Here is a 144,179-nt window from a genome sequence, read left to right on the forward strand (position 1 = left end):
TTGGTAGTAGGAGCAACAACATCATTTTCCTATTATTTCCCCTAAACTTGGAAGAGGATTGTTCAGAGAAGAAATTTGACACTTCAAATAGTGTGGCCAACTGGTCATACCACTGGAAAACTGATAGGTGCCAGAGTGCTGACATTACAGATTACCATCACAGACTGACAGGGTCTGTTTCCAGGGCTACCCATTGGTGACCTTGAGCCCAAGGGAAATCGATTATGTATCTATCTATCTATCTATCTATCTTCGTAACCAACCTGGGGAGAACTAGGTCATAAACTTGTTCCATAAATCCATTAGGTCCAGTTAGGAGCTACGCAATATTCAATATCTAATGGAAAGGAGTATTTATGGCCAGGTTCAAAACAGGCATCATTAATTGGCCAGGGTCTCATTTAGTGATATTGGTGGTAACATTAGCTTGCATGATGTAAAGTTTCTTTCTTTTAAACTATAATACAATTTCTGAGGACCATCACTTAGAGTCTTGGAGAGGAGAAATCCACCAAGGCAACCTGGGAGTACTAGACATAGGTGACTGGCCACAAACTCAGCAATTAGACTGATTTTTGAAACTTTCATATGATTGAGCCCAAGAAATACATTTAGCTCATAAGCAAAAATGTGAGCAATTGTCAAAGTAGAATCTTGGGTCAGCTGTCTACTTCAGATGTTGTCTTCTTCTTGTCCTGGTCAGTTAGTACTGGTCTTAGTTCAAGTCAGATGTCAGAAACAGGAGTTGTAGTTCATTCAGGAGAGGCCTGATAAGGTCCCTTCCAATGTGGCCATAAACAGTTCTTTATCTGATATCTTTTCCAGTATGAATAATCTCCTGGTTGCAGGTCTTGGCACATCTGATTTTCATCCAAAATTAGATTACTGTGATAAATTTCAGAAACAAACTTTTAATGACTAAACTTTACAAAAAGTTATCTGGGAATTGCATCTTAGCCAGTAAATACAGACCTCAATTAACAAAACTAGGACTTAATATTCACTGAAACAATCTTTTTCTCTCTAAAATTACCTGCATTTCTACCAATTAATTTGTTTGCAAAATAAGTCTGGTTAATTGAGACTCTTTAAATTGGCTGTGCTGGAACTTTCCATAAAGAATCTCAGATTAAACTTTAAAACCTCAAGGCCAGGAAAAATGTACCAAGTGTCATAGATTGTGCCTTTGGTATCTGTAGATTTGGGTGAATACTTCTCTTCTCGAGGTCCCCAAAATACCTTGAGATTCCTGCATCTGTTAGGAGGTGGCCTTCCTTATATACCTGAGAAAGCTGCTGGGAACCTAAAAGTTTCCAAATTCTGGAGGGATCAGGTAGAGAGAAAAAAGATAAATGTTTCAATTTTACTTACAGAAGTATAATTTAAAGGTTTCCTTATATCTAGAAAACACAGATTAAAAACCAATAACATTTCAGACAAAAACAAAAATTATAACCATATTCATACATTTGCTTAGTCCTATGTGACTAATCCTTGATCTTAATCTTCTGTTAACAGTTTTACGAAGCCATCAGGTTTTCCATTAGAATTCTTTAATTTCTTACCCAGTTCAGTGGCATGATCTGAAAGTTATCAGAAACCTATGCTTGTCAAGAAGTCCTTGCTATGAATCTTCTTGAAGATGAAGCATTTTGCAAAGAGGATCAGAGTACAATGATAACTGTCTGTAAATGACAAAAGACTTAAAAAGTCAAGGTTAAAGACTGATTACAATGCAGTTGAAAAGAAACTTGGTTGCTGCTGTGACATACAACATTTGAGGTAATTTTATGACTGATACCATTTACCATGACATACCAGAGTCTAGGAGTTCATATAATTTCTCGAATGTGTACATTCACACTGTATACCCATAGGATAGAATCTAAGAAGTTTTATCACCACTTATTTGATAATGCTTCCCATGTAATTTAACATACCAAATAAGCCTAATTAGTTTAATATTCTTCTCTCTGAGATGTAGAGAAAACAAATATTTCGAGGTTTCAAGGACCCTTTGTAAAACCTCAAAGTTAGCTAGAGGTCGAATGAACTTCATTTAGAATTCGATCTTTGGGAAGTTTATCAAAAATATCAAGAAGTTTTAGAACACTTGATCAAATAGAATCACAAGTCACTGTGAAACAATACCCATTCACTTAACCAAATGACAATAAAAGACCTCAATGACAAATACAGATCACTTCAAGGCAAAGACCCTCACACAGTCTTACACAAAAGAAGTTCAATATTTTAAGAAAACTTTGTCTTCTTAGAGAGAAAACTAAATTCAGGTTTCGTATGACTTTACCCATAAAATTCATTTTCTAAATTAAATTCAATCTTACCTTAGCCAATTCTGACCATGTACAAAACTCTCTGTGTTCTTCCTCCACACATCTTCCATAACTTTCTGTATCCTTATTAATCTGTCCCTCACTTCCCTTTCCATTCAGAAACAACCAGCTCTAAGAGAAAATCACCTTTTTTTTTTAACAAAATGCATTGCCATTACTCATACTTGTTTTTTTTTTTACGGAAAATACACACCCTACTTTCCTTGCAATAGTGAAGTGTTTCCCCTTATAAGTCTTAACCTTAAAACCTTAAACTGTCATACCAGCATTTCTTGACTGGCACTTATGAATGTATTTCATAACCTCTAGAGATGTACACCGTCTCATAGAATTTCTTTCCTCAATGTGGTACAAGATATGTGTCTACTGAACCCAAACATCTTTAGTTTCTCAATGTTCCCGTATTTTATCCTAGTTGAAATGACCTGGATAGTGAATGAATTCTTGTAATTTAACTTAGTTTAGTTTCAAGTTACCAGAATCTAGAGAGATACTATCCTTAAAGCAGATTTTCCCAAAACACAAATATTCCAAAGAGTTTACCTAAAAGCTCTTAGATCATTTACCTCTATTTTATTTACTTAAAAGTTTTGTCATATTGTGGGTTTTTTTTGCTGACAGACTTTATAACAAGGAATAATAAGGTCTTATTTGATTTCTAGTAAACCTAGGTACAATAAAAGTATTATACTTAATGCTGATAACTCTAAAGACATGTCTATATTAATCAAACCAACAAGCTTAAGCTAACTTTAATACCAGATATTAATTCAGTCCTGAATATTTCCCAGATCACGTGAACCTGAAGTTCATTTTGGCCAGTTTCTTTTATATTTCTGAGTATTTGTATGAGCACTTAATTTCCTTTAAGCCAATTAACTAGAGCTCTTTTACAGATTAATTTTGGCAGTACCACACATCTACAACACACATACAGATTTGTACAAACACAGAGACCTCATAGTTCCCATCCCCAAATTTCAGCCATGAATCAAGTACAACAATATAAAACCCATCAGTTACAAAAGAGATTGGATTCAAGTTGGGTTTCTGGCAGATGGAACAAATCAAGGTCACCTGTCTAGATGGATAAACCCTTTTTACAAATATTTATGGAAAAGACACTTAAGATTTCTATTTGTGCCAAATCAAGTTCCAAATTCCCTACCCCATTTCCTGAAATTTGTATTAAACAGATGGTGGAGATAAGGGTTCCTGGAGAAGACCAGGTAGAACATTTGCATCTCAAAGGCATAGGAGAAGAAAAGCAAGTTCCTCCTAGGATGACTTTGTTCCCTTAAGGCCAGAAAAAAATCCTTTCCTCAGTACTTACAAGCCTCTTAAGATAAGTAGGGGAAGTTTGGGGAGTAGTAAAAGGATTGGTGGGCTTTGGATTATTTCTGGAGCTGCACCTCTGGTCCTGTAAATACTAGATTTGTAAAAACAAGGAGAGTTGTTTTTTTCCTCAAAGAATTGGGTGGCCACCTCAATGTATCAAAGGACTGACACACCCATTCACCTATAATGGAATATTTTACTTTCCCTCATTTAGCTTGGAGGAGAGGGCCCCCACCAAAAAACATTCCTATCAGGCTCCAAATATCAGCTATATAGTCAGTTTAGTCAGACCAGTGGCCTTCCATTTTGGTAATCCATTTACAAATACTTTTGAGGATATTCCCCGGACTTAAACTCTCTAGTACAGCCCTCAGTTAGGCCTTTGATCTGAAGAGTCTTGCCTACAGCCTCACGTGGTCCCTTTTCTAAAGGTAACCACTTAATAGTCTCTTTAGAGTGGAAAAGCAATTCAGAAGATTATTACAATGAGTACTCAAACAAAGATAGAGGGGAGCAGTAGTTAAAGTTTTAGGTACCTTTTAGTATCATTACTCTTTCATCAGCCTTCTACAACAAATCTTTCAATAAGGCTATTTTGGACTTTTTGAAGCCTTTTGGGGCTACCACATACCAATTAAAATAGGTATGTGAGTTTAAGATGAGAGCTGTCTAAAATTTTAACAATTTAGATGTTTCTCAAATTCAATAGATCCATGGAGATAGCCCTACATATGTTTTTCCCTGCTATACTAATTGTAGAAAAGAGAAAAACACCACTGTTATTTCCAGTAGACCCTGCAGGCACAGATCCAGAAGACCACTGGCTTTAACTGCACACTCAAAATTGTTTGGGAATGTCAAAATAACCCCACCTTGGCCATTTCAGGGCCCAATTTTCTTTAGTTCCCAATTAAGTACTTGTAAGCATACATAAGCCCAGCCTGTATTTCCATAGGTGACTTGTTTGCACGGGAGCTGTTTGACCTTTGAGGCACAATTTCCCAGTATCAATTTCATAGCTGAATTCAAATATGAGATGTGATCTGAACGACTTTCTGAGGACAGTGTGGTGGATCGCACGTGTGCTGCTTCTGAGTGTGGCACCCCAAGGAGTTACCCTTGGGTTGGTTCGACTTCTTTTACATGGCTCGGTTTCTCCCTATGGGAACCTAAAACCGTCAGAGGTGCTCAGAGTGCTAGAGTATCAGCTTCTGTTGTGCCTTCCCACTTGAGCAGTACTTACTTAATGGTCGTGGTGGGTCTCCCCTATAGGACCACTGCATGTCATGAGGATTGATTCTCAGACACTTCCACAAGGTCCTCAGTTGCCTGAGGATACCTTGTGGCCAGAAGGAGCAAAATGGCCCTTTACTCTTCAGAGCTGAATAATTCAGTCTCGCATTTCACTAGCAAAAGTTTTGTTCAGACCATATATCAGCTCATTTTTTTCGATTTAAGGCAAATTTAACATAAACCCAGCCACCTATGTTTCCCTGGGCCTCTGCCCAGACCCCCTAGACCCTCCCTAGGTAATGCACTGGTGCCCCTTAAGACTCCAAGTATTAAGTGAAAACCAGCTCAAATAAAATTTTTAGGATCATCACCCAAATAATGAGATCCGAATATCAGAAGAACTCATGGGAACACCTAAGGAGTACCGTGAAGCCGGTGAGGCTCAGTGGGCCCATGCTGGTACCAAGCGCCAGTTTGGGATAGACTCCAGGTGTCCTCTCACTGGTGTCTCTGATATCCTGCCAGCTGCACCAAGCATATGTCGATGAAAAATTAATCAGTCGATCTAAGAAAGAAATGGAAAGTTTTATTTGAGCCAAATTTGAGGATTATGACACAGGAAGAGCATCTCAGAAAGCTCTGAGAACTGCTCCACCTGTTAGAAGTCAAGGCACAGTTATATAAACTTTTTGAGACAGAGGGCTGTACATTAAATGACATATTATTGACAATTTACATAATCCAGATCTAAGCAACCCCTTACAAGGTCAGGAAGGAATGTTTTCTTTTAAGGAGTTGTCTTACCGATGCTAGGAGAATGGTGCTCTTCATTGCTGAGCAAGTATTTTTGCCCATGGGGAGGTTTGGTCGATGTATAATGTGGATACACAAACCACAGTAGCAGGGGGAGAGGAGGCCAAAGGGCAGAGAAAACTTTTTCTAATGTTTAAATTTTTCTTGTCTTGCCATAAAATATGAATTTTATTTCACAGTCCCTTTTATAATCTGCCCATGACAGCTATTCTGGCCTGGATGGGAACAGCTCACTACCAGCCTTGGCCCCTTCCCAACTAGTCACCATGTCTAAATGTGAGCCTCTGTTGCTCTAAGTCACTGGCCTTCAAGGAGTAAAAGAAGTGGAATCAAAAGAGTAAAGAAAAGTCAGGAAGATTCTCAAAGCTTAAGTGTTCTCATCCTGGTCTAGAGCATGCTGATTAGGTATCTAAATAAACAGTTATAGCCCTGATGATATACGTGAACAGGTGGGTTCCTGAAGTCATTGCAGAGGCCTTAGCCCTGGCAATGTTTAGTGCAGGAGAGGAAAGGGTATTATATTTGTTCCAGGGCAAATGAAATTTTCCCCAAAATCATACCTCACCTAGTCGGTTGTTAAGATTTTGCAAGAGAAGGAAAACTTTTAGTAAGCTGAATTTTGCTTTGTGGAGAGGGAAGGATGAAACTGAGCCATCTGAAAATACACATTTTATATCTTTATGGAGCTTTTCTTATGTAATAAACAGCGAGGTAGGCACTGGAAAGAAAATACTAAATAAAATGGCCATGGTCTTCAGCCCTCACTCAACCCACAGTCTACAGGGATGACATACTTTTAAGTATTTCCTGATGCCAACACAAAGCTCATTTGACTATTGAAAGTGTTTCCTGCTGTTTTCCCAAATGTCAAACTCATGTCTTCTCATATCCATCCATATGGCCTAACTCACCTGAAATCCATTATCCCCTTCTCACACTTACTCCTTTTTTTTTATGGGCGGGGAAGTATTTCAGAATCATTATTATTATTTGGTCTCAAACCAAGGTGAATCATCATGTTCTCTGAAAGTGAAGTTCCTGAAAGTCTTGCTTCCATAAACCATCCATTGGCCAATTTGGAATCTTCTCTTGAGAAAAAGAATCAGTCAGCAGGTATTTGGGGAGAGCTTCTGTTTTAATCTTATGAAGATAAAAGTTAAGGCCCCTATGAACGTACTCTTTTTCAACTCTGAATGACACACTTTCATTCAGAGATCCTTAAGTTAAACTAAATTTAGTGTCAGGATCAAGCTTTGAGAGCAAATTGATGAATTTAAATTAACTGCCTTAGTTAGACAAACTGTAACTATGGTGTACCCTTCCTTCTTCTATGCCCAAATATCCTGATCTTGATGAGCAGCTTCTCTTGGCGCTATCTGGCCCGAGATTTCCACCTAATTCATATGGTTTCTTTGAAAATCAAACCTCAAGAACATAATTTCCTCCGTCTGACAGCCTGTGGCCTCTGAAGTGCATTCCTCTAAGGGTAAGACATCAGCCTGAGAGGGTGGCCACGCTAAATGAGGTCTTATAACAGATACGATCTAGGGAGAAGTGGGTGAATAAGAATAATGAGTTTAGTAAACAGCAGTAGCTAGGTATTGAGCATTCACTGCATGCTCACGTACACGGAACCGCTACACCACCACCGTGAGGCAGCTACTAGTATTAGCACATTTTACAGAACAGCCACAGAGAAGTTAAAAATCATATATAAGATCACACAGCTAGGATGTAGCTGAGTGATCTTCAGTTCAGGTGGAGAAACTGCCCGTAATCACGACACTATAGAAAAAAGCTTTACTCTAAGACTCAGAAATAAGACTAGCTCACTCAGTACTGATAGGTTTAAAATCCTTTTTATCCTTGGTTACTTGCAAAAGAGAGACCAGTTTTTAGTAAAAGTTTTCAGCTATTGAGTTTGTATTGGGAACCCTCGGCCAACCACATTTCATACACACAGATTTAATAACATTTGAAAAACATAACTGATAAAGGACTTCAATGTAGAATATTAAAAAAAATCTCAAAACCAGTAATAATAATTTTAAAAACCCAATTAACAAATGGGTAAACTATTTGAACAGCTTGTTCACCAAAGATGATGGCCAATAAGCACAGAAAAAGATTCCCAGTATCATAAGTCATTAGAAAAGTGCAAATGAAAACACAGTGCTTTCCCATTACATGCTTGCTGAATGGTTAAAAATTCAATAGTCTGTTTATACCAAGTGTTGGTGAGGATATCAAGGAACTAAAACCCTCGAATACTGGTGTTTATGTAAAATGGTAGAAACATTTTAGAAAATAACTTGGCAGTTTCTTGCACACTTACCAAATGAAATAATAGGCATTCTACTCCTTGGTATTTACGCAAAAGAAAATAAAGCAGATGTCCACATAAAGACCTGAACACAAATGTTCATATCTGACTTATTGGTAATAGCCAAAACCCTGGAATATTTGTATGGCCAAACTGTGGTATATTTATACAATGGAATACTATTAATCAACAAAAAGGCATGAAATATTGATACATTCAACAACATGGATTAATCTCTCAAAATAATTATATTGAGCAAAAGAAGCCAGACATGGAAGATTACATAATTTATGATTCCAATTATATAAAACTCTAGACAATGCAAACTAATCTACAGTGACAGAAAGCAGAGCAATGGTTGCCTAGAAGAAGGGTAACAGGGAGGGATAGGACCCAGGGACTACAGAAATATGAGAAACTTCAGGGAACAACAGATCTGGTCACTATCTTGATTATAGTTATGGTTTTTCAAAACTTATCAAATTGAACATTTTAATATGTGAAGATTATTGTATGTCAGGTATACCACAATAATAAAGCTGTAAAAAGAAAAAAATGGCAGTTGAGAAACACAAAGAAGATTTCTCTAAAATTTTCACTGTTGGTGGTTTGTGGCATTAACATTTCTGGGGATATTTTACGTGTATTTTGTGGGACTCTGTAGTACTCAAAATATTCTAATTCTAGTGTATAATTCTGAAAACTTTGATAGCTCTGGAGAAAGTGTTTGCCTGCAGGGAAGTCTCCCCATTGTCTTTCAAATCTACCAAGTAGTTTGGCTGCTTTTCCTGATACAAATTTGGATTAGGCTTGACTACAAGTATGGGAGGCGATACTTGGTGATCCTCCTGAGAAGTAACCTACTGATGGAACCATGTGATCAAACAATACCCCAGGAGATGTACATCTGGATCATTTCAGGGTACTTTTTAAAATGGTCAGTCATTTCAGAATGCCAGAGAAATCTGTTTTTCCACATAGAAAAAGGAGACTTCTGGAACCCCTGATTGCAGATACATATTTCAGTTCTCCTTAGTGCCTATGATTAACTTCTGTTATTGACAACAATAACAACAAAGTTACATATATTGAAGGCTTGATGAGTGTCCAGTTAACAACTTCTTTCTACCAGAGGATATTCAAAACTCAATAAATAACATTCGTTATTTAAGAATGTCACCACTTCTGGATTTTCAACTATAGCATTTCAATCCCAAGAGTGAACCTAAGCTTTAACAACCATTTTTTCTCCACATTATAGTACTATAAAGTGAAAGATTCTATGATGTATTTCACACATTTTTGAATGTGCATCAGAGTTTTGTAATAGTCTTTGGAAAAAACAAAAAACTTTGCAAAGTGAAATCCAGCAAATTATGAGCATGTATTACAGATATTAGTATCAAAGTATATCTTCTCAAATCTACCCTTGGGAAATACTTGAATCCCTTAAAAAGAGATGATTTTTCAGGCAGTTTTATTATACATTTCTTGTGATAGAATACTTTTACTTTGTTATTATAAATAAATGCATTTATATGTATACATATATCCACACACTATACACAATTAATGATCATTAAATATGGTCTGTTTATATTTTTCACCAAGCCCAAGACTTATAAAAGTAGGAATGCTGAATTATAATAAGTATATTAGTAATCAAATGAATTTAATTTTTACATTTCATAGATGTGATTCAGTTTCATTTTGTATTATACTTCACATCATGGATTCAGGCCTAGGCAGCATTTAATTGATACCTTTAATAAACTCAGAGTTATTTGTGAGCTAACAAATCCTAATCCTTCAAGACAGAAGTGTAAACAGGACCCGCATTCATGAGTCACATAATTGTTTTTTCTTTACTGAAAATAATTTTTATTTGATCTACCACCATATGTGTATCTATAGTTATTTACACACACACTGAAATCCACTCACTCAGTCCTATACACACACTCAAATGCAGAAGATCCATTAACTGAGGCATTCATTTGTAAACAGAAAATGGTTCAAATATAGTGCGTTATTCAATCAAGAAAACAGATTTTTTTTTTTTAATTGGGTGTTTTTTTTTTTTTTCCTGGCAAAAAGTAAAATAATTAGTTCTCTCTGTTTTGTGGATTTTGATGCCACAGAACTTTTTTTTTTAAATGTATTGCACTTGGGAAAATGTTTGATAATATTCAAAATACTGATGAGGTTTTTAAAACTATTTTAGATAATTTACATGATTTCATGTGCACAAGAGCCACTGCCCTCATGCTGCTTTTTATGGACCACAAGTCACTAAATAATACTGTGATTTTACTCCTATGCTTTATCTTCTGGCAAGTGATAATCTATCTATCTCTATAGCCTGCCATTCAGTTTCCAAAACAGTATAAAAGGGAAGCAGATTAAATAAGGGCATTTGATAAAACTTTATTTTACACAGAAAAATACAGATTAGTGAATATTTAAAAGTAGGCTGACTGCAAGGCAGTATCAAATTTCCAGAAACAGCCTTATTTAAAAGATGTCTGGGTGGTTTTATTTTGTTGGGAACGGAATAGATGGAGCAACCCAGAATGGAGACAGGAACAAACATTCTCAAAAGGCACCGTGAGCACCTCCTTCTAGAATTTCTTTTATTATACATCCCTATTATCAAATGGGCACTTCTTCAAGCTAAATTAAAAACAAACTTTTACATAATATTTATGTATTTTTGGTATTTTCAGTATAAATCAGTAACGGAGAGCAGTGCCTCTATATAATCCATACTCTCAAACTTCTAAAATATTCTAAAACATGGTGATGGTTACAGAGGAAGTTTATCCTACAGTTGACATTGAAAACTCTTCTCAGTCTTACCTGTATATGCATCTTGGTATCTTGTTACTGGAGGAAAAAAACATCTAGTAGCAGTTCAAGCATTTAGGTCATATTTATTATAATATGCAGGTAATCCAGGTCATAGGCTGATACCATCATATTTTACTATCCATTATTATCTCAAATTAACCTGATGTGGTTTTGGATTAGAAGAATTAATATTGTTAAAATGGCCACACAATCCAAAGCAATCTACAGATTTACTACAATTCCTGTCAAATTACCCATGACATTTTTCATAGAACTAGAACAAATAATCCTAAAATTTATATGGAACAACAAAAGACCCAGACTTGCCAAAGCAATTCTGAGGAAAAAGAACAAAGCTGGAGGCATAACCCTCCCAGACTTCAGCCAGTACTGCAAAGCTACAGTAATCAAAACCGCATGGTATTGGCACAAAAACAGATATATGGAACAGAATAGAGGGCCCAGAAATAAATGCACACAACTACAGTAAATTAATCTATGACAAAGGAGGTAAGAATATGCAATGGAGAAAACGCAGTTTCTTCAGTAAGTGGTAGTGGGAAAGCTGGAGAGCTGCATGTAAATCAATGAAGTTAGAACACTCTGTCACACCATACACAAAAATAAACTCAAAAATGGCCTAAAGACTTAAATATAAGACATGATCCCATAAAACTCCTAGAAGAGAAGAGAACATGGGCAAAACATTCTCTGACATAAATCACAGCAATGTTTTCTTAGGTCAGTCTCCCAAGGCAGAAGAAATAAAAGCAAAAATAAACAAATGGGACCTAATCAAACTTATAAGCTTTTGCACAGCAAAGGAAACCATAAACAAAACAAAAATACAACCTATGGAATGGGAGAAAATATTTGAAAATGATGTGACCAACAAAGGCTTAATTTCCAAAATATATAAACAGCTCATACAGCTCAGTGTGTATATATACATATACATTTATATATATATATATATATATAAAAGTCCAATAAAAAAAATGGGCAGAAGACCTAAATAGACACTTCTCCAAGGAAGACATACAGATGGCCAAGAGGCACATGAAAAGATGCTCAAAATTGCTATTAAATAAATGCAAATCAAAACCACAATGAGATATCACCTCCCACTGGTCAGAATGGCCAGCATCAAAAAGTCTACAAACAATAAATTCTGGAGAGGGTGTGGAGAGAAGGGAACCGTCCTACACTGTTGGTAGGAATGTAAATTGGTACAGCCACTATGGAAAACAGTATGGAGGTTTCTTGAAAAACTAAAAATAGAGCTACCATAGGATCCAGCAGTCCCACTCCTGGGCATATATCTGGAGAAAACCATGATTTGAAAGGATACATGCACCCCAGTGTTCATTGCAGTGCAGTTTACAATAGCCAAGACATGGAAGCAACCTAAATGTCCATCGACAGACAAATGGATAAAGAAGATGTGGTGTGTATATCTGTATATACAATGGAATATTACTCAGCCATAAAAAAATGAAATTTTGCCATTTGCAGCAACATTGATGCACCTAGGGATTATCATACTAAGTGAAGTCAGTCAGACAGAAAGACAAATATCATATGATATCACTTATCTGTGGAATCTAAAAAAATGATACAAATGAACTTATATATAAAACAGAAACAGACTCACAGACATGGAAAACAACCTTATGGTTACCAAAGGGGAAAGGGGGGGAGGGATAAATTAGGAGTATGAGATTAGCAGATACAAATTACTATATATAAAATAAACAACAAGGACCTATAGTATCTCACAGGGACCTATATTCAATATCTTACAATAACCTATAATGGAAAAGAATCTGAAAAAGACTATATATATGTATATATACATATATAAGAATCACTTTGCTGTACACTTGAAACTAACAGGATTGTAAATCAGCTATAGTTCAAAAAATTTTTAAAAGAAAGTTGAAATTACTCCTTGATCCATGGGCTGCATAAAAAACATTAATCTTGTATATCTGCATCAGACCTCTTGGATGACCAGGTGCATTGTCAACGAACAGTAATATTTTGAAAGAAATCTCTTTTTCTGAGCACTAGGTCTCAACAGTGGGTTTAAAATAGTAAACCATGTTGTAAACAGATGTGCTCCATATCATATCCAGCACATCTCTTTTGTTCCATTGATAGAGCACGAGCAGGGTAGATTTAGCCTAATTCTTAAGTGCCCTAGGACTTTTGGAATGGTACATGAGCACTGGCTTCGACTTAATGTCACCAGCTGCGTTAGCACCTAATAAGAAAGTCAGCCTGTCCTTTGAAGTTTCGAAACCAGGCATTGACTTCTCTCTAGCTATGAAAGTCCTAAATGGCAACTACTTCCAATATAAGGCTGTTCTGTGTGCAGCGAAAATCTGTTGTTTAGTGTAGCCACCTTCATTAATTATCTATCTCAGCTAGATCTTCTGGATAACTTGCTGCAGCTTCTACATCAGCACTTGCTGCTTCACCATGCACTTTTATGATATGGAGACAGCTTCTTTTCTTAAACCTCATGAACCAACCTCTGCTCACTTCAAACATTTCTTCTGCAGCTTCCTCACCTCTCTCAGCCTTCATAGAGTTGAGGGGAGTTAGGGCCTTGCTCTGGATTAGGTTTTGGTTTAAGAGAATGTTGTGGCTGGTTAGATCTTCTACCCAGACCACTAAATTTTCTCCATATCAGTAATAACGCTGTTTCACTTATCATTTGTGTGTTCACTGGAGTAGCATTTTTAATATCGTTCAAGAACTTTTCATTCACAACTTGGCTATTTGGCACAAAAGGCTTAGCTCTTGGCCTATCTGGCTTTCAACAGACCTTCCTCACTAAGCTTAATCATTTCTAGCTTTTGATTTAAAATGAGAGATGAGCGACTCTTCCTTTCACCTGAACACTGAGAGGCCACTGTAGGTTTATTAATTGGCCTGATTTCAATATTGTTGTGCCTCAGGGAATAGGGAGGCCCAAGGAGAGGAAGAGAGACAGGGGAGTGGCCAGCTGGTGGCATAGTCAGAACACAGTCTTTATCGATTAAGTTCACAGTCTTATATTGGCGTGGTTCACGGTCCCCCAAAACAATTACAATATTAACATCAAAGATTGCTCGAGTTCACCATAACAAATATAATAATAATTAAAAAGTCTGAAATAACGCGAGAATTACCAAAATGTGACAGAGACATGAAGTGAGCAAATGCTGTTGGAAAAATGGTGCCAGTAAGAATTGCTTGATGCAGGACTGCCACAAACCTTCAATTTGTAAAAAAACACAGTATCTGTGAAGCACAACAATATGCAGTGCAATAAAATGAGGTTTGCCTGTATTTAGCTTTAGGCTTCTATGGCCAGTGGTTCCAATGTCAGTTCAGTTTCAGTGCTTTTGCAGCTTTGTTCAGGTCCGTACCACGTGTGCGCTACTTAGAGGTTGGTCTGGGAGCTGGGCAAAGGAATACACATGAGCTCAGCTCTCCAGGTTTTGGTATGCTAATTAGGATCAGGTTCACGTAAGTACAGTTTGAGGATTGAACCTAGGGATTCACAAACAACTTTATGGTCTCATTTCCTCCTTATTTTCCATTACATTCCTGGTATCTAAGCTCCTCTTTTTGGTTGTTCAGCCAGAAACCACTTACTTTTATGATTGTACCACATCTGGGGCCAATGAGTGGGAAGGCAGTTGGGTTTGGCTCCAACCTTTTGGAGCCACAGCTTCACTAAAAGGAGATAAATGTTTCCTACCCTTAGAGTTTCGGCTCTTGCAGAATTCATCGCCAGCCACTGTCACTGCCACTGACATCTGCACCATGGCACTTACTGGTGAGTGGCAAGTGAAAGAACAGAGGGAAAAGGGAGAAGGTTGAGGGATTTCCTCTACTCTCTCTGAGCTTTAGGAGTTTCCTTTCACGCCCCTTCGTCCAAGCTTCTCCTGGTTCTATCACTCTCTGCACTACAATGCTCACCTCTCGGTTTAGACTGCGTTGATTTCAGACTGAGGGCATGGAAAAAATAAAAAGGGAAAATCACTGCTGATTCAGTGGTGCTTCAAATTCTGGTATCCTTCTCTGATCCACCTGTTGCTGTTTACTTTTCAGAGTTCTCAGAGAGCTGGGTCATGAATTTTGTTCAGGCTTTATAGCTGAGTTCAATGGAGTGAAACTGTTAACTTCATCTTGGGTTAATTCTATCTTACCTGGAATTGGAACTCTGTAGTGCATATAATATGCAAATATGATTTAGACAATACATCTTGCATGTCATGTAAAAGAATTATTTTGGGAAAAAATTGTCTTCCCTGGAATTATTAAAGTAATGTATTTTAGTCAGACATTGTAGAAATCATGGCAATAATTGATGATCATCAGTTCCGTTTTGCTTGACCAGAACTACTCTATCAAAGTATAAGACATCAGATAAAATTCAAATAATAAAAATATAAACATACCTGTTAACAATATTTATTGATGTTTTGACCCAACTTGGCATTACTGGAATATATATAAATTTGAAAGAAGATACACGCCCTCAAAAAACCTTTTTAAAGGTATCAGAGAACAAATAGAAACTAGTGAAAACGTATATTATAGCAAAAAAGTAAAACAATACTTTAGCATAACAATGGGAGGAAAAGAAGAAGGCAACCCATGTCTAACTTGACAAACTACATAAACAAGATGTTCTCAAAACCAAAAAGAAGGTTCAAATACACTCTTGGGGGGAAGGTGAGATTTTAGCTGAGTCTAGAAGGACTGTCAGAACGTACACTGGCAGTAGAGGAAGTGGAGAAATGAGTCTAAGTGAGCAGTGTGACAGGCACAAAGTATGGGATGGGAAGAAACAAAAACAGATATGCCAGTTTGGCTGAAGTTAGAGGTTTGTGCAAGGAAGTAGGCAAATAGGGCTGGAAAGAGAAATAGAAATCACCTATGAATGTAAAGCTTAAGAATATAATTTCAAGTCTACATTTACTTATTGTTGTTATTTACCTTTTAATACTGTTTAATTGGTTCAATGAATAGAAATAATATATTTTCAGTTGCTCAGCATTACGTGTGTTCTGCCTTTGGTGGGGCAGGAAGGCCTATTGTTCAGGGCACCCACGTGGGCAAGGAGTGATGAACAGCAAGGCCAGCACGGGAACTGTGCGCAACATGGTCTGTCTTTCTGGTGACGGAGCTAAGACTACAGGAGGTCAGTTTGGCAGCTTCAGAACACCCTTCCCCAGAATAAGCCTCATGGACTAGGCCAGATCCTGAATAAAAGCAGGCTAATTCGAGTGTCTGAGAAAAGAATCTCAAGCAATCCCCTGGTAAGGAAGCTGTTCTGACAAGTTATTGAAATGAATTATGCCAGCTACACTCAGAAGCAAAGACATTTCAGTTATTAAGGAACAGAGTTTGTTGCTAAAGCTTGTTTAGGTCCTCAGAGTGACAGACTGGACCCTGTGGTACCCAAGATCTGTGATATCTAAGTTGTGCATCATGTCATGTCACTGCAGATATGTCTGCTCTGGAGAGGCATGTTCGTCATAGATCCCACAGGGGTTCCCCCCTCATGGCCTTAATTCCCATTATCAGGTTCTTATTCTTCAATCCTGGTGCTTTCTTCTCTCCTCCTTCCCTGCCTCTCTCTCTCTCTTCCTTTTCCAGTAACCTTCAAATATTCTCTGTAATACCTTCTTACAGTGCAGACTTCACAGTCGTATAGTGATTCTGTGTCTGACCCTCTGGAACGTGAGACCACAAGAGTGCAGAACGCCCCCTATCCCAACTCTGTATCACCAATGCACCAAACTGTTTGATGGTCTACTTAGCAGTCACGACAAGAAATGAAAAAAATCAGCAAACTCGGTGCCCTGTTCTGTAACTATAATTGGAGAAGAGAATAAAATAAATGGAATAAAAGAAATTAGATGATTGAAATACTAAACAACAAGCAGAAACCACATTGTGATAAATAACAGAAGCAAGGTCTCTGAACATCTGTTGTAGGTGACACTCCTTCCTACAAAAGCAAAAAGCCAGATATATTGTTTGTATATTTCACCTCTCCTTACTGATTACATGACAATGGAAGGATAACGAGCAAATTTACCCCATCTGAATTTACCAACCTCTAACTGGTATGATTATTGTAGTGCATTTCATGGAACTATGTCAGCTTGTGACACTAAATTCCAAGGCAAATGCTATAGAGCTTTGAACAATACCTTACTGTGTCTGATAACTTTTAAACATCTGCTTTCCGTTTTAGCACAACCATATTTAGCCCATTGGTTAAAAGACTTGGTTTTCCTCTGTCCTCATGATTAGAACCTCCAAAGTAATCACATTCCTTACTCAGCCCATTCCTTGGCTCACTCCTGCTTTTATTTTGGACATAGGTTTGTTTGTTTCCTCACTGGCCTCCCCTCCTTCAAATATGAGCATGATATCCACACTATTCATGTATCTTTGTTCCTGATAGCCTCATGGCAACTAGCATTCTACTTTCTTGATTTTTGTTTTGTTTTGTTTTATTTCTATTTCCCAGTGGAAAATCCAATCTGGTGTTATAGTTAGTGACAAAGAAAGCGCTAATTAGCAAATGAATGCAATTAGTAGTTACCTCAAATGTTTTCAGGTAACTTCTGTTTCTGACATATACTTACAACAGTATAAGTCAGCATTTTTCATTTTACGCAATATGAATTCAACAAAACAGTTAAACAGTGGGGGGCAAACACCCAGGCACTGAAACAAGTCAACATGAGTATCAGAGGAGTGGAGAATTAAGGTCTTTTCTCCACCTTAGAAGATGCATACTTGTCCTCCCTGACCAGTCAACGCTGGCCGCTTGTCAGTACCCTCATTTTTCAGATAAGAAAACTGGGACCCAGACAGGAGAAATGATCTCCATCAAGAGCAATGCTCATTTTGTATTGGCTGAATCATCTGGATGTAGTGGTTCTCAAGTCATGTGTATTCTATCTTTTCAAACAAATTTTACCTCTTTGGTCTCTGTGTATTTCGTTGGCATTATCAGGAGTCTCGGCATACAGCAAGTGCTCAATATTTATAAGAATTGTGGTGAAAATATTGATTTTTATCTCCTTCTCATTACCACTTATCTTCTGGGGGAAAAAAGACAAGGGCCCTCCTTTGAATTCTGTACCCCTCCCTGCTGCTCACATGGTTACAGTGAGGACCAATAATAAGAACATGCCACCATTCTGGACCAGTAACTCTGGACAGGTCTGTCAGATGCCTTTCCAGAGATTTTTCACATTGAAACTGAGGGGAGAGATTAACTCCCTGGGGGCAGAGCTGGGAAGATGTGAGCCCATGAATAGTAGACAGCGTTGGTTCTTGGGTGAGAAAGTCAGATATGGAGAGTAGAATTTTTATTCAGAGAAAGGCAAAACAAGGGCCAGAAAACTGGCAAAATATTTAGTGAATGCCAAGCATTCTTTCATAATTCTACATTCGATCTTTTTTAACCCTCATAAGAAATCACACGAGTAAGGCCACCGTATGAGCTAGCCTATAAGGTACCTTTGTGATCATGGGGAAAATGTGTCTTTTCCTCAGGGCGGAGAAAGTCTTGTCCCTGGCTGCGTGTCCTGGTGAGTGCAGGGCCACAGTCACCCCTTAGCAGGTTCCTTGTACAGAGCACAGTCTGCACAGGTATATGGTAACTATGAATAGAATTAGGAATGTGATTTCCATTTTATGGATGGGAAACTTGACGTTCCAATATGTTAGGTAAAATTGTTTTTAATTCAGGGGATTAAAAAAAAAAATACCCTGGTTCCCACAGCTAGTAGGTAACAGAGCCAGGATTCACACCAGTGTTTCCACAATGGCTTGTGCATTTCTCACCTACCTGTTTACTTGAATGCTCTCATTATCGTGCTTGATCTCTCCCTCCAGCTCCTCTTACTCTCTTTCTTTCTGTAGGTATACATATACATCTACTCTCACTTTCACCCCTCTTCCTCCAATGGTCCAAGCTAGAGGCACAATCAGATCACTTGTATTGAAACAGAGAAGCCCATTTTTTGCACAGGGCCACTCAATCCAGAGTAGATTGCCAGCATGTGCTTTAAAATAAGCAGATAGAAATCCTTAAAAGTGTAAATATGTTACTGCTGACAAGCAAAAGTTGGTAATGCTTCTTCTACCCTTAGTCTTTTTACAATTTCCATTTGTAAACAGAGTGAAGATAGGGCCAGGAAGGGTGGCAAAGAAAAGTCCTTTCCAAAATAATGAGAAAGCATGCCACCAAAGAGCTTGTGCAGGACTGGGAATTTCCAGTCCTGCCATAATGAGTCTAAATTCAATAGCAACATAAGGAGGTAAATCTGTTGGGCGAGTTACACATACCTGGCTGAATTAGACTTGCTTGGGAGAGGTATTCATTCTTTCAAGTTGGTAGGACAAATTTCATGCATTGGAACAATTACTTACTGAATGCCAGAGGCCTAAAATAGGTAACACTGTTTCTAAAGCAGCTGCCTCTAATTGAAGGTATAGCTTGTGAAAAATCATTGACCAAGGATCTTTTGGTACTGTTATGTGCTATATTTTCACACCGGGAAAAGAGAATGGAATGAGACCGGCTCCTGCCCTCCAGCAGTTTGTAATCAAAGCGTAAAGCAGTGCCCCCTTTCCAGGAGGACCAGAACACTAGGCACATTTTCAGGAGAGAATTAGGTCCAGGAGTAGAATGCAAATATCCAGTTACCAAACTGAGAAAGGAAGTGGAGACTTGATTTTAGAAATAAGACAAAAACCTGGACTTTTAAACTGTGAGGAATAAAGGTAGTGCAGGGAGATTTGATGAATTTGGGCAAGATCCGGTCCACTGCCCAGGGCAAGGAGTTGCAAGGGTAGAGAAGTGAGAGCAGGCAAGCAGACTGGTAGGTCCAAATGAACAAAGACCTGATTTCAAGAAGTTTTTCATTCCCTGGAGAAGCCAGACATATATACAGTTAATTGCACTGTGCAATGGAAATGTGTAATATCATTATTTCAAAAAGGTGACGCAGATATAAATTTCTGGGGTTTTTAAAAAATATATAGATTCAGATGCAATAGGTTGGGGATGGTACCAAGAGTTTGCATTTCTAATCATCCCAGCTGATGTTGATGCTGATGGTCTATGGACCACAGGTTAAGCAGCAATAAAGGAAATTGAGGAAATAAGAAAGTACTATGGGAATGTACAGTAAGCAATGTTAAAGAGGAAGAATTCTCAGAAGATGGGAATCCTGAGCTAGGCTCTAAAAAATGCAAACCAAGAAGACTTGGGTTTTGCGGTAATGTTCAATAAATTGGTGAGCAAAAACTAGATTGCGTTTGTTCAGCCAATATTTATGGAGACACATGGCATTCCACAGCAAAATACTTGTTATTAGAAGCTTTCATATCAATTTAATCACAAGTAAAAACCAAACAATGGCAGCAGCAACAATGAGAAATTAAAGGCCATGGCTATTCTATTTCAGAATACCAAACTTTAAAATGTTAGTAATGCTTCACCTTTGAAAATTTAAACTGCATTCTGGTTTTCAAAATATGAATTTTTATAAGGTTAGCTCCAAATTTTCATGTACATCTCTTCTCTAAATGGGCAAGCCAAGGGGGTCGTGTGTTCATTCTGTTGGGCTTGTATTTTGCTTGCCTATTATGGAAGGCAAATTAAGGCCAAAGACCTTGTTTCTGTTGACTCAAGCACCAAATGACCTGTTTCAAGAAGAGAGTAAATAACAGTCACGAAGACAGCCATTAACTGTGCAGCAGGTGTTAACATCTGTAGCTACTTAATTCCAGCCAAGATAATCACCTCTCTCAAGGCAGCTAGCTCATGTCAAGCACTGTCCACCATGACTGAAACTGTTTGGAGATATTAAGTCATGGCTTTCTCTCAGATGTTGCAGCAAGAGATGGGGAGATTTGGATTCCAGGGAATGCCACTTTGGTCAATAGTGCATGTAGTTTAAGCCACACCTCCCAGTACTCTGGCAGCCAAGCATGGAACACAGCACCTGGACAGTAGGAGCCTGAGCCAGAAAACATCAGCTTGCAATGGGTACTATCTGCCAAGGGCTACATCTAGAATTGGCTGGAGAAGTGCTGTCTGAGAGGAAAAGATAAGGCATTCTCAGATAGGAAGCCACTGCATCACCAGAATTCTCTACTAAATTTAGCTATAAGCAATTGTACCCTGCAACTGATTAATTTACTATTATTTAGGGTTTAAGGGGTATGTGTGTGTGTATGCACATATATGGGTGAGTACTCATGATGCAAGCATGCAAACTCCCTCCCCCCCAGCAAACACTAAGTTCTTCCAAGGTGTAATCACTACAAATAGGTTTCCATTACACTGGAGATTAGCCGATGATGATTACCATTTATCAATTTAGGCACAAGGAGAGCAAACTTCTAGGGCATTAGCTCTCCCTAATGACACCACTGTGCTCTCATGCTTCAGCAACACGGCCCTCTTTCATATTGCAGAAGACTCTATATTTCACTCTCTACTCCAAGGCCTCAAACAAAAACCTTTACATCTAAGGAATGTGTTTAAGGGACATTTAAAGCCTACTGTTAAATGAAATAACAATAGAGTAATAAGCAATCATAAGCTTAGAATAAATTGCTGAAGGTCAAATAGTTCTGCTAGCCTTCAGGTAAGAGGATACCCAAATAATTCTGGAAAGATGAGTATTCATTCTACTTTTAAAAATCTCCAGGGGGAAAAAAATCTTTTCACTTGGTGACCCAGTTCTAATATATATATTTTAAAACGTCAGTGTCCATTTATTTAGTCCATTGCAACCATTTTTAATGGAACAGATACTCCCTAGGTCCAGGTTTATATATTCAGTGTAGGGCCTCAAAAATTGGAGATGACCATACAGTAAAAAATGTGTTATTTTAAAATGTATTAAATCTGTTATTTTCCTTATATTATGTGTAATTGTATTAACAGAAAAAAGTTACTGGCAGTTCACATACAAGTAGCTAAAGCTTCCCATATCCTTTCCTGAGCATTTTCTCAGTTTGTTCTACCAAAGCATTCATCCCCGAAATGTCAAAACATCATTAAAAGCCCTCTTTACTACAACAGTCCTTGTAGGAATTTTTTAAAATCTGCTTTTCTCTGGTGTGTCATCAGCGTGAAGGGGCATTTAGAGATGACCTTGGTGGACTGGGAAGGTAGGCAAAGGACATTCTCTGTGTTCTTTGACAAACCAGTCTGTCAGACATAGGTGGACCAAATTCTTTCCCTTTCAAGGAATATCAGCATTGTGTAGTATCTCCACAAAATGCAAGCTCTTTTTAAGTAACAAGTCATGATTAAGAAATTGAGGGAGTGTTGCAGCTCTGAGCTTTATCACAAATTTTTAAGACTATGCAGGAAGCCTAAATTAGTCAGTTGTTTCCCCCCAAAGTCATAAAAATAGGAAAATAGCAGACATGGCAAAGCAATTTATGTCTACTGTCAGGATCATGTGAGAAAAAATGACCACCACAGCAAAAGCCACAGACTGTTCCCCAGAAATAGTCTAAGAATCAATATTTCTAAGGTCCACACCATAGTCCTCCAGAGTTGTAAGAGTCTTGGAGTTGCTTTTCATTTTCCAGTGGACAATTGCCCATTAATCTGTCTCCACACAGATTGGGACAAACCTAGTGATGGTTGCTAATCAGTATACCACTGGATGGCTAAGATCCCAGAGATAAAAATGGATAGTAAAAGTCATTTAGACCAATCATTAATTTTACAGCTAGGGAACTAAGCTGCAGAGATATTCAGGAAAATGTCCAGGGTCACATATCTTGAACTAAGATTTCCCAAATCCCAGATCAAGCCTGGATGGCACATATCAAGAAAAATTGGTATTAAATTAGAAGTTGATTTCCAGAAGATATGCATATGGCACAACAGAAAAAGAAAGATCTGATAGCAAGCCAGCATTCATGTATAAGTATTAAGAAAGATGTAAATATGATGGAAAGAAAATTGTGTTTACCTGTAATAAAGCACAGAATCAATCATGGTTCTTTCCTAGATTCTTCCGTGGCTCCTTTTTCTCTTCTTGGTCTCTTAAATATTGGAGCTTTCTCTAAGTTCAGCCTTGGCTTTTTTCCCCCTCACTTTATGTTTTTATTTATAATCTCATCAACTCATATCTTTAGTCATAATTCATACACATCTGATTTACTAATTACACAGTAAATTGCTAAGACTGTCAGTTCTGCCTCAGTAATGCCTCTTGAATACTTTTCTTTTCTCTGTTCCCACTTTTGCAGGCTTAATCCAAAACACTCAGTATCCTTGGAAGATTTCAAATTTTTCCCTAATTTTCTGTCTGTCTTCAGTGCCTTTCTCTTCTAAGCTGTCCTCTCTATAGTTTTCAAGGTCATCATTTCTCACACACCCCACTGCAAAACTCAAATTTATTTATCCATTGATCTTCTATTAACAGGAGAATGTCTAATTACTTTTCCAGTTTAATTTTCTACATTTCCTTCGTGCTGTATCCACACCAACCACACCAAAGGATTTGCCCTTACTTAAACATACTAATATTTTCCTGCGTCACTACTCATAACTAAATGACTTTCCAAAGACTGTGAACTTCAACCAGGATGGGGTATCTCTCAGTCATTTCACATGTTCAAAGCCTAGCACAGCATTTTGCACTTAGTAGGAACTCAACAAATGTCTGTTGAATGAATGAATGAATGCAGTAACTAATTCGTGAGGGAAGATACCATGAACCTGGAGTGATATCTTGCAAACATTTTTTTTAAATTGTTGAACATTAAGAATGAGAAATGCAAATTACCTTTTTTAATGTTTGATATTGTTTAATGCAAACTGTGGTATCAAATAGAAATAGAACTATAAATATAGATCTCTGATTCACCTCTCTATGTACTCTCCTGTCCTAAAATAAAGCAGAAAAATACATAAGCCACCACAGGAAGACATCAATACAGTTGTGTTGAATTCTTAGTGCTAGACCAGCACTTACAGCTCTGTGTATTAGTTGCCCTACATTATAAATCCTCCCCTGGCTCTTAATTATTCAGGTACCAAGGGATTCATTTGCTACTGCTGCATTATAGTATGTTAATCCAGTGCCAATTTAACATTTCTTATATTTATTTTGCATGTGTTTTATTTCTTAAGAGGCTTTACACATTTAAAATCTTTAGAAAGATATATATTTTCATACAGTTTTCTATGACTTCAAGGTTGTTTATGCTGCTTGGGTTGTTATCTAACATTCCCGGTTAGCCCCTTACACAATTCAGTGGGCACGTGGGCTGTGCATTTAAGGTAGCAAATCTTATGCCATCTGGTTTGGGTACCTAGGATATCATCAGTACTGAGCTATACTTGCAAGATAATTTTGCAAAACGAGAGCTTCTAAGACTATAACTAGCTTTATATCCCACCAATTTGATGCTTATTTCCCAGCTCTGATCATGTGTTTCAGGGCAATCATCTAAGAACAAAAGGTTTCAATTGGGGAATTTTTGCATTTATGTTCTTATTCTCTCATTATTTCATAGTATATGTATTTTTTCTCCAACTAGAGAGTAATATCTGATCTTCTATTTGTTTTTTGTTTTCAAATCTCTCCCACTCTGCCAGTACCTGCATAGAGGTAGATACAGAGTTGGAAATTAACCGCAGAGCTTCTCAAGGTGTCCTTATGGACATTGAGGCATCTGTTCTGGAAAATGGCTCCGTAGATGGGTTCATGGCTGACTGAACATTCATGAGAATTGACCACTAATGGAGTCATAGGCTATAGAAGATTTCTAAGGTTCCACAATTCTCTTGTGGGGTTCTGTCTCCTACCCTCACTATGAAATTCCTGGAGGAAGAACCATATTCCCTTCATTCAATCATTTATTCATCAAATATGCACGAATGGGTCCTATGTGCTAGTTACTACACTAGCCTTTGATAATGGAACACTGGACAGAATAATGACATCTTCACTTATCTCTTTATGATAGTTTGTAGCTTTGAAAAATGTTCTTACAACTGACAGGAGGCCTTTCAATAACTAAGGCCCATCTGGCACATTTCCCTATGGTGAAGTCTGTGCTTTCTTCTCCTTTCCTTTGCTCTTCTCTCAAGCTCCTCTCACCGTAATGGAGAGAAAAATCAGTTTTCTCCCTTACTAAGTTTTAGTCACAAAGATACAGGTACAGAAAACTTGTAAACTGAGCAAATAGGCAATTACCAAATATTAATGAGCAACTAGTATATATGGTTCATTCATTTACTAGTCAAACCTTGTTGAGCAGGTACTACGTGGCAGGCACCAATCCAGGCACTGTTCTACAGTTAGGTAGGAGGAAAACAAGTATAAAGTGAAGAAGTCGTGTCCTCAAAACATTTTCAACCTAGAGTCTGTTCTTCCCCTCTAATTAATTGGAAACAAATGGCCTGAATGGTACCTAATCACTACCACACCCAAGTCCTCCAAAGGGAACTGGGTGTACTCTTCAGCCCACTGCCCAGTTTGTCAATTTCAATAACCTTTGATTCGAAGACAAGGAAAAGATACACAAAAAGCAAAATGCCCTCATCTGTACTCTCTGGCCTTCAGGCTGAAATGTCAGCAGATTATAAATGCTGCCTCATTATTGAGTAGAAGCCTAATTACCTGGCATGGAGGGACTGTGTTTGGATAGTCCAGGAGCTGGAAGAACTTTTCCATCATACAGAGCTACCACTCCCTTTCTGGGGATTATTGATTCTGCGTCTTCCTCATAGGAGGGTCAAGCCTGCTGTGCTGACCAAGCGTGTCCCATTTAGGATATCCTCCATCAGCACATTGGGCTTGATCCTGCTTTAGGTTTTTTTACATTCCTCATGCTCTGAAACACAGTGAGAGGAAGCATTTGGGTTTAACAGCAAATGTAAAAGCTCAGTAAAATGAAATGTATCTAGGTTCCTCAGCTTCCCTAGAGCAAGACAATATTGCTTTTACAGATTATATAACACTCCTTTCTTTGTGCTGTTCTCTTGCTGAAGTAATGACAATGATTCTCCACCATTTATTAGATCATGTTCAAATTTATCCACTCCACAATTGTGACCTTTGCATAACCTCAACCCACTCTGCCCGTTCTGATTACCTTTTGCTGCACTGGGCCACACACCTTCCTCTTTGGAAATCTCATCTTTTTTGTTTTTAAGAGCTGTATAGCTAAAATCTGTCTATTTCTTCCTCTCTTAACTGAATGTAGTTTGAATTCCTGTATGTACCATTCCATGTATGTTTCACACCTTTGAGTACTAAATTGTATACTGTCTTCAAAATATGTAGAGAGAATCCACCAGAGAATAATGAGTTGGATATTTTTCTTACTTTTACCTAAATGATCAGACTAATAGTGCTCTTATAATGTGACACAGTAATCTCACCATGATGTAGTTATATAAAGGAAATCAGTAGAAAAAGGTAAATATACATGGATGCTCATTGCACCTGGGGATGGGTGCTGGGGCTAAATTTCCAACATTAGGGGACTGGGCAATTAAATTATTGTGTATCAACTCCAAGGAATATTATTTTGACATTAAAATTATAGAGTTTAGCAACATGGAAACTTAAAAGAATCTAATCATAAATGAAAGCAGAATAAAAACGACGACTACGGTTATTGCAACCACATACCATATGTGTGTATACAGAAGAGAAATGTAAAGGAGAAAAAAAATGAAAGCTGTTCCTGAGGGCAAGAATTTTTGTCTATTTCATTTAGTGCTCTAGTTTCAAAATCTAGAACCATGCCTGGCGCATAATAGATGCTTAATAAATATTTGTTGAGTGAATGAATAAGGGTATGTAATGAGTGATGGGACTGTAGGTGATTTGTCTTCTTTTATTAGTTCCTTTTCCATTAAAATGATCTCTGTTAAAAAAAAAAAAAAAGGAGGGGGGTAACAAGGAAAAATTCGTTTATAACTAAAACACATTCTTGATTCTTACATGGACACTTCTGGGGTAACCCCAGGTGAGGGAAAGAGAGAATAATGTTCAATGGCTCATATTATTCTGTCTAGTTCTCATAATAATCCATTGAGGTGAGTATTGTTATTTTATGTATGAAGAGACTTAGGCTTAGAGAAATAACTTGCTTAAGACACCCATGAGTTTTCTCTCTCAATCACACTGCTACATATGATAGGTGGTACAACTCTATTTAAATAAGTCTTTGAACACAAGACAAAAACAGACCTAAAATATATCAAGATCATATAAGGGATTGATAAAGTAGGATTTAAAATAGTGGGCTGGGCTTCCCTGGTGGCGCAGTGGTTGAGAATCTGCCTGCCAATGCAGGGGACACGGGTTCGAGCCCTGGTCTGGGAAGATCCCACATGCCGTGGAGCAACTGGGCCCGTGAGCCACAACTACTGAGCCTGCGCGTCTGGAGCTTGTGCTCTGCAACGAGAGGCCGCAACACTGAGAGGCCTGCTCACTGCAATGAAGAGTGGCCCCTGCTCGCCGCAACTAGAGAAAGCCCTTGCACAGAAACGAAGACCCAACACAGCCTAAATAAATAAATAAATAAATAAATAAAATAGTGGGCAAACTATGGAGAACAGTATGGAGGTTCCTTAAAAAACTAAAAATAGAACTACCATATGACCCAGCAATCCCACTACTGGGCATATACCCTGAGAAAACCATAATTCAAAAAGAGTCATGTACCACAATGTTCATTGCAGCTCTATTTACAATAGCCAGGACATGGAAGCAACCTAAGTGTCCATCGACAGATGAATGGATAAAGAACATGTGGCACATATATACAATGGAATATTACTCAGCCATAAAAAGAAACAAAATTGAGTTATTTGTAGTGAGGTGGATGGACCTAGAGTCTGTCATACAGAGTGAAGTAAGTCAGAAAGAGAAAAACAAATACTGTATGCTAACACGTATATATGGAATCTAAAACAAAAGGTCATGAAGAACCTAGGGGCAAGACAGGAATAAAGACGCAGACCTACTAGAGAATGGACTTGAGGACACGGGGAGGGGGAAGGGTAAGCTGGGACAAAGTGAGAGAGTGGCATGGACATATATACACTACCAAATGTAAAACTGATAGCTAGTGGGAAGCAGCCGCATAGCACAGGGAGATCAGCTCAGTGCTTTGTGACCACCTAGAGGGGTGGGATAGGGAGGGTGGGAGGGAGACGTAAGAGGGAGGGAATATGGGGATATATGTATATGTATAGCTGATTCACTTTGTTATACAGCAGAAACTAACACACCATTGTAAAGCAATTATACTCCAATAAAGATGTTAAAAAAATAAAATAGTGGGCAAGATGCAGAGGCCACTGTGTACAGCACCCACGTCACTGATTCTCTGTCTAGGCTTAATGAAGTACAATGCACAAAATAAAAAGTTAAAAAATTTTAAAAAATAACTTTGTGAAAGCAGCACAGTCCCTTCAGCAGTATTTAGGTTAATATTGCCAGTCTTCCTCTAATACTTGAGATTATGACTACCATCATTGATAGAAAATGCAGTGTCAAGGCACTGAATTGTGTTGTCTCAATTTATGAAACTGCAATCTTCTGTGTATTTGAATGCTGATGGATTGCTCTAAGCAATTGGATTTAAAGTGAGCAGAGAAAGGTAGTCAGCATTACAATTTCATGCGAGGATGGCCTTTTTATCCTTATATACGTGGAAGTAAATGACAGGAATGGGATCACTTTATTATTTAGTTCATCTAAGTGTTCTCCTCTATCAATCAGCTTCAGAGCAAAGAAAGACAAAGGTTTAATCTGTGTAGAAGGTGCTCAGCGGAATGTTTTACCAGCTTGAACTGTAACTGTTTCCATACAATAGCAGTGGGTTGCTTCTGTATCAATATGTGTGTGTGCACATGTGCACGTGTGCGAGACAGATGGACAGGGCTGGAGATAGATGACATGCAAACTTTTTTTTTTTTTAGTCTCTTTCTTACGTATTGCCTAGATTTGCTTGTGTCCTAAGACCAACTCTAGAAAGACTGGTGGTGGCAACCTTCTCAGGTCAGTCTCTGAGAAGAACTCTAGAGAGTTCCAGATTCTCTTGCAATATTAGAGATTCAGGGTGAAAAATATTGGGCACTGCTGTAGACTGAATGTTTGTGTTCTCCCAAGATTCATATGTTGAAACTTAATCCCCAATGTGATGGTATTTGGAGGTGGGGTCTTTGTGAGGTCATGAGAGTGGACCCCTCATGAATGTGATTAGTGCCCTTATAAAAGAGATCACAGAGAGGTCCCTTCCCCTTGGACCACATGAGGACCCAGCCAGTTAGAAGACAGCTGTCTGTCTATGAACCAGGAAGCAGGCTCTCAAGAGACACTGAATATGCCAGGGCCTTTATCTTGGAATCCCCAGCCTCCAGAACTATGAGAAATAAATTTCTGTTGTTTAAGCCATTCATTCTGTCATATATTTTTTTTTATCATAGTCTGGACTAAGGCACTAAATTGTAATGTCCTCCTCTTGGTCATTTCAGGCTGCTGTAACAAAGTGCCATGGATTGGGTGGCTTATACACAAAGAAAGTTGTTTGTTTCTCACAGTTCTGAAGGCTTGAAGTCCAAGACCAGAGTGCCAGCATGGTTGGGTTCCAGTAAGAGCCCTCTTCTGGGTCACAGACAGCTGTTTTCGCTTCACATCCTCACATAGTGGAAAGGGTGAGAATGCTCTCTGGGGACACTCATCCCATATAGGAGGTCTCTACCCTTATGACCTTATCACCTCCCACAGGGCCACCTTCTAATAAGATCCCATGGGGGATTAGGCTTTCAAATGTGAATTTGGAGGGAGCACAAACATTCAACCCATAAGAGTCCTCACACTTTTTTTTTTTTAAATCAATACTCTTTTTGCAAGGAGAGCAAAAATTGAAATTTAAAGCATTGTTGCCGATTTCTCCTTAGGCATAAGGGTAGAGCCCAATGGCTTTTAATTTTATTCCTAAAACCAACTTCAAGGATTCTTCCTTATTACTTTAAACTTTTCTAGTAGCATGTCTCATACATTAAAATAGTTAGTTTGGGCGTAAAATGACAAACAGGACAAAATTAGCCTCTTCCATCCTTTATTTATTTATTTATTTTGATGTTCTTTGGCAAGATTCCCTCTTCAGCATGCGGAACTACCCACCTCTACTCAGCTCCCACCATCCGTATCTACTGTCCAATACAGGCTTGCTTCTGCCTCTGAGAAGCTATATAAATGTATGTAATCCTGTCTTCGTCACGTCTTCCTTATTAATAGTTCTCATCTGAAAAATGCCTTTCTCCTGGGATTATTGTAAATATTCAAATAGATGCTCTATAGCATGTTTGTTTTGATAATGTGAAGTGCTATACAAATCTTATTTTTATTATAATGCCCCCACAGATTCAGGGTTCCAGACTCCAGTGCATTCCCATCAAAATCCCTTTAGGACATAATAGGTGACAGGCAATAAAAAGAAGCATTAATAGATGATGAAAACTAAATCAAATGGTACAGGTGGGTCAATCTTGATGAAAAGTAATCACTAGATATAGCAAAGTACTAGAGATTGTTAGGGAGCTTGAGGAAGTAGTTTTGGGAGGCTAGAAAGTTGGAAAACCTGACTGGAGTCATTTCAAAAAAAGAATGGGTGGGGCTTCCCTGGTGGCGCAGTGGTTGAGAATCTGCCTGCCATTGCAGGGGACACGGGTTCGAGCCCTGGTCTGGGAAGATCCCACATGCCGTGGAGCAACTAGGCCCGTAAGCCACAACTACTGAGCCTGCGCGTCTGGAGCCTGTGCTCCGCAACAAGAGAAGCTGCAATAGTGAGAGGCCCGCACACCACAATGAAGAGTGGCCCCCCCACTTGCCGCAACTGGAGAAAGCCCTTGCACAGAAACGAAGACCCAACACAGCCAAAAATAAAAAATTAATTAGTTAATTAAAATAAATAAATAAAGCAAACAAATGAATTGGTAGCTGGAAAGAGACATAGCCTCCAGAGCAGGCTTGTTTATAAGCAAGCTAATGAGAAGGATTCAGTAGAGAGGAAAAAATGATGATGCAGGACAAGGTTGCTGGAGTGTCCTTGGACAGACAAAAAAGGATTAGATGGGGTGCCCAAAGGAGGTGGCCTTAGCAGCACAGACACTGCATCTACCATAACAGGGCAGAAGGTAGCTCTGATGCTGCTAGCTGGGTGGGTATGGTGGTGGGAACCTGTGAACGTTGTCTCCTAATGGGTTCTTTTTTCTTTGTGAAATAGGAAGCAAGGTCATAAAACTGAGAGTGAGCTGGAGTTAAAATGAAACAGGAAAGGGAGTGGAGTATACATCCGGGATTGTGGAGGAGGAAATGGACTAGAATTCTGTGGTATGATTTCTGGGCAGCATTAAGAGCCTGGTTGAGATTTGCAGTCTTTAATTTAAAGTGATAGGTTATAGGCACAGAGTAGAAGACAATTTGGATTTCCCCACGGCTGAGGTTTTACTAAATGAGTACAGCGAAGCAAGAGGGGCCAAGAGAATTTAGGGAAGCGCTAGGGAGTGGTAATAATGGTTGATCATGGGATTTAAAGGGAAGTAAGGACTTGAGAAGGCTGAGAGCCAGTGAAATGGGGGTAGGATCAATGTCAGATCCAAGGGCTGCTGGAGTCAGGGAGCAGAAGGAAAGAACTGAAAATAAGAGAGAGAGCGGCCAGAGCATGGAGTTTACAGCTGAGATTATGGAGGAATTACAGCGAATCAGGGTAAATGTGTAAGGTAACCAGAGTCTTCCCGTGCACACGTACGTGGCTTGCTTCCTCACCCTCTTCGTTGTTCGACCCCCAACCACTTCTCAGGGAAACCTCTCCTCACTAGCTGATTTAAACTTGCAACTTCTCCTCAGACTCACTGGTGCTTGGTGTCCCCATTTTCTATTTTGTATTTCCTCAAATAGTTGTTTACATCTCATATTCTGTATACATTTATGTTATTTATTTTGCTTATTGAATGCCTTCCTCCATTTGTCCTCAGTGAGGACCAGAATTTAAGTCTGTTTGGAGACATGTACCGTCTTTAGTGACTAGAACATTGCCTGGCACAGAGTAGACGAGGCATTCGATATACTTTTTTGTTAAATGACTTGAATAAAGCAACTTTATATTTTAATACAGGAGTTCCAAAGAGCCAATAAAATTCATCAAGTTCTCTTAATCTTATGGTTTCTTCTAGATAGTTGAATTTTCTGAACAGCTTATGACAAATTAGTGAAGTTCCTATTCATTCTAACTATTTTTGAATAGAAATCTAAATAAATGGAGACTGTGGAACTGGTTTTTTTACTCTAAATGGGATTAAATAGAACACTATTTAACCTTTTTTTTTTTTTTTTTAACCATTCTAGGTCACGATTATAAAATTAACTCTTGGACTCTCCTGAGGTGAGTGTGAATTTTGGTTCCTTTGCAAAGGGTTGTTAGTGATCTTGAGATCACAATACTTTTAGTTGAATCTATTCCTTTTGTCTCCTGCTTTCTATCATGCCACCAGCTATAAAGTAATAGCCCTGGAGTACTACTGCAAAGTAGTACTCCTATGTGTATGCGTGCCTGTAACAGTTTGTTCCACTACCACTCCTGCCCCTACCCCATAATCTGCTGTCTTCATGTACTTTGGACTTATTTTAAAGGATTTACATGAAATAAGAGAATATAGGACTTCCCTGGTGGTGCAGTGGTTAAGATTCCACCTGCCAATGCAGGGGACATGGGTTCAAGCCCTGGTCCGGGAAGATCCCACATGCCGCAGAGCAACTAAGCCCGTGCGCCACAACTACTGAGCCTGAGCTCTAGAGCCCACAAGCCACAACTACTGAAGCCCGTGTGCCTAGAGCCCGTGCTCCGCAACAAGAGAAGCTGCTGCAATGAGAAGCCTGCACACCCTAACAAAGAGTAGCCCCTGCTCACCGCAACTAGAGAAAGCCCGCACACAGCAACAAAGACCCAACACAGCCAAATTAATTAATTAATTAATTATTTAAAAAAAAGAATATAGACACTAAGTGAGGGCACGGGGGCCAAGCCACTCTTATGGGCTTAAAGTCTAGGCAACACCAGTTTCTGCTGTCTTTATTGCCTACTTCTAGGTTCTTAACTGTGTGCTAAGGAGGTGAGATTGATCGACATTTGAATTACTAAGAGGTGAGGTGTCACTGTAATTGACATCACATGGTATTTTGGCCTATCAAACCCCTCCTTTCCCACATGGATGGCTGCCTCCTCCCATCTATTCATCTGGTCCATTTTATGCAGGTCGAGCTGAACACGTAATGCTGCATGAAAATGTAGGAGAAGTAGTAAGGATACCAATTAAGGTCCTCCGATTGGAGAAACCCTGCTCTGAAAATGTGCCCATTAACAAACAAAGTCCCATAGGCCCTTAGGACAAAGTTCCATCTGAAGACACATTCTTACTGAAGCAGCAAATGGTGAAACATTTAAAAAAGAAAAAAAAAAAAGCAGTGTATTCGAGTGGTTTTACAAATAATGCAAAGGTCTATGATAAATCTTGAATTTTTCACCTGACCTAGATTTAAATAGCACAGGTACTTCATGCAGCAATAGACATTTGGTTACTTAACAGATACTCCTATAGCTGCAAGTAATACATTTATATTTTTTGTTGTGTGTGCTGTTCAGAGCCTCCACTCTACTCTGAAATTTTGGGGAAAATTAGCCATCCAAGAGTCAAGAAAGCACAGTTCTTTGACTGGTCTCTGATATAAACTATCAAGAGTCACAGCCTTGACCATTATGCCTTCTGGATGTCAGTTTCCTCATCTGTTAAAACCATCCCTAACGTCTGTCTTAGAGTTTAAATTCTACAACACGTTGACCTGGATTAAAGGATTGAGGAGTTCTGGTTCCACCCAGTAGAGGGTAGTGTTACCTAGACAGGGTCTCAGCGTGAGCCCAGCACAGATGGAGCAGTGAAAGCAGAATTTAGAATATAGAATGGGTAGCTACCTACCTCCCTGTCTTGAGTCACCAGACCACAAATGCTTCTCCACAAAATAGCAATCTCCAGCAAGTGTAGAAATGCACTCCTCCTCAGTCGTTTGCCACTGTTCCTAAAATGGACACATTACTCATTGCTACTGGAAGATGAACAGGAATTTAAACTCCTACAATCTGTGTTGTTTTCTGAAATTTAAAGTTTGTTCTATGAATACATTCATTTATATAAAATACAGCAGCTTGTCTATACATATTGAACATTTAAAAATTACAGTTGAAAGTCACAGATTTTTCCTCCTGCAAAAATATTTAAGAAGTATTTATAAAGTTTGATGATGTTTAATATCATGCCACGACGGAAACCTTAATTGCACTTTTTAATATACAAATAGCAAAAGTCATTGGCCTGTGACAGACAGATAATTAAAGTTCTAAGTGTCAAATCCATAGTCATAGTACTGGACGAAACCCTGAATCTCCATCAGCCTGTGAAGTTTACAGAGTGCCTCACACTGGAGTGGTCCCCATGTGAGCCACAGAAGCTGTCTAAGAACGCATTCTCAAATAGCAAGTCCTGTCTGCTGGGATAAGATTGATGCGCATAAAGTAAAATAGTGGCAGGATTAGATAGTTTAAGATGCTGTCTCTTCAGTACAAATAGTAACTCAGTAGGAGATATGAAAGTATTTGTTGAAAAAGTGACAAAATGGATGAATTAAGACATCAGTATAAAATATAGTTCATGGAGAAGTCTTCATTAAGGGCTACTATTTAACAACAAAAAAAGAAAAATTAGGCAGTACATGTAAAAATGCACTGAAAGATCAAAGGTACTATGCACATGTAAGATATTACTATCATCATTATTATAATTTGGGGGTTCAGGGTTACCTTGAGACCCTGTCCTAAGGGACCTTAGAAAGGCATTTTGGTAAAACTTTACAACTTCTGCTTCCTCTTTGATCTTTATCACTGATAGAGGGCCTACTTACTTTTTCTGTTTTGGTTTAGTATAAATGCTGAAGCGTGAAAGGAAAGAGTGAATACAAGAACGATGTAATCCTACCTGGGCCAGGAAAGCACTGTGCCCTGTTCTACTCCCAGGCTAGAGAACCACAGCCTGTCTTCCCATGCAACGCACCACCTTTGCTATTCCTGGCTGGAAGACTGCACCCTTTTTGGGGGAGTTAAAGGTTTCTCAGATCAGGAGGAAGCCTGGCTACTTGAGAGAAAATAAAATCACGATCCACCTGCCTCCCTCTCTTTTGCCCGTAGCAGCTGTAAGTGCAATAAAATGTGAGAGTAAAAACAAATTTGCTATGGCAACAAAGTATACTCTAATAATGAAGATGGTATCTAACAAGCAGGAGCAGCTAGAACTTTAGGGAGAGGGAAAGGAAGTACACCTTGAAGAAGTAGGAAGAAAAAACATTAAAAGTTTAAAGTTTACCATTCTCCAGCCTACATATTGTTGGCCCATTTAGACAAGATGGATTTGTATCTTGGCTGACTTCCTCCTAGCAGTATTCTAACAAAGCAAGGTTTTATATTTTGGGGTAGAGGGTACCTAGTACTTCCTAAAAGCAGGCAGAAGGAGAGATCAGACCCTCTGATATAGAAACATGGAACAGTGTGCCATCGATGGGCAACACACAGAGGTCTGTGTATCTAGATCCTCTGCTTTACCACTGGGCTTCCCGGGGCTTGGTCCAAATTCTTTGACAAGATAATTCTTAAGAAACATTTCAGAAAAATGGCTACCAAGCTGGATAGGGGCCCGGAAACAATACAAACCCATCATGAGTAGGCTGAACATAGAAGTCAAGGACCTTAAGGAAAATAGAGAGGAACTGCTGAGACTCAGACACTGGGTTGAAGTAGACTGAATTTATTCCACCTACTCTTTCAAAAAAATTTAAATGAAGGCATTCAGAATTGGCTAGGTTATGCTGCAGACTACATCAACACCAACATTTTTAGTGATTTAAGCAACAAAGGTTAATTTCTCATTCACAGTATCTGTCAATCACACCTAAGTAGGGAGTTCAGCTCCATGCCCTCCTCATCCTGGGAGTTCAGATGGATTTGGCAGTTGTGAGGATCTTATGTCAGAATTAAATGCTCTGATCTAAAAGTGACATATGTCACTCATGTTACTTCTGCCTAACCCATTGGCCAGAACAACACTATCCAATTTCAAGAAGGGAGAATCTTCCCACGTGTCTGGAAGAAGAAAAGTAGATGTAGACACATATTATAAGTCTCTACCATAGCTTGAGTGCACTGGGAATTTTTATATGAGATGTATATACCAAAGCTTATATGTAAAATACATGGGACTGCCCTGGTGACGCAGTGGTTAAGAATCTGCCTGTCAATGCAGGGGACACGGGTTCGAGCCCTGGTCCGGGAAGATCCCACATGCCATGGAGCAACTAAGCCCGTGCGCCACAACTACTGAGCCTGTGCTCTAGAGCCCACGAGCCACAACTACTGAAGCCTGCGTACCACAACTACTGAAGCCCGCATGCCTAGAGCCCATACTCCACAACAAGAGAAGCCACCACAATGAGAAGCCCGTGCACCGCAATGAAGAGTAGCCTCTGCTCACCACAACTAGAGAAAGCCCGCGCATAGCAACAAAGACCCAACTCAGCCAAAAATAAATAAATTTTTAAAAAATAAATAAAAATAAAATACATGTTTATATTCTCTGGGAAAGTACTGGGCCGTTGTGTTATATAAAAACAGCCTTCTTCCCTTCAAGAATGTGTGGGTATGAGGACAGGGGTGTGGTGAGCATCCTGGGAAACACTGGTAGATGGTTGTGGTCATTTGGACTCACATTTGAAACTGAAGGGTTTCAGACTCTGACTGCTGGCAAGAGTTCAGTGTTAAAGTTTTGCAAGGATGTAGGTTGAGGCCTCATCATCTTTCCAAAGGCAAAAAGATGGATCTAAGGATGAGGCTTCTCAAAAATCAGAAGGCTGCCAGAACCTCGTGATGGCTGTTAGCAGACCTTTTTCCTCTTCTAGATCTTTATTAAGGGTGTCCCCCAACTTAACACAAGTAACAAAACAAACTAAAACAAAGCCTGTATTCCCCGTTCCCCTTACTTAATTTCTTCATGCTCAGTTCTAACTCTATTTCTACTCATTCCACTCTGTGCACTTGTACTCAGCATGAGTTTCCTTAAAAAAATTAATGGTTCTTTAACATTCCATGGATTGCACTTTTTCTCACCACTCAGCATAAGTTCCATGACAACAGTAACCTTACCTCTGACGCTTTCTCTTTTGTCGTCTCTTCTAGCACTTAGCACAGGGCTGTTACAGAGTTGGCCAACAATACATATTTATTTGATTATACCAGTAATTGGAAAGGGAAAAATTTTTATTGAGAACAGTGCCCCAGGCTAATGCAAATATACTTTAGGCAACTATGTTGTCATTGAAAACTGTATTTTAAAAGACAGCTCTCTGATTTGGCATCTGTTGTCACTTTAGTTCCCTCAAGCCACCTTCCAATGTGGAAAAGGCAGTAAAAGAGAGAAAGTGAGTAGCTAGTGATGAGAACAGTATGGCCTAGGGAAATAAGAGTTGAATTGGAACCTGGATCCTGAATTCTAATCTTGATTCCGCCACTCACTAGCTCTGTAAAGATGGGCCTCGACATCTTCATCTATGAAAAGGGATACTTGCAATTGCCTTGCCTACTTCACAGAATGCTGAGAGAATTGAATAAAATCATGTAAGTTAAAGGAATCTGAAACCTTTAAAATACTTTATAAATATCATTTTCAAGTGGGATCATTAAGAAGGACTTAGTTGTGTCTAATGTCTTCTGTGCTATCCGAGCAATTTCAGGATGGGTAGGGGATACACAGTAAACCCCTGAGAGCACATGCTCTGAACTCTTTGAAAGATTTGTATCTAATCAGCACAAGGTCCTATTGCTAATCGCCGGGGGTTTCTCCCTGGGCATCCAGTTCAGTCTGTAAAGTGTTATCTTTATAACTTTCTGAAGCCTCTCAGAATCCCAGGAAATAAGAGTGTGATCTGATTGTGACTGTAGTTTGCGGGTTAATATTGCCAGGCTGCTGGTGATTTCTAACAAAAGCAAAACGGCAGGTATCCGTGAGAGAAGGGCACTAAAGCTTTCCGCATCTCTGAGAGGGGCCGCTTCCCCTCCCTTCATCTTTCTCTTCCTCCCTCCCATCTGGAGCAGAAAGACCACAGCTGGAGCCAGAATAAGCCTGCCCAACTGCAGAAGCTGATATGAGACGGGGTGGAGGGGGTGGGACAAGGCCAGTGGGCGCTCTGGCAGTAAAGAGAGAATTGCCAATGGCGGGAGAAGCTCAGATGGGGTTTGGTGGTCGTGGATAGGAAATAACGAGACCGCTTCATGAATCATAGGACTTCTGTGCGGAAGCGATGTTAATATGTGAGCCCAGCGGCACATCCCACAGAGAAGCTGTTATGGTGGGGAATGTGGCAGATACGCCAGTGTGAAGGCAGGAGGCCTGGGCTTGAGTTTTAGTGCCAACTTTATTAGCTCCACCCTTAGTTTCTCTGAACGTTTGTTGTCTCATCTGAAAAATGGCAAAAGAGGAGGGAGATGAAAAGCTAGTTCAAAGCTTTGGTGTCAGAACTGAATGAGAATGCTTACAAAAGGGCTTCTTTTATAAGAGTAATCAGTGGATCATTTGCAATTATGAAGGACTTTATGTCTGTGTTCTGCACCTCCTCAAGAGAGCTAGGCAGTGAGGATTGTGGACAACCGTGATACAGAAGGAGAGAAACAGACCTGGGAGTAGAAGAACTTACATCCAGCATCACGGACATAACACAACCTGAACGCTTCACCACGGGGAAAGCAGAGTCAGAGTCCTATGATCGTATCATGGCAACTCTGAGACTACGGTTGCGAGGCTATTCAGCAAATGTTCATTGTGGCCTGACAAAGATACCCACATCCTAAGCCCCAGAACCTATGAATATGTTATTTTACATGGCAATAGGGAATTAAGGTTGCAGATGGTATTAAAGCTGCAAATTAGCTGATGCCAAAAATAGCAAGATTATCGGATAGACCCAGTGTAATCAAAAGGGTCCTCAAAAGTGGAAAAGAGAGTCAGAGGAAGAAACGCAATGACAGAAGCAGAGTCAGAGCGATGCACTGTGAGAACTCAACCAGACGTTGCTGGCATTGAAGATGGAGAAGTGGCCCATGAGCTACAGGATGTAGGCAGTCTCTATGTGCTAGAAAAGGCAAGGGAACGATTGGTTTCCCCCTAGAATCTCAGGAAGGAACGCAGTAAGATCTTCAGCCTATACTGTGATTTTAGTGCAGTAAGATTCCTGTCAGATCTCTAACCTACAGAATGATGAGATAATAAATCTGTATTGTCTTAAACCACTAAGTGTGAGATACTGTATACAGCAGCAATAGAAAACAAATGTAATACTCAAAACAAGATATTTGATACTAAGGAAGGTCTTTTGAATGTTAATTTCAAAAGGTTTGCACATCAGAAAGGTGAGTTTGTAAGTGAAACAAAGAATTCAGAGAGTTAATATAAACTGTAAAAAGGACGTGAAGTTGTCATTTTTAACATCTGTCCCACAGCCTAAAGAAACAAGATTAAACTTGAGAGAATCACCAAAATTCATCCTCTTCACTGAGGCCCAAGTAATCTTCCTATAACACAAATCTGATCTTGGCAAGCCCTTGTTTGAATCCTTTGTGGACTTCACATTGCCAAAATAATACATTTAAAATTTTATCTCTGCGATTTAACTTATTTCTCCAATTTCATCTCCTTCAACTGTTCCATAAGCTAAAATACAGGAGAAAATCTTGTCATAGCAAATATATTCCTATTATTGAAAGTGCTGGGCTTTCTATGCCTCTGCACATATAGTATGTTTTCCACTTAAAATATACTTCATTTCCAATAATGCCATTTGCAGCAACATGGATGGACGTAGAGATTATCATACTAAATGAAGAAAGTCAGAGAAAGACAAATACCATATGGTATCACTTCTATGTGGAATCTAAAATATAACACAAATGAACTTATTTACAAAATAGAAACAGACTCACAGACATAGAAAACAAACTTCTGGTTACCAAAAGGGAAAGGCATGGGGAGGGATAAATTAGGAGTTTGGGATTAGCAGATATAAACTACTATATATAAAATAGATAAGCAATAACTCTATAGCACAGGGAACTGTATTCAATATCTTGTAATAAACCATAATGGAAAAGAATTTGAAAAATATGTATATATGTATGCACACACACACGTATACATGTACATGTATGTATGTATATACATAGTTTTCTTTTAAAAAACTGAATGACTTTGCTGTACACCGGAAACTAATACATTGTAGATCAACTATACTTCAATTTAAAAAAAAAAAAATCTTCATTTCCTTCAGTTTGCAAACTCTGACTTGTCTTTCAGTTTAAATGATACTTCTTCAGGAACACACTTCTCTAACAAAGAAGGCTGACTTAGATTCTGTAAGCAGACATCTGTTAATTTTTTAGCTGATCACCGCCCAACCCACCACCCTTTCTGTTATCAGCGTGCTCTCCCTTTGGGGAATTCAGCATTGTGCACAGTATTTTGGTGAGAGGGATTCCCAAAGTCCACTTCTCACTGTTGGCTCCTCCTATTTAAAACTTGAAGTTAGCAAGCCAAATTCTTCTTGTCTCCACCCCCTACAGCCCAAGGACCAGTATGTGATCTAAAATCGATCCAGTTCCCAGCAGTTTGAATTTTGAGTGAATGATGCAAAAAAAATAAGTTCACAGATTGATCATAAGGAGTGCAATGGCCAGCAGACTGGATTTTGTTCCACAGCATGGTCTTTGCTTGCTTGATTCCTGCCCAATTTTCAAGCCTCGTTTCCCAGCCCCTTCACCTTCTCTTACTCTCTTTCCAATATTTTTCCCCCTAAATCAAGCCAGAGTCAATTTCTGTTCTTACATCAAGAGTCATCACTGATAGATGCTTCTTTCCCTGGGCCCCCATACCACACTGTTGATGCATATATTAAATACCTATCACTTATACTGTTTACTTTATTTAGTTATTCATAATTAGGATGGGTTTGAAATAGCTCTGACCATCTCATGGCCAAACTGGATACAGCAAAGTTGTGCTTTATCTGATCAATCAGTTAGATTTTTTTAAATAGGGAATAACTTTTGGAATTTTTAAATATGATGTTAAGGGGGAACCTTGCAGAGAAAAATCCTATTGACTTAAGCATATGTAGTGTGATAAAGCCTATGAAGGAAGTATGATGTCTATGGGGTCAGTCAAGGATGCAGGCGATAACTGAACAGCAAGGCAGAGACTCATGAGGCAATGGATTGAAGCAGAGGATATAGAGCTTAGAGTAGACAGTTGTGTTAGATTCGATATTTGTGTATAATTGCAAAGAAGGACCTACAGAGTTCACTGTGATGTGTAAGAGGATCATATTAAGAAATTAAGAGCCCCTAAACCCTGAGAAGTTTATGGAACAAAGTCTCTGATACTTAAAATACTAAGCTGTAAAATAAATATAAGAAAAATCAAAACACGTTTGAAATTTCCTGTGATAATTTCTTTTGAAATCTAAATATTAGTATTTTCAAAAATATTTCTTGTTGTTTTTCTGGTATCTCTGAACTGTTTATACCTTAATCACTAGCTTAGTCTGCCTGTTGTCGATTCAGTCCTGTATATGCTAGACATTCAGTGAATGAAAATCAATGGATTTGACCATCTTCTGGTGAAACAAAGCAAGTTGTTTACGTAACAGGTGGAGTTTTTGTTGGTGGTGTTATTTTTGTTGGGGAGGGGGTTGGCTTGGGGATTAAGGGATGGAGCATTTCAAAATGCCAACCACGAACCACGAAAGCTCATTTTTTCATCCTACAGTCTAGTGGCTGTATCTATTTCAGTCTTAGCTTGAGAAAAAAAGGTCATGGATAAGGTAAGTCTCCCATGCAGCTGTTGGATAAAGGAACTTTCGTATTTTCGTGGTGTAGGTAGTAATATTCTTTTCAAATGACATTTTTGGAGAGGATTTTTCTGAAGACTTAGAATGAAAACACCTGGACCAGTTTCTGAATGCAGAAGGCAAGTTTCACCTCAGGTGTTAAGCATTTGAATTGGGCCATGTCCTGTGGAGTCGTGCAATATCAAGTGCTTTTGGATCACATTCACTGACCAATTCTTCAAAAGGGGTGTCTTATTTTTAGCTCATTTTCTCACAAAGTTCATGAAGAAAATGCCACTGTTTTGTAGGAGCAGAATCTAAAAGGTGGAAACTTTGCATCTATTACACAACCATTAAGCCTCATCAGCCTCCCCCATTGCTAACCTATATACTACATCAAGACAGGAAAGCATGGATAACATTAAAATCGACCATAAATAAAGTTCCCACATTAAAATATTGTCCTGTCTCTGAAATTACTGCCAAGATCTGTTAATGAAGAAACATGAACAAGACACGCAAGGTGCACATATGGGTACATGTGTATATGTGCATGCGTGTGTGAGCACACGTGTGGAGTGGTGCGTGTGTTTGGAGGTTCAGTGGTATGACACCTCTAAGAAGCGTTCTGTGCACAAAATCTGGTTGAGCACTCACAGAAGGACTTTATAAATCTTTCCCTAAATGCAACTCCGCTATCGAACACAAAGTACAAACAGGGGTATTACTCTTGCTCACGCCAGCTCGATGCCTCGTTCTGAGCGTTACAGTCTTTTCAGGTTTCCAGTGGATACCATTCATCTCAAATTATGTAGCTTAAATTCACTAGATGTTCAGTGTGCTGGCCTCCACGCACCTCCTCCCAAATTTTTTAGATTTACTGGATTTTCCTGCAGCTACATGAAAATAACTGTTTCATCATACAGTGATGGAGCTTTTAGTGCTTACCTAGTCAGGGCCTAATTCCTTAATAAGCTAATGCCTGCAGTAGTTTAGTTTATAAAGAATACCAGGAACATTTGTTATCGAATGGAGCCCTTACCAGTCATTAGTTGCTGTTAAGCCCCAATTAGATTAGTTTTCTACAAGCTATCAAATCATTTTGGCAGAACAGATGCTCAGGGAAATTTTTTGCACAATCCCTTGCTTTTGTATTTCTTCGAAGTGAAAACTGACCCTCTGTGTGCTGGGTGACCCTTGTTTTGCCTATTTTTCAATACGTCTATATTTTAAAGAAGAACTGAGTATTAAGTTTACAAATGATTCCATCTTTACTTGATTTGTAGCCACTTAATTTGCACACTCAGATTTTTATTCTCTACAAATATATATGGTGTATAGGGTGTGTGTACAGAATATAAAAATGAAGGCTTAGAAATTGAAATGGTTTATATAAAGGCAAGATCCATTTTTCGAATGCTTGACGGACAGGCTGCAGATTTCCATTCACTCTTTAATTTAAACCTGTGGAAATTACTTGGCTGGTATATCTGCATCAGTTGTTACTAAATGTTAAGTTATAAAGATTTGAGAAGTTTCTAAGAAGAACTTAACACTCTCCATTCCTGATTCTGCCAGGAGAAAAAGTGAAAGATTTTGTACTACTGAGAAAGGAATGGTAAGGTGTTGAAATAACATTTTCCACTATTTCTTCCTGTATAAAATGTTTAGGCTCTGAAAACTCTTCAGTTAACATCACACAACCAATTAATTAGTTGTGTAATGTTAATAGGTTAATAGTACAGCTGGGTTAACCCACACAGTCTCAGGTTAGGGTAGTGTCCCTACACGAATAGGAACAACTTTTCACTTTTAGAAATGCCATGGTTTGAATGGTACATTATATTAACCTTCTAGATGTTAAGGAAATTATTTAAACATTTTATAAAGTTGATGTCCTCAATTATGTGATAAAGATAATATTTACTCTGCACACTCAATCAGTAAGAATTTTCTGTGCATCTACCCTAGGCATATGTGAAATGTTACAGGTGTGCATGACATGATTCTGTCCCATGTGGAATTTGCAACCTGTGTGATTTTAGTCCATTATAACAAATTTGACAGTACTCTGGGAATGAAATAAGAGCACTGTCTCCACAAATACAAAATGATAACAGTGAGATGCCACAACTTTCTCGCTTTATGACCTTGAAAGATGTACTTAACATCACCAAGCCTATTTCTCCACCCATAAAATGGAGACAGATATAGGATTCTTCTTAATGAACTGTGATGAAGATTCAACGGAATAAAGTCTAATGGGCTGAGCACAATTCTGGTCATACGGTTGATCTCAGAAGATGCTGGCCAAAAATAAATAGATGAATAGATGGATGAATTAATAATTAGTAACTACTAAATAAATTCACATGTGCGTGGACAGGGATGAGGGTGGGAGAGAGAGAAAGGGGCAAGCATTCATTAAACATCTGTGTGCTAAACGATTTTGTATCCTCTCTCCTCCCTCTCTCTATACTTTTTTTATCTCTGCCATTTACTAGCTCTGTGACCTTGAGCAGATTACTCAATCTCTTTGAGGTTGAGTAATTGAGGCACAATCTCTTTGTGCCTCAATTTCCACAGCTCAACAATGGTAAAATATATATATATATTTTTTTTAATTTAATACGTCACATCACTGGTGCATAGTAAGTGCTCATTAAACCATAATTATTGCTATTTCATATAGCTGTTGTTATTTTAGGAAAGGCATAGGATGATAATGGGAGGAAATGCAGACTTCTCTACTGAGAAAAATGGGGAGAACACATTGGATCTCTCCATTACTAGGGGTTTGAAAAGGAATGGTTTGTAACTGAATGAAACCTAGATCCTCTCTTAAGATTTGGTCCTGTACTCTTTCTTTCAGCGAGCATGGTTATTCACCATATGATTATTTGATGATGATTCACCACATGATTATTTGCCACAGCTTTAACAACAAAAGTGAACGAACAAACAAAAAAAGCCTAGGTGATGTGGTTAAGTCAGATTCAGCTACTGAACTGCAGGCAACCTAAGAGGTTCCTCCAAGGCCAAATCCAAATGCTTATAATTCAGAATGTTTCTTCAAAAATATTCATGAACATATTCATGTAAGCAGTGCTTCAGAAACTAAGTGTTCTTTATAATAAGCATCCATTCATCCTAACATGCCTTAAAAGGAAAATTGATCCTATTATTCTAGCTCAAAAGATGATGAGACAGAGGGAGGTGAATTGCCTGGACTAAGGTCACACATTAAGTCAAGAGCAGAGATAGACTCAGAATGAAAAGTAAAAGTAAACAATATTTTCCCCCAACAATAGTGGTACTTCTTCAGTTCTAAGACTGTTACCTTTCATTGCCTTGTCTTTAAGTTCTGGTACATTTAATTGCTTTTGAAAGCAGCAAGCCTTACACTATTCTACCTACTTGGATGAGTTTTTAAAACTCACAAATTTCCACTCACTTGTGGTTAAACTTCAACTAGCTGCCAGTGTATTTAAAGGAACACTCTGTGAGTCTGGACAGTGCTATGGCCTAAAACAATAAAGAGGTTGTACCCAAATCCCATCCACGTTATCTAAGCAGCTGGTTTAACTCTGGGAGGGGCTTCTGACCCTGAAACCTGACTTCTCCAGTTAGCCAGGTGGTATGTGGCACTGGCTTCAAGGTCTTGTCACACACTCTTGATACTTGGGAAAACAGTTTACTAAGTTGGACTATTGGTATTTTCAATATTAATAAAAATGGCAGTACATCAAGGAGTTATAGCCAAACATCTCAAGTCAATGTGGAGACTGGGGGACAGTAAACAAAGTGAACTGCCTCAGCAGTTCACTTTCAGTTATCTCAGAAGGAAGTCAAAACTAAAGAGCAGAGAGTATTCCTAGAAGAGCTTTTGGTAAGCTGTTTATGACTTTATTTGGGTTTTGTTCTGTTTTGGTTTTGCCGCTTAGCTGTCTCACAGCAGTGATCAACACTGAAATTTCGCTCTGAGCAAAAAGAGTGAAGAGAAGGCTGGGAAGCCACCCTCCTTTCCACCTCCAAGCTTCATGGAAGAATAGCCCGAAGGGCAGTAATGCAATGCAGACAGACCCCCTGAGGTCTTTTAACAGGGGACATGACAATCCAGCTGGAGTTTGAAGTGTGACCTTGGAGGTTTGAAGAGATAAGCCACCTGTGGAACTCTCATATTGAAGAAAATCAGCCCTGCTTTTAGGAAACTGTAAAGGACTCCCAAGAACCTTGCCCAGTACCAACATGGCCCCACTGCCTGCACGCAATATAGTCCCAGGCTACGTGTCCAACCGTATTTACCGTTGTTTCCTTTCACACTCACCATGCTTTATGGAAACTGAGCTATCTGCAATCTCCTGTACAAACCCAAAACATTCCTAACTTAGGCAATTCTTTCCCCTCAAATCTATTTTACTCTCTTGTCTGCCTGTGTTCCTTGTCCCAGTAAATAGAAACTCTGTTTACCAACACTACTAATTGTCAAACTAAAAATTTGAAACCACCCTTGAATTCTTTTTTATATCTGCCTGTCAGATCCGTCAACAAATCCTGATTCCAACCACTTCTCACCCCTTCCATTACTATAAAGCTGGTGCACGCCTCTGCCTCTCTTGCCTGGATCATTGCAATAACCTTCTAATCAGTCTTGTTGTTTCTTCCCTTGCCCTCCTGCTGTCTATTTTCAACAAAACAGATGGTGATTCTGTTAAAATATAAATCATATTGTGTCACTCGTCTACTCAAATTTTTCTTTACTTCCCATACCAGTCAGACGAAGGCCAGTGTCCCACCAATGGCCTACAAGACCTTCTATGATCTGGCTTCATCTCTACTACCCTTGCTCGCTACTCATCCTTTTCCAGTCAGAATGGCTTCTGTTTTTCCTTTTAAAAACCAATCACACTCACTCCTCACATCCTCTACACTGCTTCTGCATGAAATTCTTTTCTCCCAGTTATAAAATGATGTTTCTTCTGAACCCGTCTTCAGGTATCTGCTTAACTGTCATACTCTCTGTGAAATCTATCCTTACTTTTTTATTCCGGCACAGTATTCATCATTATCTAACATACTGTATACTTTATTTGTATTGTTTATTTGTGTTTGTATTTATGTCTCCTATCATTAGGAAGAAAGTTCATGCAAGCAAGGAGTTTTATCTGTTTTGTTTATCTATCTTATTTATTGTTGTGTCCCCCAGCCCCTAGAAGAGAGCCAGGCATACAGTAGATTCTCTTTAAATGTATCTAGAATGGATGAATAAATAAAGTCACCTTTTTACATTGCTGAAAGACTTAATGAGTATCTCAAAAAATAATAGAGTTATTTCTTCCTTGAAGGGCCATAGTTTTTAGAGTCCAGAAGCATACAACTCCTGAATTCCAGATAGCAAGGATGATGAAATCTTCTTTTCAAAGAAATGTCACTATTACTGTTAAGTCCTGGCTACAATTCCACAAACTCCCTGTGGGCATAGTTAATCTGAGGCCCCTTTGAAAAAAATGTCAATTACCTCCTGGTTTCTTCTTTCTCCAGCACTGTGACATCCTCCCCTGATTAATTCTCATTTCATTTTCTATAGCATCAACTGCAGAGCCAGCACTCATTCTCTTCAAACAAATTACTAAAGGCAACATGATAACCTGGCAGAATTGTCTTAACTTCAGTTGTCTTTTTCCCTTTGAAGTTAAATCCCCTCTGCTCATTATCAGATGATCTGAGTAGATTGTATGTGATGTATTATTGGCTTTGTTGTTCTATTTTAGTATAACATTTATTGTATTCTAATGAGAGGTGAAATAAATTTGCTAATGACATGAATAATTATTAATGTAAACATTAGCTGGGTATGTGACTACTGGGAGAATGCCCCCAAAAAGAAAGAAATCCTGTGGAGGTCAACAAAGAGAAAAAGCGACAGCTGTAATCAAAGTCTTTCTCCCCTTCTGGCAATTTATACTGCAGATAGGCTCTTGGTGCTGAGTACACGAGCAGAGAGGAAAGAGCAGGAGGATTCAGACTAAGTTTTCAGTTTACAAAGTTGGTAGGTTATTGATGAAGGGTGGATGTGCAGTGTTAGACTGAATTGCCCAGTGAGGAGAAGAATCGCTCCCTTCATTCTAACTGCCTAAGATGTATTATGGTCTTCCTTATAACAAGGCACTGTGGTAGGCATTTCCAAGGCAACAGAGTAAGCATCATTTCTGATTCAAAAAATTTTAAACTGAATAGAGAAGACAAGAATATAAATGACTGTATTGGCAAAGATATAGTCACAGTTTGCCACAAGTTATAGGCACAAATAGCCACCATGATAGAGGCACAAAACTGCTATGAAGTTCAACGGATAAAGAGGTCATAACCCATTCCTTTGTGTTTGCCAGGGGAAGGAGGATGGGAAATGAATGTGGATGTGTGTAAATGCTGGAAAATATCTTTCTGCCTCTATGAGGAGAGAATCTAGGACACATTTTGAAATATGAGTATGATTTTAACACTCAAAGAGGCTCAAGAGGAACATTCCAGAAAGTCTATGTAAAGTTGGAAAAATTCAGAATACAGTAAGTAGTCCATTGGGATGAAGCACAGGGAAGTGACGGTAAGTAGGGCTGAAATATAAGTGGAGAACAATAAAATCCTTAAATATCAGGCTGTAAGTTTGTACTTACAGGAAATGGGGAGCCACTGAAGACTGAGAATGAGTGGGACATTATAAGAGATCTCAAAATAGTAAGATTCTTTTAGGAGTTTCCAGAGGAAATGTGAACATGCTGCTCTCTCTCTTTCTGTCTTTGTCTTTCTTGGCCATTGGCTTCCAAGGTCTGTGTAGAGATAATGTGACCCATTGTAAGTAATTTAGAGATTGAAGTTGAAAGTTTGATCAGTATAAGTCCTGAAATAGAGTAAAGTACTCACAGCAATTGTACTGTTATTTTTCCCACTGTGAAGCTAAGGAAGCTGAGGAACAAAGAGATTAAGTAACCTGCCCAAGGTCACATAGTTAACGGCAAAGAGAAAAAAAGAGAGACAAAAAGAGAGATTGAGAAGAAAACCAAACATGCATTGTTGAATTGGTATAGATGCAAATACCATTAGACATTTGCTTAATGTATTATAGCTTTGGGTAAATTAATTTAAAGCACTAGAAATTTAATGAGTTGAATTAATAGTTAGAATTAATAGTTAGAATTTTTAAATATATGGCTGAATATTTTGGTAGTTTTAGTTAAATATTTCTCAGTTGCCTTATTATATTGACTGAACAGTTCTACTCAAAGAAGATTACACAGAAATATTTTATGGATTCTGAGCTTCTAAGGCTGTGGTTCTCTCTGAAGAACAAACAGATATTTGAAGAATGAACAAAGAGAAAAGGCTTCTTACTTTAATTGTAGACAAATAATTTTCCTTAATACATAGTGAACAGTAAGTAGAGTCGGTTTTGGAAAGTAAGTACAAGAGTAATTCTGCAACACTTTTTAAAAATAAAACATTCTCACTAATGCAGCTAAGGTGTTCTTGTTTGCTCCATTTAACAGCTGTTCAGCTGTATTCTCAGATGGTTTGTGTGAAGAAGTCAGTTATAAAAAATGTTGTAAGCACCTTATTAAGAAAAAAGGTTGCATGATAGCCTAAGAATAAATGTTTCTTCTCTATTCATCTGTTGGCTAGGATCCCCTCCAGATACTTGAAGGGACAAGAGCCACATTCCCAATAATATTGATTTTACCCCTCTCTTAGGCCCAGACCATCATAAGGTTAAACTTATCTTTTACCTAAGTATACCCGTATGTATATACTTCATTTCCATAATTAAGATGCAAAGGTCCCCATAAACAAAAACCAGAAAATGTGTGTATGTTATTGTTAAAACATTAGTTGTTGAATGAGAAATTAGAGAAACATATACAGAAAAATTCTGTGGACTCAGGAAATCTTATTTTTCTGAAAGTTTTGAAGCTATTGGGTTCCTGTACTATTCAGTTATTAGATAGCACATTCATTACACTTTTGTCAACCAAGTAAAATAGACATCATATAATTCCTTTTATTTCCTCTACTTGAGGCTGAGCTTTCAAAAGAAATTAATGTTGGGTCAAGAACTTTTAAAATGTATACTTCTACCTTACCCAACAGTTATTCTAGAAATATATTCCAAGTACATAGCCTATCTTGGGTCAGGCTTCAGAAGCACCCTCTGAAGTAAGAATTCATGTGTAAGTGACTTTTTAAGAAAGTGCCCTAAGAACTACAGAGAGAAGAGGGGAAGAAGAATAGGGAATAGGAGGAATCCAAGCAAGATTTGCAGAATTAGGCAAAAGTCCACTATGGACACGTCAGCCTGATGACATGGGGACTCTGCAGTATAAATTATGCCTCAAAGTTTGTCCTGACCTGAGGCAGAGAACTGGGCTTTCATATTCCCATATCTGCATTGGCTAAGGGTACTTCCAGCTGTTTCTTCCATGTGGGCAAAGCAGAATCGGAACCCCAAAGGCAGTTCACAGAAGAAGAGTCCTAGGTGTCAGCAGTTCAGGCAAAGCCACTGAAGCTGGGAGAAGAGCTTTATTCACAATACGGAATACTGCACAGACATTTAAAAGTTTTAATTAATTAACAAGGATTTTTTGGAACTTATTTAGGGCACTGGGAATATATTAGAAATGTAGAAATATAGAAAACAGAAAAGACAACCTACCCACATGGGGCTAACATTCTAGAGGGGAAATAAGAGAAAAAAACAAAAACGAGAGATGTAGTATGTAGTAGGCAGTAAGTTATATGGAAGAAAACAGAACTAGGCATGGTTAAGAAGGACTTACAAAGGCAAAAAGTTGTATGTAAGGGAGGGGACTATATATTTTAACTTAAAAATATAATTGAAAAGGATCAACTGAGCAAAGACATGAAAGAAAATTATTGCCGCATGCATATTTGGGGAAAGATTTTTTCTAGTCAGAGGAAGTAGTGCAAAGGACATATGCAGAGGGAATATGCCTGCTGTGTCTGAAGAATAGTGTGGACATTAGCATGTCTAAAGCAGATTAAGAGCTAGGAATTCTAATGGTATGGTGGTAATCATCTTGCAATATATAAATCTATCAAGTCAACATGTACACCTTAAACTTACACAGTGTTATATGTCAATTATATCTCAATAAAGCTGGGGGGGAAAGTACAAATAAATTTTAAAATAAAAAAGAGATAGGGGTCCTGTAAGTGATCAGGTCAGAGAGTTAACAGAGAGCCACATCATCCAGAGCTTTGTAGGTCATAGTGAAGACTTTGGCTTGAGGAAAGAAAGAGGCCATTGGAAAGTTTTTAGATGTGTGACATGATCTGAACTACTTTTTAATAGAATCACTTTGACTGCATATTGAGAATAGATTATAGAGGGGCAAGGATAGAAGCAGGGAAATAAATTAGCAACTTTTGCAGTAATCCAGGCAAGTAATTAACAGTGAATTGGACCAGGACTATAGCATTGGAAATGGGTGAGAAGTACTGGATTATGTTATAAATGTAGACAACAGAATTTCCTGGTGTGTTAGACAAAAGGCATGAGAAAAATTTTAAAAGGAGTGCCAAGGAGGGTTTAAATTTTTGGCCTGAAAATTTGGAAGGACAGAGTGGCAATTAATTAAGATGACTTTAGTTTCCACCTAAAGAAAATAGAAAAAAAGAGTAAAGTATATCCAAAGATATACTTAGCAGAGAAAGGAAATAATTAAAATCAGAGCAGATTAAATTGGTAAACCTCAGCCATAGTAACAAGAAAAAAAGAGGAAAAACACAAATTACCAATATCAGGACTGAGAGAGGGAAATCACTACAGATTCTACAGTTATTGAAATAATAAAAAGGAAATTTTGTGAACAGTTTTGTGCCAGTTAATTCAACACTTTAGAAGAAATGGAAAAATTCCTTGCACACAAACTACTAAAGCTCACTCAAGAAGAAACAGATAAACTCGATAGCTCTGCATCTACCAAAAACTCGATAGCTCTGTATCTACCAAAAGAATTGAATTTGTAATTTAAAACCTTCCCTCAAGATAACTCCAAGACCAGGTGGCTTCATGAATGGTTTCTACCAAATATTTAAGGAAAAAATAATACTATTACAACACAAACTCTTCCAGAAAACTGAAGAGCAGAGACTACATCTCAGTTCATTCTATGGGACAGACGACCTTAACACCAAAACCAAAGAAAACTAAAGATCAATGTACCTCATGGGCCTAAATACAAAACTCAAAACTTTAGCAAGTTGAATCCAAATATACACACACACATGATGATACATATGGTAGGACAGGGAAACTTTTCCCTTCTTTCTAGGTTCTTTGGCTCGTCTAATAATTAAATCGACATAAGACATAAACAAAAGAAAAATTTAATTTCATATATATGGGAATTCCAAAGATATGAGGCTCCTTTATAGTCAAGACAACTGAGTCCTATATGCCATCCTGGGCTAAGGAGAAGGGGATCGGGGTCTGGGACTTCAAAGGGAGGAAGACAACTCACGGGTATATGGGAAAAGCAAATGTTTGGTTAAAAAATAATGTATGCCATGCCACACAGATAAGTCTTTCTGGTGTAAAAAGTTCTCTCTGGTAATAGCTCTCTTCCTGGTGTAAGCCTGATATCTAAATTCTTTTAGGCAGTTAAGGAAGAGTTACAAAGCTCTTATTGAATCTGTTGGGCCTTGATTGTCTTCAGCTTGAAATAATCCACATGCCTAAGTGATACATTCTGTGGCAGCCCACCCTGAACCCCATCCACACTATAAGAGGTGGAAAAGCAAGCAAGCTGCCCTATAGCTTACCTACCCCTTGTGTACACTAAACTATTCCCTCTCACTTGATAATTTGAGTGTAATGAGCTTATACTGCTGGCCCGGTTTTATGAAGGGCTCACTGATGAATAGACCATGACCACTGAAGCATTCATTTACTCTGGTACCATACAGCACTGCATAAACCTTGCTATGGACTGAATTGTACCCCCTCCTAAAATTCATGTGTTGAAGGCCTAACCCACAATGTGACTATATTTGGAGATAGAGCCAATAAGTAGGTAATCAAGGTTAAATGAGGTCATAAGAGTGGGACCCTGATCCATAGGATTAGAGTCCTTGTAAGAAGAGGCACCAGAGAGCTCCAGCTTTCTCTTCCTGAGTATACTCAGAGAAAGGCCATGTGAGGGCACAGTGAGGAAGAAGCCATCTGCAAGTCAGAAATAGAGCTTTCGCCAGAAAGCTAACCCTAACAGACCTTGATCTTAGACTTTCCAACCTCCAGAACTGTCAGAAAATAAATTTCTGTTGTTTAAGCCACACAGTCTGTGGTATTTTGTTATCAGAGCCTAAGCAGACTAATACAAGCCTAAAATTAAGGGAGAGACCCACTATACCTCTTCCTGCTAAAGGACCCTCCCCTGTGGGATTAAAGTCTGGAGAAACTTAGAAAATTAACAAGGCACACTATTTGCCTTTAGTATTTACAGAGAGAGGCCATACCAAAATGTCCCTATAGTGGTTATACAGATACCTTCCTTTAAATATATATAAATTTATTTATTTATTTTTAGCTGTGGTGGGTCTTCGTTGCTGCGCACAGGCTTTCTCTAGTTGTGGTGAGCGGGGCTACTCTTTGTCGCAGTGCGCAGACTTCTCATTGCAGTGGCTTCTATTGTTGTGGAGCACAGGCTCTAGGCATGCGGGCTTCAGTAGTTGTGGCTCGCAGGCTCAGTAGTTGTGGCGCACGGGCTTAGTTGCTCCGCGGCATGTGGGATCTTCCCAGATCAGGGCTCGAACCCGGGTCCCCTGCATTGGCAGGTGGATTCTTAACCACTGTGCCACCAGAAGTCCCCAGATACCATTTTAATAATGTATTAATATTCACCCCATGGGGGAGTTGGGATCAAGATGGCAGAGAAGTAGGACGTGGAGCTCACCTTATCCCATAAAAACATTAAAAATACATCTACAAGTGGGACGATTAGCACAGAACAACTACTGAACATCGCAGAAGACCTCAGACTCCTGAAAAGACAAGAAAACCTCCACGTAACCAGGCAGTACAAAAGGAAAAAGAAAAAGAAGGCATTGGGATGGGGCCTGCACCCTAGGGAGGGAGCTGTGAAGGAGGAAAGGTTCCTGAACCCAAGGAAGTCTCCTCACCAGCAGGGAGATCAGACTGGATGGAGGGGGAGCTTTGGAACCTAGGAGGAGAGCACAGCAACGGGCTGGGGAAGGCAAAATGGAGAGTAACCTGCACAGGTCGACTGCCCTGTGCTCCCCAGCCTGAGACACTCGTCTTTTGGTGCAGGTGGGGGCTGAGTGCTGAGGCTCAGGCTTCAGAGATCCGACACATGGAAAAGACCAGGGTTGGCTCTGTGGAGAAAGTCTGAAGAGGCTGGGCTGTGGCAACTGAGGGTGTACTCAGAAGAAGTCTGGGCCCGCCTGGGAGGCAAGGCACCATTACTGGGGGGGGGGGGGGGGGGCGGGGCACACGAGGAGACAGGCAGGACTGCCATAAGAGCTTCTTTCCCCGTGAGTGCTCCCAGGCAACAGGACACTGCCTACAGGAGCTCCAGGGGTGGGCGCAAGTCACCACCACCATCATGGGCTCCAAAGGCAGTACTGGCCACCGCTATGAAACCCACAAGCAGGTAGAGGCCCTGTCCCCATTGTCCCAGGAGTGCATAGAGAGGAGCTGCCCATAGGAGACCCCTGAGCATGCACCAGGCTCTGCCCCCGCTGTCCCAGGAGCACGCAAGGGCCATTGTAACTGCACACCCCATATCAATGGGATAATGGCCAGCACACACTGAGGAAAGAGGCAGCAAGCATCCAAACTAAAAGCAGCCCCTCAGTGCCGGATAAGAGGGCAGAATAGAAGGACTTGAGCTCACTGCGTCTCACAAAAACACCAAAATCACAACTAACTACTGAACAACCATCGATAAAAGAGACTGGAACCTACCAAAAAAATACATTTCACATTCAAAGACAAAGAAGCCGCAATGATACAGCAGGAGGGGCACTTTTGCAACATAAATCCCATACCCGCTGGGTGGGTGACCCAGAAACTAGAAAATAAGTATATCGCAGAGGTTCTCCCACAAGAGAGAGTCCAGAGCCCCACATCAGGCTCCCCAGCCTGAGGGTCTGGCATCAGGAAGAGGAATCTCAAAAGCATTTGGCTTTGAAGACCAGCAGGGCCTGAGTGCAGGCAGCTCCACAGTACTGGGAGAAACAGAGACTCCATTCTTGGACAGTGTACAAAGGGTTCATGTACACTAGGACCCAGCACAAAGTTGTAACTCCATAGGAGTTACTGGACTTACCTATGAGTCTTGGAGGGTCTCCTGGGGAGGTGGGAGGCAGCTGTGGCTCACTGGGCGGTGGGGGGGGGCAACAACACTGGTGGCAGAGGCCCCAGAGAATATTGATTGGTGTGAGCGCTCCCAGAGGTCACCATTTTGCCATCAGGACCTGGCCCTACAGGCACCAGGCTCCAGTGCTGGAACGCCTCAGGCCAAACAACCAGCAGGAGGGGAACATAGACCCAGACATCAGCAGACAGGGTAACTAAAGCCATACTGAGCTCACAGCCACCTCAAAACACACCCTTTGACACGTCCTGCCCACTAGAGGGATAAGACCCAGCTCCACCCACCAATGGGCAGGCACCAGTCCCTCCCACCAGGAAGCATCCACAAGCCTCAGGACCAACCCCACACACCAAAGAGAAGACGCCAGAAGCAAGAGGAGCTATGACCCTCCAGCCAGAGGAAAGGAGTCCACAAACACAGAAATTTAGACAAAATGAGATGGCAGAAAAATATGTTTCAGACAAAGGAAAAAGATAAAAAGCCACAAGAACAACTAAATGAAGAGGAGATAGGCAATCTACCTGAAAAAGAATTTAGAGTAATGATAATAAAGATGATCCAAGACCTCAGAAAAAGAATGGAGGCACAGACCAGAAGTTACACGAGATGTTTAATAAAGAGAAGATTTAAAGAACAAACAGAGATAAACGATGCAATAACTGGAATGAAAAATACACAAGAAGGAATCAATAGCAGAATAACTGAGGCAGAAGAACGAGTAAGTGAGCTGGAAGACAGATTGGTGGAAATCACTGCCATGGAACATAATAAAGAAAAAAAATGAAAAGAAATGAGGACAGTCTTAGAGATATCTGGGACAACATTAAATGCACCAACATTCACATTACAGGGGTCCCAGAAGGACAAGAAAGAGAGAAAGGGCCTGAGAAAATATTTGAAGAGATTACAGGCAAAAACTGCCCTAACATGAGAAAGGAAACACTCATTCAAGTCCAGGAAGCTCAGAGAGTCCCATACAGGATAAACCCAAGGAGGAACATGCCAAGACACATATTAATCAAACTGACAAAAATTAAAGACAAAAGATATTAAAAGCAACAAGGGAAGAGCAATAAACAACAAACAAGGGAACCCCCATAAGGTTATCACCTGATTTCTCAGCAGAAGCTCTGCAGGCCAGAAGGGAGTGGCATGATATATTTAAAGTGATGAAAGGGAAAAAACTACAACCGAGAATACTCTACCCAGCAAGGCTCTCATTCAGATTTGACAGGGAAGTCAATAGTTTAAAGGCAAGCAAAAGCTAAGAGAATTTAGCACCACCAAACCAGCCTTACAACAAATCCTAAAGGAACTTCTCTTGGCAGAAAAGAGGCCACAAGCAGAATCAAGAAACTTATGAATGGGGAAGCTCACAGGTAAAGTCAAACATAAAGTAAAGGTAGGAAATCATCCACACACAAATACGATATCACAACCAGCAACCATGAGAAGAGGAGAATACAAATGCAGGATACTGGAAATTCATTTGAAATTAAGAGATCAGCAAGTTAAAACAATCTTGTACATATATAAACTGATAGAGTAAGTCGCCTACATATGAACCTTCAAGCTGTGAACTTTGAAAGATGAGAACATGTGTTTACATATCCAATCACGTGACCCTCAGCAAGAAGCTGTAGCTAGATCTGGAAGAGGACAACTTCACTGAACTCCTTGCTGTGCAACATGAGGAGCTTACTAATGAAGACCTGATGGAAAGTGATTCATGACGCAGGAAATGGCAAGGGGATTTTCGTTATTTGAGGAGACACTCTTAGTTTAGAGGCACAGGACCCGAACATAGAATGGTACACAAAGGTTGAAGCAGCCATTCATAAAGCAATCCAGTGCTACCATGTCATCTATGACAAGAAAAAAAGAGCTACTATCCAGACATCACTGGTTCGTTTTTTCAAGAGGGTAGAAAGAATTGAAGCCAGCAAGGAACCAGAACCTGTGCCATCAATGTCAGGCATGAGTGAAATTGCAACTTGCCCTCCGTCTCCTATTGCTGACAATCCTTCAGCTCTACCATCTCCCACCTCGTCTCCCTCTTCCTGTCAGTAACTCTTCTTGCCTGTTCACTCAGTGCCAGCCCCTGTATGCCAGCTGTTGTACTGTACTACTGAACTTTTCAAGGTACTGCACTGTAAGATTAAAAATGTTTTTTGTGTGTGTTTGTTTTTTATGTACTATTTGTGTGAAAAGTATTATAAACCTATTACAGTACAGTACTATATAACTAGTTGTGTTCAGAAGCCAAGAGAATTCAGCACCACCAAACTAGCTCTACAACAAATGCTAAAGGAACTTCTCTAAGTGGGAAACACAAGAGAAGAAAAGGACCTACAAAAACAAACCCAGAGCAATTAAGGAAATGGTAATAGGAACATACATATCGATAATTACCTTAAACGTGAATGGATTAAATGCTCCAACCAAAAGACACAGGCTTGCTGAATGGATACAAAAACAAGACCCATATATATGCTGTCTACAAAAGACCCACTTCAGACCTAGGGACACATACAGACTGAAAGTGAGGGGATGGAAAAAGATAATCCAGGCAAATGGAAATCAAAAGAAAGCTGGAGTAGCTATACTCATATCAGATAAAATAGACTTTAAAATAAAGAATGTTACAAGAGACAAGGAAGGACACTACATAATGATCAACGGATCAGTCCAAGAAGAAGATATAACGATTATAAATATATATACACCCAACATAGGAGCACCTCAATACATAAGGCAACTGCTAACAGCTATAAAAGAGGAAATCGACAGTAACACAATAATAGTGGGGGACTTTAACACCTCACTTACACCAATGGACAGATCATCCAAACAGAAAATTAATAAGGAAACACAAGCTTTAAATGACAAAATAGACCAGATAGATTTAATTGATATTTATAGGACATTCCATCCAAAAGCAGCAGATTACACTTTCTTCTCAAGTGCGCATGGAACATTCTCCAGGATAGATCACATCTTGGGTCACAAATCAAGCCTCGGTAAATTTAAGAAAATTGAAATCATATCAAGCATCTTTTCTGACCACAATGCTATGAAACTAGGAATCAATTACAGGAAAAAAACCGTAAAAAACACAAACACATGGAGGCTAAACAATACGTTACTAAATAACCAATAGATCACTGAAAAAATCAAAGAAGAAACAAAAAAATACTTAGAGACAAATGACTATGAAAACACGACGATCCAAAACCTATGGGATGCAGCAAAAGCAGTTCTAAGAGGGAAGTTTATAGCTATACAAGCCTACCTCAAGAAACAAGAAAAATCTCAAATAAACAATCTAACCTTACACCTAAAGGAACTAGAGAAAGAAGAACAAACAAAACCCAAAGTTAGCAGAAGGAAAGAAATCATAAAGATCAGAGCAGAAATAAATGAAATAGAAACAATAGCAAAGATCAATAAAAGTAAAAGCTGTTTCTTTGAGAAGATAAACAAAATTGATAAACCATTAGCCAGACTCATCAAGAAAAAGAGGGAGAGGACTCAAATCAATAAAATTAGAAATGAAAAAGGAGAAGTTACAACAGACACTGTAGAAATACAAAGCATCCTAAGAGACTACTACAAGCAACTCTATGCCAATAAAATGGACAACCTGGAAGAAATGAACACATTCTTAGAAAGGTATAACCTTCCAAGACTGAACCAGGAAGTAATAGAAAATATGAACAGACCAATCACAAGTAATGAAATTGAAACTGTGATTAAAAATCTTGCAACAAACAGTCCAGGATCAGATGGCTTCACAGGTGAATTCTATCAAACATTTAGAGAAGAGCTAACACCCATTCTTCTCAAACTCTTCCAAAAAATTGCAGAGGAAGGAACACTCCCAAACTCATTCTATGAGGCCACCATCACCCTGATACCAAAACCAGACAAAGATACTACAAAAAAAGAAAATTACAGACCAATATCACTGATGAATATAGACGCAAAAATCCTCAACAAAATACTAGCAAACAGAAGCCAACAACACATTAAAAGGATGATACACCATGACCAAGTGGGATTTATCCCAGGGATGCAAGGATTCTTCAATATATGCAAATCAATCAATGTGATACACCATATTAACAAATTGAAGAATAAAAACCATATGATCATCTCAATAGATGCAGAAAAAGCTTTTGACAAAATTCAACACCCATTTATGATAAAAACTCTCCAGAAAGCGGGCACACAGGGAACCTACCTCAACATAATAAAGGACATATACGACAAACCCACAGCCAACATCGTTCTCAATGGTGAATAACTGAAAGCATTTCCTCTAAGATCAGGAACGAAACAAGGATGTCCACTCTCACCACTATTATTCAACATAGTTTTGGAAGTCCTAGCCACGGCAACCAGAGAAGAAAAAAAATAAAAGGAATACAAATTGGAAAAGAAGAAGTAAAACTGTCACTGTTTCCAGATGACATGATACTACACATAGAGAATCCTAAAGATGCCACCAGAAAACTACTAGAGCTAATCAATGAATTTGGTAAAGTTGCAGGATACAAAATTAATGCACAGAAATCTCTTGCATTCCTATACACTAATGATGAAAAATCTGAAAGAGAAATTAAGGAAACACTCCCATTTACCATTGCAACAAAAAGAATAAAATACCTAGGAATAAACCTACCTAGGGAGACAAAAGACGTGTACGCAGAAAACTATAAGACACTGATGAAAGAAATTAAAGATGATACCAACAGATGGAGAGATATACCATGTTCCTGGATTGGAAGAATCAATATTGTGAAAATGACTATACTACCCAAAGCAATCTGCAGATTCAATGCAATCCCTATCAAATTACCAATGACATTTTTTATGGAACTAGAACAAACCATCTTAAAATTTGTATGGAGATACAAAAGACCCCGAATAGCCAAATCAGTCTTGAGGGGAAAAAACGGAGCTGGAGGAATCAGACTCCCTGAGTTCAGACTATACTACAAAGCTACAGTAATCAAGACAATATGGTACTGGTACAAAAACAGAAACATAGCTCAATGGAACAAGATAGAAAGCTCAGAGATAAACCCATGCACCTATGGTCAACTAATCTATGATAAAGGAGGCAAAGATATACAATGGAGAAAAGACAATCTCTTCAATAAGTGGTGCTGGGAAAACTGGACAGCTACATGTAAAAGAATGAAATTAGAACACTCCCTAACACCATACTCAATAATAGACTCAAAATGGATTAGAGACCTAAATGTAAGACCGGACACCAGAAAACTCTTAGAGGAAAACATAGGAAGAACACTCTTTGACATAAATCACAGCAAGATCTTTTTTGATGCACCTTCTAGAGTAATGGAAATAAAAACAAAAACAAACAAATGGGACCTAATGAAACTTAAAAGCTTTTGCACAGCAAAGGAAACCATAAACAAGACGAAAAGACAACCCTCAGAATGGGAGAAGACATTTGCAAACGAATCAACGGACAAAGGATTAATCTCCAAAGTATATAAACAGCTCATGCAGCTCAATATTAAAGAAACAAACAACCCAATCCAAAAATGGACTGAAGACCTAAATAGACATTTCTCCAAAGAACACATACAGATGGCCAAGAAGCACATGAAAAGCTGCTCAACATCACTAATTATTAGAGAAATGCAAATCAAAACTACAATGAGGTATCACCTCACACCAGTTAGAATGGGCATCATCAGAAAATCTGCAAACAACAAATGCTGGAGAGGGTGTGGAGAAAAGGGAACCCTCTTGCACTGTTGGTGGGAATGTAAATTGATGCAGCCACTATGGAGAACAGTATGGAGGTTCCTTAAAAAACTAAAAATAGAATTACCATATGATCCAGCAATCCCAGTACTGGGCATATACCCAGAGAAAATCATAATTCAAAAAGACACAGGCACCCCAATGTTCATTGCAGCACTATTTACAATAACCAGGTCATGGAAGCAACCTAAATGCCCATCAACAGACGAATGGATAAAGAAGATGTGGTACATATATACAATGGAATATTACTAAGCCATAAAAAGGAACGAAATTGAGTCGTTTGTTGAGACGTGGATGGACCTAGAGACTGTCATACAGAGTGAAGTAAGTCAGAAAGAGAAAAACAAATATCGTATGTTAACGCATGTATGTGGAACCTAGAAAAATGGTACAGATGAACCAGTTTGCAGGAAAGAAGTTGAGACACAGATGTAGAGAACAAACGTATGGACACCAAGGGGGGAAAACTGCGGTGGGGTGGGGATGGTGGTGTGCTGAACTGGGCGATTGGGATTGACATGTATACACTGATGTGTATAAAATTGATGACTAATAAGAACCTGCAGTATAAAAACACAAACAAACAAAAAACCCAACTAATACTAAACTTTCTTTGGGTTATTTGTATGGAAATATGTTAATATAAATATTTCAGACATTACATGAAATTTCAAAAAATCTTATATGTTCTGGTATAATGTTATAAGTCATAATTGTAGTTATTACTTTAAAATGTATATCTCAGAAATAACTAAATTTCCTTGTCAATTGCATTATTATGAACTTTCATCAAATCTTTAACCGTGGTCATTTTTAAGTCTTTTGTCATTTACAGACAGTTCTGAGTGTAATCTGATGCTTTTGCAAAAATGTTCCTATAAAAGAGTTTCATCTTCAAGGAATTCATGGAAAAGACTCTGACAAGTACAGGTTTCTGGTAACTGACTATACTGTTGAACTGAATGAATAAGCATTTTCAGAACTCTAATGGAAAACTGATGAATTCATAAAAGTGCTAACAAAAGATCAAGATGAAAAAAAAAATTAATTACATGGGACTGAGTGAACTGATGAGGATGATTATAATTTTTGTGACTTTCTGTTTGAAAAAAAAAAATCCCACAAGGACTCAGAGGCAAAAAATATACAAATCAATTTTCATTGCAAAGTAAAGGAGCTGTTACAGTGGAGAATTACTGGACTGAATGTCAATATTATGACATAGTATGAGTGTGTTTCGTGTTTGGTAATTGCAATCATTGTTGCTTTTGTTGTGGTCATCCATTTACAATGCTTGGTGTCAGTTTATTTATCTCTTGTAAAAATAAAATACAGTGTGTGTGTGTGAAAAACAAAAACAACTTAATTAGAAAAAAAAAAAAATCATACACCATGACCAAGTGGGATTTATCCCAAGTTCACAGGGATGGTTCAACATATGCAAATCAATTAATGTGATACACCACATAAACAAAAGAAAAGATCAAACCACATGATCATCTCAATAGATGCAGAAAAAGCATTTGACAAAATTCAATATCCATTCATGATAAAAACTCTTACCAAAGTGGGTATAGAGGGAACATATTTCAAAATAGTAAAAGCTATATATGACAAACCCACAGCCAATATAATACTAAATGGTGAAAAGGTGAAAACCTTCCCACTAAAATCTGGAACAAGACAAGGATGCCCACTTTTACCACTTCTCTTCAACATAGTATTGGAAGTTCTAGCCACAGCAATTAGACAAGAAAAAGAAATACGAGGTATCCAAATTGGAAGGGAAGAGGTAAAATTGTCATCATATGCAGATGATACTATATATAGAAAACCCTAAAGACGCCACACAGAAACTGCTAGAACTGATAAATGAATTCAGCAAGGTAGCAGGATACAAGATTAACACAGAAATCAGTTGCATTTCTTTTCACCAATAATGAAATATCAGAATGGGAATGTTAAAAAAAAAATGCCTTTTAAAATCGTAACTCCAAAAATAAAATACTTAGGAATAAACCTAACCAAGGAGGTGAAAGACTTATATGCTGAGAACTATAAAACATTAATAAAGGAAATTGAAGATGATTCAAAGAAATGGAAAGATATCCCATGCTCTTGGATTAGAAGACTTAACATTGTTAAAATGGCCATACAACCCAAAGCAATCTACAGATTTAATGTGATCCCTATCAAATTACCCATGACCTTTTTCACAGTAGAACAAATAATCCTAAAATTCATAAGGAACCATAAGAGACCCAGAATTGCCAAAGCAATCCTGAAGAAAAAGCACAAAGCAGGAGGCATAACCATCCCAGACTTCAGACAATACTACAAAGCTAAAGTAATCAAAATATTGTTTTATTGGTGCAAAAAAAAAAAGACATATTAATCAATGGAACAGAATAGAGAGCCCAGAAGTAAACCCACACACTACAATTAATCTTAGACAAAGGAGGCGAGTATATTGATACAATGGGAAAAAGACAGTCTCTTCAGCAAGTGGTGCTGGGAAAGTTGGACAGACACATGTAAACCAATTAAGTTAGAACACACCTTCTCACCATACACAAAAATAAACTCAAAGTGGCTTAAAGACTTAAACATAAGGCATGACACCATAAAACTCCTAGAAGAGAACATAGGCAAAACATTCTCTGACATAAATCATACCAATGTTTTCTTAGGTGGGTCTCCCAAGGCAATAGAAATTAAAACAAAAATAAACAAACGGGACCTAATCAAACTTACAAGCTTTTACACAGCAAAGGAAACCATAAACAAAATGAAAAGACAACCTAGAGAATGGGAGAAAATATTTGCAAACGATGCAACTGATAAGGGCTTAATTTCCAAAATATACTAACAGGTCATACAACTCGACAACAAAAAACAAACAACCCAATCGAAAAATGGGCAGAAGACCTAAAGAGACATCTCTCCAAAGAAGTAATACAGATGCCAATAGGCACAGGAAAAGATACTCAACATCGCTAATTATTAGAGAAATGAAAATCAGAACTATAATGACATACCACCTCACACTGGTCACAATGGCCATCATTAAAATGTCTACAAATAACAAATGCTGGAGAGGTTGTGGAGAAAAGAGAGCCCTTTTACACTGTTGGTGGGAATGTAATTTGGTGCAGCCACTGTGGAAAACAGTACGGAGATTCCCCAGAAAACTGAAAATAGAACTACCATATGATCCAGCAATCCCATTCCTGGGCGTATATCCAGACAAAACTATAATTCAAAAAGATAACATGCCCCTATGTTCATAGCAGCACTATTCACAATAGCCAAGACATGGAAACAACCTAAATGTCCATCGACAGATGAGTACATAAAGAAGATGTGGTACACATACACAATAGAATACTACTCAACCATAAAAACAATGAAATAATGCCATTTGCAGCAACATGGATACAACTAGAGATTATCATACTAAGTGAAGTAAGTCAGAAAGAGCAAGACAAATTACATATGATATCACTTATATGTGGAGTCTGAAATATAACACAAGTGAACCTATCTGTGAAACAGAATCAGGGACAAGGAAAATAGACTGGTGTTTGCCAAGGGGGAGGGGGCTGGGAAAGGGTTGGATTGGGAGTTTGGGATTAGCAGATGCAAACTGGTATATATATAATGGATAAACAAGGTCCTACTGTATAGCACAGGGAACTATATTCAATATCCTGTGATAAACCATAATGGAAAAGAATATGAAAAAGAATGTATATATGTATACCTGAATCACTTTGCTGTACAGCAGTAATTACATAAACTTGTAATTCACCTATACTTCAGTAAAAATAAATTTTTAAAAGATCAAAACAAAACAGAACAAAAAAACAAAGACTCGGGTCCTACTCTAGATCCTTCAGATCCTTTGGTGGGAGATGGGGCGGGGGTAGTGCGAGAGTGGGGCTTGGGCGTGGTGGTGGGGAGAGACCAGGAACAAGAGTTTCAAAAAGTACCCCAGGTGACCTAGGAACCACTGCCCTGGGGAATTCTTATACTTGATGCGAAAAATAATAACTAATATTTCTCTTGGGAAAAAAAGCACAATATATGTAAGTACCAGACAAGGGGAATACAATTATGATCTAGAGAACTATATGCATTATCTAATAATTATTTTAAGAAAACTTGGAGTTCATTTCTGGCCTGGGAATGGCCTCCAATATACAGGAGGAAACATGACACAACTCCCTGGACTGAGGGGGAAAAAATTCAGCTCTTTGCCTTCCTATCCAAACTGTCTAGAACAGGGGTTGGCATGCATTTTTTGTAAAGAAGTTTTACGGACCATTTGGTCTCTGTTGCCACTACTCAGTTCTGCCATTATAGTATAATATTAGGCACAGACAACATGTAAACGGACGGGCATGGCTATGTTCCAATAAAATCTTTATTTACAGTAACGGGCTGTGGCCCACTCTTGGCCCAAAGGCTATAGTTTGCCGACCCCTACATTAAAGGAAGGCTGGAATGTCTCAGTTGGAGTTCTAGCTAAGCAGTTTTAAAGAGGGGTTAGGTCTTGGGGCAGGAATGTTGAATTGCTTGAAGCAAAAGACGAGTATAAACTTCATTCAGCAGAGAGTTCAAGCGTAAACCCAGGGACACCAAATCTGTCTTTGGGGCCAAGGAACAGGCACACCACAAAGGAAAAGAGCAAAAATACCAGACACTAAACAAATGTAGGGAGGAAGTAATGAGTAATAAAGGAATGGATGAGGCAGGAAGAAATACCTAAGCTGTTTTTGAATAGTAAGAGGAATGGCACACACAGTGTTTTTCCCAAAGGCCCAAGGTAGAAGCAGATGCTATGTCTCCATTCCCTACAATTATTAAGTTACAGAAAAGAGTACTTTTCATCCTTCCTCCACCAAAAACAGAACAAAGAAAGGGTATTATACTAAGTAGTAAGCTTGCGGAAATTCAAAGAAATAGACAAATTCACTAGGTGTCAACTTCTCCTCTGCATTAGTACCTCTTAGAGATGCCTGTGATGCAATTCATAACTATACAACACTTACAGTGAAGGTCTGATCCAGCTGCCAGACCACGCAAGGTCATACCCACCTCTAAGCTCACGCACCAGTTCTCTTTGTTGAATACACCACTTGTCAGATGAAGCATACCTCTATGTACTACACTGAGTGTACTCAACTGATCCGACGGATCAAACAGCTAGAGGAGAATTCATTTCATTGCTAGTTTTATATTACTAGTGTTTCTGAGAAGATTTGCATACTTATTTCACCCTAGATACTTTCAAGCATTTAAGCAAAATGCTTTTAGCTAAATGCAAATGATATATGAAATGGGTTTTTTTCTCACAAAACATTAAAAGGACTACATCTTCTGGTTTCAAGGAGCATTTATATCTATTTTACTTCTCTATCTTCAGGAGATATTCTATTTAAAAATGAAATCTTGATTCACAGCACTGAATATGGGCTTCGGTGGGTCAAATAAATTAAAATTTTAAGTTCAGGCAAGAGCTCTTAGAAAAAAAAGTCGAAGGTCAGACAAGATTGGGTAGCCTGGACCCCAAAGTAAATGAGGAGGAGGAGAGGGACTTAAAAACAAGCGTTGACACATGACCACGTGGTACTGTTTGAATAGAGCAGTTGAAGAGGGTATGTGTGCTGTCTGTTAAAGGAGCTGCTCTTGTCATTTAATGACTGGATGGTCTGGCCCAGGTGAGTCATAACTGAATATGTATTATTAAAGTGCATTAATGGACTTTTACTTCGTAGTTAACCCATCTGCACAAACGCTGTTTATCAACCTTTGCATTTCTCAGCGATCATCTCCTGTCATTTAAGCCATTTCTAAAGGCATTCTCTACTCTGATCACAGTTTAAAGTGGAAAAAAAGATTGATAAGAGGAATAACTTGAAACAGAAATGTAACAATATTTCAAAGCCTTCAGGTCTCTGATTAGACTATTACTCTCTGCACATAATCTCTTACTAAACTAAATTGATTCTTTTTCAATATAAAAATAGTACAAAGCCTTTGAATTTTGTACTAGCGAAGTTTTGTGAGCTCTTTGAATGGCGAGGCAGAAAATAAATCTTATTTAATTAACAAAAGAATGAGATAGGGATGAAAAACATGATGTTAAGGCACAGTAAGAATTGATTGTAGCTGCATTTTTAGCTGTAAATTTGGCAAGTAGACTTTGCTTGTGAGACAGGCAACATTAATTACTCTGTTCCCATAGCAGATTCTGTGTTCAAAAAATTAAACTGCAAAGAAGTAGGGAAGCATCTGTGAGTGCATTCTTTTGCACCAATAAAATAATTTTATTGAACTCCATTCATGTGCATACTTCGAATTTAAATCCAAAAGATCTTAGGGGCCTGTATTCATTAAATATTATGTACCATTTTATATGGGTACACTCATAAAAGGGGAATATGGAATACAATTAAAAGAAATAAATTCAGCATGGCTTTGGCACTCTATAAAATCTCCTTGTCACTATGTGTCTTTAACTGACTCCTTAACACCAAGGCAGAACCAATATCCCAGTGATGGGAGAATTCAAAAGCAGTTTGTTTTCATGGTCAAAATTCACGATATTTTAAGTGATGTTAATAGTCTAGTTCCTATACAACCACAAGGGCACCAAACTGGCAAGATAAGTAATTTATTGCCTATCATTCTTTGTTCCCAGTTATATTAGAAAACATACATGAGTTCATACCTGTATTTCGTGTGCTACATAAAATTGGTCCAAGCTCACCTTGCACCATTTTTAAGTAGCTCAGTTGGTGGCTAATCAGGGGTGCAAGAATTAGAGGTGTTAGGAAATTGTAACTTTTACACCAACTCCTCTTGCCAATAATGGGTTTTTAGCAGTTGCGTGACACAGGTGGAAACTATAAGAGTTGAGAGAACTAACCAGGTTAGCATAAGTAATTTGGGATCACAATTCCTGGTAAAAGATCAGGATAGGAACGCTGGTATTCTAGAAGCAGGGGGTTTAGCCTGGCCTCTACAGATGGGCTCTGGGGTCACTAAGGACAAGCTAGATCTTGAGGACTTGAGGACCTTTTCATTACATGGTTCTTTATAAGAGAGTAGTCCAAAAAGTACAATGTGCTCCTTTATTACATTACCTCACATAAGACTCAGGGAGGGACTCCAAAAGGCAGCATATTTCCCCCTTGTTCTGTAATTAACTCAAGGCAAGAAGACAAAACACTATGGCACAGCTCTTGTTCTAGTGATTGGGAGGGCAACGCTCTTCCTGGAAGGAAAAGAACTTTCACTAAACAACAAAGTCCAGAGAAACAGTTTAACTTTCATCAGTTTATCTTCTGGCCCCTTGATTAATAAACTATGCACAGACACTAGTAATGGAAAAATAGTGACACCTCACAGAAAAATACCATAGATTGGCCACTCAGATCCAAATAGTCCCTGGAAGGGGAGGATACATTCAAGTTAGTGTTTCTTCTGGGAATGATTCTATCAGTGCTATTTTAAACTTTAAATAAACAGTACTGGCATTACCCCAAACACCTTTTTATGTGGGTTGCAAGAACATTCTAGAAATGCTTATTCACTATCCATTAATGTATTAGCATGTTTAGTCCCCATGGGGGGGACCCTTACACCCTCACTTCTCTGAACTGTGAAGTTTCCTGTCTGGGTTCCCATGAATCTACTCTCCCGAGATCCTCAACAGGAGTTACCATCATTAATGAATGGTCTTCCTTATTTTCCTTGACCTCACTATGCTCATGAAAACCCTGCAAAAAGAATTTCAAAATGCAATTTCTAATTCTGGTTTTGATACTAACTATACACCCTTCAAGCTGTAATGAGGATTAAATAATGAATTTCCAGAGTGGGGCTCCAGTTTATGCAGCATGCCCCACGCACCGCCCCCCGCCCCACATAAAGTCATGTGATATGTGATTCTTAGCTGTCTTCTAAATCCCGTTCTAGGTTCTGGGAAATTTCTTTAGTGGAAAAAAAAAAACGTCCTATTTCAGGATCCCAGATGGCCAGTCTTAAGTCAAACTTGCTGATAGTCTTGACCTCATTTTTCAGTTTTAAGAGCTGGAACTCAGCCTGTTCCTTTGATCAAGCCTCAATCTTGTACACTAACATTGGTTACTGAATCTCTATCTACTCCCCCCAAGATAGTGTCCGACCTTGATTACAGTCCCATTATCCTGTGTCCTCCCCGACTGAAGCCAAGCTCTTCCCTGTCCCACTCAGCATTATTCTCTACCTGAACCACAGTCCCTTCATCAGGCTACTTGCTCTCAGATATCCTTATCACCAACTGCCTGTTACCAACTCTTCTAGATTCTGTGTTTGGTCAAGTCTTGACATTCTGACAAGATCTCTTTCTTTCCCTTCCTGATGCCCAATTTGTTCAAAAGCATTCTGAACATTTTCACAAAATAACATTATTTTTAGCCATGACTCCATTTATAGATACTATTCTTCCTCAATGTGCATAGAAACACGCTACATTGATTCTTCCCTTACATGATGGATCATTACTTCACTGTCGCCATTGCTGCCTCTTGTTCTTCCTTCCACACAATAAATATAAGCCTCCCTTCAAGGCTCCCTCTTCGATCATCTGCTATTTTCTTTCTCCACACTCCCCCTCAGAGACCTCAGCTATTCCCATGGTTACAACCAGCATCACCAGGCAACTGACACCCAGGTAAACATCAGTCAGGAACCCTACTCCTTAACTTCCAACATTCTGTCTACCAGATACTTAGTTTAATAACTCCAAAACTAAACTAATCATCTTTTCTCACAAACCACTGCTTTCTTCAGATAATCCTATTTTTATTGATTGCACCATCATTTTTCAAGGCATTAAGACTCAACATTTGGCATTATTTTAACCCTTTAAACTTGCCAGCCACTTCAACTTACCAGTAAGACCTACTGATTCCCTATCACATCTCTTTGTATTCTCTCAGCGAAAACTCTAATACAGGTCTTTATTAACTCATAACTATACATTTACCTTAATCTTCTATTTTCCCAACTCCAATCATCCTGTATAACACCATAAGGTTAATCTTGCTAAAATTATCTGGCTAAAGCTTTAATAGCTGCCCATTAATTATAACTATATTTACCAAAGAATAAAACACATAACATTGGTTAAAAATGGAAAAATAATTTAAATAGTCATGTATTTATCATAATGGGAATAAAAATTTTATTACTTTAAACAATGATTATGTGAATAATGTTGCTTAGGATGAACACAAAAATGAGTCAATTTAAAGGAAAAAATGAGTAAAAATATAGTATAGGTTGTAGGAAAGCATGACATAAAATTGGGGTAATTATGACCTATCGAATGAAATCCATATGATTTGGTCTCCTCTACTGTTTTTCCTTAATTTTTCAATCTTGTTTCCTCACTACCCAACTACACAAATTTTTCTCTTCTCAACAAAGGAAGCAATTTAGCATTACTTAAATAAAATATATGCCATTCCATCATGTTTATGAGTTTGGCAAAAGGCAATAGGACTGTGAGAAGGAGAAGTAATTCAACGATAAGTATTATAAGGTGAAAAGTCATCAGAAACAGGAGCCAAGGTCAAAGGAGGGGACTAAATAGGGCATCAAGCTGGTGCGGCAAGCCAAGGATGCACACAAGAATCAGGAAGTGAGGCTGGTAATCAAGGAGGTCAAAATTGAATTTTGGAGTGTGGCACCAGTTGTAGTTGAGACCCAAAGAAATTATTTAAAATCTAAATCTGTGACTGCTTGGAATGCAGCACAAGTAGGTCTAGCTCCTTCAAGACTCAAGGTTCAATCAGATTATTTCATATTTGTGAATTAGCCTTGAAATATTGGGAACCTGTAGTTCCCAATCTCCTAATATTTAACTTTCTAAATCCTACCAGGTTTTGCTGCTCAGCTCAGCTCCTACTTTTCCTAAGGACTCTTGTTTGATAAGCCCAACTGGAATTGATGCCTTCCTTCTTTGAAATGTTATAGCATTTATTATCCCTTCTAATCACATGAAGTGATATCAGCAGGTTCTGCTTTATATCACAGTGGTTTACATACATTCTTTCTCTCTGCTACTTTGGAAGCTCTTTAAAAAGGGCAACAGTGACTTGTATACATAAATCCAACAGCACCTCGTACAATTTTTTTTTATATGGTAAATCTGTGGAATACAAGCTTCTTTTGTTCCAGGTTTGTAAGGGAATAGTTTTTCTTATGCTGTGCTTAATATTTATTTAGTTTGTTTAATATGTAAACAGAAGCCAAGAACACTTCCTGCAATGTCTTGGAGGTCAGAGCGACGACAGTTACCTGCAAACTAACTTGGGGGGGCAGATGCTTGTGTTGGTGCTATTCAATGAATGTTTTTTACGGGGAAGAGGGAACAGTGACATTGAATTGCCTTCTCCTAAGGAATGGATATATATGCATTTTTATGGAAAAATTATTTTGAGACCATTGCTGTACCCAAGGAGGTTTATCTTGTAGCTATTTCAAACCAAGTGGTTTAATAAAGTCCTCCCATCTAAAACATAAGATCTGTGTTATGTTGTATCTCCAGAGCCACAAGGAGATAGGACAGTAGAAAATTTTATATATATATGTAAATTTCTACTGTCCTATATATATATATATATTTTTTTTTTAAGGAATGTAGATACATACGACAATAGAGTTTAGTAGGAATGTGCTTGCATATGCTTTTTATATGCATATGCTTTTACATGTTTTACCTTCCTAACGTTAAGAAGTTTGACCCTGATAGCTAACATTCCTCCTGCAGAAATCTTAGAAAACTCACTTTTATTGTAAGGAGTTTTAAAAGGTTAGCCTTCCATTTGACCTGTCATGAGTCATCACTCTTGACCCACATAATTAAACTCAAAAATGGAAATAGACACCTCAAGTTTCTCTCATGAATTCTATTTCAAAAAAGAGAATAAAGATTTCTTTGGAAATAAAACTGCATTTTTTGCAAACATCAACACTCAAAGTTTGGCACAGTTTCAAAGAAAAATATCTGATATAATTGCTGCTGTTACACCTACTACACTGAAAAAAGAAGTTCCTTGCTCTTCAATATTAACCCAATCTTTGGTCCAGTCTATCACAATAAGCACATGTTAACTCACTTACTATAGTTAACCAACTCTTTCAGGTGCCATGGGGAAATTAAAAGTATAAAGATTGTTTCTTTCCTCTTTTGAAAATATTATCTTACAATATAATTGTAGATATATGATAAACAAATACAAAAGTTAAATTAAGTCAGTGATATAATTAACATTTCAGTAAACCTTTACATCTAAATACATGCTAAAATAGCAAATGAATAATATAAAGAATAAGTATCACATATGAGAGATTCAGAATAAAAAATATCAATATGGGTTGGATATTCAAGTCAATTTTAGTGTACTCTTAATGAGCAATTGATTTTTATCCATTTGTAAAATATGGTTGTTAAATATATTTTAAATTATCTGTAAAAACTACATGAAAGGCTTTTAGAGTCTTTGACAGCTTGTTTGATAGGTTCAATTTTTCCTGTCAGTGTGAAAAAAATAACTTTACTAGTTTCTTTAAATTAAAAAATAAAAAATAAAAAAAAAAACACAACTTACTAACTCACAAATAATTTGTCCCTGCAGATTTTAACTTAGTGGTACTGTTCTCATACATCTTGCCCATTCCTCTAACTAATATTTAAAATATTTATTACCTCTTACATAGACTAACTTCCTAACTATTCTCCCTCCTTACAAGATCTTCTCTCTCCAATCTATCTTAGTGTTAAATTCACATTTTTATGGTATACTTCTTATTATGTCATTCCACTATTCAAAAAAAAATCTCAATGACTTTTTTCTGCTTGTAGAATAAAATGCAAATTTCTTAGTTTGGTGTTCTAATTAGATACTACTTTTCTGACCTTACTTCTCATTATACCGCCCTCTACTCCTTATATATGTCTCATGTTTTCCCACTTTAAGTTGTTTTTCCTGCCTGAAAATCTTACCTGCTCTTCACTTCCACGAAATCATTTCGAAGTGTCCAAGTCTTTATCTTATTCCTTGAGACGCATTTAAATGCTTTTCTTACATAAATCCCTCACGGACCTAATCCAACTTAATTAACACTGTTCTGAAATCTGGCTGTAGACTTTGGAAAGTGATATATTTCTATGGAGAAGCAGCATTCTAGGGAGCCAAAGAAGACAGGGATTATTTCCCTTCATTTCAGAATCTATAACAGAATTCCCACACATATAGGTGTCACACATATACACCTTATGATGTGGTACACTGCATCTCAGACATCTATCCTGTGAATTTTATGTAAGAGAGCATCATTGCACATCATTTTTCTTCTTCATTTCTGTAATATTTTTCTCTGAACTTTGATAGTCCCCTAAGGAAACTTTACCATTTTCAACCTTCCCAAGTTGATAGCCTATGGAAATGTGTCAACACCATCCACTCTTTACAAGCAATATGCATAGGATGAGTTTTGAAAGGGAATGAAATACAAGCAATGGTCTCAAAATCATTTATGCATAAAACACATTTGAATGTTTTACTCTATAAAATGTAAACATACATTATGAGTATGTGTATATATATATATATATTTTTTTTTAGGCTTGCCTCAAAAACCATTATGATAAGTAAGCATAAATCACTGTATGTTCACAACATATTCAAATAAATCATGATTAAAGTAATTAAGGATAGAACAATTGTAATTATGTCTTTTGAAAGAAATGGATTACTAGGTGATCTGTCATTTCGTAAAATTTGGAGTGAGGGATCTCAAAAATCAAGGGCTTAATTTTCATCATTGTTGCAAGGAAGCATTAGATATCCCCAACCCAAAAAGTCCTGAGCTCTCTCTCTCTCCCTGACAAAACATCAAAACTGATCTTAATCAAAATCTGTCACATTTTCAGTCCTGCTTAGAATTGAAAGGACATGGAATTCTCCCTCTAAAGACTATTTTAAGAATTGGTTTTCTTGACTTTTTGGAATCTATTTATTCACTCTGTGCTTTTATGCCTAAAAGTGTATCTCACAAAACCTGTTACTAGAAAAATAATTTTTTTGATGTTAAAATTTCAGATATTGGGGCAATCTCTTTATAATCATTCCCTATTTTTATGAAGTTGTCCATCTGTAATTCTCCTTCCCTAGTTTCTGTCTGTTTCCAGTATAGTCATTCTTTACAACCCACATGAGCTAAAGTAGTCTCAGCCCAAGTCTATGAGACATATCATCATGTAGAGTACTTAGTAGCAGTGCTAGTTTGGACAAGTCACTTAAATTCAGTTTCTTCATTTCTAAAATAGGCAATAAGGCAAGTGATGAGAGGTGAAGAAAATAAAGTGTGTTAAGAACTTATTAGTAGTTCTGGTATGCACATATGGGCTGGATAACAATTAGTTACTCTTTCCCCTTTGTCTGGCAGAAAAGAGAATGCCTGGCCAGCCTAGTCTCCTTTATTCTTTGCACCTTCCAAGGCTACCATCAGCGACTATCCTTGGGCTTTTGTGATGAAGAGTCAAGTACAGTACAAAGCAGGACTACAGGAAGCATAGAGGAAGACACAAGGGGCTAGAAGGATTGAAACAGGGCTCAGGTGTGAGAGTAACCATTCTGTGTAAGATCATTCAATAGGCGGGAACACAGAGTTTAAGAAATTTGATTGTGGAGTCAGTGTCTTCAAGGTGCTTGAAAAACACAAGAGATAAATTATTTCAAAATTGCTTTTGACAGAGGAGCCAAACTGAAAGAGCTCCCAATGGCCAAAGCTGCAATAATCTGAGCAACAAAATAAATAATAATGCTAGATTATAACCCACAAAGTAAAATAAATATCCATGAGTCCATAGTGTAATAAGTAATTGAACAAATAAATAAGTGGTGGATCTTGCCTCCAGTAATTATTGGTGTCTTATAGAAGAATTCTAATTAATAAATGCAGAAGAAATGAGGAAAATAGCAAACCACCATTCGAACTCCAGAGCACTTCTAATAAAATAATCCACAGATAGATGCTAAAATTAGTGGGTAAAAGTTTGAAAAAAAAATGGAATATTTGCAGGTTTTATTAATAGTAAAGGGGAAAAAATAGTAAATTTACCATGGAGAAACTCAGAAGACAGTATCTTAACCAAGATGTCAGTGTTAACATCACCAGTAGTAAGATAAATCAACATCATGTACTTCTTGATATGATGCATTAAGAAGGGCATATCACTTACGTGATATTCTTGCTAAAAATGCAAATCCTCCAACCAATAATTAGAAAATATTAGAAAAACCTAAATCAAGAAACATTCTATAAAACAATTGCCTAGTACTCTTCAAAGGTCATGAAAGACAAGGAAAGACTGAAAATGTCATAGGTTGGGAGAGACTAAGAAGACATCACAATGAAATGTACTGTGCTATCCTGGATTAGCTCCTGGAACAGATAAAGGACTTTAGTGAAAAAAACTGGTGAAAACTGAATAATAAAGTCGATATTTTAGTTAATAATAGTGTACCAGTGTTAACATAGTTTGGATAATTTATCATGCTATGTAAAATACTAACAGAGGAAGCTGGGTGAAGCACATACAGGAACTTTGCAACTTTTTTGTAAGCCTATAATTATTTCCAAGTAAAAACTTAAAAAATTATTTTAGCTGAATAAACTATATTTTTGTTTACTACACTTTTATAGGATAGAAATATGTGGTGTCGTTAATTGCCCCCTTAATTCCCAGGGACACAAACATATTTACCATGAAGCTAATGAAGCTTAAGCTTCAGGTTGGGGCCCTCACTTGCATGGGGCTCTCCTAAGGCCCTAAACTAAATTTTGCAATCATAATTGTGTGTTCTTGTTCTAAAAAAAGGCCCCTCCTGTTGCCAGAGCTGCTTCAGGTCTTTGCTCAAAACCTGCCAACGCCCCACCTTTAGCAGGAGTTAACATAACTCTTTAAGTTAAAGGGTCCAGAGATAAGAAAGGAAGCTACAAACAGACAAAAAACAGATGGAACCAGCTGGAACCAAGATGGCGAAGAATCTGACCTCCAATAGACCCTGAGTCCCATAATACGCTGATTTTACTACATTAGCATATTAAATGACACACCTACCAGCAGCCATAACCAGACATTAAGGACCAAAAAAGGATGAAAAGTGTTGGCACCCCACTTCCTCGAAAAAGCCCTGCCCCTTCTCCAGTAGACTAATACATATGCCTCCCCATCATTAGCTTCATTCCTCCTTTCTTTGTCTTTACTCTTTAAAATTAAATCATTCTCACCATGTGGGTGAGAAGTTGATCTGTGAACTTAGTTCCCACTTCTCCATTCTTTGGCCACTGAATAATGCTTGTGCTGTGTCAATCTCAGCTTCAGTTTTGTTATCCTCTACTCGAACCCGAACAGAAAAAGGAACCCTCCCCACCGAGGCAGAGAGCCTTGGCTGGTCAGGCTAGGGCCTGAGTAGGGTCCATACAACTTAATTTGGTAACACTCCCACATTTTACAAGCTTCAAATTCCACAAAACAGGGATCTGTCTCTGCCCAATAATAAAGGAAATTCTAAGACTGGTTCCTGGCTGTTAGGGAAGGGGAGAAAGCTTGAACCAGGGCTAAAATTTCCCACCCATTTACAGGACCAATTGCCATGCGGAGTGGAAAACAACTTGCTTTTCAATGTCTAAATAGGCATGGCCAACTATAGCTTACTAACACCTGAGATGATATTCAGGAGGTCCCATTTTACAGAGGAATCAAGACAATTATCAGCTTAAAAAAAATATGGAATGTGAAGTAGGTGGCAATATATTTGGAGATGTCTCTAGTATTTGAAGGAAAAAACCCAGGCAGAGCAGGAAAATGGGAGAGAGAAAGGGTGCTGGCAAGAACTAGGCAAGATTCCAATTAGGGGTCAGTGGTAGAGCTTCATTCCTAATGAGGATACTAAGTACTCAGCAGTAAAGAGAAGGAATATGCCAGTGTAGGAGACAGGAAAGTTGTGCTTGGGTGATTATGTGAGTGGTCCATACCCTCTTAAAAGTTCAGAATGGGGATTGAAGTAATGGATTCTAGATAAATTCTAGACAATCCTTTGAGAATGGAGCTTCTACTGTTATTCTTGTCCTGGCCAGCACTGGTGTAGGAAATAGAGACTGAGCCTTCGGGTAGACATACCATAATTAAGACTATATAAACCCTGAATGACTAGGGCACTTCTGCCCAGAGCAGATGCCCGATTCTTTTGGTTTCATCATTGATTAACAAAACATTCATGCACTCTAGCCCTCAACAATGCTAACTCAAGGATTTCCTTTTGGTTTTGTTTTGGGGTTTTTTGGTAATAAAAATGATAGAATAATAATACAAACATACATATGTGCCATTTAAGGAGAATGTATTATATGCTAGACACTCCTATGGGGGCTTGTTATTAATAATTTTATTTACTTAAAATGGCCCTGTTTTTCTTTTCTAAGACTTGTCAACATTTGAGTCCCTGGAATCAGAGAAGTGAGCAGGGTAGTTTGTGAAGAAATTGGAGGAAGAAATGGAGTAGAATTTTGAGATCTCAAGAGGAAACAGTAAAGTCAGAACTGGGGAAAAAAATGATTTATAGCATATTATCAAGTTCGGGGTATTTTTTTCTATATTTTGTAATTTATCACTCTAGATAGAATATAAACTTTTTAAGGAAAAGAGTAAAACCTAGGTACTTAAGCATGCATCAAACTATTTAACACAAAAATACTGTCGACTGATCTATAAATTTGCCAGCTGTTGACCCTGAGAAGGGAGAATCTGGGATAAAATAATGAAATTGATAAAATAATTCAAATTTCACTTCTTAAACTCTCCTTATTCACAATAGTTATTTCTTGTATATCAGATATATCCTGATATACAAGAATATTGAGTTCCTCTCTTAGGAATTCCCTAAGTTAAAATAAAAGGTTATGACCATAAAGTGGTCTTGAGTGGCTTTGGAGAAGTATGTGGCTGGAATCATCTTGCACATACAGAGTTCCTGTAAAACTCCTGAATACATTTTTATCCCTCTACTCTTCCTCTCTCCCTTAAGACTGAGATTTTGCATGTAAAATTTCAACCCAGAGAGATTTTTTCTGTAGTGAAGTTACAGATCCTGACAGGCATCAGTTACCATAAAACTACTGACTGATACTTATCCTTAACGTGGCTAGTGGGCACCACTAAGGGTGCCGAATCAGTTAAAACAGAACAAAACCATGTTATATGTTATCTCTCCACCAAGTTCCAGCAGAAGTCAAATGCGTAGGTCTGTTTTCTTTAAACAGAGCCCATAATCAAGGAAGCCCAAAGACAGACAAAGGGAGATACAATGCTCTATATGCTCACCAGGGAAGCAAGAGCTGCCTGAGTTTCTACTGAATAATTCAGTGTTTGGGGCTGCTAGCTGATGAATATCCTCCAAGAGAAACACCTGGCAGAAAGTATGGGAACTCAGATCTGGTAGATTTTCTTTAATGCTTTAGCCAAGTGGACATCACAATGTTTCAATAACCTGCCCAGCCTCCCAGGACCCTGCCTTTAGAACAAACATTGTCTTAGTCTTGTAATTTTTTTCTCTCCAAACAAACTTACACCTAAAGACAAGAAGCATGCATCCTTCTCTGTCACTTTCGCCATGTAGAATTAAAATAGCACCAACACATGATGCTAAAATTTTACAAATGACCATTTGAAAAGTAACTGTTCTTTGTGTTAATGTAAAGATAATAAAGGCAATGATTTTGCTGTGCTTTGCTGTTATTTACTGTAACTTAATTCAACAACACACAGGTCAAATATTGTTGCATCAGAGTGGAATTTATTCATATAACACTAAACCAACTTTATCATCCTTGGTTAATAGCCTACTTACCTTAAACAATATTTAATTCTGTGAAATTCTTGAGAAACCAAAAATCTGAATAATCTCCTAGGTGTGTGTAGGAATCAATGACATTAGAGAAATGAAATAAACAAAGCATAATCATGTTTACTTTCTCAATTTTAGAAGCTGCATACTTGAAGCAAATATGGTAATTACAGTATTTGTTTTCCTTTGAAAAATGTTTTGAAGTTGGATATCCAAAGCTAATTTGACAAGACCTTTTTTTTAAAATTAATTTATTTCATTTTATTTATTTTTGGCTGCATTGGGTCTTCGTTGCTGTGCGCGGGTTTTCTCTAGTTGCAGTGAGCAGGGTCTACTCTTCATTGCGGTGCATGAGCCTCTCATTGTGGTGGCTTCTCTTGCTGCGGAGCACGGGCTCCAGGTGTGTGGGCTTTAGAAGTTGTGGTTCTTGGGCTCAGTAGTTGTGGCTCACAGGCTTAGTTGCTCCATGACATGTGGGATCTTCTGGGACCAGGGCTCAAACCCGTGTCCCCTGCATTGACAGGCGGATTCTTAACCACTGCGCCACCAGGGCAGCCCTGATAAGACCTTTCTGAACATGAGCATCTTCCTTGAAGAAGGAAGATATCGATCTTCCTTGGATATCATTTTGATAGTCAGTAAATTCTCTTAGAGGGATTGTAAGTTTCCTCTCATAACCAACAACAGAGGACCATGTTGGCAGTTGAGATAAAAGGATCAGCTAATCTGGATTAGTCCAGTTGTTCTTCTAATCTGGGATCTGTACTTGATGATAAATGAAAATTCACTGTAATTGTTAATTGTGCAAAACCAGTTATAAGGACAGGCAAGGTAATTAGCTGCCTATGTATTGTCAGGAATGCTTTGTTGACTAAAAATATCAGTCTCTTCTTCCTCACAGTTTATGCAAATCTATACTGGTATATTATTTTTATCAGGTAACTAGTAAGGACCAAAATTCTTTTGTATCTAAATGAAAGTATTAGTACTTCTAAGAAGGATAATTAAATGAACCCTTATCTGATAGCATTCAGTGGATAAGCCAAGTGAAATCATTTCCGGAGCAAGGCAAAGGATAAATAATACATATGAATATTAACAAGGATTTGTCAGGTGGCTGTCTACCTGTGAGGACTAGTTAAAGGAAGAGACACCTGGATATTAGGTGGTGAAGAGGTAGATCTTGATGGATTTATTACCCAAAAGTCTGTCATCAGGTTGTGGACAACCTATGCTTTAAGCAGGAATTCTTACTGGTTTCACTGTACTGGGGCAGATTGAAATGTCTTCAGCATTTCAGGTAAGACCTGAGACACTGCCATGTGTGAGCAGCCTGAGAGAAACAGACTAACAACTTGCAAGAACATTATGGAGAAATACAAAGAGCATGGACTTCAGAAACAAGAAGAAAACAACAATAATCTGGGTTTGATTCATGGCTCTGTCTCAGCCTAGCTGTTTGTCCTTGAGTAAGTCATTTAACTTCTTAGAACCTCAGTTTCATAGACCTGCTCCAGTCAGGGTTGCCACGAACCTTCCATTTCTAAACCCACAGTGTCGGCCAAGCACAGCAAAATGAGACCTTCAAGATGGTGGAGGAGTAAGACATGGGGATCACCTTCCTCCCCACAAATACATCAGAAATACATCTACATGTGGAACAACTCCTACAGAACACCTACTGAATGCTGGCAGAAGACCTCAGACTTCCCAAAAGCTGTGTGGCTGACAGGGTAAGGGTGCTCTGGCCGGGTATTAGGCCTGTGCCTCTGAGGTGGGAGAGCCCAGTTCAGGACACTGGTCCACCAGAGACCTCCTGGCTCCATGTAATATCAAACGGCAAAAGCTCTCCCAGAGATCTCCATCTCAACGCTAAGACCCAGCTCCAATCAATGACCAGCAAGCTACAGTGCTGGACACCATAAGCCAAAAAACTAGCCACACAGGAACACAACCCCACCCATTAGTAGAGAGGATGCCTAAAATCATACTAAGTTCACAGACACCCCAAAACACACCCCTGGGCGCGGTCCTGCCCACCAGAGAAACAAGATCCAGCTTCATCCACCAGAACACAGGCACCAGTCCCCTCCACCAGGAAGCCTACGCAACCCACTGAACCAAACTTAGCCAACTGGGGGCAGACACCAAAAACAACGGGAACTACGAACTTGCAGCCTGCGAAAAGGAGACCCCAAACACAGTAAGTTAAGCAAAATGAGAAGACAGAGAAACACACAGCAGATGATGGAGCAAGGCAAAAACCCACCAGACCAAACAAATGAAGAGGAAATAGGCAGTCTACCTGAAAAAGAATTCAGAGTAATGATAGTAAAGATGATACAAAATCTTGGAAATAGAATGCAGAAAATACAAGAAACGTTTAACAAGGACCAAGAAGAACTAAAGAGCAAAGAAACAATGATGAACAACACAATAAATGAAATAAAAAATTCTCTAGAAGGAATCAATAGCAGAATAACTGAGGCAGAAGAACGGATAAGTGACCTGGAAGATAAAATAGTGGAAATAACTACTGCAGAGCAGAATAAAGAAAAAGAATGAAAAGAATTGAGGACAGTCTCAGAGACCTCTGGGACAACATTAAACACACCAACATATGGATTATAGGGGGTCCCAGAAGAAGAAGAGAAAAAGAAAGGGACTGAGAAAATATTTGAGGAGATTATAGTTGAAAACTTCCCTAATATGGGAAAGGAAAGAGTCAATCAAGTCCAGTAAGCACAGAGAGTCCCATACAAGATAAATCCAAGGAGAAACACACCAAGACACATATTAATCAAACTATCAAAAATTAAATACAAACAAAGCATATTAAAGGGAAAAGCAACAAATAACATACAAGAGAATCCCCATAAGGTTAACAGCTGATCTTTCAGCAGAAACTCTGCAAGTCAGAAGGGAGTGGCAGGACATATAGAAAGTGATGAAAGGGAAAAGCATGCAACCAAGATTACTCTACCCAGCAAGGATCTCATTCAGATTTGACAGAGAAATTAAAACCTTTACAGAGAAGAAAAAGCTAAGAGAATTCAGCACCACAAAACCAGCTTTACAACAAATGCTAAAGGAACTTCTCTAGGCAGGAAACACAAGAGAAGGAAAAGACCTACAATAACAAACCTAAAACAATTAAGAAAATGGTGATAGGAACATACACATTGATAACTACCTTATATGTAAATGGATTAAATGCTCCAACAAAAAGACATAGACTGGCTGAATGGATACAAAATCAACCCGTATATATCATGTCCACAAGAGATCCATTTCAGACCTAGGGACACATACAGACTGAAAGTGAGGGGGTGGAAAAAGATATTCCATGCAAATGGAAATCAAAAGAAAGCTGGAATAGCAATTCTCATATCAGATAAAATAGACTTTAAAATAAAGAATGTTACAAGAGACAAGGAAGGACACTACATAATGATCAACGGATCAGTCCAAGAAGAAGATATAACAATTATAAATATATATGCACCCAACATAGGAGCACCTCAATACATAAGGCAAATGCTAACAGCTATAAAAGAGGAAATTGACAGTAACACAATAATAGTGGAGGACTTTAACACCTCACTTACACCAATGGACAGATCATCCAAAATGAAAATAAATAAGGAAACACAAGCTTTAAATGACACAATAGACCAGATAGATTTAAATGATATTTATAGGACATTCCATCCAAAAACAGCAGATTACACTTTCTTCTCAAGTGCACATGGAACATTCTCCAGGATAGATCACATCTTGGGTCACAAATCAAGCCTCAGTAAATTTAAGAAAATTGAAATCACATCAAGCATCTTTTCTGACCATAACGCTATGAGATTAGAAATGAATTAGAGGGAAAAAAACGTAAAAAACACAAACACATGGAGGCTAAACAATACATTACTAAATAACCAAGAGATCACTGAAGAAACCAAAGAGGAAATTAAAAAATACCTAGAGACAACTGACAATGAAAACACGACAATTCAAAACCTAAGGGATGCAGCAAAAGCAGTTCTAAGAGGGAAGTTTATAGCTATACAAGCCTACCTCAAGAAACAAGAAAAATCTCAAATAAACAATCTAACCTAACACCTAAAGGAACTAGAGAAAGAAGAGCAAACAAAACCCACAGTTAGCAGAAGGAAAGAAATCATAAAGATCAGAGCAGAAATAAATGAAATAGAAACAATAGCAAAGATCAATAAAAGTAAAAGCTGGTTCTTTGAGAAGATAAACAAAATTGATAAACCATTAGCCAGACTTATCAAGAAAAAGTGGGAGAGGACTCAAATCAATAAAATTAGAAATGAAAAAGGAGAAGTTACAACAGACACTGCAGAAATACAAAGCATCCTAAGAGACTACTACAAGCAACTCTGTGCCAAAAAAATGGATAACCTGGAAGAAATGGACAAAGTCTTAGAAAGGTATAACCTTCCAAGACTGAACCAGGAGGTTACAGAAAATATGAACAGACCAATCACAAGTAATGAAATTGAAACTGTGATTAAAAATCTTCCAACAAACAAAAGTCCAGGACCAGATGGCTTCACAGGTGAATTCTATCAAACATTTAGAGAAGAGCTAACACCCATCCTTCTCAAACTCTTCCAAAAACTTGCGAAGGGAGGAACACTCCCAAACTCATTCTATGAGGCCACCATCACCCTGATACCAAAACCAGACAAAGATATTACAAAAAAAGAAAATTACAGACCAATATCACTGATGAATATAGATGCAAAAATCCTCAACGAAATACTAGCAAACAGAATCCAACAACACATTAAAAGGATCATACACCATGATCAAGTGGGATTTATCCCAGGGATGCAAGGATTCTTCAATGTATGCAAATCAATCAATGTGATACACCATATTAACAAATTGAAGAAGAAAAACCATATGATCATCTCAATAGATGCAGAAAAAGCTTTTGACAAAAGTCAACACCGATTTATGATAAAAACTCTCCAGAAAGTGGGCATAGAGGGAACCTACCTCAACATATTAAAGGCCACACATGGCAAACCCAGAGCAAACATCATTCTCTATAGAGAAAAACGGAAAGCATTTACTCTAAGATCAGAACAAGACAAGGATGTCCACTCTCACCACTATTATTCAACATAGTTTTGGAAGTCCTAGCAATGGCAATCAGAGAAGAAAAAGAAATAAAAGGAATACAAATTGGAAAAGAAGAAGTAAAACTGTGACTGTTTGCAGATGACATGATACTATACATAGAGAATCCTAAAGATGCCACCAGAAAACTACTAGAGCTAATCAATGAATTTGGTAAAGTTGCAGGATACAAAATTAATGCACAGAAATCTCCTGCATTCCTATACACTAATGATGAAAAATCTGAAAGAGAAATTAAGGAAACACTCCCATTTACCATTGCAACAAAAAGAATAAAATACCTAGGAATAAACCTACTTAGGGAGACAAAAGACCTGTATGCAGAAAACTGTAAGACACTGATGAGAGAAATTAAAGATGATACCAACAGATGGAGAGATTTACCATGTTCTTGGATTGGAAGAATCCATACTGTGAAAATGACTATACTACCCAAAGCAATCTACAGATTCAATGCAATCCTTATCAAATTACCAATGGCATTTTTTACAGAACTAGAACAAAAAATCTTAAAATTTGTATGGAAACACAAAAGACCCTGAATAGCCAAAGCAGTCTTGAGGGAAAAAAATGGAGCTGGAGGAATCAGACTCCCTGACTTCAGACTATGCTACAAAGCTACAGTAATCAAGACAATATGGTACTGGCACAAAAACAGAAACATAGATCAATGGAACAGGATAGAAAGCCCAGAGATAAACCCACACACCTATGGTCAACTAATCTATGACAAAGGAGGCAAGGATGTACAATGGAGAAATGACAGTCTCTTCAATAAGTGGTGCTGGAAAAACTGGACAGCTACATGTAAAAGAATGAAATTAGAACACTCCCTAACACCATACACAAAAATAAACTCAAAATGGATTAGAGACCTAAATGTAAGACCGGACACCAGAAAACTCTTAGAGGAAAACATAGGAAGAACACTCTTTGACATAAATCACAGCAAGATCTTTTTTGATCCACCTCCTAGAGTAAGGGAAATAAAAACAAAAATAAACAAATGGGACGTAATGAAACTTAAAAGCTTTTGCACAGCAAAGGAAACCAAAAACAAGACGAAAAGCAACCCTCAGAATGGGAGAAAATATTTGCAAATGAATCAACAGACAAAGGATTAATCTCCAAAATATATAAACAGCTCATGCAGCTCAATATTAAAAAAACAAACAACCCAATCCAAAAATGGGCAGAAGACCTAAATAGACATTTCTCCAAACCAGACATACAAATGGCCAAGAAGCACATGAGAAGCTGCTCAACATCACTAATTATTAGAGAAATGCAAATGAAAACTACAATGAGGTATCACTTCACAGTACTTAGAACGGGCATCATCAGAAAATCTACAAACAACAAATGCTGGAGAGGGCACCCTCTTGCACTGTTGGTGGGAATGCAAATTGATACAGTCACTATGGAGAACAGCATGGAGGTTCCTTAAAAAACTATAAATAGAATTACCATGTGATCCAGCAATCGCACTACTGGGCATATACCCAGAGAAAACCTTAATTCAAAAAGGCACATGCACCCCAATGTTGATTGCAGCACTATTTACAATAGCCAGGTCATGGAAGCAACCTAAATGCCTATCGACAGACGAGGATAAAGAAGAAGTGGTACATATATACAATGGAATATTACTCAGCCATAAAAGGGAATGAAATTGGGTCATTTGTTGAGACGTGGATGGATCTAGAGACTGTCATACAGAGTGAAGTAAGTCAGAAAGAGAAAAACAAATATCGTATATTAACGCATATATGTGGAACCTAGAAAAATGGTACAGATGAACCGGTTTGCAGGACAGAAATTGAGACACAGATGTAGAGAACAAACGTATAGACACCAAGCGGGGAAAGCAGCGGGGGGTGGGGGTGGTGGTGTGATGAACTGGGCGATTGGGATTGACATGTATATAGTGATGTGTATAAAACTGATGACTAATAAGAACCTGCTGTATAAAAAAATAAATTAAATAAAATTCAAAAAAAGAAAAAAAGACAGTATGGTCCTGGCACAAAAACAGAAATATAGATCAAGTGAACAGGATAGAAAGCCCAGAGATAAAACCACACACATATGGTCACCTTATTTTTGATAAAGGAGGCAAGAACATACTATGGAGAAAAGACAGCCTCTTCAATAATTGGTGCTGGGAAAACTGGTCAGCTACATATAAAAGAATGAAATTAGAACACTGCCTAACACCATACACAAAAATAAACTCAAAATGGATTAAAGACCTAAATGTAAGGCCAGACACTAGAGGAAAACATAGGCAGAACACTCTATGACATAAATCACAGCAAGATCCTTTTTGACCCACCTCCTAGAGAAATGGAAATAAAAACAAAAACAAACAAATGGGACCTAATGAAACTTAAAAGCTTTTGCACAGCAAAGGAAACCATAAACAAGACGAATAGACAACCCTCAGAATGGGAGAAAATATTTGCAAATGAAGCAACTGACAAAGCATTAATCTCCAAAATTTACAAGCAGCTCATGCAGCTCAATATCAAAAAAACAAACAACCCAATCCAAAAATGGGCAGAAGACCTAAATAGACATTTCTCCAAAGAAGATATACAGATTGCCAACAAACACATGAAAGGATGCTCAACATCACTAATCATTAGAGAAATGCAAATCAAAACTACAATGAGGTATCACCTCACACCAGTCAGAACGGCCATCATCAAAAAATCTACAAACAATAAATGCTGGAGAGGGTGTGGAGAAAAGGGAACCCTCTTGCACTGTGGTTGGAATGTAAATTGATACAGCCACTATGGAGAATAGTATGGAGGTTCCTTAAAAAACTAAAAATAGAACTACCATATGACCCAGCAATCCCACTACTGGGCATATACCCTGAGCAAACCATAATTCAAAAAGAGTCATGTACCACAATGTTCATTGCAGCACTATTTACAATAGCCAGGACATGGAAGCAACCTAAGTGTCCACTGACAGATGAATGGATAAAGAAGATGTGGCACATATATACAGTGGAATATTACTCAGCCATAAAAGGAAACGAAATTGTGTTATTTGCAGTGAGGTGGATGGACCTAGAGTCTGTCATACAGTGTGAAGTAAGTCAGAAAGAGAAAAACAAATACCATGTGCTAACACATATATATGGAACCAAAAAAAAAAAAAAAAAGGTTCTGAAGAACCTAGGGGCAGGACAGGAATAAAGACGCAGACATAGAGAATGGACTTGAGGACACAGGGAGTGAGAAGGGTAAGCTGGGACGAAGTGAGAGAGTGGCATGGACATATATACACTACCAAATGTAAAACTGATAGCTAGTGGGAAGCAGCCGCATAACACAGGGAGATCAGCTAGGTGCTTTGTGACCACCTAGAGGGGTGGGATAGGGAGGGTGGGAGGGAGATGCAAGAGGGAGGAGATTTGGGGTATATGTATATGTATAGCTGATTCACTTTGTTTTAAAGCAGAAACTAACACACCATTGTAAATCAATTATACTCCAGTAAAGATGTTAAAAAAAGAAAGAAAGAAAAAAAAAGAACCTCAGTTTCCTCTTCTGTGAATGGGAAGAGCAGGATTATGTTGGAGAATCATTGTGAGGATAAAATGAGACAAGTTTCAGGAAATACCTGAGCATACATTAGGAATTTGGGTCGACAGAGTCGCATACATGATTAAGTATCTCCAATCACATATGTCCTCTTTCATGCTACACACTGCCATTTCATTTTTCTCTCTTTGACTTGATTTTACTTCATGAATCTTTCCACCACCACCCCAACAGATGTGCTGTTTAATCAAACCAAGCCTGTCTAATTCCACCTTATGTTATAAATCATACCTAACCTGTCTAAAATCCTTTAACACATAATGGCTTCCCAAAAGCTGTTCAAATGAGTAAATCCAAGACACTAATTGAAAATGAACAGCAGAGCAGATCTCTACTGCTTTTCAGATGGGGAGGTTGGAGGTCTCCTTGACGTGAAAGCTCTTCATTTACAATGCATAGAAAAGAAAAAAGGAAGAAGAAGAAGAAAAAAACTACTGAGAACAGAATGAGGTGTGCAGGGCCATGTTTCTCAAAGCTTGGGCTATAGATGATGCACTGATGTCTTGGGGGCAGAGTTCAGATGCCTGTGAAATAAGCCAAGTCATTATATCAATTAGGATTGCTCCTACATGCATTACTATATCATGACAATTTAACAAGGACTGCAAAAGAGCTCAACTTCTCTTCCACATGTTCTCAAGGCAAAAGTTACTTTTAAATAATGGCAAAGTAGTTACACAAATTAACAAAGAAGAAACTCTCTCTGTTGTGATAAAATTGGCTTATGTATCCCTTCCCTTTCCTGTAAGGTAAAGGCATAGTCCAAAAGAAGTTGAATAGCAACAATACTGATTTGCTTAATGAACAGCTCATGAAAGTTAGAAATGCCTTAAATATTTTTTCGGCAAGCAATATAACACAAGTCGGCACATGCATAGAGCCAAAAAACAATAATATGAATAATTCTCTTCGAATATTTTATATGATCTCTCTCATTAAAACCATTTAGTATGAAGCCTGAAGAATGCATTCCTTATTCCCAAAAGGCAAAACTGTGCCCAAAATTCCAAATGAAAGAGAAAATGTAATTTGATCATTGTTTTTTAAGGCTATAAAAGAAAATTCTCCATCATCACTCTTAACCATTCTTAACTAATGTAAGTACCAAACATGCCATCTTAAGTATCAGTAGAGAAATAAAAGGAATGTGACTTCAAACTTCAGGTTCTAAGGAGATTTTGTTTAAAAATTCACACTCTTCTTAGCCTGGGTACAAACCCTGTCAGTAAATGAATTAATTTTGGCAGTTTTCTAATCTCATTATACCTTTTGTCAAGAGAATGATTTATCACAATTACAATGCCTAATGCTGTATATCTTGTGAAATATAGTCATCTGTACCAAGACAGTATCATCATTTGACTCTTTCAATATACGATATTTTCATTAGCGGCAGGATATTCATTCCTTCCCCTCTACTCAGCAGAGCTATAAATAGAGAGGCCAGCCAACCAAATCACACAATATTGAAAAGGTCAAAGAAGTACAGTATATTACTATAATTTACAGAATATTGTTCGTGAAGTATTAAAACTCTTGACACCTTATTTATGTGCAGAGAAAATAATGAAAACATAAAGCAGTGTGCAGTGGTCACATTATCATTGCTGTGCTGGTAGAGATAGTGTTGAATGAAGCTTTCCTTTGCAGTTAAACAGGAACTAAACAAGCAGGAAGGTCTATTTAGGTAGTCAGTAACAAAATTAAAGCTGTACTTCCTCCTATTAGATCAATATAGGATTTTAAAACAAAGAAAAGGATAAGAAAAAAATAAAATAAAGAAGCACACTGTTCAGGACAAAGGCACAGTCTATTTTCCAGGTTCCAGGAGAAACTAAAACTTGTGGTCTAGTTGGCAGAGATGGAAGACACCCTGTTAAGAACACCTGTTTCAGATCAGGCATTGATGGTTTAATTTTACCAGGTCACATCTATGATTTGGGATGAGCAAAAGGAGACAGACTATGTAATCTCATGCTAGATTTTTGGTCTTAGTATTTCCTGCCTGAGCTGTCAAATTCTTTATATAAGTGGGTTAAAGTAAGAACAAAAAGATAACTGCTCATCTGCACTTTAGCAAATGGTATTTGTGGGAAACGTCCATACAACTTCATAAATGAGATGCTGAAACCCAAATCTTGTTCAGGAAAAGAGGTTAAAGAGAGCTCTATTTGAAACTCTTTACTACCTTTTCCCCCCCAGCATCTTTATCCAAGTCCTAGACATTCTACTGCATTTATTCAAGGGCATTTATTGGCAGATATTATATAAGGTGCTGCAGAAAACAGGAAGAATACTTAATACCCAATTCTACCATTTTCTCTTCCTTCTTACCACTGTTGTCTTACTAGGTCATTATTTCCCCATTACCTAGTCTGAAGTAATTTCTTCTTAAATAGGCTACTGTCTCTCCAACGTATTCTTCATATTCTTACCAAAGGGAACTTTTCTGAAATTAAAATTTGATATTATTTCTTCCCCATCTTCAACTTTTCCTTGTTCCCATCTTATATAGAATTCAAACTCTTCCACATGCCATTCAGGATCCTCCATGATCTGAGATCTTCCTGTCTCTTCAGGCCCTTGTCCTGCCAAGTCCTACCCAAGAGTTATACTAGCAGCATCAATCTACTGAAACCACTCTTCTGGAGATCACATAGAAAATCTGATCAAGCCTGACCTTCTCAGCTCCTGCCATGTTACCGTTACCACTTTTCCTTCTTAAAAAATACAGGGGTGTTAATACATTATGGTCCTTCTTCCAATGAACATCGCTGGGCTTTCCTTATTTAAAGCAGAATAAAAGGTACAAAATTGTATCAAAAATCACTGCATTTGTCTCAAGGTAGAATGAATAATTTGTGTAAATCTCCTTAGATGGATTATCATATGCTAATCTTCCCAGTATATATACCAAACTAAAAAGGAGACAAAGAAAAATGTTTAAGAGGAAAGAAAGGAAAATAAAGAAAGGAAAGGAGGGAGGGTAGGAGGGAATGGAAAGAAAGCAACAATCTCAGATAAACTAATCCAACAGGGTTTTGCCATTGGGTTAGGCTATTGGCTTTGTTCTGATTCACTATTAATGTGTAAATTTCACGCATGAAGCTTTTAATCAAAGGCCAAAGCATGCCTTCCATTTTCTAGTACAGTCACTTAGAATTTTTCTACAGAAAAATATTTTGTTATCATCAAAAAAAATTATCTGTTGTCAGCTACCAAAAATGAGTGAGGAACACCAATTCTGACACCTTGATTATGGACTTCTAGCCTCCAGAACTGTGAAATGATAAGTTTCTGTTGTTTAACCCACCCAGCCTATGGTGCTTTGTTATGGCAGCCCTAGCAGACTAATACAAACTCCATTGTATTTTCTCACATATAAAATGGGTCTTAATAATACTGTCTACCTCACAGAATGTGTGTCAGGATTAAATGAGATGGTTTATGTAAAATTCTAAGCACGAAGATCAGTATATTCAATAAATTTTAACTATTTTGTTATTATCCCCATCTGAGGTTTCCTTCAATGGGCAATGCATTCTTTGCTAATCTGTTCTTATGAGCTTTTATTTATTAACCTTTTAGCTAAGGTAAAAAGCCATCTATTTTCCTCATTGTTAGAATATTTTCTTTTCCCTCTTACATTTAAAAATATTTGGGTCATATACTTAATCTCTAAACTTTATTTTCCTGTACCTAAACTTAATTCCTCAGCCTTATTTATATGTGGAACACACTCCAGGAGACTTCAGGTAAGAGGCGTGTTTAATAATTCAAATATACCACTTACTAAATGATATGCTTTTAATTGCTTTATACCTTAGTTACAAAAATTTTGTCAAAATTGAGTACCTTTGAAAAGTGGACCCCATTCATTACTCAAAATCATTTTGTCTGATGAAGAAGAGCTGGTTCAGATGTACTTTAGAGATGTGATATCATGAATTCCTCTACTATTACTAAGAGTTTATGATAATAGAATATAACTAAAATGCATTTTAAAGGAGTGCAGTAAAGAAACTGGTACTATCTTGCTTCAGATATTAATAAGGATGACCCATTTTGCTAAAACTGAAACACAGAAATATATCTTAGAATATAAAATCATGTGAATGTTTTAAAGAGAATTATATAACCTTTCTGGAAATCTATTTAGAATCCAGAAGAAAAAATCTATTCCTAGGCATCAAAATTATACCTTTAGAAATAGACCATTATGGTAACATTAAGTACATCTAGAGGGTATTAAGTGACCTAAAACTTTCAATTTGACATTTATTTATATATAAGACATTTCTTTAATGTGGCAATAGTTTTTTGAAAGTTTTGCTTTTAAGCTAATGTATCCTACTCATATTACAGTGATCAAAGCCTTGTTGTTACCAAGACAAGTTTTACTAAGAATTGTGGCCACTGGACTCTGGAAAGAATGGTCTAGACACCACAGATGCAGTAATGTGTTGGAGACACTGCTTGACTTAAAGTCAAAGGTATGGGTTCTTACCCTACTATCACCTACTTGTTTCAGGAACGTAGCATCAGCACTTTGTGTTTTAGTTTCCTTGTTTGTATATAGGAAGAATAATATCTGCTCTATTTTGATTTGGATTGTTATAAATAGTAAATGAGATAATGTGTGTAAAATGCACAAAATATTTTATTTTGATATTGGTAAATATGGTTTATCAGAGCAATATCAAGTTCTTGTCTGGATATTCTCCATGCCAACCTAATTTCTATGACTGCTGTTTTGTTACAAGAATGGAAAAAAGGAAATGAGGGAAAATGTGTTGGTTTTTTTTTTTTATGATATGAAGTTGTAATTAGAAGTTGGCATTCTTATAAAGTCTAACTGGCAATTGTTGGAGTATTTTAATGGAAGGACCTTTTGTTTTCTTAGACGATGAACTGTTTCGCTACTACTGGAGCCATTATGTGTACTGAGCAGTTTGTTTATATTTTATGCTCAAATAGCAAACTAGGGTTTGTATTGATCTCTACAGATAAAACATATTAAAATCCCATTAATGGGATTATTCCCACTGATGAACTGATGTTCTAAACATTATGAACCTCTCTTCTGTGTTTAGACACTAGTGATTTGGAACAAATGACAATATTACAAGAGCAAGAATCTGTGTCTACTCTTAAGATGGCTGGGGATGAGGGATAGAAAAAACTTTTAATTCGTACAGCGGATTAGAAATGAAACTTGACCTCTGTTATGTCTCACTTTCCTCATTTGTTTAAGAAGGGTAGCAGTATTTACTTCTCTCACTGGGGTGTCACACAAATTAACTTGATAATGATTATAATGTGCTGTGAAAACTCAAAAGAGCTCTCTGTAGGCTTCTCAGGAACACAGCTCTGGAGCCAGAACAGAGTTAGTCCATTTTAAAGACTCATCGACACTAGAGTCCATTACAGTCTATGTTAAGATATCCCATAAGTATAGTTGGGACCATCTTAACTACTTTAAGAAGTCCTTGGAAAACTTCTGTGAATGATTATACTAAAAATGCTTTTATGAACTTCAGGGACTGAGAATTTTTTCAAACAAAATTAATAACCATTCATTTCTGTGACAGTAGGCAGGTCAACTGTGTGTGTGTGTATGTGTGTATATATATATATATATATACACACATATATATATATACACACACATATATATATATATACACATATATATATACATACATATTTGGGCTTTATGCTCCCCCAACTCTTTAATTAAGCATGGCAATCAGAGTACCAATCAAGGTGTAATGAGGTTATGCATTTAATTAACCTTTAGGCAAGAGATTTCTCTTTCATTTTTATTATTATATCTGTTATAAATTTATTTAATGTTAGAATTTCCCTTCAAAGACCACCAAGGAAACATGTTGATTTTACAAAGCTGAGTTCAGTAAATTTACTGAACAGGGGAGAATACCATCTTCACAGAGTCTGAGTGGGGTCTTAAAAGGGGAGAAGTAGTCAGGGTACTTACAACGTTAGGGGACTGGGGTTATTCAAGTTTGATTTTAGGTTGAAATTAGTAAGCATAGTATTGGGTAGGGATTGGTTAATATTTGTAAACTATGCAAGTTTCTGAAACTTATCTTCTCTTTAAAACCTGTAAATTTTGAAACATGAAACACTAAGTTGCTATGAACTGAATTGTGTTCTCCTAGATTCATCCATGAATCCCTCTTTTCCAATGTGATGGTATTTGGCGATGGGGGTTTAGATAAGGTCATGAGGGTGGAGCCCTCGAGATGAGATTAGTGCCTGTATAAGAAGAGACAGGAGGAGCTTGTTCTCTCTATTCCAGCTACATGAGGACAGAGAGAAGGCGGCCACCTATAAGCTGGGAAGAGAACTCTCAAGAGAAACTAACCATGAGGGCCCCATGACCTTGGACTTCTTCCCTCTAGAACTGTGAGAAAATAAATTTCTGCTGCTTACGCCACCCCTTCTATGGTATTTTGTTAGGGCAGCCGGAGTAGACTAAAACACTTTTTAAGGTGGAAACTTAAATTGTGAACTTTCCTCCCTCCCTCCCTCCCTTTTCTTTCTCTCTACAGGCATTTAAATTTCTAAACGTCCTTCAAAGCACTTCTTTAGCAGCATCCCCACAAATTTGGATACGTTATTTTGTTATTGAGTTTTAAATATTTTTAAGTTTCCCTTGAGACTTCTTTGGATTATTCAAAAGTGTACTGTTTAATTTTCAAATATTTGGTAATTTTATAGTGACTAATTGATATCTATTTAATTATATCATGGTCAGAGAACACACTGTAGATTTCAATCTTTTGAAATATATTGAGACTTGTTTATGATCAAGCATATGATCTTAGAAAATATTCCATGGACAGTTAAAAAAATTTTTACTTCTAATTTTTTGAAGTTGTCTGCAAATGTCAATTATATGAAGTTAGTTTATAGTGTTACTTAGATCTTCTAGACAGATCTTCTAGATAGATCTTTTCCTATTTTTGGTCAAATTTTCTAATCATTATTAACAGAAGAGTATTAAAATATGCAAATATCACTGTTAGTTTGTCTTTTTCTCTCTTTAGTTTTGTCTGTTTTCACTTCATGTATTTTGGAGCTCGCTTATTAGTTGCATGCACATTTAAGATTATTATGTCTTCCTAACTGCCCTTTTATCATGAAGTGTCTCCCTTTATCTTTAGAAAGACTCTGTGCTGAGATTTCATCTAATATTAGTATGGAGATACTAACACTGATGTATATTAGTATGGTCATGCTACACAAATTCTTTTGCTGGATGCCTGACATATCATTTTTCTATCCCTTCCTTTGAAATGTTCTGCATCTTTATATTTAATATGTCTTATAGATGACTTATAATCAAGTCTTCCTTTTTCATCCAGACTTACATTCTTTGCTTTATAATTGGAGTATTTTTTTTTGCATTTTTATTTAATTTTATATAGTTGGGTTTACATCTACTATTTTGCCAGTTATTTTTAGTTTGTCCTTTCTAGATGCTGTTGTTGCTTAGTGGCTGTGACTCCTTATTCATGGCTCCTTACTGTGTTCCCTACTATGTAGGGAATGCTGGGAGCTGAAGTTGAACATGGAATTACAGAGAAATTATGAAGAAAGAAGTATATATGCCATCCTAATGAGTCTAAATTTTATTGTGTAGATATTAAAGATTCATTACTTTTTTTTTTTTGACATTTAAGATTTTCTTTTAATGAGAGCATACTTCATGGAGAGTATCTGAATGAAACCTGGCCTAGAAGGAGGAAGGTTTGTAAGGAATCTATGGAAATAGTCTGTCAAAACATGGAGAGAGCTTGAAATTAAGGAATTCAAAATAAAGATGGAAAGGATGTATTTGAGAAGAACTCAGAGGGAAAATTGTCAGAATTTGGTGACTGACAAGCATGGAGGTTTTGATAGTGAGTGTTTCTAAGATACTCTTAAATTTCTGTCCTGAGAAACACTGTTGTTGATGGTAGCATTCACTGGCTAAAGTATACCAGAAGACAGGTTGACTTGAGGGTGCCATGAACTTGTTATGGGGCTTGATGTGTTTTCAGATGTTTGTGGGGCACTTAGCTGCAAATATTTAATAGGATGCAAGATAGCCGAGTTTGGAGATTCAACAAAAGTTTTGGTCTAGAGAAAAACATTTGGAAATCATTCAATTATATGTCAGTTGAATAGGAAGAAGGATGAAATTTCCTGAGGAGTGTATAATCAGAGATTTATACGTGTCCAATGTTATTATGTGAATGTGGACATGTGTGTATACACATGATTATGCATGAGAATATTCTAAAGTGTTGGGTACGACATGAAATCTAAGGTCACTTTTAATACCAAGTCCAACTAAATTAAAGAACATACACACTAAAAATTGATACTATATAAATCAAAATTGATAAGGCGTGTCCTTCCCAGTTCAATCATTAGCTTTTCTCTGTGAAGTTATTCCATTTAATGTTCTGCTTTTTTACATTGCAGCTATTTTAACAGGGTTAGGACTTTTCAGCTCCCATTCTGATTGCATCTCTGTGGAGATTTTTAGTCTGTTTACTTATGAGAAGTTAATAACCAGCTTCACTGAGTAAACAGACTGAGATCTACTTTAAAAGAAGGACAACTGTGCAGAGTCTAACAACAGTGCCTTAAATTTTAATGGGGCAGATCCTAATTACATCCAATTTCAGGAGGTTGTAAAATTTTTTTTGATCCTGAAACTTGGTTGTATCGAATGATTCATAAACTAGTACTTTTTAAACATTTATCATGGATTTTTATTAAAGCAATATTTGAAATATACTTTTAGACTTTAGGATATACTTTGAAATATACTTTTAGACTTTAGGATTGCCTAAAAGACTTTAGGATGCAACAGTTTCACTGGTAACATACTAGGTTGGAAGGGGAAGAAGGAATTAGCAACGCGGAACAATTAAGGAAAGAAGATTTAGATAAAAACTGTTACCTAGGATACATGTGCTGCACAAAATGACCTTTTCTTGTCTAGTGATTTCACACGTTCTCACAGATGTCAGGTGAGTCAGTTTACACCACAGGGCACAAACATCTGGACCTTGCTCTACTGCTTTCTTGCTGCACACCCTGAGCTCAAAGACATTTAAACATCATGTTCAGACTGATTTCAGGATGATGCACATATCCTGAAAGTGAGATGTGGATTATGTATATGATTCTAAAAAAAATTATCATTCAAAAATAGCACTGCCTCTGTTAAAGCCTACAATGTTATTAAAATATTTCCCATTATCATCTTCCTACAGGGCAGAAATAAATAGACAAGGAAAATAAGTTCTCTTAGGAATTCTCTTTTCTCATTTCCATGGAAAATTCACACTCTTCATATGAAATGTATTTGTTTTCTGTTCAGGCTGCAGTGTTTCTTACCCCAATTCACTGATATCCATTCTGCTAACTTCTTGTTTAACTGCATATCCTCGGGCTATGGTAATTTACACACCCTCTGCCTACACCGGGTGCTGCAGGTCCAATTGTGTTGTTGACAGAAAATGCACAATGACTGCTGCTACCATGCTAATTCTCAGCTCATGGTCTGTGCCTGGACTGTTGTACATGTATAAAATATGTGTCCACCTGCATAAGGCCTGGTGCTCTGTAAAATCACACATGAGGACAGGCGATGTAGTCATTATGCAGAAAATAGAGGGTATGTTTTTAGAGGGCAAGATTGTGTCCTTTCAATACTGGCTCCCCCCTACTAGCCATTCCCGAATACCTGACATGTTGTTTTACATATAATAGTTGCTTAAAATATGACGGTGAACGACTGCTTCAAAGAAAAGCAAAACACCAGTTGATACATTGAGGGATAAAATATGCACTGATTCATATTCTTTTTCAATATTTCTCTTAAACTGATTTGCTAATTTGTCCTATAAATGCCTTAAACTATGTTCTTTGTGTGTGTGTATATTTCTATCTTATTCCAAAGAGTAATGGCTTAAACTTATATAACTTTTAAAGTTCTATTTAATGTATTATTTGATTCTACAACCACATTATCTCCACCATAACATGAGGTTTCTAGAACCGAAGTCTGTGTCTTAGGTTGACATTCTAACTGTTGAATGAAAAAGTCGGTGAATGAGTGAATAAATGAATCAATCTGTTTCATTAGAGCGTCAGAAAATATGCATTACAGGAGGCTTGCTGTTGAATTCAACCCTGATTACTAATGAGCAGTGAGCCAAGGGAATGTTACTTATGAGGAAGCAAATAAATGGAATAGATTAAGTCTATCACTTTGGAAATCACAAAAAAAAAACAAGCAAAAACATTCCTGGAGGTGAAGAGGAATAGACTTAAGTAAAATCAAGAGTAAGGATCAGAGTGGAGAAACGCAAACAGGCCCAAAGGAGAGGTCAAACTTTGGTAGGATCTGAGGTATTTTGTCTCTAAGAAATTGTACTTTGGACAAGTGGGAATTCCAGTCGCAAGGAGAGATGGTCAGCAAGTGAAGAAGAGAGAAGGAACATACCTTTTTTTCTTTTTTTTTTTCCCCTATTGTTGTGTAACAAGCTATCACTATCTTAGCCTTTTCTTTAGGTCAGAAATCTGGTCATGAAAGAGCTGAGTTTCCTGCCCAGGGTCTCACAAGGCTGAAATCAAGGTGGGAGCCAGAATGGGTTCTCATCTAGAGTTCAGATTCCTTTTTCTAGCTCAAGTGGTTGTTGGCAAAGTCAGTACCTTGCACTTGCGGGACTGAGGTCCGGTTTTCTTGCTGACTGTCAGCTGGGGGTCATTTTCATCTTCTGGAGGCTGCCCAGAGTCTTCTACCCTACCCCGTCATAGTCACAGGTCTATCACACTGAAGAGGAGAAACCTGTACAGGGCAAGCACACCAGCTAGTGAGGGTCTTTGAGGCCATGCTAAAATTCTACCTACCACAGAAAGTGAATTATTAACTCTGAGTTAGGGAGAAATTGAGGCGCACAGAAAAGGAAAGAAAAGAAGGAATGTTCAAAAGGCTTCCCGAAATTAGCCTGAGAACTGTTGATTCCCAAACACTGTATGAGAGAAATGTCAGACTTGGGTGAGAAGAGGTGAACAGAAGCAGTCTCGGAGGGGAAGACAGCAGAGAAAGAACTTAACAATTATCTGAAGGATGATGGTGCCTTGTCAAGAGAAGAATTAAAGGAGAGAAGTCAGAGCATTTACCTAGTGATCACATTGGGAGAACTATGATTATAAAATTACCAGGGATAACTCTGAAAGACATGTTGGCAGTAATTCAGCTTCCAAAGATTAAATAGAAGTTTTAGAGGTGGAGTAATGGAGTATGTTTTGAAAGAAATATAGTTCAGAATAAAAAAAAAAATTCTCAAAATTGCTGGTTTGATTATGCAGAATTATAGTGATAAAAACTGTATGAATGCTATTCAGAAATGAAATGACTGCTAGAAAAGACAAAAATCAATGACTAAAAAGCACTAGAAATGTCATAAATTTCAACTGAATAAGAAAGAGGTGAAAATGAAAAATAGAAATAAAAGCATTTAGAAAAATTCGAAGTGTCATATAACACAAGGTATTATTATTGGTGATACAGACAGGAGTGTTCCCCTGGCCACACGTGAGGTATCTGTCAGGTCTCTTTTCCCTAAGTAGAGAGGTTCGGGCTGCTATATACGGCTGCCAGAGGTAAACAACGGGGTATTTTTTATTTAAGCGCTTTAGATATGGAGAGGAGAAACAAAACACACAGGTGCAGAAACAATATTTCAAGCCAATTAGATGACATGGAAGGGCATATTGAGTCCAATTACTCAGTCATATCTGTAAAGACTAAAGGAGAAAAAATAAAAATAAAAACCACAGATATGTTGGGAAAAAGAAAAAAAAACCCACATTTTATAGAGGACAGAGTTTGACTTGAGAGGTTGTGCCCTGCATCACTTAAATTAGAACCAGTGGAGCTCAAGCTGACCCAGGGAACAAGAATAACAGGGCTCAGGCTGAGGAAAAGCTGAAAAATTCCAGGGATATGTGCATTCTGGGATGGATACGCACTTCATTCCCAAATAGAGTTCTTGATCTAGGAAACTAATATGAAGGGAAAGAAAACATACAGAAGCTTGAGGAATGGTGATGCAGAGGGGAAGGGAGGAGAGGCATTGAAAAGAAAAGGTCTAAATGGACATCACAGAGCAACACGCATTGAAATAAGATAAATAAATGTTGTAAATGGCAGGAATATAGAATAGAAGCAATTAACATAAATAAAGGCCTATAGAATGGAATAGAAATAAAAGTATTGTTTCCAAGGAAGGTAACATTCCATTCGAGCAGAGCTTCTCACTTAGGCCATGTCTCTGGCTCCTGCCAGCCTTCACTTCTGCCTCTTGAATGGCTAACCCTCTGTCCTCCTGTAGTCCTTAACTCTAAAATCTCTTTTCCAAATCTTTCTTGGTCAATGCTAAAATAAACTTGAAGGACCCTATTTTATCAGAACTATTTTTAAATTGGTTATGATTTGTTGCTGTTGAAGAGGGACCAAGTGAACTAATTCACATAATGATGCTGTCCAATACAGCTTAATGAGATTTTCCCTCAGGAAACTGTACATTTTGTTATAAGGGAAGGATTACCTGAAGGTAGGATTTTCAGGCAACAAATGGTTGATTTAGGAGCAGTGCCTTCCCATGTGTATTAAAATTAAAGCACATAGACAAATGCCTAGTCATCCTGCAAATATTGAATACAACTAGCCCTAGATGAAAGTCATGAAGTTTTGCCAAAAGAAAGTTTGTATCTTACAATTCTGTATCCCTTATTTGTATCCTACATATCATCAGTTGTGATCATAGAACAAAGTCTGGGCTAAACGTTGCTAATGATACAGTTTCATTTTGCATCTTTATTTTTTGGGCACATTTAACAAGCATTTACTGAAGAATATGTTATGTGTCAAACAGTAACCTTGACATTAGGGACACAATATTAAGTCACATGTCCTGCTCTCATGGAGCTCAGAATTCAGCAATGTAGCAAGAAAGGCAGTCCTATACACAACTACCTCATTTCGTTAATTCTAAAACACACCTCTCATTTATACTCTATCACCTCTGAAGTCGAGATGCTTCATAAAATTGATGGCCCCAGAGTTTAATGTGAGCCATTTCTCTTTCTTTCTGGTTTAGAAAGTAATGGGACAAATTATTATCAATGACATCTTAGATATGAGAAATATAATGACTCTAATTACTACGATGTAAATGCTACATAGATCTTATTAAAGAACAAGGGAGGAAATGAAAGAAAACAATATTGAACTTCATAAAGAAGTTGATTCAAAGGGAGTATTGAGAGAGATTCAAAAGGATTTCACCAGGTAGGAAGGAGGAAGGCTGGGGAGACTTTCAGGGCATAGGGAATAGCAAGAACATTTTACATTTTAATCTTAACACAACTGAGTGATCCAGTGTGCTGGCTTATAGAGGTCCTTGGAAGCATGCCGTAAGATGAAACTGGAAGAGTAAGTTGTGATCAGAGAGTAAAAACCTTTAAATGGCTTTAACTGTAGATCTCTAAGCATTAGTATGATATCATTTATCTGATTTCTTCAGGTTTATTTGCTTTCTTCCTGTTTCAATGACAGTGAGCTTGTACTAATTTTCCTGACTACCTGGTAGTTTTAACTAGCTTCAAGGAGACTTGTAGAAGCATTAGCAGTACTCAAAGTTGGCTTGTAAGGCAGGTATCGATTTGATTCTTAGCTAGGTGATTCTTAACCTCAAATAACAAGAAATACACAAAGGTGGAAAAGTACAGTGATTTTTTTTTTAAGTGACACTGTGGAGATGGGGTTTAAAAGCCTTCCATTCTTTTCTATCTGTAAATTATCTATCCATTAACTGGTTTGTCAGCATAGAGTGTTAAATTTTTCTTTGGGGACTTATGTGTGTGTATGTTCCCCCTTTCCTATCCCTAGGAGAAGATGATGATCATTGTTAATATTAATATTTTTGCAAGACAGGAACACATTTGATAGTGATTAATTTATTATGTTAACTTTTCTTTTTTGTTGTTATTCATTTAGTGTTCTACAAGTTTTGAATTTACAACAAGTCAGGACTGACTTGGTTCTTAAAGTCACTTCTCTGGCACCACTGTAAAGCCAGGATTATTTCTTTGTCTCAGAAATATAAGAAGTGCACGGTATGTGTTAGGCCAACATGTTCCAGAGAGCTAGCGATCAGTAAGGTAAAGTGAATCTGGATCCAATCCTCAGACCCAGCCTGGGCTGCAGAGGGCAGGGACATGCTGCTCGCTGCGGATTAGTGAGGGCAGCCACTGGGCAGAAAGAGAGGGGCCCCACTTAGCCACACTCCAAGACTGTGAGTTATGTTAACACGTATTCTTTCCGAACCCTGTCTGTCCTCCCACCAGGGACTGTCATGCCAGGTATTAGGCTATTACTCTTCAGTTCCAAACCCACATTTCTAAATGCAGCTTCCTGATGCTGGGCCAGGACTCTGCAAACATATTTTTGCTTTGACATCTGGCTTCCCATGAGGCTCAGCCAAAAGGGGACAATGGAGGGAATCTGCAAGGCTGCAGTAGAAAGGACTTAGTTATTCCTTGTTTACTTCCTGTTTGCTTGTAGTTCTTGTCACTGTCACCCCAGAAATACTTCTTTATCCCACCAGCAACAGCTCTTCCATAGCAGCAGGTGATTGCCAAGAGGTCTGGGTCTCAGTCCCATGAGGATGCTCTTCTAAACTTCTAGGCTTTGTACTATTCCAAGGTCATCCCTTTATTCTCCAGTGCTGGTACCTGTTTCCTGACAATTTAGAGGGTTTTTGTTTTGTCTCTCATCTGTTTCTTACTTAGCAATTTTATGCCCAGTTAATTCTTTTTGATATTAAATTTTCTATCTTAGAATCTTTTTAAACCATTGGTGTGGTTTCTCCCACCTGACTGGACCCTGCCTGGTCCTGTGTCAGTGATCTGCATCTAGCTCCGATGTCACAGTGCTCCAGTTTGTTTGTTTTGCATCAAGTCTAGGATTTTTACTTTTATCAGAAACATAACTAAGTAGGTTGGAAGTACACATCCACACATGTCCTCTTCACGTTACTTATGAAGAGTTTAAAGGCGGCAACTAATGTGGGCATCAGCCCAGCCTTTTCCTTCTGGGCACTTTCACAATTATTTTGGTTTTCTTCTATCAGAAAGAATGCCTTGTTTGGCATTCTTACATTATCTACAATATTTTTTGAGACTTTCCTGTGGTATAGCTCAGAATGAGTTTGCATTAATGTCCTAATATCTAAATTGCATACTAGCTTTATGCTTCTATTTCAATTTAGCTCATTATAATGGATATACCTGTCTACAGTTTATAGGCAACACAAAATGTCAGAAATCAAAATTACAGGTAAGCTAAAAAAATGTGATTAACAAATAATATTGCCATAAATAATAGCTTTTCAACAAAAATATGACATGTAAAGAATTACCCTTCTTTCTAAATCAGAAGCAAATACTGTATAGGAGACATTTAAAATTTCCAAATGGTCTAAAATTTCTTCATTCATGTATTATTGCAGCCATATACTTGCATAAAGTGTCTGTTATGTTCTTGGTGTTGCCCCAAGTCCTGGAAAGGTTTTAAAGAATGAATTAAGAAATGTGTCAAATGGGTGAGTGAGGCATGTGAAATGTTCCGAATTGCCCTGGATGGGACAAGTATTTGAGTAAGGGGGTTTCACCGTTCTCAGCATGTGGGAAAAGACAGAAGGAGGGTTCCAAGAAGACTAAATTGGGTCATAAAAGGTCTGTAGAAAGGGACAAGAAATGGACATTCAAAGAGGGGGAACAACGTGCACGAAGGTGTGGAGACATGGAAAAGGTGACAAACTGCATATTATTAAAGCAGAAGGTATAAGATTGAAGGTGTAGACTAGTGGGGGCAGGAGTTAAGGATAGAGAAGGAACCCTTGACAAGACGTGGGAGAGCTTTATGTCATCTTGCTTAGTAACTTGTGCTTTGTTCTTTAGGTGTAGGGACCCACTGAAGAGACTGCCATGAGGAGACATGCATCTTAGAGAGGCGCTACAGTTGCACTCTGGAGAATATCTTGAGGTGAGATACTGTAGAAATAAACTAATTAGGACACCATCTCCATAAGCCTTTGGGAAATCAACAGCCATCTCACTAATAAAATAAGCTTCCTCCTTTCCTTCATTTCATCTGTATCCTTTTATATTTTGTTCTAAATAAGTGAGTTGGAGATTTTTGGACTGACAAGTGCAGGGGCTGTGATTCATGCATCTTTGCATGCCCAGTATCTAATATGATGCTTGCCACAGAGTAGGTCCTCAATAAATGTTGCCTAATGAATGAGTGAAAGGACCTGAATTAAGGCAGAAGCAGGGAAGGTAAAGAGAGAAGGGTGGATTGGGGGGGCTTTTACCAATTACCAGAAGAATTGCTTGGTTGTGGAGTGTGAGGAAAAGGAAGTAAACAGAATAACTCTAGAGTTTTGGGACAAGCTTGGTAATTGGACAAATGGTAATGTTATACAGAGACTAAAAAGAATAGGCAAAGAACGGGATTGGTGAGGTTTAGAAGAAAATAGTCTCACGTTAAATACTCAAGCATTTGTTATGCCCTTTAGCCATGCATACAGGTCTTAGGCTGATGAGGAGGAGCTTACCCTGAAAATAAAGCCAGGTTCACTCCCTGCTTCACTCCACACAAGGGAAAAGGTAATGAGACCCTTCCTGAGGTTTAGACCTAAGCCAACCTTGCCTCATAAAATTTTGGTGCCTAATTTTTGTCTATCAAACTGTCACTGGATTCTTGATAAATAATATTCTGAGATGTTGTTTATCATCTTTTTCTTCTCTTTGATTATTTGGGATATCAGTCATCTCTGCTAAAACCTCAACTAGCTCTGAAGTTTTACAAAATTTCCCTTTTCAAGAATATACAATGGAGAAAAGACAGTCTCTTCAATAAGTGGTGCTGGGAAAACTGAACAGTTACATGTAAAAGAATGAAATCAGAACACTCCCTAACACCGTACACAAAAATAAACTTGAAATGAATCAAAGACCTAAATTTAAGGCCAGACATTATAAACCCTTAGAGGAAAACACAGGCCAAACACCCCTTGACATAAATCGCAGCAATATCTTTTTTGATCCACCTCCTAGAGTAATGAAAATTAAAACAAAAATAAACAAATGGAACCTAATTAAACTTAAAAGCTTCTCCACAGCAAAGGAAACCATAAACAAAATGAAAAGACAACCCACAGAACGGGAGAAAATATTTGCAAACGAAGCAACCGACAAGCAATTAATCTCTACAATATACAAACAGCTCATGCAGCTCCATGTCAAAAAAACAAACAACCCAATAAAAAATGGGCAGAAGGTCTAAATAGACATTTCTCTAAAGACATACAAATGGCCAAAGAGCACATGAAAAGATGCTCAACATCACTAATTATCAGAGAAATGCAAATCAAAACTACAATGAAGTATCACCTCATACTGGTCAGAATGGCCATCATCAAAAAGTCTACAAACAATAAATGCTGGAGAGGGTGTGGAGAAAAGGGAACCCTCCTACACTGTTGGTGGGGATGTAAATTGGTACAACCACTACAGAGAACAGTATGCAGTTTCCTTAAAAAACTAAACATAGAACTACCATATGATAAAGCAATCCGACCCCTGGGCATATATCCAGAGAAAACCATAATTCAAAAAAGTACGTGCACCCCAATGTTCACTGCAGCACCATTTACAATAGCCAAGACATGGAAGCAACCTAAATGTCCATTGACAGATGAGTGGATAACAATGTGGTACATATATACAATGGAATATTACTCAGCCATAAAAAAGAATGAAATAATGCCATTTGCAGCAACATGGATGGACCTAGAGATGATCATACTAAGTGAAGTAAGTCAGACAAAGACAAACATCATATGATATCATTCATATGTGGAATCTAATTTTTAAAAAAAATATACAAATGAAGTTATTTACAAAACAGAAACAGACTTACAGATACTGAAAACAAACATGGTTACCAAAGGGGAAATGTGGGGGGAGGGATAAATTAGGAGCTTGGGATGAACATACACACACTACTATATATAAAATAGATAACCAACAAGGACCTACTGTGTAGCACAGGGAACTCTACTCAATATTCTGTGATAACCTATATGAGAAAAGAATCTAAAAGAAGAATGAATATGTGTATATGTATAACTGAATCACGTTGCTGTACACCTGAAACTAACACAACATTGTAAATCAACTATACTCCAATAAAATTAAAATATAAAAAAAAATTTGCCTTCTCAATTTCCTCATAAACATACTTGCTGCCACTTCTTACATTTAAGAACTGAGAGTAATTCTTAACTAGCTTTTCACATCTCAGCTGCAGAGTATTTTCTGCGCTCTGAGATTTTACTGCTGCTGGGGGAGAACAAATACCAGTTACTTTAAAACAAAGAGTAAAAGACAGGACAACCGTCACCAGATGCATTAGGTTTCAAGATGACACAAATTTGAAGTTCAAATATTTAGTTTATAAAAATGAAACCATTTATTAACATAAAAGCATAATTAAAATACCTAGGTTTCTGAATCTAAATTACCAGTTGGAACAAAATTTATAAAAATAATACATCTCGGGCTTCCTTGGTGGCGCAGTGGTTGAGAATCTGCCTGCCAATGCAGGGGACACGGGTTCGAGCCCTGGTCTGGGAAGATCCCACATGCCGCGGAGCAGCTGGGCCCGTGAGCCACAATTGCTGAGCCTGCGCATCTGGAGCCTGTGCTCCACAACAAGAGAGGCTACGACAGTGAGAGGCCCGCGCACCGCGATGAAGAGTGGCCCCCGCTTGCCGCAACTGAAGAAAGCCCTCGCACAGAAATGAAGACCCAACACAGCCATAAGTGAATAAATAAATAAATAAAAATTTTAAAAAAAAGTAATAATACATCTCAATTAAATAAACTAAATTATAATGAATTCAACCCTGTTAGAGTAGAAGTGCCTAAAGTGTAAACCAAAGAAACTATATTGTATATCTTTAAATATCTTTCAATTCTAACTTGTTTTTTTGTTTTTAATAATCTTGGCACTGTCAATTACTGGTTCAAACTTCAGCTACAAAACATAGCAGAAACCAACTCCATAGTAAGCATAATAACATGTTTCCTCTGGCTAATACGGATAATAAATGTTCCGTTTCATCCAAAATTTAGTTCCCCATTTAATTTTGGAGGCTTTTCTCCTCTGACTGACTTGCCATATCAGGTATATTAATTTCTCTGAATATTACTTCTTCTCAATGTTAGTGTTCTCTAACCTTTTAATCATTTTTTTAATGGCTTTCTATCATTTAATATCAAAGATGTACCTTGTCATATATCTTCTCTGACTGTTTTCAGTCTCAGGGAAGACTCACTGTTATAAAATGGCGCATTCTCCAACAACAAATTTCTTTAAAATTCATTCTAACTCATACAAGCATTAATTTTAAAATTTGTATTTTAATAAATTATAAAACATAAATAAAAATAGTTACACCATGTTAATAAAACCCCTTACCCTGTAGCATTATGTACTTTACACAGTGACCTCCCTCTTTGCCCCGATTTGTTTTTCTCACTCAACCAAAGACACGAGGAGAGAGGACCATGCCAGAATTTTTCACCTCAGGAAGTGATTTCAAAATCTCATGCACTCAGAAGATAAGTGTTGATGCTAGAGAGTTGAGGAGAATGTGACGGACACTGATGGGAATATAAACACTTAATATACAAGACTCCCCTGCACCATGCTGGCAGTCCCACCCTTGGATCTGGTTACAGGCTCTGGTGACTTGGGCCCTATGCTTTAGGGGACCTACATATTGTAGATACATGCTCACAAAAATGTGCTAAAGATACATGGGGCCATATATCACTTAGAACTGGGTGCTCAAGTCTGGCATAGCACAATCTATAATTCCAAACATTAATTCTTATAACTAACACTGTTCAGGGGGAAAAAAAAAAAAGGCAACTCATCCAAATGCCATAAAGGTTTATGGGTCATGCTGCTGCCTACTTGGAGTGTAGAAGTGCTTAGGTTAAGAAGAAAAATCAAACTAATTAACCTCTTAAGTACCTCCTCTCAGATTGCACAAATGTAATAGATTTTTTGCTTAACAAAGTACTATTTCCCAGCATGGCCAAGCATCCTTTTTCTTGCATCATTTTGGGGTTTTCCAACTGGTGGTTCTGAATATTCTTGTAGTAGAGTACTATTCCTAACAGTTACAAGGGAGGCTGAGAACAATTTTTCAATATGAAATAAATCATATACTCAAATATGTATAATGTGGGATAGAAGTAACAAGCATAAGCCTAATACTTACTGATTTCTTTCATTGTCAATTACATGAGCATTGAACACTAGAATTGAAAATCTTGTTATTTGTATTTAAAAGTTAATAAGGTTTAATTGCTACTTCAAAAAGTTAAATAAAAAATCCCATCCTTACTGATATAGTTTGATTAAAATTGCTTATAACAATTATTTTAATAAAAATTTTTAATACCATAGAAGAACAAAACCTCAAAACCCTGAAAACAATTTTACTTTTTCAATCTTTTACTTTTACTTTACACTACTGCTGTAAACATATTTAAACTTTATACATGTTGAATACATCTTATTTTTTATCCTTTGTATTACTAGTGTTATTAGAATACAAATTATGTGAAAATCCTGATTTTAACAAGAAAATCAATCACTTGGTTGAGACTAAAGATAAATAAATTTACTAAAATAAAGATGTACTAATTTATTAATTTTTTTTTTACTCACCCAAGCGTTGCCATCCCAAAACACCCAGACATGTCCCAATGGTAATTAAGTTCATCACTTTTAATGCCAAATTATAGGCATTCGAATAAGCATAACTTTACTCCTTTTTAAATATCTTGTCATTTTGAAGCTTTTCTGTTGTTGTTATTGAGGTAGCAGTATAAGATCTGTTTTATTTAACAGATTGCTTTTTAACTTTTAAATATTCGGACTTAGGTTTTGCTGGCCTCTGTTGGTACTCCTGCCTGGGCTCTAGGAAAGTTTGAGAGGAGCTCACATGCCATGCCATTGTCTGATGAAGACCTGTAGAACTTCCCCAGTCTGGGACCTGGGGACACAGTATGAGGTAATCTCTTAGGGCTAAGCTTGGTCATTCTGCTTGGATGTCAAAAACAGAATTTTAGAAATGGGGGAGACTTCAGTGATCATCTAACCCTTCTCTTCATGGGTGAGATCATTGAGACCAAGGATAGTCACGTGACTTTCTTGAGCCCAAACCTGGTTCTGGAAAAGGAGGCAAACCTTTTCCTCCAATGCATCACCTTATATTTTCTGAAGGCCTATCTAGGAGACATTTCTTCACAGATGTTTTGATTCTCTTAATAATACTAATTTAACCATGGAATCATAGCCAATTAGCTATGGAAAAGAGGGGGGAAGGAAAGAAAGGAGGGAGGGAGGGAGGGAAAGATGGAAGCAAAAGAGGAAAACAGAGCAGAGCAGAGCCAATAAATAAATACCTTCACTTTTTGGAAATGTGACATGGTCTTGCTACAGGGAAAAAAGAAAAAAAAAAAGAAAGAAAGAAATAAACAACCTCCCCAGGACCCTCAGTGACATTGAGTCAATGTTCAGAGATAGAACATTAATTCAGCAGCAGCTTAGATGCTTTGCCTTCATTTCCATCTGCATGTTGCAGATTTATTTTTTTTAATACAACATAGAAAAAAAAGTGCAACTTCTGAAGCAAATTGAGATCTTGCAATCCAAAGCAAATCATGTTACTTATGCATCAACCAATCTGAAACTGTCCTTCAGAAAATTAGAAATAACATACTTTCATTTTTTTAAAAAAAATATTTACTTGTACATTAGGTATTTATGGAGTTACTGTGAGATATTATGCCTTCCATCTCCCTCACTCCTGCTGTCAAACTGACATGAATTTCTTTCCTTAAGTCATCAAAAGATTGAATGTAAATAAATGGAGAGGAAAGCAGCCAAGATCTTAATCTCAGCCTTAAATGCTACCGGACCCCAGCTTCCAACCTGTTATGATTAGTAGTGGTACAGGAAACAGCCTGTCATAAAAACTCTTCCCCTCCTCCTTAATGATGCTGTAAATTCCTTCATAATAAACAAAATCAAGCCACAAATGCAAATACACTAAGATAATCATGTTAAGTGTTTGCTTAAAAATAAGTGTGGTCTCTTATTTGCTATAAGGCAGGGTCTCAGCTCCTTAGAATATCTATCTTGGGTCTGAAATTTCTGATCCAAACCTAACTTTCTGGCCTCTGTTCCAGCCATTTGACCTACAAACCCTAACTCTCTGCCACACACCTAGTCATCATTACACCAAAATGAAGATTTCACCCTCTGTACCTTTGCCCATGCTGTTTCATTATCCCAAAGGACCCTCCTGAGTGGAATGCATGTGGCAAAATCCTTTAAGCTTCAGATCTGTTTTTTGTTTTCCCTGTAGCTTTCCATGACTCTTAAGGTACACATTCCTTCTTCATCTGTAATTTCCTGACTCTATACAATTCTGTCTTGCAGCATTTATGTTGAATTTTAACTGTTTATGGATCTCCCTTCCCTGCTAGACTATGAGTTCCCGAGGGATACAGTAGGACAACGCTTTATTCATTTCTGTGTGCCCAGCAACTAGTAGGGCACCTGCCACATGTAGACCCAATAAATGTTTGTGAAATTGAATCAACTCTTCCAGGGGGCCAACTGGCTTCATATTACACCAAGGTAGGCATTACTAATATAAATCTTTCCTGAGGGCAGAGTGTTTTGGTTTTGTTTCTTTTTTAGGGGAGAGTGTAGAGAATGCTTGAGGGAACCCAGGGTGAGAAAAATATACAACATATTTTATGACACTTTCTCTCAATATATATTTCAAGTTTTAGCATGTAATTAATTATACAATGCAGAGGAAAACATCTTTTTTTTTATTTCGATGTTGATGTAGCACTTGGCCAGCAGAGGGAGAAAATACAATGTGAAATACAAGCAGCAATGTTTAGCTCTCTGCTTTACAAATGACGTGATTTCGTATTTTTTAAAAAATTCAGAGTATATATGACTTTGAACCAAGAATAGGTTAGTTGTCCGGATAATCTCTACCAACTCCCCAAATTTAAAGTCTTACCCTTATTTTTCTCTAGGTTTAAAGAACTCAGCGTATTTTAGCTGAAAGCCAGTAAGCTCTCATCTGAAATTAACGGAAAATTATGCCTTTCGGAGAGAGCTTCAATTTCCAGACACTCACTCCTTCTCTCACTGCACACTAATGAAATGAACTAGAATATTTAGGCACTAGGTGTTCTGTTGCATGAGTTTGAGGGCAGTTAGCCAAGATCTGATGGTGTAAGGTGGAATTCCTCCCCTACAGCAAGAGACATGCTTAGAAGATGAACTGTTGGGGGGCTGGGGGGAGGTGTGGGTAGTGTATGATTGCCCCTGGTGTGCCAGGAATGAAACATACATATACATTTTCCAAACGGTCAAATTAATACTATGTGTGGCTAATGAAAGCCTAATATATAAAATGCATATTAGCAAAATAGGTAAAGTGAGGATGATTATTCACATCAAAACCGATTCTTTCAGTAAAATATAATTCATAGCTCTCATTAGTTCATGTCAAATAAAATTAGATCTTTGAAACAATAAGATGCATAAAGTTTTCACACCCATTGCAAACATCGACTGTTTAGGTAATACAGTTTGTAATGAAAACAAACAAAGCTAAGTGAATATCAGCATCAGTTACAGATAGTTTGCGATAAATATAATGTACCATCCTCCTTCCTGAAATAGTAGAGACTGTTGCATCATTTTCTTCATACTCTCTCTGGCCATATCCTGTTTTGCTTGGCTTCTTCTCCTCCTCCCTTTGCCATGAACCTACTTCTATTCTTAAATTAACCATTTCAGTGAATATCATCAACACTATCCAGCCAACTATCCGAACCCCAAATTTAGACTTCGTCCATAACACCTTCTTTTCCTTTACTCCCACATCCAAATATTCAGGAAGTACTATTGATTTCTTACCACCTCCTATGTTTCAAACTGATACAGTCCTCACAAATACCATTGCCACTGATTTAGCTCAAACCACATCTATTCCTTCCCTCTGTTAGTTCATCACCTCATCTTACTACAGTCCCGCTTTCCTAGAACAATATTCTACACTGTATCTAGATGAGTAACATTTTTTTGAGATAATTATGGATTCACATGTAATTATAAGAAATAATACAAAGAGGTCCTGTGTACACTTTATTCAATTTCTCCCAGTGGTAACATCTCCCAATGTAACTCCCATAGTACAATATCTCAACCAGAATATTGACAGTACATTTCTATCACCACAATACTTCCTCCTGTTACCCTTTTATAACCACACCAACTTCCCTTTTCCTTCCCATATCCCTAATCTGTTTCTATAATTTTGTCATTTCAAGAATATTATGTAAATTGAATCATATAGGAATCTTTGGGGATTATTTTTAATTCTGCATAATTCTATGGATTGTTGGGTATATTAATAGCATGTTCCTTTTGTTGTCAAGTAGTATTCCATGGTATGGAGGTGCTACAATCATTTAGTCACCTATTGAAGGACATCTGGGTAGTTTCCAGTTAGTGGCTACTGTCAATAAAACTGCCATAAAAATGTATGTATAGGTTTTTGTGTGAACCTAAGTTTTTATATGTCTGGAATAAATGTCAGGAGTGCAATTGCTGTGTCATATAGTAGGTGCTTGTTTACTTTCAAAGAAAATGCCAATCTTTTCCAGAATGGCTGTGCCATTCTACATTCCCACCAGCAATGTGTAAGCGATACAGTTTCTTTGCATCCTCACCAGCATTTAATGTTGTCATTATTTTTTATTTTAGTCATTTTGATAGATATGTAGTGATAGCGCATTGTGGTTTTAATTTGCATTTCCCTAATGGCTAATGATGTTGAACATCTATTCATGTGCTTATTTGCCATCTGTATTTTCTCTTCAGTGAAATGTCTCTTCATCTGTTTTGCCCATATTCCAATTAGACTATTCATCTACTGTTGAGTCTATATATTCTAGATACTAGTCCTTCTTTGGGTATGAGGTTTGCAAGTACATTTTCCCACTTGCCTTTTCATTTTTCTAACAGGGTCTTTCACAGAGCAAAACTTTTAAATTTTGATGAAATCTAATTTATCAATTTTTCCTTTTATGTAACATGTTTGTGGTAGAACTCTAAGAATTTCTGCCAACTTTTTGATCACAAAGATTTTCTGATAACTGTATAGCTTTATGTTGCATATTTATGTCCGTGATCCATTCTGAGTTAATTTTTGTATAAGGTGTGGGACTCAGGTCAAGGTTCATTTTTTTGATTATAGATGTCTAATTGCTCCAATATCATTTCTTGAAAATGGTATTTTTCCTCTATTGAATTGCATGTGCATTTTTGTCAAAAACCGCTTGTGTGTATTTGTATGAATCTATTTGTGGGTTATCTAGTTTGTTGCACTGATCCCCGTGTCTAACCCTTAGCCAATGCTACACAATCTTGATTACTGTAGCTATATAAGAAGTTTGGCATTTTCTTAAAAACAATGGCCATTAATAGGACTAGAAGGATGATACGGAGTGAGTTGAAGGAAAGTGCAAAAAGTTTGGCCCTATGAAAGCAAGTGAGACCAAACAATATGACTTGAGGACATTGAGATAGAAGGATGTGAATGACAAGTCCAGATGGAGGAGTCTATAAAAAGGGCAGCTCCGAGTAGCAGACTTCAGGAGCCAACCACAAGGATAGAGAGGGTTTAGGGTAGAGATATCCTATGAGAGAGTCCATAGGACTGTCATTCACTTAAATTCCAGGCTTTTTTACCTAGTTCACTCATTTTAAGTAAACACAGTCCCTATACTAGGGTGCACTGGGACATACAAAAAGTTGCCTTGAGCACAGAACCTTGGTCTCAAACATGAGTCCAGACAATTACCCTTCACTGGCACTCTCTTCTGACTGGCCTGATTCTCTAGCCTGTTTTTAGCTTCTAGTATATACCTCCAGCCACTGCTTACCTACTCCTTATCCATCCCCTGTCCCACTTCCTTATTTCCCCACCTTTTGGACCAGAATCTCAATAAATATTAGCTATTGTTATCATCAATGTCTTTCTCAACACACACACACACACACACACACACACACACAATCCTTTGCTCTACATATACAAATTTTAAATTTTATGTAAGAGACCCTTCTGTCTCAGAAGGTCTGAGATTGACAGATTGACTAATCCATCACTTCTTGCGTGATTTCTCATTTGGAAGAAGGGGACGAATCCAACCACATCCAAAGATAAAAATGTCAATCTGGATTCAAAGGTAAACATGATATGTCCAAACATAAAATAATTTTAGATGTCTGGTTACCAAGAAAGTTAAAAGAAATAGCTCAGTTTTGGACTGACAGTGGACATTTAAGCTGGTTGAGCAAAGATTGGCAATGACCAAGGTGAAAAGGTGTATTCCCTTGTACTTGGGACAAAGACAAAGGTGAAAAGATTAATATTTCAGTTATCCACAACCCATTTTTACACCTTTTGCCATATCTATTGCCACTTGCTATATTGTTTGCTTTTTCCTTTAAATCGACTCACTCTAACTTAAATTTATTCATAAAGTAATTTTATATCACTCCCATCAATGAAATTCCAGTAATTGCTCATAAGTGTCTAACCATTCGAATTGTAAATGTTCATTTCTGTATGTCTTAAAATTATCTTCCATAACAGTAGGGGTTCCCATATCAAAAACAGCATGTGAGGCTTCCCTGGTGGCACAGTGGTGAAGAATCCGCCTGCCAATGCAGGGGACACAGGTTAGAGCCCTGGTCCTGGAAGATCCCATATGCCGCAGAGCAACTAAGCCCGTGCACAACTACTGAGCCTGCACTCTAGAGCCCGCAAGCCACAGCTACTGAGTCCGCGTGCCACAACTACTGAAGCCCGCGCGCCTACAGCCCGTGCTCCGCAACAAGAGAAGCCACTGCAATGAGAGGCCAGCGCGCCGCAACAAAGAGTAGCCCCCGCTCGCCGCAACTAGAGAAAAACCCGCGCGCAGCAATGAAGATGCAACGCAGCCAAAAATAAATAAAATAAAATAAATAAATTTTAAAAAAATAGCATGTGTATCACACAGTGATCTGCCTCCACTTTACAACTAGCTAACTGATTAATGACAGACTAAGTATTGGGAATTATCATACCTATACTGTGTATGATTTGTCCCAGTGGGTTGCCTTGCCATGCAGAAAAATACTTTATGTAACTTGAAATAACTCATTCTCTGACCTAAACTGTACAGAAAAGATAATTCCACAACATCTTTTTATGAGCTGCCCTGAAGACTGAGTTTGCCACATAACAATGTTGATATCACTTAATCTAGAATATTATCATGACCAATATTTCTGTAATACAGTGTTTATCTTGCTCCTATATTTTAATATAAATAGCAGGGGGAGGGTGACAAAAGATAAGAGGCCAAGAATCAATAAATATTATATGGGAACAGTGAAATTTAACATGACAAATTTAACTTGACTGAGGCTGAAACAATATGGAACTGGCTGTTTCAGGATAGTGAATGAAGCATTACAAGGACTAAAATAAGGTTAGGGGGTGCAGGTACAGAGAAAGAAGGTTAAAGTCTTAGAAATGGAGGAGGGAAAGAAGGACATGTCTCAGATCTTACAAGGCATTATAGGACATGTTAGAGATTTTGGTCACTGTTCTCAGGACAAGAGAAACAGACCGGCTTTTAACTCAACCAGAAAACTTATAGTACTGCCCGGTGATAATCCAGTTGTTTTCAAATCAGATCCCAATGACCAATTATTCTACCTATAAATATTTTCCATCACCCATTCAAAAGGAAAACCTCTTTAAAATATTGATGTCTGCCTACATCAGTAACTGTGGCTATGTTATATATATTTATTTCTGAACTCTTGAATGTACATTTAAATCAGAATTTGAAAAACGTCTTAAATGAACATTATGAGCAACAGGTGTTTTGGACTAGCTTACCCTTACGGACATCCTTTGAGACAAATAAATAGCCTATATTTAAAGAACCAGTTGGTTTGAAGATTCTTTAAGGTCCTGTTTAGCCTGAGTATTCTTAAATGTTGTTCCTGACTTGTGGGGTAGAGAATGAAAATGTTTATTTAGCTGTGTGGTGTTGTGTGACAGGCCAGTTCATTTTCAACTTCTGACTGAAATGATTGTAATATGAAGCTAATATTTAGCAAGTAAGCATCTTTCCTTCCATCACTCTACTTGGCCACATATTTCCCACTCTCAGTGCTCGATACACTTGTGAATCCTTAGGAACTCTAGAGTGAATTGACATGGGACCTATCATGCAACTTTGAAAAGTTAGCTAATCTAAAATATTCTTAGGAACATTTGTCCATGGTACTTGTCAGCAACTTTTCAGAGGCCTAATATAGATTCAGTATTTCAAAATCCTTCAAGTATTGTTCTCACTTCAGCTAAAGCCAGGGAGATTTTTGATAAATGGCTAGTAGGCATTTTGGGAGGATAATAATCAGGTAACAAAAGTAAACCAAAAGTTGCTACCCAAACTCCTCAGAAAGAAAAAAGAGAAGCTAGAATTTGATTTCATATAGGTCAAAGTCTCCAAAGGAATGTCCTTAAAAATTCTGCATTGTCTATTTTTCTGCTTCCAGTGACATTACTGCTTTTTATAACTTGCTATTTCATCCCAGCTTATATTTGAATGGGACTGGAATCAGCATAAAGAGATAACAAAGGTGAAAATGTATCATGTCTTTCTTCTTTCCTTTTGTATAACATGGAGCTACTCTTTAGCCCTTTCTCCAATCTGAGAAAAATATAGGTCCTAGACATTTCAAAGGTTAGGAATTTAATGGACAAGAGATAAATATATTTTGGAGCTTCTGCAGCTGGGTATCACTCTGTGGGTGATCTCATAAGTCTGTGTGTTGATGACAGATACTTAGAAGTATGAAATCAAGCTTGCCTAGAATATCTGTTCACACTTGTCATTAGGAAGAGGGTTACCTCCCAGACTCTCTTGGATGGAAGTGCACCCCTCCCCACCATAATATCTGAATAGCCTAAGTAATTCCTAAAAAATAGCAATACAATTCAAAGGGAGCAGGGTCAGGGTCATGCAGAGTAAATGCACCACAAACCACACTCTTTGTACTTAGAGTATTAAAACTTCCTTGTAGATAGAGCAACGTGTAATATATACCTTCCATCATCAGAATTTCATTCATATTCATGCATTCATATGTCTCTTCTCAAAATATATCTAAGTTCATCATCTCACATGAGTCTTACGATTTTTTTTAAGGTCCCCACATTCAGACAAGCCCAAATCATAAAAGGAGAGTCTGATGAGAAGTTAAAATTCCCTAGGAATCAGTGTCCCTTATTTAATTTCACAGGACACCAAAAGCCTATAATTGACTTTCAAATCTGCTTGGGGACATGGCCCTCAAAGTCTCAAGATAATGCCTTGCTGGAAATCTGTGGCTACTATTATAGGTCATGAGTTAAACCTTTAAAGCCCATAATAAAGCACCTCAACTGTGGGGTAGATAAACTAAACCTGATAGATTGCAGGGCACCGTTACATTCTAGCATTCCTTGGAGCAACTTGTCCACTGTGTACTCTCTTTGTGCTCGCTGGGACCTAAATAGAATGGTTCAAATGGCTGGGTATGTCTGGGACAGCTCTCCTGAGGTAATACATCTCTGGGGTTGTGCTCCTGGCTGTGGTTTGGATTCCTTGATTCTTCTCCACATTGCAGCCCCTGAGGCTAGAAGATCTAAACAACTTCTTCTTTCACTTGTCTGGTACCTGGGATGAGATGATTACAATAGCTGATTCTGTCCAGGTTCTTTTTTCCTGTCCTTTTGGCCTCCCCAAGTCGTGAACTTTGGCTTCTTCACAGAATGGCGGTCTCAGAGTAACTTCCTACAAGGCAGCTGGTTTCCCCCAGAGTGATTGGACTAAGGCTGGGCAGACGCTTCTGAGCTTTTTACAAAGCCTCAGAAATATGAGAACACTACTTCCGCTGCATTAGATTGGTCAAGTAAGTCACCCAGATCTAAGGAGAGGGGAATTAGACTCCACCTTACAATGGACAGATTTGCAAAGAATTTGCAGCATCTTTAATATAATATCTCATAAATAAGATATTCACAATGAGGAGACATACACATTTAATTCTCTTCCTCTCTTATGTACTTTGGAAAAGCCACTCAATTTTTCTATGCTTCTGTTTTTTCCATCTGCAAAATGCTAAGGATGATTCCTGCCCCTTTCTACTTAACAGAAATAGAGACAAACTACAAAAGGTGAAAAATACGGCCGTGCATTAAGCTATTTAAAGAAAAATATTTTACATAAAAAATAGCATAGGAGTTAATATCATTACCTTTGAGGTAGGACAGAACTAAATTTAACATAACTCTGCCACTTATTGTTATAATGCCATAGACAAAGTACAGACCCAATATCACTGAGCCTTAGTTTCCTCACTTCTAAAATAGGGAAGGATATATAAGTCAAATCATTCTGCTGTATACCTTAAACTTATACAGTGCTGTATGTCAATTATGTCTCAATAAAACAAGAAGGAAAATAAAATAAAATAGGAAAGGATGACAGAGCGAACCGCACAGTATATAATACTTAGCATGCTTAACACAATTTCCATTACACAGCAAACACACAATAGAGGAGAGCATGTAAGTAGTATATGTTCTTCCTACCAAATGTGAATTCACGAGGTGAATGTTTGGTAGAGATTTTAGGATCAACCTTAGATATGCTGATAACGACCAGACTATTCAATATCCTGGAGATGTCACTTTTGCAAAGGCAATGTGCTAGAAGGCTTTTTTTTTTTTTTTCCTTCTCTTTATTTTTCCAATCAGTGCACACCACACTTCATGTTACTGAGAGCCGCCAGTAGGGAGGCACAATGTAATTAAAAGATTGATCTTCTGGAAACAACGCTTAATAACAGGCATCAAACGGTGAGAGTAATTCTGCATTTTCAAACATTTTCCTCAAGTTAATTTAACCTGAACTGTTTGTGAACCACCTAGAAAGTCTGGGATCAATACATCCAGGCTGAAATCAATGGACCAGACAGGAGAGGTGAGAAACTCCAGTTGGCTAGTTCATTCAGATCAGTGGAGCCTTGTGAAAGAAGCACTTGGTGGAATATCCATTTTATTAACTAACAGCTCAGATATGCAAGGGCAGTTTTTTGTACTTTGCCTGTTCCCTAAAGGAAAAATCAATCTTTATGCATATATGTATGTATATGTGCTTGCGGATATACAAAAAACATTTTGTATATTAAAAATTCAAAAAAAGGAAAGTGGTTCTGAGAAACTTCTTCCTTCTTATACTTCAAAACCCACCCTCTGAACCAACCAACAAACAGAAAACAAACAGACCTTGAATAACCATCTACTACACCTGTTCTCAAACTTTCTTCACTTAAGGATCCTTGGGACGTCACATTATCATTACTATCATGTTGATGTGTTTACCTTATAACCTTTACCTGTGCTTCTCGACCAGCTCTTCCATACATTTGATTTGCCTCCAACACAGTTTCTCTTTTTTTCTGTCAGTCTCTAATAGTTGACTATTTTTTGGCAGAAACTGTTTCAGCTCAACATTCACTGAGAACCAAGCATGAGCAAAGCCTGCCACAAAATGCTATTCATTATATTAGCTTTTGTATCCCAATATTATATCGCCTCTTAGGTATTTACTCTCCTCTTCCTCAATGAAAATTTGCCCTAAACACACAGTTAGATTTACTGTTAGACTACTGATTGTTACCTATAATACAAACATCAGTATAATCAGTATAATGCAAACATCAGTCAAAGGAATGGGAAAAAAAAAAAAGAAAAAAAGAAAAAAATCAGAGGTCAAAAGAATTTCCTGAGTGTTCATATTATTCAGTTTCAGGAAATGTGAAAATTTTCACTTCTGAAAATCATTCAAGCCCATAATAGCCTGTGCAGAAATCAAGCAAAAAACACCTAACCCAAAGGTTTCAGTGATTTTTGCTAGGTCATCCAAATTGTGTGAAAATAAATAGTACTGTATATAATACTTTAGTTTCAAAAATAGCACAATCTGTGCTTCCTGAACACTTTAAAAAAAAAAAATCTTGATCATGGGAGTGGGTGTGAGTTTCTTTCGTGCTCATTTTGCATCCAGATAGATCTCAGCAGAGTATAAGCATTTATTTTTCATGTGGGATATATCATATACATTAGAACATATCTAGTCTACCCAGTAATTTACTTCATGGAAATGTATATATGTCATCTTAACTTCCAACTGGCAGCTCAGAAATGTGTGAAATCTGAGAGCCAAGCTTAGAGGTTGGGACCAGAGAGCAACTTCATAGAATGATCTTACGGAAGCTCACCATTTGCAAGCACAGCCACAAAGAAGGCTACCGGAAAAATAGTTAAATTCCACTTTTCTGATTTACGTATTGGAAAACAAAAAAAAATTAGGTTTTCGACTGTTACATTTTTGATTAAGAAGAAAATATACAAGAGAAAACTATCTAGGGACAGAATGAACTCTTCTTCGAGGAATGAAATGGGATGTTGAGTAATTATACAATTTCACAATAACAATTTAACCACTGAGAATATTAAAATTAATGTTTATTAAATATCTACTTCATTGAACCTATAGCAGACCATATGAGAAACACGGGGCACACACTCTAAAACTTCCCAAAATAAACATCAGCAAACAAAACACACAAGATGATTGTTATATGGTTAAAGGGTTCTATTAACTTGGTATTTCCCACTATCTTTCACTTTGTCCCTGTGCAATATCCTAAATGCCTGTCACCTTATTATTCACAAAACATGATAAAATCTAAACCAAATGAATGATTTTGACTATCTTGGACAAAGTGTGAGAAGTCAAAAACTAAGTGGAAAAGGTTCTCATTTTCTAAGGTAAAATTCTTAAAACTACTAATTTGTATTGCTGTTATGGTACAAAATGTTTCATATTTTGTAACTTTGAATATGCCTGACTTTAAAGGAATCTAGTATATGACAAGCTGGGTAGTTATTAGTTTCACAAAACGATTTCCCATAAGATGCCTCTAAATAGCATATCCTCCTAATGCATTTAAAATTGTATTACCTCCATAAAATTTAATTCACAAACAGTATTCCAAAAAAGTATTAAAAAGGTATAACTATTTTTAAAAAGTATATCTATTTTTTAAAGTATATCTATTTTCTCAATAATACTTTACATTTGTAGAACTCATTACAGCCTAATTATTTGAAACTAATTTCATTTTGTATATTTGATACTTAGAAAAACCCTTAAATTTGTCTGGGAAATTATTATTTGTTACCCATTTCAAAGTAAGGGAATCCAGGCGCAGAGAAGTAGATTTGCCCAAAGTCAGTCAGTCACTAAAAGCCGGAGCCAGTGCCACAAACCAGGTCTTCTACGTTTAGACTTTTGCTTCTTTCTATCTGTCACAATGATACAAACCTCAAAATTTCACAAGGCCCTCTTTCTAGTAATAACACTTTTCTACTCCACCCATGATATTCTAACCAAATCATTATTTTTAAGGTGCCATTAAAAAAAGTTAAAACTAAGTCAAGAGCCAAGGTGTTTATTTCATCACGTTAGTATGGCCCAAATTTTAAGTGTTCATAGTGTTTTCTTGTTCCCCTCCGTTGTCTCTTCTTTCAGATGTCACATTTCAACCTGGGTTACACACCTCCCTACTGGACTTCCATCCTGGAATACTAAGTCAAGTAACAGCATTTAGCTACCTGTTTGATTCTGGAGAATTAAAGAAATTTTATATTTGGCTCTCTGGATTCTTGGTCCACTTTGCCCATTTGAATGACTAATGTTCATTTCATTCCAGACAAGATATGTGAATCACACTTCTACTCTTTACCAAAGTACAATGTGTGATTTTTCTGACAAGTGTAGGGAGAAAAGCTGCCTATGATTTTCCAATCACTTTTTGGGAAGGGAATGATCTATCTCAACAGCCTTAATATAGCACTTTGTACTTTTAAAGAAATTACAAATACATTATGCCATTTGATCCTCAGAAAAACCCTCTGAGATAGGCTGGACACTTTAAAGACAAAAGAAATAGGCTCAAAGAGATTTTCTAACAAAGGTGGTTAGTTAGTGGCGAAATTACATCTCCTGGTGCTTAGAGTGTATTCTTTCCGCCACAGTGAAGGCTTAGCTGAAACAGTTGAAAGGAAAATTTTGTAAGGCTTCCACACATCATTTTTTAAAGTTTGTTGGCTTCTTATTACTTAAGATTTTTTTTTTAACTACTCACTTCAGATAAGTTAGAAAACCTTGAAAATATAAATAAGATGAAATTTACCAATAATATCAATACCTGCAGGAAAACTTTTTTCCTGATTATGTTCTTATATATTTATATAGTTGACATCATGCCGAGATTATAGTTCAATTTCTTATTTATAGTATCAATTTCTAGTTATATCAGTAACATGTTTGCGTGCTGTCAATATTTTTCAGAAATTTTAAAAGATGATAGATAATATTTTATAATCTGGATATATCATCATAACTGTTACCATATACTATTATCAGACAATCATGCTTTTCCTGATTTTTCACATCATTGATAATAATGTAATAAACAACCTTGGAATTACATCTATGATTAAAAATTAGAATTACTAGTGGTAGGATATGAATGTTTTTAATATCATTGCTACAAACTCAAATATTTTCCTAGAGATTTGTATCAATTTAACACTCTTCTAACAAGGTAGATGAATATGCAGTATTAAAATGTATAGTCTAATTTAATATTTGCCAATTCGATCAATGTGTTAACTAGTATTGGTTTGCATTCCTTCGATTATTAGTGCTTTTGTTTCCAGCCTTAGGAGAACATTTCTGGTTCTTTTCCCTCCATCATATTTTAAGTATACTTTTCTTCCTTAAATCTCCTATTTTTGCAGATCACTCATTCTCCCCTACTGTGTCCAGAGTTCAGTGAGCTTTCAGCCTTATGCAGTTGGAAAAAACTTCCAAGAGAAGTTACCAGATCATAATTAGCCATGTAGTTCTCCAGTGTTCTCTTCTTCTTGGATGACAGTTATTTTTCCAGTTTACCCCATGAAGAATCGATGCTTTAATTTCTCAGATTTTGAAGAGAATGATAATTCACTATCAAGAAGACTTACAAGTCAAAATGCTGACTTACTTCAATTCTATCTCTTCTTCCTCATAATTGGAGAAATTCTCACTCTTCCTGGCTAAGTCACTAGGGAAAAATAAAATTAACTGCCTAAACACTACTTTGCTTTCAATTGTTTTAGAGCATTATATCAATAAAAACAATGCCATATTTTATAGATCCTCTGGAACTTGCTCCTTCACTTAACAAAATACTTCATCTATGTAGATGAATGCATCTGTAGTCCCTTCATTTTCACTGCTGTATAGTATTCTGTTGCATAAAAACACAAGTTATTTATTGATTCGTCTGAACATGAATACTTGAGCTCTTTTCAGTTCTTTGTCACTAATTCTAATTCTATGACCATTCTTGTATGTGTTTCCTGGTGCATATTTGCAAACATTTCCCCAGGGTAAATAAATAGTTGAATTATCAGGTTATAGCAGGTCACTCTTGAGAAGAAACATAAAACCAGCTTAAAATAATTATATTCTTATTCATAGAACTAGGAACTCACAGCTTTCTTGGTTACTCTACTTAAGGCAAGATGACAAGAAATCCTTTTTCAAAAACCTTGGTTTAAAAAAAAAAAGAAAAACAATAACAAACAAACAAGCTACCTAGGTTTAAACTAGTTCTCATTTCCTTTGGATTTTGTTTCAAAATTGCATTTCATGTCATCAGAGCCTAGCTGTAATGTATGTGTTCTGGACCATGGCATTAAAACATACCCCCAGATACCTTCTTAGCATAGCAGAATAGGAGAAACCCACTCTGCAGTAACCAGACCATGCATGGGATTTCTGAGGCAGGGAGAGTCATGTGGATTCATCATTGATTAAAAATATTTACTGAACATTTTCATGGTGTCAGAACTTGGACTGAGGAAGCTGAATGAAGTAAGATGAATGAAACTGGGAAAGGTGAAGATGCAGAAGGTGATACAAAGACCAGGTATCAGAACATGGAATCAAGGAAAGGACTGAACCATTTGAGAGAGGGGTGCTCAAGGATTAATGACCAAATGAAGGCTTGAGGACAGGTAAGTTTCCAAATAGCACAGGCAGAATGGTAATACTGTTAGTCAATAGACCACCCTGGCAAAGATCTAGAGCAACTTGCTATTAAGGCAAAGCAGACAAATAAAGGGAAGCCCACTTGAAAGGCAACTTAGAGAACACGAGGAGATCATGTGTGTGATTGTAAAAAAACTGAATTTTGTTACACTCAGGTCTCATGAGTGTAACAAAATGGAGAAAATTTTATTCACATAAGCGTCTCAAGGAGAATACTGTATTTACTTGAAAGACCAGCAGTGATATGTTCTTAGGAAAAAAGCTCAGAGGTTAAAGGCATCAATAATGGCCAAGATTTTAGAGAAAGGAGTGAATCCAATTCTACCTAAGACCAAGAAAACGAGAAGGAAAAAACTAAAATAAATTGAGAGAAGGACTTATGTAAGGAAGGAGGGGGAACAATGTGCAGGACTCAGTTAAAAATTCTTTCCACAACTCCTTTTATAAACCTTCAGCAAAATTATTATTCTCATGGAGTGTAGATGTGAGTAGAGTTTTCAATCAAATCCAGTAAAGGGTCAAGTTTTAAATTTGGGTGGAGGCAGAGTAGAACCGAGAAAGGATGAAAATACGTGGAAGCTGGAAATGGATGTAACCAGAGAAAATAAGCACTCAGGATCTTTAATCTACCATGGGAATAACTGTGGTCTATTGCCAACTGCAGAACTGGTAGGTAAATTAGTTCACTTATATCTACAAGGAGTCAGGAGCCCTTAGCTAACACCTGGTTTGCACAGGGAAACTACAAGAACCCCAAAACTATATGGAAGACTGAAGTGCCAAGATTAATACAGCACCTTCAGCAAGACTGATCTTAGATTGCTCAGATGAGCCAGCTACATCTAGTTTCTCACGTACTTTGTGCTTGGACACAAAAACTGCTCCAGAGCCAGAAGTTGGTTTGAGCTCATTAGGGCAGAATGGAGGGGTTCAACATGTTTAGATTAAATTTCCAGCAAGGAGTCAAATTCATTGCACATGTGAGTCTCAATGGACATTTGGAATCAGTATAGATACAAACTACTGCCTAAAAAGACACTTGGCAAAGAAATAAAACTGAGGATAATAATAATGTCTACATATGTATTATAGAATATGGACATTCTGAAGGTTAGCCTCATGAGGTTTTGAAATAGTCTTCCTTTTTGTTAAGTTTGCGTTAACGATTAAACCCATGATATATGAACCAGGTGAAGACATTAAAGAGAAATTGTGGAGGTGTGCATGATGCAGAAATTGAAAACAACACAAAACAAACTCTGAAAAGACAGAGATGTAGAGAATGATGGGAAGTCATGGGGAGAGACCAGGTGGGAAGAGAAAGCCAAGTAGATTGCAACATCCAGTATATCCAGCCAGAGTGCAGATTTCTCACGGATTTAGTTTTGCTGCCCTTCCATATCCTAGCATGCTTTTCCTTAAGTGTTACAAATGACCTTCAATATGGCTAGTTTAAAAAGTAGGCAGAAAATGAAAGGTAGTACCTAGCTTAAAATCATATTCTGTTTGATGAAAAGATATTTTTAATCACCAGAAATCTTTCCCCTCCATTGTAAGAAAAAAAAATTAAGTCCATCTTCTCTGTCCTTTATGTAGTGTTTTTCATTACTAACTGGCTGTTTCTTTTCCCTTCTCCTTCCTCCCTTTGTATCTTGATCGCCTTGTTGTCCTGCTTTGTTTTCAGTCTGATGCTGGGATATGTGAGCCTCCACTGACTTTAACAGGGGTATCCCTAAAGGTTCTAGCTTTGGACTTATCTCTTTCACACTATACTTTCTCTTGAGAACAGCAGAGTATCAAGGTTAAGAACACATCATTTAGAGCAAGTTTGCCTGAGTTCAAATCCCGACTCTGCCATGTAGAGAGAAGTATGACCTTTGGAAAGTACTAACTCTCAATCTGGCCCACAGTTTATAAAATGGTGACAATAAGAATGCCTTCCTCTCAAGGTTGTTGTAAACATAAATGATGTAAAGTATAACAAGTGCTTAGAACAATGCCTGGCACACAGGCCTATTAACCCATTGGCATTAATATGATGATGCTTGGAAAAATTATATCCCCTCCTGTGTCTTCACCTTCTTGCCATCAAGAGAATGACGTTTGATTCTTTTTCTCCTCCGATTCTTCATCTGTAACCTCACCCCTGCACTGCTACATTTCTGTTGGATGTTGCCACTGGATTATTCTGCCAACACCTCCACCTAACATGCCCAGAACTCAAATCTTCATATTTTTTCTCAGATTATTTCTCTTACTCTGTTCTGAGTTTTTAAAATGATATCACAGTCTTTCCATTCACTCAACCTCAAAACTTCCTGGTCAACTTTAAATTGCTTATTCTTCAACTTCCACATCTCTTCTGTCTCTAAGTTCTAGCTATCCTTTTCAGATATGCCCTTCATGTGTCTCTATTTTTTCTTTCCATTTCCTCTTCACTGCCTGAGTTCAGACACTCATAACTGCTGATTTGAATTACTGCCATAGCCTGCGAACTGGTCTCCCTAATCCTATCCTCTCATCCCCTCAACATAACTTCTACATGAGCAGCAAACCATCGTGTTAAAACCCTATCTTCCCTAATCACTCCCTTGTTCAAATGGAGTTAAACTTACCACTATTTTAAGAGTACTTTAAAGATCATTAGGTGGGTTGTCAAGATGCTTTATGATCTGCCCACAAGGCAAGTTTTCACATTTGTCTTCCACGACAATCCAAGCTTTCTCTGCTCCAGTCATGTCCATAGCTCAGAGCTCTCAAACCACGCCTAGTTTTCTCACCACGTTTTTGCTGATTAGAAAATATTTCTCCCTTTTCTTAGTTTATCAAAGTGTTTCTCAACATTCAAGACCCAGTCCAATTTCCATTTCTGCATAAAGCTTCTCTGATTGCTTCTTCTGCTTCATTTGATTCAGAATTTCTTTCCTCTCTCCAACACTAGCGCTGCCTTAGAACTGATAAAAAACTTCCATACCATATACCTGAGAGCAACTACTGTGTACTTTAGACTGGTCTGGATAACTTAGGAATATTATTTATATTACCTATAATATCCCTATAATGTAAGAATGATTGTCTCAATGTATATATATGGAATTTGAAGACGTGAGATTAAACAACTTGCCCAAACATGTCCTAGTAATAGGCAGAAACAAAGAGACAGGGCAAATACGTGTCTCTTAAATCAGTGCTCATTTCATTATCATTTATTTCAGTGTTCTTTGAAGCATCACCTTGAGGTGTTACTAAAATGTAAATTCCTAATCATAGGACTACCAGGGAAGGGATAAGAAATCTGCATCATTAATAATTTCCCCAGGTGATTCTCATGCACTGGCAATTTTCAAAAACAGTGCCATAGTTCATAGAATCTCTCTTTTATTACCTTAGTTATTCTATATACTAAATTCAGTGATGAACTATTTTCTTGAGGACAAGAATCATGTCTTATTTCCCTCTGTATCTGCCACAGTTCATAGCACAGTGCTTTGCACATAATATATACTCAATAAATTTTAGTTGAATTATTGCCAACTTCTGTGTTTCATCACAGCAAAAATTACTATGAATTTATTAACAGTCAGTAATATATTTTCTTATGTGGCAAGCTGTGGGAAATATTTTTGAAGCTTTGATTTAATATATACATACAAACACATTAATATATGTATGTTAATTGTAGAACATTTGGAAGAACATAAAAAATTAAAAAATGAAAAAAAATCACCTAGGACAATGTCTTTTGTCATATTTATGTATTTCTTTAGGTATTCCTTCTATGTATATTTCACATATGTTAGGGAAATTAGATACATATGTATATTTGTGTATTTGTCTACAAAAGTAAAAATATTTTTTGTCAATTTTATTTTGATGCAAGATCTGGTATCACTAATATTTAAGTGTAACTATCTGTATAGTGATCTTTTCTTTGAAAATCATCTCCAGCTTCAAGTGGGGCTTCCAAAGTAATGTAAGTACTCTGGCCCTCTTTCAAGAAGAATCACAGAAGTTCAATGGTGGAGCCAAACTCATCTGTTTGACTTCTAGTAAGCTTTCACCATTGTGTTGAGATTTTTCCTTGGTGATAATAGGAAGTTCTGCACAACACAACATCTATTAGAAGGGTTTCTTTCATGTAAACAAAATGCAATACACTGCCCAATTAATAAGAAAAAATGCTTCATGAGGGTTTTCAATAGGGGAAGAAAATTGCAACTTTGCACCCTGAGGGTCTGTATATTCTTGAGGCTCTCTCTTTGTTTCCAGCTGATGTCAGCAATACTGACATGTACACACTGCTATATTTTAAATGGATAACGAACAAGGACCAACTGTATAGCACAGGGAACTCTGCTTAATATTCTGTAACAACTTAACTGGGAAAAGAATTTGAAAAAGAATAGATACATGTATATGTATAACTGAGTCACTTTGTTGTAGACCTGAAACTAACACAACATTGTTAATCAGCTATACTTGAATATAAAATAAAAAGTTTAAAAAAAAACTGATTCCAGAGGGATAGGTAATGTGGTTTACATTTGAAACTTTAACTCAAGAATGAAATTTAGGGGTTGGGATGAGATGGCAGAGTAGAAAGATTGTGGGGCTTGCCTCCTCCCAGGCACACACCAAAATTACAACTACATATAGAGAAACTATCTCTGAGAATGACCTGAAGACCAGCAGAAAAGCTTTTCCACAACTAAAGAAAAAAAAGGAAAAAGGTACCTTAAAATATAGGAGGCATAGAGATGCAGTCTGGCTAGGACCCACCTTGGCATAGTGACCTACACCTGGGAAGGATATCATAGCTTCAAAGGCTCCCCCTGAGGACCAACAGCTCCAAAACCCACATCAGTCTCCCCAGCCCAGGAGAGCTGCTCCAGGAAGATGAAACCCCATAACATCTGGCTTTGAAAACCAGTGAGGCTTACATCCAGGAGAGCCAGAGTTTTGTAGGAAAATGAGACTTTGCTCTTAAAGGGTTCATGCAAAAACTCACTCACTCTGAGTCCCAGTGCAGAGACAGCAGCCTGAAAAAAACCTGGGGCATACATGAAAGAAATTCATTGACTTATTTTAGAGTGTGTGCCTAAGGGGCAGGGATCCCTTGGAACTTTCTCTGGGTACAGAAAGGGGGCTAGTGGGCACCAGATTTTTTTGGTTTGGTTGTTTTGTTTTGTCTGTTTATGGCTTACATTCTACCTAATTGGTACAGCACTAGCAAGAGCCATTTCTGACTCTCCCCCTCTAACCTAATAGCACCACTCACCCAGCCCCAGGTTTACCTGTGGATCCAGTACAGCTGATGCTCCTCCAAAGTGGCTCCCCCTCTCTGCCAGACCCAGTAGGCACCCTTGGCTGGCACCAAAGCCTATCCAAAGCACCACGCCACCCTGCCAGTCCCAGCAGACTCCCATAGCTGGCCCCAGAGCATCTCCAAAGTGGTCCCCTGCCTTGCCAGACCCAGCAGACATCCTCTGCCAGCACTGGCATCTCCTCAAAGCAACTCCTACCCTGGGGTCTGGCCTGCACAGCAGAGGGCCCACAAAAGTTGAACCAGGCCAGCCCTGAACACTAGCATGCCCACAGCAATCATGGCCCATTCAAAACAGGAAGACATACACAGCCAACATTAGGGATACCCCTGGAGCACCTGGCCAGGGAGACAACACTACTGGGTCCCACAGGACACCTTCTACACAAAGCCACTCCTTCAAGACTGGGAGACATACCTGATCTACTACATACATAGAAACAAAAGCAGAGTTAGGCAAAATAAGTAAACAAAGGAATATGTTCCAAGTGAAGGGACAAGACAAAAATTCAGAAAAAGAACTAAATGAAACAGAGATAAGCAATCTCCCAGAGAAGAGGTTCAAATTAATGGTTATAAAGATACTCAGTGAATTCAGGAGAAGATTGGAAGAACACAGTGAAAACTTCAACAAAAAGATGGAAAACATAAAAAAGAATCAATCAGGGTGTAAGAATAAAATAATGAAATAAAAAAACACTAGAGGGAACCAATATAGATTAGATGATGCAGAAGAAAGGATCACTTATCTGGAAGACAAGCTAGTGGAAATCACCCCAAAATAGCAAAGAACAAAAAAGAAACAAAAACAAAAAAATGAGGATAGTTTATGGCAGCAGTCCCCAACTTTTCTGGCAGCAGGGACAAGTTTTGTGGAAGACAGTTTTTCCACGGACGGGGGTGGGGATTGTTCCAGTGGTAATGAGAGCAATGGGGGGATTGTTCAGATGGTAATGTGAGTGATGGTTCAGGAAGTAATGCAAGTGATGGTTCAGACGGTAATGCAAGCAATGGCGAGAGGCAGATGAAACTTTGCTCGCTTGCCTGCTGCTCACCTCCTGCTGTGTGGCCTGATTCCTAACAGGCCATGGACCAGTACCAGTCCATGGCCCGGGGGTTGGGGACTGCTGGTTTATAGACCTCTGGAAAAACATCAAGCATACTAACATTCTCATTACAGGGAGTTCCAGAAGGAGAAGAGAGAGAGAGAAAAGATTAGAAAACGTATTTGAAGAAATAATGACTGAAAACTTATTAACCAGGCAAAGGAAACAGACATCCAAGTCCAGAAAGTACAGAGAGTATCAAACAAGATAACTCAAGGAGACCTACACCAAGACACATTATAATTAAAATGTTAAAAGTTAAAGATAAAGAGAGAATCTTTATGCTTTCCTCTGTTGATGGGCATTTAGGCTGCTTCCATGTCCTGGCTATTGTAAATAGTGCTGGAATGAACATTGGGGTGTATGTATCTTTTTGAATTATGGTTTTCTCTAGATATATGCCCAGGAGTAGGATTGTTGGATCATATGGTAGCTGTATTTTTAGTTTTTTAAGGAACCTCTGTACTGTTCTCCATAGTGGCTGTACCAGTTTACATTCCCACCAACAGTGTAGGAGGGTCCCCTTTTCTTCACACCCTCTCCAGCATTTATTGTTTGTAGACTTTTTAATGACAGCCATTCTGACCAGTATGAGGTGATACCTCATTGTAGTTTTGATTTGCATTTCTCTAATAATTAGTGATGTTGAGCATCTTTTCATGTGATTTTTGGCCATCTGTATATCTTCTTTGGAGAAATGTCTATTTAGATCTTCCACCCATTTTTCATTGGGATGTGGTACATATACACCATGGAATATTACTCAGCCATTAAAAACAATGAAATAATGCCATTTGCAGCACCATGAATGGACCTAGAGATTGTCATACTGAGTGAAGTCAGACAGAGAAAGACAAAAATCATATGATATTGCTTATATGTGGAATCTAAAAAAAAGTGTACAAATGAACTTATTTACAAAACAGAAATAGAGTTACAGATGTAGAAAATAAACTTATGGTTACCGGGGGTAAGGGGGGGGAGGGATAAATTGGATGACTGTGATTGACATATACACACTACTATACATAAAACAGATAACTAATAAAGACCTACTGTATAGCACAGGGAACACTACTCAATATTCTGTAATGGCCTATATGGGAAAAGAATCAGAAAAAGAGTGGATACATACATAACAGATTCACTTTGTTGTACACCTGAAACTAACACAACATTGTAAATCAACTATACTCCAATAAAAATTTTTTTAAAAAGAGAGAATCTTAAAAGCAGCAAGGGAAAAACAACTAGTTACATATAGAGGCGCCCCCACAAGGCTATCAGCTGAATTTTCAGCAGAAATTTTAGAGACCAGAAGTGAATAGAACAATCTATTCAAAGAACTGAAGGGAAAATACTTTCAACCAATACACTATCCAGCAAGTTTATCATTCAGAACTGAAGGAGAGAGAGTTTCCTAGATAAGCAAAAGGTAAAGGTGTTCATCACCACTAAACTGACATTACAAAAAATGTTATAGGGACTCCCTTAAACAAAACAGAAAAGCCCATAACTAGAAATATGAAAATTGTGAAAGAAAAGGTCTCAACAGTAAAGGGAAAAACATGGTAAAAGTAGTGAGTGGATCAAGCACCTTTATATCTAGTATTAAGATTAAAAGACAAAACTAGTAAAATCATATACATCTACATAATCAGTTAAGGGATGCACAAAATAAAAAGATGTAAAAGATGATGTCAAACACATATTTGGGGGAGATTGCAATGTAGTGCTTTTAGAACATGCTCAAACTTAAGTGACAATCAGCTTAAAACAGACTTCTATACACATAGGTTGTTATATAAGAATCTCACAGTAAACACAAATGAAAAAACTGATAATTGATACATGAAAAAGAAAAAAGAAAAACAAACATAATATTGAAAAATTCATCAAACCATGAGGGAAGAGAGCAAGAGAAGAAGAAAGGAATAAAGAAGAAAAACAAAAATGAACAAAAAACAATTAACAAAATGGCAAAGACTACATGCCTATCAATTATTACTTTAATGCAAGTATAAATGGGCTAAGGCCACAATCAAAAGATACAAGGTGGAAAAACAGATTTAAAAAAATCCATCTATATGCTTCCTCAAAAGACTCACTTCATATCTAAAGACACACACAGGCTGAAAATGAAGGGATGGAAAGAATATTCCATGCAAATAGAAACAAAAAGAAAGCTGGGGTAGTAATACTTATATCAGATAAAACAGACTTTAAAACAAAGATAACAAAAGACAAAGAAGGACATTACATAATGATAAAGGGATCAATCCAAAAAGAAGATATAACACTTGTAAATATATATGCACCCAACACTAGAGCACATAAATACATAAACCAAATATTGACAAACAAAGGGAGAAATTGACAGTAATGCAATAATAGTAGGAAACATTAACACACCACTGAGGTAAATGGACAGATCATCCAGACAGAAAACGAATAAGAAACACTAGCCTTAAATGACATGTTCGATCACTCGGATTTAATAGATCTGTACAGAACACTTCATCCAAAAACAGCAGAATAGACATTCTTTTCAAGTGCACATGGGACATTCTCCAGGATAAATCACATGCTAGGCCACAAAACAAGCTCAAAAAACTTAATAAGAATGAAATCGTACCAAGCATCTTTTCTAACCACAATGGTATGAGACTAGAAATCAACTACAAGAAAAAAAACACAAACATGTGGAGTCTAAACAACATACTATTAAAGCCAAAGGATCATTGAGGAAATCAAAGAGAAAATTAAAAAATACCATGGACAAATGAAAATGGAAATACAACATTCCAAAATAATGGGACATGACAAAGACATTTCTAAGATGGAAATTTATAGCAATACAGGCCTAACTCAGGAAACAAGAAAAATCTCAAATGAACAATCTAACCTTACACCTAAGGAACTAGAATGAGAGCAACAAACGAAACCCAAAGTTAGTAGAAGGAAGGAAATATTAACGATCAGAGTGGAAATAAATGAAATAAAGATTAAAAAAATAGAAAAGATCAATGAAACTAAGAGATAGTTGTTGAAAGAATAAACAAAATCAATAAACCTTTAGGCAGACTCATCAAGAAACAACAACAACAAAAAAAAAACAAAAGAGAGAGAGAGAAAGAGAGCACCCAAATAAAATCAGAACTGAAAGAGGAGAAGTTACAACCAATACAATAGATACCAATATTGCAAAAGATTACTACAAAAAATTATATGCCAACAAATTGGATTGCCTAGAAAAAATGGACAAATTCCTAGAAACATACAATCTTCCAAGACTGACTCATGAAGGAATGAAAAATCTGCATAGACCAGTTACTAGTAATGAAACTAAATAAATTATTTTTAAAAGTTCCTGACACACAAAAGTCTACAACTACATGTCTTCACAGGTGAGTTCTACCAAACATTTCAAAGAAGACTTAATAACTATCCTTCTCAAACTATTCCAAAAAATTGAAGAGGAAGGAACATTTCCAAGCTCATTCTACATGGTCAGCATCACCCTGATAACAAAACCAGACACTGAAACTATAAAAAAGACTACAGACCAGTATCTCTGATGAACATAGATGTAAAAATCCTCAACAAAATTTTAGCGAACCAAATTTAACAATACATTAAAAGGATCATATACCATGATCAAGTGATATTTATTCCAGGCATGAAAGAATGTTTCAGTATCTGCAAATCAAGCAATGTGATACACCACATTAACAAATTGAAGAATAAAAACCATATTATCATCTCAATAGATGCAGAAAAAAGATTCTGACAAAATTCAACAATGATTCATGATAAAAATTCTCAATAAAGTGGGCATGGGGGAACATACCTCAACATAATAAAGGCTATATATGATAAACCTATAGCCAACATCATACTCAATGATCTGATTGCATTTCCTCTAAGATGAGGAACAAGATAAGGATGCCCACTCTTGCTACTTTTATTTAACTTAGTATTGGAATTCCTAGCTAGAGCAATCATATAAGAAAAAGAAACAAAAGAAATCCAAATGGGAAAGGCAGAAGTAAAACTGCCACTGTTTGCAGATGACTGATACTATACATAGAAACCCTATAGACTTCATTTAAAAAAAAACTATTAGAATAAATGATTTTAGCAAATTTGTAGGGTAAAAAATTAATATACAGAAATACATAGCATTTCTATACACTAATAACAATCTATGAGAAAGACAAATGAAGAAAATTGTATCAAAGTGAATAAAATACCTAGGAATAAATCTAACCAAGAAGGTAAAAGACTTGTACTCTGAAAACTATAACACATTGGTGAAAGAAATTGAAGATGACACAAACAAACGGAAAGGTATACTGTACTCATGAATTGGAGGAACAAATATTGTTACAATATCCATACTACTCAATGCAGTCTACACATTCAATGCAATCTCTATCAAAATAACAATGGTGTTTTTCAACATATAATCTTAAAATTGTATGTAACTAGAAAAGACCCCAAATAGTTGAAGTAATGTTGAGAAAGGAAAACAAAGCTGGAGGTATCACACTCCTAGGCCAAACTATACTACAAAGCCACAGTAGTCAAAACAGTATGGTACTGGCACAAAAACAGACACATAGATCAAGGGAACAGAATGGAGAGCCCAGAAATAAACCCACCTTTACATGGTTAATTAATCTTCAACAAATTAGTCAAGAATATACAATTGGGAAAAGACAACAGCTTTAATAAATTGTGTTGAGAAAGCTGGACAGCTACATGCAAAAGAATGAATTTGAACCTTTTTCTCATACCATGTACAGAAAAAAAAAAAAACCACTCAAAATGGATTAAATACTTAAATGGAAAACCTGAAACAATAAAACTCATGGGAAAAAAAAAACTTAGGTGGTATGCTCTTTGACATCAACCTTGGAATGATTTTTTTGATCTATCAGCCCAGGCAAGGGAGACAAAAGCAAAAATAAACATAAGGGACTACATCAAACTAAAAAGCTTCTGTACAATGAAGGAAACCATCAACAAAACAAAAAGGCAACCTATTGATAGGGAGAAAACATTTGCAAATGATATATCTAATAAGTGGTTAATATCTGAATTATATAAAGAAACCACAGAACTCATCAAAAAACAAACAATTGATTAAAAACGGGCAGATGACCTGAATAGACATTTTTCCAAACAAGACATATAGACTGCCAACAGATACATGAAAAGATGCTCAACATCATTAATCATCAAGGAAATGGAAATAAAAACTATAATGAGATATCATCTCAGAAAGTGCTAGCATCAAAAACATAACAAATAGCAAGTGTTAGCAAGGCTATGGGGAAAAAGGCATACATGTGCACTGCTGGTGGAAATGCAAATTGGTGCAACCACTATGGAGCTTTTTCAAAAAATTAAAAATAGAACTATCATATGATCCACCAATTCCACTTCTGGGTATTTACCAGAAGAAAACAAAAAACACTTATTCAAAAAGAAAGAAAAACCCTTATTCAAATCCTATGTTCATTGCAGCATTATTTACAATTGTCAAAATATGGAAGCAACCTAAATGTTCATTGATAGATGAATGTTTGAAGAAGATATGGTATGGAATATTACTCAGCCATAAAAAGAATGGAGTTGTGCCACTTGCCATAACATGGATGGACTTAGAGGGTATTATACTAAGTGGAATAATATATTAATGCTATTCACAATAGATGAAAGGTAGAAACAACCAAATGCCTGTCAACAGACAAATGAGTAAACAAATTTTGGTATATACACACACTGGAATATTATTCAGCCATAAAAAGAGATGAAGTATTGATAATGGTACAACATGGATGAACCTTGAAAACATTATGCTAAGTGAAAGAACCCAGACACAAAAGTCACTTATTATCTGCAAATATTTTCTCCCATTCTGTCAGCTGTCTTTTGGTTTTGTTGATAGTTTCCTTTGCTGTGCAAAAGCTTTTAAGTTTAATTAAGCATTTGTTTATTTTTGCTTTTATTTTTATGCCTTAGGAGACAGATCCAAAAAAATACTGCTCTGATTTATGTCAAAGAGTGTTCTATGTACGTTCTCTTCTAGAGTTTTATGGTTTCAGGTCTTACATTTATGTCTTTAATCTATTTTGAGTTTCTTTTTGTATATGGTGTGAGGAAATGTTCTAATCTTATTGTTTTATAAAGAAATGTCCAGTTTTCCCAGCACCACTTATTGAAGAGACTGTCTTTTCCATATTCCTACCTCCTTTATCATAGATTAATTGACCATAGGTGTGTGGGTTTATTTCTGGGCTTTCTATTCTGCTCCACTGATTTATGTGTCTGTTTCTGTGCCAGTACCATGCTGTTTTGATACCGTAGCATAGTTCGAAGTCTGAGCGTGAGATACTTCCAGCTTTGCTTTTCTTTCTCAAGATTGCTTTTGCAATTCAGGATCTTTGGTACTTCCATATGAATTTGAGGATTATTTGTTCTAGTTCTGTGAAAAATGTCATGGGTATTTTGATAGGTATTGCATTAAATATGTAGATTTCTTTGGGTAGTATGGCCATTTTAACAATATTAATTCCTCCAATCCAAGAGCATGGCATATCTTTCCATTTCTTTGTATCATCTTCAATTTCCTTCATTGGTGTTTTATAGTTTTCAGAGTACAGGTCTTCCACTGCCTTGGTTAAGTTTATTCCTGGTACTTTATTCTTTTGGATGCAATTTTAAATGGGATTTTTTTTTTACTTTCTCTTTCTGATAGTTCATTATTAGTGTACAGAAAATCAACAGATTTCTGTATATTAATATTGTATCCTGCCACTGTGCTGAATTCATTTATTAGTTTTAATAATTTTGGGGTGAAGAATTTAAAATTTTCTACATAAAGTATCATGTCATCTGCAAATTGTGATAGTTTTACTTCTTCCTTATCAATTTGGATGCCTTTTATTTCTTTTTCTTGTTTGATTGCTGTGGCTAGGACTTCCAGTACTATATTAAATAGAAGTGGCAAGAGTTGTCATCCTTGTCTTGTTCCTGAATTTAAAGGAAGAGCTTTCAGCTTTTCACCATTGAGTATAGTGTTAGCTGTGGGATTGTCATAAATGGTCTTTATTATGTTGAGATATGTTCCTTCTATACCCACTTTGATGAGAGTTTTTATTATGAATGGATGTTGAACTTTGTCAAAATCTTTTTCTGCATCTATTGAGATGACCTTGTGATTTTTATCCATTTGTTAATGTGGTATATATATCACATGGATTGATTTGCAAATGTTGAACCATCCTTGTATCCCTGTAATAAATACAACTTGATTATGGTGTATCATTCTTTTTACATATTGCTGGATTCGGTTTGCGAATATTTTGTTTAGGATTTTTGTGTCTATATTCATCAAAGCTATTGGTCTGTAATTTTCTTTTTTTGTGTGGTGTCTTTGTCTGGTTTTGGTATCAAGGTAATGGTGGTCTCATAGAACAAATTTGGGAGCTTTCCTTCTTCTTCAAATTTTTTGGAATAGTTTGAGAAGGATAGGTATTAGTTCCTTTTTATATTTTTGGTAGAATTCCCCTATGAAGCTGTCTGGTCCTGGACTTTTGTTTGCTGGGAGTTTTTTAAATTACAAATTCAATTTCACTATTAGCGATCTATGTGTTCAAATTGTCTGTTTCTTATTGATTCAGTCTTGGCAGGTTGTACATCTCTAGAAATTTGTCCATCCAATATATATAAACAGCTCATACAACTCAATATCAAAAAAAGCAATTACCCAATGAAAAAATGGACAGAAAACCTGAATGGACATTTTTCTGAAGAAGGCTAACGGGCACATGAAAAGCGGCTCAACGTCACTAATTATTAGAGAAAGGCAAATCAAAACAATGAGTTATCACCTCACACCTGTCAGAATGGCTATCATCAAAAAGAACAAAATAACAAATGTTGTAGAGTATGTGGAGAAAAGGAAACCAATGTACACTGTTGATGAGAATGTAAATTGCTGGGGCCACTATGGAAAACATTATGGAGATTCCTCAAAAAACTAATAATAGAACTATCATATAATCCAGCAATTCCACTCCTGGGTATATACCCAGGAAATACAAAAACACTAATTTGAAAATATACACCCACCCCAATGTTCATAGCAGCACTATTTACAATAACCAAGATATGGAAGCAACCCAAGTGTCCATCAACTGATGAATGTATAATGAAGATATGGTATATATATGCTGCAAAAAAGAAAAAAATTCTACCATTTGCAACAATGTGGATGGACCTACAGAATATTATGCTTAGTAAAATAATTCAAAGACAATTACGGTGTGATATCACTTATATGTGGAATCTAAAAAATAATGCAAAGGAATGTATATAGCACAACAGAAATAGGAAATAGACTCACAGATATAGAAAATAAACTAGTGGTTACCAGACGGGAGGGGGAAAGGAGGAGGGGAAAATTAAGGATATGGGATTAAGAGATACAAACTACTATTTATAAAATAGATAAGTGACAAAAATATATTTTATAGCACAGGAAATTATAGCCATTATCTTGCAAGAACATTTAATGGAGTATAATCTATAAAAATACTGAAACATTATGCTGTACACCTGAAACTAATATAATATTGTAAATCAACTATACTTAAATAAAAATTAATTTTTAAAAAGTTACTTATTGTATGATTCCATTTCTAGAAAATATTCAGAATAGCCACATCCACTGAGACAGAAGCAGATCAGTGGTTGCCACAGGCTAGAGGGAGGGGGAAATGCTTCATTGGTACTGGATTTTCTTTGGGGGTGATGAAAATGTTTTGTTATACAGAGATAGCAATTACACAATATTGCAAATGTGCTAAACACCACCAAATTGTTCACTTTAAAATGGTTAATTTTATGTTATGTGAGTTTTCACCTCAATAATCTAAAAAAATTATTTTATGAAAGATAATATAGATCTCCAAAGATAATCCTTGGACAGAAATACACCAAGCACAACTGTGGTTTGCTGTACCATTGTGAAAACAGGGAAATTAAGTTAAACTAAATTTACATACTAAATGAAATTTGTTTCTTTTCTCAAATTTTGTTCCAGAATTCTGACAATAATTTTCAAACTTCAAGCAGGAATATGAAAGATTGTGTGTGTGTATGTGTGTGAGAAATCTAACTAGCTCTAGAAAAAAGACCTAAAGATATGCAGGATGCCCACACAAAATTGTGCAGCCAGATCATCCTACAGCAAAATCCTCAGCTGACCCCACTCACAGGCAAGTAACTTATAATAAAATTTTTAGGGCCCTACTCTTAAATATGAGCATATTTATTTACCTAACATATGGGAAAAGACTTTGACATGAAAAAAACAGGAACCAAATCACAGAAAAAAGAAAAAAAGCAATTTGAAGAGATATAGACCATCGAGGGAATGAAAGATAAGACAAAATATCTCCTAAAAGGTAAGATATTACAATGATTAATAAGGTTATATTTTTTAAAATAGTGAAATATACAGAGCTTTGGAAACAAACAAAATACCATGACAGGGTAGATGAAATTCTCAACAGAAGTGTTAGACAATAAAATTGAGTAAAATTCCAAGTAAATAGATAAAATTAAAAAGTAGAAGATAGAATAGGAAAGATAAATTATCCGTAAAGTAGGAATTTAAGACAGAATTGAGAAAATGGAGGGAAATAACCAAAGACCTAATTTAAAATATATGTACTTCAGAATTAAATTCTCTTTTCTCTTGCATGCACATTCCAAGCAGGCTTTATTTCCCATTATTCTATCAAAGTATTTCATGTAGAAGTCACTCATCATCTCCAAATTGCTATATTCAATGTCCAATTCTCTGTCCCTATTTTTCTGAACTTCTTTACACCATTTGACACAGTTGCTTACTCCCCCCATCCTAAAATTCTTTGATCATTTGACGTCTAGGAAACCACTCTCTAGGTTCCTCTAACACCTCATTTTAGGCCTCCACCTTAAGTCTGTTTTGCTAATGCTATACTCTCTGTACTACACCTGGGCTGCTCCTTGAACCTCTTCTCTATTGACACACCCTTGATTGTTTCATTCAATCTCTTGGATTTAAATACCATTACTATACTGATGATTTGGAAATGTTCAGCTTTAATCCAGAACTCTTCCAGAAGTTACATCCTCCTATATCTAATTAGCTATTCAACCTCCCCACTTAGATATCAAAGAGAAATTTCAAACTTATATGTTCTAAAACTGAATTTATAATGTTCAACAATTTATATTTTTCCATCTCCTGGCTTCCATATCTCAGTAAATCGCAGTAGCATTCTTTTAGTTACTTCAGCTAAAATTCTTGCTGTTATTTTATCCATTTTCTCTCACATTTAAGACCCAATCCATTGGCACTTCATATTAGAGCTCCCTTAGAAATACATCCAGAATCTAACCATTTATCTTCTCTTCCACCTCTACCCTTGTGATTCAAGCTGCAATATCTTTCACCTGTATTATTCATTAACCTCCTGTCTTGCCTCATTCCTAGCATTCTTGTCATTCTACAGTATATACTCTACAAAGAAATCTAGAAAACCTTTAAAACATGTAAGCCAGACCATGCAATTCCTGTGTTAAAAAAATCTCCACGATTCCCATATCACTCAGAATAAAAGCCCATGACCTTATGAGGATTTACAAAACACCACATAATCTCAGTTTCTACTGCTCTGTACTTGGTTGAATCTACTGTATCACACCAGTTTTCTAGAAATCCCTCAAATATGTCCAGTATATTCCTCCCTGGGCATCTTTGATTTTGCTTCCTGACTTCCTTCAGAAATTTTCTTAAATGTCATTCATACCAGGCAGGCCTTCATTGACCATCCTATTTCTTTTAAAAAATAATGATTTGTTGCCTTAAGTGATTCATACAAATAATAATTTGAGCAATGTTTAATGTATTGTACCAAGAAGAAAATATTACCCCAAATCCTATCACCCATAAAAAATTATTAAATAATCAACTTTCTAGGTAACTGTCCTTGCAAATAAATATATATATATATAGGTATAGATATAGATATATAGATATAGATATATATTTAGGGTAAGAGAATGCTATTTCTGACTAAAATTATTAAATTTTAAGGAAATAATGGGAAAATAAAGTGAAACTCAACACATTGCTTAACATAGGATAAATGTTCCTTTACCATGATAGCTACTATTTTTCAAAGTACCATAAAGATTAAAGAGAGAGATTATTAAAATCATTACAAAGATAAAGTCTTCTTTTTGATATATGTTTCAAATTTAGCAGTCTCAATATAGTCCTTGCTCTGATGATATAATTCATACTTCTGTTTTGCTTCCCATGTTTTATGAGTTATACTATTGATTTTATATTATCTTAAGTTTAATATTTAGATTCTATTCTATAACCATAGCTCTCATGGTTCTTCAGTTTTAATGTTTAAATACATTCAATGCTTACTATTAGCTACCAGCTTTCCATTCCTCGTTTTAAAATTTTCATCTTTTAATGGGTTGGATTCCTTTTCTTGATTTGTTTTGAGAAAAGAGCATTGGTGCTATATTTCCTGGGTTCTTTTATGTTTAAGGATGTTTCTCTATTGACTTTGTATTTTAACTATTTGTCTGCTTAAGTATACTCTTTTTTTGGATCACACTTTATTTTCCATAAGCTAACTAGATACTTCTCATTATATTGTTACTGAATGATGTGGTGGATTCATCTGAAGCCAACTTAATCCCTATGTTTTTTTTTCTTTCAATATTCCATAGAGGACTGAAAGATTCATTCATGATAATGAGAATGTACATTAGTGCCAGTTATTTTGTATCATTTTTTCCCTGTATTAGATGACATCTTTTCAATATTACATTCTCAACTTGTTTCATTTTAGGGGAATCTTATATTTTAAGGTACTATTTGTCCTATCCATTGGACTTTCTATTCCAGAGACACAAGCTATCCTCATGTTGGATATTTACTGCTTCTTTCATATCTGTTATATTCGCTCCAATTTGTTAACTTATTGGTTATTTTCATCAGCATTTTTGTGATTATCTGAAATCTTTCTTACATGCTATTAATGCTTTTGCAGATCTATCTAGTCCATTATTTCTTGCCAGTTTATCTATTAGTTTGACTTCCTTAGCTCTGCAATTTCTTCTGTAATTTCATTCTGAAGTGAGTATCTCATTTTAGTAAACTAATATTTTTACTAACTTGTTCAATATCATGGAGCACTTGTGGAGCAATATCTTGCATGTCTTGGGTGTGTGCTATTCCAAATTGTGTTCTTTTCCTAGATTGCAGCTACTACGGTTTTTTTTTTTCCCCTTTCTTCCCATGTAGAAACTACCAGCTGTCTCCCAATATTCTCCCTAAGTAATAAAAGCCCAATTTTAGGCACATGGCTGCTGGATTGAAGGTTACTTTTCTAGCCTCCTTTGGAGTTAGGTATGGCTATGAGGTTATGTTCTGGCCACCCAAATGTAATTAGAAATGTCTTTAACTTATGTGAAGCATCCTTTAAGAGGTGGAATATGCCCCCTTTACTCCTTCCCTTTTCCTGACTCCTAAAATGTAGATACAAGGCTGGAACTTGAATGGCCATTTTGGAGTTGTAACTACATGTTGAAACCAGGATCTCCGATTATACTGTTAGCAGCCCTAAAAAACATTGAACATCTATCTAGAGACTCTTCTAACATGAGAAAGAAATAATTATTAAAAACCTTGTTTAAGCTTGGAGTTTTTTTATTGCAGCTGAAACTAATCCTAACAAATAACCCCTCTACACTTCTTCCTCCCTACCCCTTTCTTTATTTCCTCTCTGGTCACATCTCTGCACAATTTCATGCCAGTTTTCTTCATTTTGCTCATGTTTCACAGCTCTGTCCAGGCTTGTGTTGGCTGTCATTTTCTGTGGGAAACATTTCTGTTATTCCCTTCAGAGACCTCTTTGTTTTGCTCTCTGAGCTACAGCCTGTAAGCAGGGTTTTATGTTCTGTCTGTCCATTCCTCTGTGGCCTGAGAACTGGAGCATGTGTGTGGAAGTGGGGTCATCTGAGGCAGCGTGCCATCTTGGGGACAGGGAAACAGGCAGTGGCATTCAAATGCTGACTCTACCACTTGCTAGCAGTGTGGTCATGGGTAAATTATTTAACTTTGCTATACCTCAGTTTCCCCATTTTTAA

The sequence above is a fragment of the Eubalaena glacialis genome, chromosome 14 (genome assembly GCF_028564815.1).
Source record: "Eubalaena glacialis isolate mEubGla1 chromosome 14, mEubGla1.1.hap2.+ XY, whole genome shotgun sequence".
Classification (NCBI taxonomy): domain Eukaryota; kingdom Metazoa; phylum Chordata; class Mammalia; order Artiodactyla; family Balaenidae; genus Eubalaena; species Eubalaena glacialis.